Here is a 144,179-nt window from a genome sequence, read left to right on the forward strand (position 1 = left end):
TGGCACTGCTGCGAGTTGTATTCGTATTGCAAATGGTGTCTTTCCCGTTTCCTCTATTGCTTTATCTAACTGTCTTCTACATCCATATCTTCGTGTTGTCATCATTTCTTTCATTTCTGCTAACTCTCTAAGTATTTCTTCATTCATGGTTTGGTCTGCATCTTGTTGCAAAGGTCTTTCAATCTCTCCCGCCCTACTCTGTTGTCATGCCTATTTTGACGCACAACCTCTTGTATCTCTCTCTTTAGTATCTTCTCTTCTGTGTATGCGTCTTTAACTTTCGTCCATCTGTGCGGTATTAAGCCTTTCAACTTCCTCTTCGCGGTCATATTGATTTCTCAATATTGATCTACCTTGCAATATAATTCTTCCCTGTTCTTCATCCTTCACCATCTTGATCATGATGTATGCGGTGACGTTCGCCTGATTGTTCACGTCTATTGCATCTTTGACCTTCTCGCATGCGAGTTGTTGCTTTATGCGATGTTCGTCGCGCTGATCCTGTAAGTTGTCATTTATCTGAAAGTTTTCAGCAATGTTATCTAAAGGTCGATCTTGTCTGTTATCTCTTCGACTAAATTGGATACGTCTTGACGTACTCCTGCTTGTTCTTGAACTTGAGCTTGCACGTATGGTGCTCCTTGATCTTTGGTCTTGTAATCTTATATTCGCTTCTCTTAACTCATTATTCTGACGCGTCAAATTCGCTCGCTCTTCATCTTTTCTCCTTCTTTCTGCAACCAACCTTTGTCGATCGAAGTTCCTCAATTGTCATGTTCTCTTCATTCCCTTCTATTAATCCTGGTGCTCCAGTTATTTGGTCTGATTCTTCTGTTGAATATATATTTGTGGTGTGAACGCTTACTCTGTCGTAATCGATGGTGTTGATCTGTGCTGGTTCGCGTGGGATATGAGTTTGGACTTGCTTGCCTAGGTTATTTCTTTCTCCCATCCTTGATGATTCGGCAGCTTCGCTTCGCTTGTTCCGCCATAAATGCTTATCATTAATGGCACCGTTCCCATTGTCAACATTATATACCTTACACATCCGACACCACTTTTTCTATTTAAGTTCACAGTAAGGGGCCGATCAATTTTGGGACTACACGAAAACTGCTAGCAAGGATTTCTTAGTTGTAAGTACACATGGTACGGCAGTAAGTTCACACTAGCTCCTAAGTCAAGTAAAGCTTTTTCTACCCGGTGTTTACCTATTGTACAAGCAATGGTTGGGGAACCTGGGTCTTTGTACTTTGGAGTGGTAGTGTTCTGAATGATTGAACTTACATGACTAGCTAAAAAGGCTTTCTTATGGACGCTAAGTTTCCGCTTTCGCGTACACATATCCTTAAGGAACTTGGCATAAGCAGGAATTTGCCTAATTGCATCTAATAAAGGGAGGTTTATGGTAACTTGCTTAAAAACCTCCAATATGTCATTAAAGTTCGATTCCTTCTTTGTTGATGCTAATAGCTGGGGAAATGGGGCTCTAGGCACAGGATCAGACCTCTCAGGAACCGAGTCAGCATCATTGGAAATTTTATCAGTCCCCTCGGTTAGCGGTCCTGAGGGATGAGATTCTGAGGGGTGAACTACAGTATGTTCACTATCGGGCAGGTTTACCTGATTGTATACTACTCTACCACTTCTAAGGGTTCTAATAGCATTCAACTGATTCGATGGTTGGGCACCTACTTCATGAGATCCTCTAGGGTTGGGTTGAGTTTGACTAGGAAACTTACCTCTTTCTCTTAAAGACTCATTTATATGACTAACCTGGGTTTTCAACTCGGAAATAGCCTGAGAGTTAGCCTGACCTATTCTCTTATTTTCTTATTTACCTTGAGCAACAGATTGCTGAAACTGCATAGTGTTACGAGTTAACAAAGCAAGAGACTCTTCTAAACTCATAATCTTCTTATCCGGAGGGTTCTGAAACTGTGCCGGGGCTGAAGGATTCTTAGTATAGCCAAAACCTGGGGGAGCTTGAGAGTTACTAGACTGACCTTGATTCTGGCCCTTAGACCACGAAAGGCTGGGATGGTTTCTCCATCCAGGATTATAGGTTTCTGAATATGGGTCAAACTTCTGACGGTTATCAAACCTAGTGTTATTATAGAGAGCATTGGCTTGCTCTTCAACAGTATTGCCTTCCCAAAAAGGCTCTATTCTATCACTAGTATGACCCACTTCTAAAGCTTCTAACCTTTTTGCTATAGCAGCAATTTTGGCATCTGATTCGTAGCTTTCTTCTACCCTATTAACGTTTCCTCTGCCTAGAAGAATTGTTTTCTGGGGTACCCTATTACTTTCCCATTGTTGGGTCTTTTCGGCGATTTCATGCAAGTATGTCATCGCATTATCAACTGTTTGGTTTTCAAACCCACCTGTACACATGGAATCCACTGTAGTTGTGGTGGGATAATCTAAACCCTCATAAAGGATCTGAACTAACCTAACCTTTTCTAAACCATGATGAGGACATTGGGCTAATAAATCATTGAACCTTTCCAAATACCTATACAAAGATTCTCCCTCCTGTTGTGTAAACGTGCAGATTTGCGTCCTAATAGACGAGGTTTTGTGCCTAGGGAAAAACTTGTTCAAAAAGGCGGATGTAAGTTGTTCATAGGTTTCAATTGATTCGGAAGCCAAACTATACAGCCACGACTTGACTTTATATTTTAAGGAGAAGGGGAATAACCTGAGTTTTAAGGTATCATCATCAAGGTTTCTAATTTTCAGGGTACTACAAATTTCCTCAAAGTCCCTAACATGGAAATAGGGGTTTTCATTTTCTTTTCCTAAAAATATTGGGAGCAATTGTAAGTTTCCAGGCTTAAGTTCATAATTTGCTTCAGTTTCAGGTAACTTGATACACGAGGGACGAGTAGTCCTAGTAGGATTCAACAAGGCTTTCAAAGTTGCCATTTCTGGCGCTATTGGACTATCAGGGATTTTCTCTTCAAACGGACGTTCAAAAACGGAGTCATCACGAATCGGACTCTCTAAATTGAGGTAATCAAGACGCTTAGAACTACTAGGTTTCTCTTTAACAAATCTACCTAGGGCGTCACTTTTACGTTCAGGCATGCAACAGAATAAGAAAAGGAATTCTATGCAAACACAAAACAAGGATGACTCAACCAAATCAAACCTAAATTTCTAGCAAACAAAAAGCATGATGGCTCCACTTAGATTGTCACTAGACCAGCTTCTATTCTTTCGAAAAGGAACTCGTTACAATCTGAGCAAACCCCTCTGAATCAATCCGAGTCAAAGTAAGTTGAATCAAGGCGAGGGAAGCTCAGTGGAGCTTTGATACCCAAGGCCTCACCGGTTACAAGGCGGCGCAGTCACGCATTCAACTCACAGAAACCGTCAAGAACTTCGAAGTATGCTCAAAAGAGTAACCAATATTCTTCGAACGACTTTCCTATTAAGCTCGTTACCCTATAGGTCTCGTTCTAGTCAAATTTTTAGGCTTAGGTTTGCGTTTGGTTTCGTGTTCCTAAGGCGGGCAAGAAGAGAACGGTGATGAAATCCGAACCCTTATCTTGTATGGCCAGTCCTTGCCCTTTACTAGGAATTAAAAGCAACCGTATTCAAGTCCTCAGCATATATTCACCTTAAGGAATACAGTAAACCCACTGACAGGGATTCGCGGGTGTTTCGAAAAACTTACCTCCCGTACCAGACGGGCGAAGAACCGCTGAAGTCGACTCGGGCCACAACTCCTATGTTATGTACGAACTCGAGGGGCCGAGCTGATATCGTAATCACCGTCCTTCCCTGCACACAGTTTGTATTTAAACCAACCCTTCCTTAGGGTTTAAAAATAATAATGTCCAAAGTCCAATGTCCAAGTGTCCAAAAAGAAAAGAAAAAAATTACAAAAATAGCAAACCCTAATACAGCTCTCTCTCTCTTTTTTTTTTTATAAAGAAAAATAAAGAAACCCTAAAAAAGATATCTAAAAAGAAATTGTCTTCTTTTCCGTTCTTTTCGCTTTAATCTTATGCTCCAAGTCTTTATGCCTTAAGTTCCAGTCTTTACGAAATCACCAAACTCCTTGGCTCAATTCGCTTTATGATCCAAAACCTGTTTTCAAAAGACAAATACCCAAAAACGTAAAAAAGAACAAAAATAATAAAAACCTAAAAAAATAAAAATAAATAAAAGAAAACTAAGTCTAAAAACCCTAAAAGCAAATCCGCGTCGGTGGCGCCAAAAATTGATGTGATTGTAGATTGTGGTAAATAGAGTATCGTTCAAACTCGAACTTGTGAAGGATTTTTTTTAGACTTAAGTTCAAAACTAAATAGAAAACTCAGAGATATATGATAACAATAATAAAAGAACACTGAGGCTTAAGATTCCACTATTTTTCCAAATTCAAAGTGATTAAATCCAATACTTATATTATGCAATTTTTCCGGTTAATTCGATTCTAAACTATTGCAACAAGTAGATTTCCAAAATAACAACTGTAAATCCAGAGCATAAAGCATCAAAACCTAAGATAAGCATGCTATATCAAAAGAAATCACAATCGCTTAACGAAAATCATTTAAACAATTATCATTCAAGGCAAAATAATCATATTAATATTTGCAATAAAAAAGATAAATAGAAAATACCACTCTTTATTGGAAAAATAGCTTCCTCTATTGCCTCAGCAATGGGGTTTAGATCCTCATATTAATAACTTGCTCAAGATACATGATTATATCCAAAAAGTTGATTAAAAGATGAAGAAGTACTAAAACAGGAAGTTTAAGACTCACAGAAAGCGTCACAGATAAACGATACAAAGAAACTGCTTCTGTCTCCGTATTCTAAGACCGTCCTTCCACTGTCGTTGATACTGTTGAGGAACGACTGCCTTTAGGTGTCTGTTCTTCGTGTTCTTCAAGCTTCTTCAATGGGGGCAGCAGCAACAAAAGAGGTTTCTGGATGTTGATTGTTTACACTTTTCTGAAGCTCTAAACTTCTCCCTAGGGTTTCTCCCATTTCTATGACTTGCGGCAACCTCTTTTATACACAACAGGACCACCAAATCTTCACGAAATCTTTTGGTTTATCTTTTTTTTTCTTTGGCAGCAGGTCACGATAATTTCTTCCCAAGTCTTCTTACGCGGCTTCTGTGAGTTCCCAACTTATCCCAAACTCTTAGTTAGATATAATAGAATCTATATGAATGTATATCTTCACTCTAGTCACGCTGGGACTCCAAATTCGACTCAAACAGGATCCAATATCCGACTTCTTCCCTGTTTAGATCTCTTCCCCTTTCACGGCTTATCCAGCCAATTCTGTCCCTTCAAATCACCTCTAACAACCCTGTTATGAAGTAACAAGTCCAGCCCAACGAAAAACAGAGGTTGAATCTCCATAAAACTCGTCCAAAAATCGAGTTGAAAATCTGCCAGTGATAGCATGCAAGAAACCAGTTTCCCGCCAAAATTCTGTTTTGAATTTGAGAAGGAAACTGACCTCCCCCTATCCAGTCTCGGTGTCCCTTTAGCACATGCCTAGAAATGAGTTTCCCCTTATCCAAAGCGAGAGTCCGAATAGCAAATGTCCTCCCAGGTGCCTTTAATAACTTTTCGAGTCCTATGAGCTTGTCAGAAAGTCATATCCTTTATATAGTCAGGGTTAACTCGTTGTTTGTTCCTGAAGACGTTATCGCTCTATACTAGCAGAGCAAGCTGTCTAGGAGCCATCCATCACGTGATGCTATATAGAAATAATAACTGAAAGTATTCAGTATTCATGAGATATGCCGTTGTCCAGTCATGAGACTACATATACACATGTACTCTGAGAGAAAGTACTCTCCGTTGAGAATTCGATGAGAGACCCGTGTCTCAATACTCACGTCTGATTGCTGGATCAGAGCTTCGTATAATTATGAGTTTATGATTTTAGCCCTTGCCGAAAATCCACCATCTACACTTAGCTATCATCAACTATGTAAAATCCTATATAAAGGAGAGAGGTCATTACTTGTAGGGGGTTCTGGAGTGAGTCTTGATCAAGAAATAGAAGAGAGAGAAAGTAAATTTAGGGCAAATAGATCATTGTAATAGTTAGATCAATACTTGTAATTTTATCCACATTTTATAATAAGAAGATGATTACCTAAATGCTCATTGAGTGATAGTGGAACGTATTTGTCAGATTAATGACAACTACATTTTATATTGTGTTGGAAGTCACCCATCTTGTACCACTGCTCTCTTATATCAAAGGTTTTCTTTTTTTCTTTAACAAAGGGGATAATTCATTGATTTAAGCTCCAAAAAGCAATCACAGACCTCAAATTCAGTGAATTACACCCATGAACCGACAGACCTTCAGTGAATTACAATTGGTAATCCCCAAGGCATACCATATGAGGACAACTGAAACTCACACTGAAAATACGGTACAAAAGATCAATCGATACATCAAACACCAGTAACATAGAAAGTATCACTACTAAGATCCAACACGTCAAACAAAAGCCCAAGTCAAATTCTTAAATGAGAAAATTAGACCCAGACAGACACTACAACACCAACCCCCGAAACCCTAGCCACCACCACTGCAACCAAAGAAGCCACCGCTGCATCATCATAGAGAGGAGCACCACCAATGATCACCGCAAACAACTTCGAATACAACTACCATCAAGAGCTTCAGAACATCCATAGCAACCAGAAAAAAATTGGTTTGCAAAGGTGCACCACCAGTCAGACCACCATCATCACCGCTAATAACAAAACCACTTTTAACATAAACCCAAAATCATCAACATCGCCTCGGATAGAATCATCATCGAAACTTCCAACCAGATCAAACCATAACAACTAAAAGATTGTTAGAAGCATGAAGGGAAACCACCACAAAAAGTTGTTGGAAACCACCAGAAAGCATAACAAACGATAGAGAAACGGATAGATACAGTATAAAAAAGAGGTATACTCACTCGATTTAAGCCCTAATGGCCCAAATCGAGCGAGTACCGGGCATCTAATAAGAAAGCGGTGAAGAAGTTTAGTTTTTCTGTTTTCGCAGAGAGAGAAAGAGAGAAGAAAAAAGAAAAGTTATCTTGATAGCAGATTGTGTATATATATCTAAGGTTAATTATGAGTGAAAAATATGCAATAAATTCCTCACAGTCAGAAGGAGTTAAGTACGACGTATCTAAGGTTTATTATTTCCCGCCTTTATTAATTATCATTATATATGATCTAATAAGTAGACATGATGGGATTTTGCAGTTTGCACCTTTCAAATCAAGATTGTGCCAACTCAGCTGACTCACTGAAATTGCTCAAGCAATTTAACAAACAGATGAAAGGCGTTTCTATACTTTGTACACAGCACAAGTACTCTATTTTGCGGGCTCTCTAGATTCTTTATTTCTAATCCAAAACAGTTGTTCCATATCTCTATGTAAATATAACAGTCTCCTCTACAAGTTTCTAGTTTTGACCGAGAACTAATTCCGAATCTGACATACCTAAAAAGGCCATTAACACACTCACACACCGCTGAGTCCAGGTTTTTCAGTTGCAAAGGGTGATCTTTGAAAATCCATAACTAATTCTATGATGGTCCAAATTAGGCAAACTTAGGCTCTATAAAAAGGTGAAATCCTAATTTATAACGTCATGCTGTAATACACGTCCAAACAACAATTTAGATCAATCTTAATTGTTGAGATTATTAGTCCCACATTGTTGGGCAATCTAAGATCCTGCGGTTTATAATCCCTTAGGGCCTCTCCACTCATTGCCAATTGGTTTTGAGTTGGATGCCCGTATTCTAATATGGTATCAGAGCAGGCTATTTGCGACGAGTCATTAGACCGCGCCTTTATTCCGCGTCACCCGATTTAATTGTCCACGTGTTAGACCCAACGAGGCTACACGTGAGGGGGCGTGTTGAGATTATTAGTCCCACATTGTTGGGAAATCTAAGATCCTGCGGTTTATAATCCCTTAGGGCCTCTCCACTCATTGCCAATTTGTTTTGAGTTGGATGCCCGTATTCTAACATTAATCATGCGAGAACATAAAGAAGAGACACACAAACTTCGTGTACTAAGAACATATTTTTTTCTAACTATTTTCAATATCTAATGAGTACCCAATCATTAATAACAAATAAATAATCTATTTTAGAGGTTACCTCAATCATATATAGTGATTATATCTTCATCTCCTTCATCTATATTCGTTCATTATCATCATCACCTTCACCATCAACTAATCATTTCCATTGTCAAACCCAAACAAAAACACCATGATTTCCTCACCAACGCTCCTGATCCATTACTTTCCTTCTTTTCCACTGATTTTATCAACCTCTCACTTTTGCAAATACTCTCGACACAACAAAAATGAATCTCACCTTTCTTTCATCACTATTATCCCATAGCTTTTCTTTCATAACTATCCATACTAGTTATGTCTTTTCCTTTCATTCTCATAAACTAAATAGATTCTATTCACTCATCTTTCCCTCTTTCTAACTCTCTGTTGCTGCTACAATCAAACACCACCACCTTTGTTCCCAATCACGACACGGAGGAGTTAAATGCATGGAGAAGATATACTCAAACGTATATTTGTTTCACTTACACCCTAGTTACACCCTATCTACTATTACAATCTCTAGAAAAATATTATGGGACAACCTAATTACGAAGGGATACCCACTTCCTAGTCAAGTCAACTCGAGTACATCCCAGTCAAGGTCTGGTCAACGGTTTTTTAACTAGTTTCAGCTCCATCTTCATAGTTTCGTATCTTCATCGTTCGGTATCCGATTTGCGCGTTCTTGTATCCCATTTCGCATAATTTTTCGAGATTTATCCAGTGACACTAGTTTCGTATATAAAACGTTGTTAGATTAATTCTTATTTAAATAACGTTCATGTTAATTAAATTGATACATTAGCGGCTAATCGTGTCTTGATTACTGCTAGACCAGTCAAATAGCGTTGACGAGCTTGAGGGTCCTTACATTCTCCCCACCTTATACATTTTCGTCCTCGAAAATCGAACCATCATTCCGGTATTTAAAACTTTCCACCTTGTATAATAATCTTATCTCTCATCTAAGCGAAAACAACATAAAACAAAGCACAAACCTAGATGTCTTTCTAAAACTAAATCTATAATTTGTAGCTCTAATTGCTATACGAAAACTTGAACTAAATCTCTCCTTACTAACGTCTGTCTTACTATCATAGCTCGATGAAGTCACAAGTATTTAAATAATGATAAATAAAATTATATAGATACTGAAACTGTTTTTGAACAGGTTTCAAAAGCTGACAGGACCAAATAGTTGCTTAAATTCAGAGAAATGTCGTAAAACCTTGGTAATTAATTGTATATTCGAAGCGTTTTCTGAGTTATTCTACCATTTACGATGTGTTTTCTGAGTTATTCTACCTCTTATGATGCACTTTACAGCGCGTTTGGTTCCAGGTTTTAAAGACCATGGAATTTAATTATGGGATAATCCTTTCCCTAAAATATGAATTCCAAAGAATGGATTCCTTAATCAAAATAATAATGGTTGGTTGAGAGAATTGAATAACACAGAAATCCAAATTATCAAATCATTTTAATACCCCATCCATCCACCCACTTCTTCTTTTCTTGATTTGAGAAAATAACTCGTCTCCGCAGAACCAAACCTAGACGTCTGTTACTTTTAAACACAACCAAGTTCCGGAGTTCACAAGACTAATATGTACTGGTTTGTGTACCTTAAGACTATAACCGGTTTCAGAGTCCACCGAACTATTTAGGTATATGTACTCAACCGAGTTCGGAAACACATAACTTTTCTGGTACGTGTACCGATATGTGTACCAAAGCGGTTCTGTATCACAGTTCCTTTGTTTGCATATGGGTATGTGTACCGATCCGCTTCACGAGTTAACCTATTTTATTCAAGGTATGCATAAGAAAATGTGTACCAGAAATCCGTTTGTCGAAATATAGCTATTCTTCTACGTGTACGAGTACATATAATACGGCTTCAGACTTATAACAGTTTTCTCAGTTTGTAAGACTAATAACACTGTCCTATATCCGAATACAATAGTTCTATATTTCTCTCTAAATCGATGTGAAACATTCCCGGATAACATTAATGACACAAAACTGGTCCCTTTCCCCCCTACGTTCAACTAGCATAACACGATCTCATCGGAACAAAGGATTAGTAGTTATCAAGATAGTTCAGAAATTAAATCTCCTAGATGAGCGCTAAGTATTGTCTTACTATGTGAAAAATCGATTTTTGACGTTTATCTTAAAAAAATATTAGATTTCTGGTTTTTTTTTCTCCTTCCCATAGTATTGATACTTCACCATAGAGATTACCAGCGTCGTTTTCGTCATCCAATTAAGCTGTAAAAACCAACCGAAATCCAAATCGGAGATAATAAATCGCCATGAATAGATTGAGGAGACCAAAATTCGGATCTAGAACATGCTTGATAATGTTGTTGTAGAGGTATCAAATTCGAAACATAAACCCTAATTCTTACCTAAAAAAACACCATTAATGGAAGAAGATGATTTTCATTGTTGAAGAAGCAGAGAACTCAGATATATGAATTTGGTCTTTTAAGAGAAAAACTCAGATCAAATTTACATGAATCCTTGTTGATTTCATTTCCGGATCAACATTTTAAATCTATGAATCATAGTAGTAGAAGAAGTTGATGATGGTGGTGGTTGGGATGATTGGTGATGATGAAATAATGGTGGTGTTGGTGAACAAATCACAGACTAGGATCGATTACCCTCAGAAATTGAAATTTCTGAATCTGATACCATAGTAACAATCGTATGTCTATATTGATGAAGGGTTTGATAATATTGATTAGAAAAGATTATTTTGAACTTACAGAGACCATGAGTACATGTACTGAACTCTTTCAACTCTCTCATTCACACGTACACCTCACACACGCGCATACAAAGTACTCTCACACAATTAATAATAAGGTGTTATATGGTGTAATACTTCCAATATTTACAGTTTTCGCCGAAAAGCTTAGTAACAAAGTACATTATACGAAATTAGCAGAACCAGGAAATCAAAATCTTGGCTTAACCATGAATTGAAGATAACCCTGAACTAGGCTTTCTGAACACATCATTTTCTGATGGCCTCAAAAACCAACTTGAGACCATCAGAACCATTCCCAAGTATGCCAAGGTTTTGAAGGATTTGTGTACAAGGAAGGATAGGTTGATTGCTAATGAGATTACTCGGGTGGGCGAAAGTGCTACAACTATGTTACTAAAGAAGATGCCTACAAAGTGTGAGGATCCTACCGGCTTCACATTTCCCGTTACCATTGGTAACCGACGATTTGAGCGTGATTTGCTTGATTTGGGAGCATCCATAAGTGTTATGTCAGCCGATGTTTATGATTCTTTGAATCTTGGAGCAAACTGCGAAGCATAATCTCTCGCGAAGAGTCCGGTCAAATCAGCAAGTAATGAACCTAAGGATGTAATCATTGGCATTGGGTCAACTTCTAAGTCAGCTGGGATGCGGGATAAAGGACATAAACATAGACCTTTTCATTTGGCAAGTGACTTTCCATACCAATGAAAGATTTGTCTACGGACAAGACTGACAAGAGAGAAAACAAAGAAGAGGCGTTTAATTCAAGCGTTAATTCAAGTGAGGTTAGTAGCCTGGTAAAGAATCAATTTGTTCCGAAAAAGAATCCTATCAAGACGACTAGTATCCAGAAGAAAGGTGAAGGACAAAAAGAGAAGCATAATTCCTTTGTTGTTGAGGGACTCCCTTCTTTCAAGCCTGATAATAGAAAAGTAATTCCAGTTTATCAAGGAGACTTAGTAAAGAATCAAGTATTGACAAATGATGATGGTAACTGGAAGCCAGCTTCAAGCATGAAATCTCCTATTAAGGAGGTTGTATTTCACAAGAAAGGCACTACAAAGTCTAAAAACGGTGATAATTGTGTCGAAGTAAACAACACTTTTAGAGTGTTAAGCAACGAAAATCAGCAATGCAATCAAGATCAAGATAGAGTTTTAATTGAAGAGTATGAGGAAGATAATGAAGAATTCTACGACGTAGAAGCCGATAAATATGCTCACTTTTTGGATTATACAGACAAAAATAACAAGAAAACTGAAAAAGAACGTTCAAGGCTCAAATGGAATGGCGAAATTCCAAATGAGAATTTGGATAAAGGCCAACGCTCTGCAGCTAGAAAACAAAAATAACTTTCTTTTCTAGTTTATGTTGATGCAAGTTCTTTCTTTGGTATTGCTTGATTTAAGAGTCGGCTTTTTCCACTCTTTTAGTTTGATTTTGGTTTTTGGTGTTGGCAATGCCCTCACTTTTGGACTCGCTTAGGCGCTTCTTTCCTGTACTCTTTTCTTTTTTAATGAATCAACTTTTCTAGTCAAAAAAAAAAGTCACATAGCTTATTAGGAAGTTTGATAGATGGAAACAAAGGGATTCATGATGTAAGTGATAAACATGATAAATGGAAGAAGAAGAAAGACGTCACGAGCTATTTTGCACAAGGTCGTCTATATGTCACAGACGGACCTGAATGGGAAGCCGCATGTTTGAAGATAAATAATTAACATGGGAAAAAGTCTCAACTCCCACATAATTAAGAGATTCACACAAAATACTTTTGGCAAAGATAATACACTTACGCGATATATAGGTACAAATCTTTGACATATTTTTAGGAATGGTGCATAAATCTTATCTTATATTTCACGACCGTCACGAAATTTACTCAATGAAAAAAATGTTCAACACCTAAAGGTCAACTCTCACCCAATAATGCAACTCATAATTTTACATTTTACAATATATGGCAGTATAGTCTTTAAGAGCAACTGTAATGGTGCGATCAAAACCATAGACCAAAGACCAAAAAAAACGACCAAATTTAAGTTTAGTCCGTGGTGTTACACTAGGGTGGAAGAGAAAATTTGGTCGCCTGGGAAAAAGTATACACCAGGATCACATTATATGCCCGCCCCATCACAGGATCACATTATATGCACGCCCCATCAGCCATCAGGAGAACTTTATATGTACGCCTCACTCCGGATCACATTATATGCCCGCCCCATCACCAGGATCACATTATATGCCTGCCCCATCAACAGGATCACATTATATACACGTCCGGTGACAAACAAACATTATACGTCCGCTCGATTATATATAGTCTTGGTCTTGGTCCCTGACCAAATATAGTCGGGAATTTAATCTTGGTCCGAATTTTAATCTTTACTCCGTCTCGATGTGTCTCGTCTCTGGACCATAGTTATAGGTTTGATCGTCCACTGTGGTTGCTCTAAGGTCCATAAAATTAAGTAAAAATAATTTTGATTTTGTTGTGATACAAATAGCAAATTACTTCACTACGCACAATAAAAACACAATCTCCATAATTCGAAGATATGACAATTCAAATGTTGTTCACGGTTATGAAGATGAAATTAAGATCTGACAACAACAAGTGTAGTACAAGTCAAGATTCAAGAACAAGACCAGTCAAGGCCAGGCCTTGTGGACTTCTATTATTACGTAAAAAAAAAAGATTAATACCCCCACACTGTGGGCCTGTGGCCACCGACTTGCCAATGTCAATGTGTGTTTCCATAACCGCTTTGGTTTCCTTCTAAACACCGCCTTTCTTGGCCTATAAATAGATCTCTCAAGTGCCCCTGGCCTTCTCCATCCCTATTTCCCTGTCTCAAAATCTTTACTGTAACCTAATCTCTTCTTTTGTACACACAGATGGCTCAGATATGGAAAAGAAAATCCCAACAAAAGTTCGTAGTTGAAAAACAACCAAATACTATAACAAGATGTTCTGACGAAACCAAGATTTCAGACAAACGCAAGATTCTTCCTCACGGTTGGATGGATTGTCAACCAGTTGGTGACCTAATTGATAATTACATAATCCCATCCAAACTCCCTCTCGGAGAATCCTCCTTGCACAAATTCATCCAGCGTTATTCATCAAGGCAAGTAATCGAGCAACGAAGACTACTAAAACCTACTCAGATAACACTGCAGTTAGCTGATAGGTCCGTCAAAATTCCTCGAGGAGTTATCGAGGATGTTCTTATTGAGGTCGACAAGTTTATTTATCCTGTGGATTTCGTGGTCTTAGATACCCAACCTGTCCCTGACCCAGAGAACCAGATACCTGTGATTTTAGGTCGCCCATTTTTAGCTACGTCTAATGCGATCATAAATTGTCGAAATGGTATTATGAATCTATCTTTTGGTAATATGACTATTGAGTTAAATATTTTTAATGTCAATAAGCTACATTCTGAGCTAGATGACAAGTGTATTGAAGAGGTGAACATGATAGGAACCTTAGTTCAGGAGTCATTACCAAATATCGCATCGGAAGATCCATTAGAGAGTTGTCTAGCCCACTTTAACATGGATTTCGACGAAGATAGCAACATTGAACAAGTGAATGCTATGTTGGATTCTATTCCTATGTTAGATACTGATAAATGGAAAGCTAGGTTCGAACCATTACAATCTTTTGAGTCTACCTTAATCCCTTGTTTAGAAGAGCCTCCTAAGTTGGACCCTAAATCTGCATTCTTAGGGCCATCTAAGACTTTGCCTGTGATTATATCATCCGATCAGGACAACAGGACAAAAATCGTGCTTCAAGACAATAAAGAAACTCTAGGGTTGACCATACAGGATATGAAACATATAAGTCCTACAACTAGTATACCTCAAAAGAATTTAGAGGATGAACCACCCCATTATAATTCAGAGAAAGCAATTGACCTTTTTCAGGAACCTGATGGTCTAGAAGTTAGGAATATTGTGACTAGTCTATTTAGAGACACCCAAAATTCTAAGTTTAGGGGTAGTGATCGTCAAATAGAAGTCCCTAACTTGGGACTCGAGCCTACTGCATATGAGGTATCACTTGAGTCTATTCAGACTCCTCAACCTGATCCTCCTGATACTATCCAGGAGGAAATCCAGCTATTAAAGTCCCGTTTTTCGGATGAATCTATTCAAGACACTCATATGAAGCCAAATCCAGTTTTCTTGCAAGAAACTTTCAATGAGGTTGTTCTCCTTATGTTATTTTTTCTGATCCTGTGCAGTTGTTTCATATTAGTGGCAGTTTTATTTGGTTTTGGTGACCCACAATTATTTCGACTATTGATATATGATTTGAAAGGTAACTACCCATTTTATGAAACTTGATGTCTGGCTGAAGACTTTAAACTTAGCACTTCTTGGGAGGTAACCCAACATTCATGCAACACGGTAATATCCTTCCTTAACTCTTTTGCTTCAAATAGTAACCGTTTCTCCTTGTTCATGTTTTTAATTTTATCTTTAGAACATTGAGGACAATGTTAGATTTAAGTTTGGGGGTATGGGAGAAACTTTTTAGTTGCAGTATGAATAAATAAACTCCAGAGCCTAGAAATTTATGCATATTTAGGATGGCACTAACCAATCTAAGTGGATGGAAGCATTTTGATCGTAGGAGTTGAGGAACCAATCTGATTAGATGGCAACATCTAGAAGAGTCTATTCATAAAAGCACAGAGCTTAGGTGTTAGAAATAACATGATAGTTTCACCATATCTCGTTGAGTCCTTTTCACTTCTATTTTTATTTTATTTTGTTTTTAAACTATGTTTGTCTAGGTGATAGGTGGGGCTCACGATTCAAGTTGTTACCAATGCTAGGGTGAATTAGAGTGATTGAGATACCATGCAAAAAAAAAAAAAAAAAAAGTTGAAAAAAAAAGTTGAAAAAAAAAAAAAAAAAAAAAAAAAAAAAGAAAGAAAATTTGAGACCAGACCATTTGACCAAAAGGAATAAATTCAATAAAGTCGACCACTGGTACCCTTGTATATGCCAGTTGTGTTGACCTAGAGTTAGGTTATCGACCACTGGTACCCTTGTATATGCCAGTGTGTTGATATTAGTCAGACTAGTATCTCAATCCATTAGGATAGGTTCATTTTGGCGGAGGCCTTCAGACAGATATGGGAAATGTCATTCACTTAGTAAACATCAAAACCATATATGTTTTTCTATATCCATCTTCTTGATCTATCCATGTGATTAGTTTTGACTCCGAATATGATGTCCATAGTGCAACTATCTGAGTAGAGCTCTGTTACTTTATATGGATTTTAGTATGCTTGAGTGCAAACTCGTGTACAACAATTGGAATTTCGCATCAGGGTATTTCTTCCTGTAGTCAATAAGTATGCCAACCAAGGAGATTCTTTAGTGCCTTCTAAGGTTCGTTGTAGATAGCTAGGGTCTGGAGTATAAAGGTTTTGTGGGTATATCTCTTGTAAGCCCTCCCGAGACTATAACTCGGCCACTAGGGCCACCTAGGGGTTTAAAGGCTTATTGCCTGCGACAATGATTAGGATTTTATTTTGTAGTTTTGATTTGCTCGGGACTAGCAAATAATAAGTTTGGGGGTATTTGATAGACGCATTTATGTGTCTATTTTCATCTCTATTGTGCATATTGTTAGTACCCATTATTGTACTTATTTTTGGTATTTTATCTCTTTGTAGGTGTTTTTGGAGAAATAAGCTTTTGCGGCGAAATTGGCTCTAAAATTTATTAAAGGCACCTGGGAGGACATTTGCTATTCGGACTCTCGCTTTGGATAAGGGGAAACCCATTTATAGGCATGTGCTAAAGGGACACCGAGACTGGATAGGGGGAGGTCAGTTTCCTTCTCAAATTCAAAACAGAATTTTGGCGGGAAACTGGTTTCATGCATGCTATCACTGGCAGATTATCAACTCGATTTTTGGACGAGTTTTATGGAGATTCAACCTCTGTTTTTCGTTGGGCTGGACTTGTTACTTGATAACAGGGCTGTTAGGGGTGATTTGAAGGGCCAGAATTGGCTGGATAAGCCGTGAAAGGGGAAGAGAGATAAACAGGGAAGAAGTCGGATAGTGGGTCATGTTTGAGTCGAATTTGGAGTCCCAGCGTGACTAGAGTGAAGATATACATTCATATAGATTCTACTATATCTAACTAAGAGTTTGGGATAAGTTGGGAACTCACAGAAGCCGCGTAAGAAGACTTGGGAAGAAATTATCGTGACCTGCTGCCAAAGAAAAAAAAAGATAAACCAAAAGATTTCGTGAAGATTTGGTGGTCCTGTTGTGTATAAAAGAGGTTGCCGCAAGTCATAGAAAGGGGAGAAACCTAGGGAGAAGTTTAGAGCTTCAGAAAAGTGTAAACAATCAACATCCAGAAACCTCTTCTGCTGCTGCTGCCGCCATTGAAGAAGCTTGAAGAACACGAAGAACAGACACCTAAAGGCAGTCGTTCCTCAACAGTATCAACGATAGTGGAAGGAAGGTCTTAGAAAACGGAGACAGAAGCAGTTTCTTTGTATCGTTTATCTGTGACGCTTTCTGTGAGTCTTAAACTTCCTGTTTTAGTACTTCTTCATCTTTTAATCAACTTTTTGGCTATAATCATGTATCTTGAGCAAGTTATTAATATGAGGAGCTAAACCCCATTGCTGAGGGGATAGAGGAAGCTATTTTTCCAATAAAGAGTGGTATTTTCTATTTATATTTTTTATTGCAAATATTAATATGATTATTTTGCCTTGAATGATAATTGTTTGAATGATTTTCGTTAAGCGATTGTGATTTCTTTTGATATAGCATGCTTAGCTTAGGTTTTGATGCTTTATGCTCTGGATTTACAGTTGTTATTTTGGAAATCTACTTGTTGCAATAGTTTAGAATCGAATTAAACGGAAAAATTGCATAATATAAGTATTGGATTTAATCACTTTGAATTTGGAAAAATAGTGGAATCTTAAGCCTCAGTGTTCTTTTATTATTGTTATCATATATATCTGAGTTTTCTATTTAGTTTTGAACTTAAGTCTAAAAAAAATCCTTCACAAGTTCGAGTTTGAACGATACTCTATTTACCACAATCTATAATCACATCAGATATCACTTAGGGTTTTGGTCTGGCGGTCTACGGCACGTGTGTTCAAACACACGATGGAATGTGAGCAAGTCGTGAAAATCAGTTGAAGGAATTCACGAGGTAGTGGGTGGAAAATCGACCAAGTATCCACACGTTGAGCAACTGGTTTCAAACACGATCTCTACTTCCCCACTCCATGATTCCATCAACTGTCACACTTCATGGAATCATAGTGTCTACAATTCCAACAATATAAATAAGTCTGTGAATCATGATTGAAGCATCATCAGTATCATCAATCTCACATCTCATCGACAACACGAGATCATCAACTCATCAATTGAGCAACTACTCTCAATTGAGCAATTTCAATCATTCGGAGCTTATTATATTCAGAATTCATACACCCACAATCTTTGATTACCATTGATTCCACACATTTCCCAGCTTCCCTCCTACAAATCAACCCATCCTCTCTTGTGACCGAATTTACTCTGGAACGGTCATTGTATTGATTTAGGCCGAAGTACTACAGATTGATCTCTCGAATCTAAAGCACCCCCTTTACAGCGGTGCATCTGTGTGAGGTTTAACATTTCGCTCGGTTCAGGAGTCTCCTCCGTACGGTCGTCTTCTCAATTCTTTAAAAACCAGAAAATTGTTTTTCCCCATCTACAGATTGGAGACCACAGTGGGAGATCATTCTCTCGGTTGCAATCTCAATTCTCACAAGGATGGACGTTCTTAGGTCTAACAATCCGGGTTTAAAACCCGATCCTAATATCGCAAGCTCTAGTGGTACCGATAACACCACTTCTCCGACGCAACCTGCTACTACTCCTCCGAGCACTAGTGCTCCAGTGATCACCCTGCAAGCGACGACACTAGCGTCATCAACAATCTACTCTTTAGTTGATCTCCTGAAGAAACCAGAGAAATAGTTGCGTACGTATCTCAAAACTCTCACAGACAAGCTTGCGTCTGAACGAACTCATCCTCAGCGCGAGAAAGGAAAAGTTAAAGAAACATCTTCAACTGTTGATCCTGAAATCTCTCCCATCCATGTTGTACATGATGAAGAATTCTGCAACGCTGCAAATGACTCTCCAGCAATGGAACCTGCAAGTTTCATCACCCGTGAAGACCTGGAGCACTCTTTTGAGGATCGAGGAAAAGACAAGACGTCATCTGTCCATCTTCCCCAACCTCCATATCCTGTTGTCAATACTCAAAAACATATTTCTCGATTTCTGGAATTATTGGGCGAACACGAGCACAACCGTGTCGTCCGTCTGAAGGAATTTTCAAAGTCTCTGACATTCAGAGCATACACCTGGTACAACAACATCGCACCAGGAAGTATCACCGATTTAGGAGAGATGATTAATGGTTTCTACAGAAAATACTTCTTCGTGTCAGAGCAAGTCACTCTCTCTGATCTAGGAAGGATGTTTCATAGGAGTAACGAACATCTTGATGATTATGTGAAAAGGTTCAGAGTTCAATCCTTGGACTGCCACGACCCAACGTCACATCGCAGCAACTAGTAGACTTGTGCATCAACAGAATGATCTCGGTCTACAGAGCCTTACTAGGAAACCTCCGGTTCCATGCTTTCTCAGAGTTTTATGAAGCAACCAAACGATCCGCGACTACTGCACCTGCTTTCCTGAAAAGCAAAGTCTGAAAGATCGAATAACCTCGAATCAGCCGACGCCTAGTCAGCAATCAGTTTAATCTCCAGCCTTCTACAAACATTGTTGCTGAAAGAAGTGAAAGGAAATCCTAGACACGACATCATATCACTTCTCCAACATCCCAGACTCCTCTAAAGGCGCAAAAGATAACCAACCTTGAAATGCACAAACAAGCTCGACCCGACATCAAAGAACGGGGAAATGATCGGGGACTCAAACTGCCATCTTCCAACTGAAGAAGTGACCGAGTTACTGGAATTCTGGGTTTAAGATGATGCAATCTACTGTTCATCATAGAGGGCCAACTGAAGAAAAAATGGAGAATCCCAAGTATCGCCGTCTTCATAGACTCATAAATCATCCAACAAGTAACTGCAACATATAAGGTGGATCCATCATGGCTTCAACTGGGGACTGAAGGAGTACACAAGAATCCTCTCTCAATCGGAACCTTTACACTCTCCGAACAACCAATCGAAGAAGCAGTTCAATCGTTGATCGAGCATATCTGTGAATTGCTCTATTCATCAAAGGCACAAAAAAAAATACATGTTCACAACACTGAATCATATTGTGTCAGACGTTTTTCCATCTTGGAAAACTCCTTGAAACCTTCATCCACAGACAAGGAGATGCACGACAGGGGACTGCTTACCACAGTCAATCTCAGAAGAAACGAATTTGCAAGAACGTTGATTGATACTGGCACCTCCATCAACAACATTCCAATGAAAACCATCAGATCCTCAGGCATCACTCGAAAAGAAGCCGCTCATGCTCCCGTCTCAGAGACCTTGAAGGAGCGCTCAGAAATACTTCTGGCTGCATCACTCTCAAAATGAACATAAATCCAAATTGGGCAGAAACCATGTTTCACATAACCAGGAAGATCCAGGACATGACATGTCCTTTGGAAGAACGTGGATCCACGCTGAAAAGATGGGTAACTACAAAACGCCTCTGGTTACACATCTCTCCAATGAAGAAATTTCTGATCCATAATATTTTACGGACATACCATCATCAGAGCACTTGGAGGAATTTTGAACTTTGACGAGATTGAAGGAAGAACCTGCAAAAGATGGATAGACATTCATCAAGAGTTTCCATACTTAGGCAAGTCTCATTCCTCCCATGTCTACGTCATTTATTTCTTCACATGCTATCCTAGCATGGGGACTCAATTCTGCTAGAAACTCTGCAAGACGTTGTGAATGGTAGCCTCTCCAAATCGAGCACCGAACATTCATTACCGAGATGATCAAAGCTACGACATTTGATGCTTAAGGGATAAGATGATTCAACAATCAAGCATCTAAGAAGCCTTCAAATTGTACTCCCAATCAAAGAGTACACCTTCGATAATGGCGCCTCTAGCTTCAACACAAATATCTATACACTGATTCAACACCAGCACGATCAAAGTATTACTAAACTACAATCAATAAGTCTTCATTATCCCATGATAATACTTCTGAAGCAGATGCAACATCATTCATACATGGATGGCATTAACTCCTTCAACATACACTGGACAACCTGAGGTGATTCCATGAAACTTCATCAACGGGGACTTCTCTACATCACAAATCCCTGCATGACTGAGGAACTTCTTCCCTTCACCGATCCAAAATGGAGATTTATGCTGCTACCTTCCACAACAATGTGGATTCACTTACAAAGCCGCTTCACGATACAGTCATGCTTTCAAGAGCACTCAGGTTGAACTCCCAGTATACCGGATTCTCAACTCACTAACTAGTTCGTCAATATAAATGCTCACTGAATGGAGGAGCAATGAATAATCATGGTTCCAGCCTTTTTCGATTTCTGGAGCAGCTCTAACCATAGCATCGACATCGGCAAGGATATCTGGTGGAAATCCTTCCATGGTTTGTTCTTCTATGTCTCTATACAACATACCAAAAGGGCGCATCAATCGGACATACGAGCTAAAAGATATGGCCTTTACTGTCAGGTCTACGAGATCTGAAAAATCTGTACGGGATTACAAATTACAAATTTACAGGCCTCGTTGGCTGACTTCTACAACTCCAAATTGAGGGATTCTTTTCTCATGTGATAATTCAATCTCTTATCTTGAAAAGTTGGGGTCAAGCATCGAATTCCGACGTCGTATGAGGTTTCTACAGCTTCCAGAGCATACAACGCGCAACCAGAGATTCGTGGACGGGATTCATAACTTCCACAGTCGATCGATGTCCACCAGGTCTTTTCGTTAAGTCCTTCATCAACGTACCTCCAACTTCGACTACCTAGGTCTTTACATCGATTTTTCTACCTGGGTCCTCTATCTAGGTCTTGACAGAAGAAGGGAAAACGAAAGAGGGAGATTCAACAATATACTGGGGACTGTCGGTCCACCGATCATGACGATCAATTTCACAGCCCAACACTCGTGGTGCCAGTCTCTCCAGTGCTAATGATTCATCATAAAAGGAATGCTACCTCTGGGACATGAAACCATGGTCATTACATCATCCCCTCTTGAGAGCAACCTCAGTTATGGTCCCATGACCAGGGTTTCAGAAGTAATCTTTCTACGACTGACAGAAACAAGGTGGTAATCAAGCACCATGCTCATGTTCCAATCAAGGAGTCCTGATCTCATTTAAATCAATGGCATCAATCCTTCACCAACCGTTCAAGACACAAGCGAATGGTCTAAAGACGCAACATGAGTGTTTTACAACAAGCCCGTCTGAGATAATTTCATGCTGTCCTGTAAAAACCGACGATATGGGAGCAATTGGTTAAGAATCTAGGTATGGGTCATATACCATTTTCTTCGTATGGATGTCCTCTAAAACATATCCAAAATTCACAACAATTGGAGAAACGAGCGAATAGTTGTGGACAAAACATTGGACCCCATGCCAGCTGTAAATTTTCGGAAGGTTTATTGGAAGTTTACTGTTTCGTCGATTTCGGATCCTAAACAAGCTCTAAACTCAAAAATATTCTATTCTAAAGCTTGGAAGTTTCCTGGTCTTGAGGATACATATGCAGATGTCGAAAATACGACCCCAAACGAAGTTTCTACAGCGTTTTTACTAAAGGCTGAAGTCTGAAATTTCCTGGTGACGTATTTCGGCAAAATTACTCGTGTATTCACATGGGTTTTCATTCATTCACTCATAAATCATCAATTTCATACTTCTATGAAGAGGTCACAAGAGATATACTTACTAGGGAGTCTCTAAACCATTTGAGGGTTCGGCAATGTTGGAATCTCCGTTGGCAACTCCATTATTTTCATTCGGTTCGGGATTTTGGGAACTCTCCATATTCTCATATCCCAATGAAGATCACGCTTCATCAACATAATGCTTATATACCATGATTTCTTCCTGGGTTCGTCAACAACAATTATTATTATGTCATTCAATGAGATGCCACGATCACGTGCACAAAAAAGGGTACTTACATCGACTTCTTCATCAGTGCTGGATTCATGAATTGTTTACCCGGGAACAAGTTGAAGACCGTCAATCGATGGAGCAAAAGTCTGAAAAGAAGTAACAAACCTTGATCTCATGATCCTAATTACACGGGTAAAGTCATGACACAAGGAGCGGCTGGGGACTGCACGGCATTTGCTAACACCATATAGTCCTTACTAGTAGGATCTCTGCTCCCGTAGATTTTCCTCCATTTCCATGGAGTCTACATTGATCCGGGATCTCACTACACGATCATCCTATGGTAAAGATAACGGAATAACCAGGAATACAACTCAGTATGAAGGATCTCTCACCACTCAGAGCACATCGTTCATACAAAGCGCAGGATTCGACAGAACAATGAATCATGGATTAAAGGTGCTCACAACAGCGTCTACAAAAATGGTAATCCTCCACTCTTACCTATTTATGTTTCACGAACTTAGTGATAATAACGTAAAACCCTCGAAAAACTTGCTCGCATCTTCAAACTTGCCAAGATGAGCAAAAATCATTATTTAAAACCAGCACCTGACTTTTCATGAAACTATGAATAATTCACATAACCTTTCATATGAACATTCGCTGGTTTTCTACATGTGTGCATAGACTATAATATTGCCAAACTCATACATACATTATTTCATCATGTATACAATTTCTCAAAAATCATAAATTGATTTTCATGAAACCGTGGACAACCCACGTAAAGTTTTTACTGAGTGAACATCCACTGGTTTTTCGAAAATTGGACAGACGTCCATTCTACAGTTGTGAAAACTCACAGACATTATTTCACCATGTATAATTGTCTACTTTCAACAGTTGTTCAAAATCAAAACATGATTTTACAAAATATGTAAATATTTAACGTGAAACTCACGTAAATTTGGAAAATATATATATATATATATTTGCTCCCTCGCACGAGCATCTGTCTCTGAAGCGAGAGTATATTCTCGAAGATTTCTGAAAAGCTCGAGATAAAATAATTTCATGAAAGCTCATGAATAAAATTTTATTACTAACAGACGCACGTCTATTTAAAAAAAAAAAACTTTTCTCTCGTACGAGCATCCACCCTTGAAACGAGAGTTTATTCCACTTTGTGAAATCTCACATATTTAAAAAATAAAATTTTGTTTTTCGTGAAAGCTCATAGACAAAATTTTTATCATTAGACTCAGGTCTATTTTGTTGTTTCTTAAACTAACGAACGAAAGGGAGTCCGTGCTAAAACGGATTCCTTTCTTGGGCCCGGCCCGCGAATCCTAAACGACCAAGGTTCCATCACCAAATCAGCGGTGCTACCACTTTATGCTCATCAAACGGCGCTCCAATCATGACATTGAAGCCTTCATAAAGTCGTGGTTTGCTCATTGATAGACACATTTTTGTGTCTAATATGTCTCAATTGTATGTGTTGTTAGTACTCGATTTGGTATTTATTTTGTTATTTTATGTCTTTGTAGGAATTTTTAGAGAAATAATCCCTTGCGGCGAAATGGGCTCAAAATGTGGCATTTGGACCTCCGTTGATAGTGTACCGGAAGCGCGCCCCAGAAGTGGACCGGAAGTACCCCAGAAATACCCCGGAGGAACCCCGAAGAAATGCGGAAAATGCCCCGGAAAAATTACTAAAGGCACCCAAGAGAAATTGATTAATGCACCCATCATTTGGATAAGGGTCACCCTAGGGCATCCCTAAGCACCTGCTATCACACCCCTACTCTGGATAGGGGCAACCACGTTTAAAAAATTCAAACAAAAGAAATTGGCGGGAAAATTCTGTCCTTTACTGGCAGATTTTCAATTCGACATTTGAAGGTGTTTTAACGAGATTAAAGAGCTGAGACTTAATGGGTATATGTGATATGAGTATATGAAGATATTATGGTGATTGGGATCGATCAAATTTGTCCAAAAAATCAATTCCCGATCAAAACAGAGAAAAGAATATCGTTTCATTTTTGGAAAGAAAATCAGGTAAAAGATGTTGCATGTTTGTGTAGTTAAGCCCAGATATTCTCCTAGGATGCGTATCAATCAGTTTATGAAGATTTCCAAGACAATTAACGTACACAGAGGAAGAAATAAGAAATTATTCTCAAAAATATTTTTCTTCATTGTGAAGATTTTTGAGGAGTTATGGCGAGATTCAATGAGGCTTAGGTCTATAAATAGGTTGATAATATCACAGGGAAGGGCTGTCGAGAGTTTGGTGTCGAGAGGAGATCTCAGGAGGCGTGAATCAAGAGTTTTCAGAACTCTGTTGCTGCTGGTCCTGCTACTCGTGAAGAACAGGGAAACGGCGACGGTTTATTCATCCGTCGTAATAGTTTCTTCAACTGGTTGTAACAGTTTCTTCAACTGGATTGCAACATTTATCTTTATTGTAACAGTTCCTTCATCCTCGTTTGCAACATTTATATTTAGATTTGTAACTATTATCTTGAGCATAACAGTTGAGACTTGAAACAGTCGGTCTGTAACGCAAATGCGCTGTTGCAGATTTCCTGTTTCATTTTTTTCTCTTCTTGTAAATACCAATTGAGCTTAATAAAATATTTTGAGGGGTATTTCACCATGAGGAGCTAAACCCCAACACTGGGGTGATGGAGGAAGCCTTATTTCACACTTGGGTAATTATATTTAATTCTTCTCATGACTTTTGCACTAATTTTAATTGAAATTATGATTTGAAAAAATTAGTTGTCATTTGATTTGATGCGGCATGCTTAGATTAGATGATTTGATGCCTCATGCTTAACATTTACATCTAATATTTGGAGAATTTATCTTGGCAAAAATAAGAGTCAATATATTTTATATATTTACTGAGCTATAATTGTTAAAAGAATCATTATTTGAACCTTAAGAAATGAATTCGGTGGAATCCTAAACCCCAGTACCTCTTGCACCATTGTTAATATTTTTGTGTATATAATTTTTATAAATCTAAAAATCCATTACCTTCACAAGTCCGAGAGTTTGAACCTCATTACTACAACCACAGAAAATCTTTAATCATTTTGGCGCCGCCGACGCGGATTTGTGCTTAGGTAGAATTTTTTTTTTAGGTTTATTATTTTATTTTTTTTAGAATTGTTTGTTCCTTTTTACGTTTCTTTTTGTCTTTATTTTGCAGGTTCAAAGTGAAAAATAAGGACTTGGAGAGGAAAAAGCTTAAAGCGAAAAGCGAAAAGAGAAGAAAAATAAGGACAATTTTAGGATTTAATTTTTAATTTTTAAGTTTTAATTTTTTGGAGTGTGTGAGGAAAACTGTAATTTTTTTATTTATTTATTTTGGACTTTAAACAATTGGACTTTATTTTTTTTAACCCTACCGAAGGGTATTATTATTAAAAAAAATAAAATAATTTATTATATAAACTGTGTGCAGGGAAGGACGACGATTACTATATCGTCTCGGCCCCTCAGGTTCGCACACGGCATAGGAGTCGTGGCCCGAGTCGACGACAACGGTTCATCGCCCGTCTGGTACGGGAGGTAAGTCCAATCGAAACACCCGCGAATCTCCTGCAAGCGGGTTACTGTCTTCCTTAAGGTGATAATTGTTTGAGGACGAACCTGACTGTCTTTATTTTCCTAGTAAAGGGCAAGGCCTGGCCTAAACAAGATAAGGGTTCGGATTTCATCACCGTTCCCTTCTTGCCCGCCTTAGGAAAACGAAACCTAACGCGAACCCAAGCTTAAAATTTGGAATAGAACGAGACCGATAGGGTAACGAGCTTAATAGGAAACTCGTTCGAAAAATATTGGTTGCTCTTTAAGCACACTCCAAAGTTCATGATGGTTTCTGTGAGTTGAATGCGTGACTGCGCCGCCTTGTGATAGCGGTGAGGCCTTGGGTGTCAAAGCTCCACTGAGCTTCCCTCGCCTCAATTCAACTTACTTTGACTCGGATTGATTCCAGAGGGGTTTGCTCAAATTGCAACGAATTCCCTTTCGAAAGATAGAAGCTGGTCTAGAAACAATCTAAGTGGATCCATCATGCTTTTTGTTTGCTAGAAATCTTTAGGTTTGCTTTGGTGGAGTGGAGTCGGCCTTGTTTGTGATTGTATATAATCCCTCTGTAGTTTATATTTCTTCGGTGATGAATCCTTTTGAGGAGACACCACCTGCGATGACGTTGCGAGAATATATGTCTAGAAATTCTCGTTATCAAGAGACGTCTTCGGAAATGACTCTTGGTGAATATATGCGTGGGCAGCGATATATGGATACTCCAACTTTTATTGAGGAATCACCTCTAACGATCTATGAGAAATATTATAAACATAGACCATGTAGTTTGGAACAAAGATTGAGAATTCTTGAATTTCAAAAATTGTATCATGATGATGAGGATAGTGATGATGAAGAATCTGAAATATGTAGGCAGAGTAATCAGGAATTTGTTTCTCCAGTAGAGCCTTATAATGATTATATTATTTCTGGTTCAGATCCTAATAATTTTAAAAATTATTCACCTATTCAAAAGGACGAGGATTTGACTAGAGATACCCCCGTTTCAGACGATGTAGTATGTCCTGTTTACGAAACCGATGATGGTTTAGAGGAACCAGTTTATCTTGAGAGTACTGTTTTCGAGTCAAATGATTTAGAAACAATAGTCTTAGATGAACTCGTAGAGATTAGCGAGGATGAACCTGACTTAGAAAATCAATTGCCGACCTAGAAATTAGGGAGGTTATGACCAGTCTATTTAGAGATGCCGAAAACTCTAAGTTTGGGGGTGAGTATCATTCTCCATGTGCTTTAACTCTTAGTAAGGTCCCTCACTTGGGACTTGACATCAATGCCTCAACCATCTTACAAGATTATCTTCATAATCGTTTTCCAGAACCTAATGATATCCAACAAGAGTCTCAATTGTTAGAAACCCATCCTCTGGTTGATGAGGTTAGCCCAGGAAATAATACCAAGATTGACTTTGTTTTCCCACCAAATAGTTTTCTTCCAACTGTGGGAACGTTTATATTCCAAATGTGTCGAATATTAAGTTGTGAGACTAGACCTAAATGCTTTAGGAAATTAGAATCGACACATTTGCTTAAGAATGACCACTACTCTCACTGTGGTCAATTATGTAAGTCAAACCTGATTGACTTAGAGGATCCTCAGTTATTTAGGTTATTATTATTTTGTGATTCTAAGTTCTTATTTGAGTTTTTCCAGACTCTAGGACCTAATAATTTGGATCCAACCTATGAGGAAATGCATCCGAGGAAAATATTTTATTTAGACCCTTTCATAGAACCTGAACCTGAACCACAATTAGATATAAATATCTTAATCAGGAAACTAGGTAAGGGCACGCTAGTCTTGTTCACTTTCTGGGTTTACTGCAATTTCCTTTAGTTAGCTCTATTTGGTTTTAAAGACCCACAGTTATTCCGGCTACTGTTATACGATCCGAGTTGACTAATCCTTGCTTAGTCTGGCTGAAGACTTTAAACTTAGCACTTCTTGGGAGGTAACCCAATATTCATGCGACACGGTAATATCTTTCCTTAACTCTTTTGCTTCAAATGGGAACAGTTTCTCCTTGTTCATATGGTTTTAATTTTATCTTTAGAACATTGAGGACAATGTTAGATTTAAGTTTGGGTGTATCGGAGAAACATTTTAGTCGCATTTTTGAAAATTATAGCGTCACATAGTACCCGGTTAGCTAAGTTTACATACTGTTTCTCACCGAAAAGATAGAAATTGGAATGCTAGAGATAACAACCTATTGAGACATTAGAGAAAAATACATTGAGATCCTTGAAATTCAGGAGAGAACTTGTTCCTTTTAGAGGGTAACCGTGATGGACCTAACCATCCATGATGGAAAGGCAAGTAGGTCAGAAGGAAATGCCAGAAAGACAGAGCAACCTCACAATGTAGTCTTAGTTACTGGATTACGACTCTCTCTTAGTAGAAACTTATCATCATCAACAAGCGGAGTGACATCAAAATTTATGAAAAAGTTGAAGACGTTTAAGGTTTAGAAGCAACAATAGAAAAGAATAATTCAAAAATCAAAGTTGAAGACTTAGTTACAAGAAGTTACAAGAGAAAATGATATAGTTGTTGAAGTTCATGATACCAAGACATCACAAGTTGTGAAGATCCAAGTTCTAAAGTCCTTCTCTCATGGCCATGTAAATTTTTGTCTTGTAAAAAAATAAATAAAAAAAATAAAAAATAAAAAATGAAAAAAATAAAAATAAATAAATAAAAAATAAATAAATAAATAAAAAATCATTACGTTCTTTTTGTTCAATAAGGCCATAGGGAAGAAGAAATTTATAAGTCAAGCAAGAAATCGAAGAGAAGAGTTAATTTTCAAGGTTCTATGAGGTTCGAGAGTTTATCATCAACAGTTGTAGACCGAAGAAGACGTTATTTCTACTGAGCACTGTGAGAGAGTCGAAGAAAGATGCATTTTGGTTGCTTTGTTAGTCTGCTTTCAATCTGGCACAAGATCTTTCTAGCACTGGTTTAACTCATCACACGTAATTAGTCCAGCTGTGTAGCAGATGTCCCTCTCATCTTTATCTCTCTCCTAATCTTATCCAGCTGTAAAGCAGCGGACGCATCTTACAATGTTTATCTAGCTGTGTAGCGGATATCTCTTTATCTAGCAGTCGTGCGGATGTGTCTCCCCTTTTCTTCAGTCAGCTTTAGAGCTGACACCTTTAATTTCTCTGGCATTCTAGTTACTTGGAGATAGGTTGAGAATATGTATGTCCTCATAGCTCTTTGGATACTTGTGACCAATTAGAAGTCATGGTTTTAGTGGGTACACCTCTGTTAAACCCACCCGAGACATATTAGACATTTTTGTGTCTAATGTCTCAATTGTATGTGTTGTTAGTACTCGATTTGGTATTTATTTTGTTATTTTATGTCTTTGTAGGAATTTTTAGAGAAATAATCCCTTGCGGCGAAATGGGCTCAAAATGTGGCATTTGGACCTCCGTTGATAGTGTACCGAAAGCGCCCCAGAAGTGGACCGGAAGTACCCCAGAAATACCCCGGAGGAACCCTGAAGAAATGCGGAAAATGCCCCGGAAAAATTACTAAAGGCACCCAAGAGAAATTGATAAAGGCACCCATCATTTGGATAAGGGTCACCCTAGGGCATCGCTAAGCACCTGATATCGGCACCCCTACTCTAGATAGGGGCAACCACGTTTAAAAAATTCAAACAAAAGAAATTGGCGGGAAAATTCTTTCCTTTACTGGCAGATTTTCAATTCGACATTTGAAGGTGTTTTAACGAGATTAAAGAGCTGAGACTTAATGGGTATATGTGATATGAGTATATGAAGATATTATGGTGGTTGGGATCGATCAAATTTGTCCAGAAAATCAATTCCCGATCAAAACAGAGAAAAGAATATCGTTTCATTTTTGGAAAGAAAATCACGTAAAAGATGTTGCATGTTTGTGTAGTTAAGCCCAGATATTCTCCTAGGATGCGTATCAATCAGTTTATGAAGATTTCCAAGACAATTAACGTACACAGAGGAAGAAATAAGAAATTATTCTCAAAAATATTTTTCTTCATTGTGAAGATTTTTGAGGAGTTATGGCGAGATTCAATGAGGCTTAGGTCTATAAATAGGTTGATAATATCAGAGGGAAGGGCTGTCGAGATTTTGGTGTCGAGAGGAGATCTCAGGAGGCGTGAATCAAGAGTTTTCAGAACTCTGTTGCTGCTGCTCCTGCTGCTCGTGAAGAACAGGGAAACGGCGACGGTTTATTCATCCGTCGTAACAGTTTCTTCAACTGGTTGTAACAGTTTCTTCAACTGAATTGCAACATTTATCATTATTGTAACAGTTCCTTCATCCTCGTTTGCAACATTTATATTTAGATTTGTAACTTTATCTTGAGCATAACAGTTGAGACTTGAAACAGTCGGTCTGTAACGCAAATGCGCTGTTGCAGATTTCCTGTTTCATTGTTTTCTCTTCTTGTAAATACCAATTGAGCTTAATAAAATATTTTGAGGGGTATTTCACCATGAGGAGCTAAACCCCAACACTGGGGTGATGGAGGAAGCCTTATTTTACACTTGGGTAATTATATTTAATTCTTCTCATGACTTTTGCACTAATTTTAATTGAAATTATGATTTGAAAAAATTAGTTGTCATTTGATTTGATGCGGCATGCTTAGCTTAGATGATTTGATGCCTCATGCTTAACATTTACATCTAATATTTGGAGAATTTATCTTGGCAAAAATAAGAGTCAATATATTTTATATATTTACTGAGCTATAATTGTTAAAAGAATCATTATTTGAACCTTAAGAAATGAATTCGGTGGAATCCTAAACCCCAGTACCTCTTGCACCATTGTTAATATTTTTGTGTATATAATTTTTATAAATCTAAAAATCCATTACCTTCACAAGTCCGAGAGTTTGAACCTCATTACTACAACCACAGAAAATCTTTAATCACTCGTGCTCTCTAAATCCGGTAACGTCTCAACTTACGACTAAGTTCAATTACTGGTATTATTATTTATGGCCGGAAAATAACAATTTAATGCTGACTGAGGAAAAAAACTTTTCTCAGTAAGCAGGGGACTTAATGTAGATGGTGGATTTTCGACAAGGGCTAAAATCGTAAACTCATAATTATACGAAGCTCTGATCCAGCAATCAGACGTGAGTATTGAGACACGGGTCTCTCATCGAATTATCAATGGAGAGTACTTTATCTTAGAGTACATGTGGATATGTAGTCTCACGACTGGACAACGGCATATCTCATGAATACTGAATACTTTCAATGATTATTTCTATATAGCATCACGTGATGGGCGGCTCCTAGACATCTTGCTCTGCTAGTATAGAGCGATAACGTCTTCAGGAACAAACAACGAGTTTACCCTGACTATATAAAGGATATGACTTACCGACAAGCTCATATCGGGATAATTAATGCTCCTAGACAGCTTGCTCTGCTAGTATAGAGCAACACAAGTTAATTATTCCTAATTGCTCCTATTCCATGGTCGAATCCATGACTGGTCCCCTGGAATGGAAATAATAATTGTTCTGATTCTATGATCGAATCCACGACTTGATCTCATAGGATAGCGATAACTATATTATGTCATTACTCCGATTTCATGATCGAATCCACAACTGGTCTCATAAATGGTAATAGATGAATCTTAATTACTCTGATTCTATGGCGAATCTACGATCCCATGGAATGGTAATGCTCACTTTATTATTCTGAATTCGTAGTCGAATCCTCAGTTGATCCTATGAATTAATAATAAACATTTTATTACTTAGTTTTGTGAATTATTCTCCACTGGATTCCACAATTAGTAATAAATAATCAACAACCGGGCATCTGAGCTACCTCTAAGTAAGCCCCGATTCAAATGGTGAAGGTGTATTCAACGATGATACACTAACAATCACCGCACGAACGAATATTTCAAAAATACAACGAAACGATGAACCTATGCAAAATAGAGAAGAAAATAATAAATAATTAAAAATATCGACCAGGGTGCTGGGAGCACGGACACACGATCGACCGACCGTGTCATGGTCAATCCTACGCCAGTTTTATATTTTTAATGAATTTTTATTATTTTCCATGATTTGATGAAAATTCTCTCATTTTATCAAATCTCCTTCGTCTTGAGGAAACTCCTCGTTTCATGGTACTTCCATAAATCCATAAAAACTAATATAAAATTAAGGAAAGGAGTGTGGGGCGTGACTATTGGCCAACCGGCCATGCCTTGGTCCCAACCGGCCCCACACCCACGGTTTCTTTTATTTTATTATTATTATTTCTCTAATTTCATGAAAAAGCTCCTTGATTTCATGGTATTTTTGCACAAATCATCAAATAATAATAAAATAAAATAAATTATGAAAACTTGTGGGACCGGGCCTTGGCCGGCCGGCCATGCCCTAGACGGTCCCACACGCCCCTTTGTTTTATTATTTTATTATTAATAATTAGTTTTCCTTGAATTCATCAAATTCCTTGATTTCATGGTATTTCTCTCAAATTAGGAAAAATTCCCTCAAATCATCAAAATACTTCAAAATATTAAAAAAATAGGGAAACTCGTGGGACCGGGCCCTAGCCGGCCGGCCATGCCTTCCACGATCCCACACACCCTTGTTTTATTATTTTAATATTTTTTGCTTCCTTGAACTTATGAAAACTCCTTGAATTCATGGAAACTCCCAAAATTTATCAAAATTCTCAAAATTCATGAATTTTTCATAAAATCATCAAAATATTATAAAATTAAGTAAAAGGCACCACGGGACCGTGGTCACGACCGGACGACCATGCCTTGACCACGACGGTCCCACGCCTCCTCATTCCTTACTTTATAATTATTTTTCATCATATCATGGTGTTTTCCTCAGTTTCGTCGAAACCCTAATTTTGACATATTTTCTCGAATGGATGCTCAATTGCACGCCAGAAAATATCAAAATTCTCAGGACTGAGACGCGGACGCCTTGGGGACACGAGCACGCTATCTTGACCGACCAAGATTGGCTCTTTGGCTCACGGAAGCCAGTCCCATCAATTTTCACAAGTTTTGACCTAATTTGCATAATTGCTCGTATTAGGTCCAAAACTCTCCCAAACACTTTGGATTTTCATGAAATGATCGTCAGGCGGTCACGGGACAACCCAGGGCCGGTGTCATGACTCCATGGTCGGTCCCTCGCCTCGTCATAATTAATTAGGTTTTCTCACCTAAGGCTCAGACGAGCATTTTTGAATAAGTGATTAAGCCAGTATTTAATCATTCTTCCACCAACAAATCGTCAACTCTTCAGGAGTTCTTCGTATTTTCTCACATGAGCATATGGAAACTACATGGTTGATCCACGGTAACATGTAATCGTTCCCTCCTTCGTCCCATGGTTGAAATTCTGACGAACCATGAATTGATCATCAGTTGATCAAATTAGGGTTTCTGAATCCAAGGATCATCATTCCAGATTCTAACCTTAATAATTTTATGACGACCTCATGGTCATTAATATTATTAATTATGCTCGGTTCAACGACCAGTATTCTAATTAATATTTTTGGTACGCTGCCAATAATCCATCAGACGAGCAACACATGCTCAAACGATCAAATATTCAACAATTCATCATATGAGCAACACTTGCTCAGATGATAAATATTTGTTCAAACCAAGGAGTATTGGTTCAACAATTAATATTCAACGATCCACCGAATGAGAAATACTTGCTCACTTCATCGTAAGAACTATACCTCTATCTCATGACATGTTCAATTCACGAGTTTCAGAACATCATGTTCAACTCAACGACTACATGGACTCATCGTCCCATCAAACCACGAAGTCATCAATTGACTAACAAACCACGAGACGTTAATCGTGTCACTTGGGGGGATATCACTTAGGGTTTTGGTCTGGCGGTCTACGGCACGTGTGTTCAAACATACGATGGAATGTGAGCAAGTCGTGAAAATCAGTTGAAGGAATTCACGAGGTAGTGGGTGGAAAATCGACCAAGTCTCCACACGTTGAGCAACTGGTTTCAAACACGATCTCCACTTCCCCACTCCTTGATTCCATCAACTGTCACACTTCATGGAATCATGGTATCTACAATTCCAGCAATATAAATAAGTCTGTGAATCATGATTGAAGCATCATCAGTATAATCAATCTCACGTCTCATCGACAACACGAGATCATCAACTCATCAATTGAGCAACTACTCTCAATTGAGCAATTTCAATCATTCAGAGCTTATCATATTCAGAATTCATACACCCACAATCTTTGATTACCATTGATTCCACACATTTCCCAGCTTCCCTCCTACAGATCAACCCATCCTCTCTTGTGACCGAATTTACTCTGGAACGATCATTGTCTTGATTTAGGCCGGAGTACTACAGATTGATCTCTCGAATCTAAAGCACCCCCTTTGCAGCGGTGCATCTGTGTGAGGTTTAACATTGCGCTCGGTTCGAGGAGTCTCCTTTGTACGGTCGTCTCCTCAATTCCTTAAAAACCAGCAAATCGTTTTTCCCCATCTACACTAAGAAACCCATTATTTTCGGGATCACTATGCGACACATTCGCTCATATACAATCGCTCATCTTCGTATAGCGTACCTCTTCGCACAGTTCTTCACACTTTACTCGTGACTTTGGTGACATCATCTGTTGCGTCATCTCAACTTTGCTGTATGCGATTCTCTTCGCTTAGGTTGTATTCTTTACTTCGCTTGATTACTAACGTGTGCGATATCTTACTCCTACATTTTGCCTCTTCTCATTTCACTTATCCTTCAGAGTGAGCGATATGAGAAACTTCCATCTTATGTCACCGCACATGTTTATCCTTTTATGTTTAATTTTACCGACAATTTCCCTTATTTCAAGTTCTCTTTATGTACGCGTGTCCTTTTAACCACTTATATTTCGACACGTCCTTTTTAACCGTATCTTTTTATCCGTTCAAGTCTTCGCATTAATGAGAATAAATCTTGAAAAACGGGTCGCGCTTTCCTATATATTCTCTTCTACCTTACTCCTTTTATTCTTCTTCACATTCTCTTCAAGTTTATACTATTCATTACCATTCTTCAATGGCTCCTGCTGGTAAAAAGATGGAGATTGAATTTAACAGATTAAAAACTGAATTCAATCAGAGGGGTTATGAACTCTTTCTTCCTCCTTTATCTAATTTCGCATCAAAACTTAACCTTGATCTAATCAAATCTGATCAATGGAATAATCCGAAAATCATTGTTGAGTTAGGTCAACTTCAATTTCTACTAATTCCTCTATATAACCCCGATATTCCTCTCTTCTATAGTATTCTTGCTGATGATAGATTCTCACGAGGAATATTTCAGTTGAGTGGTGATGCTATTAGGATACCATTAGAGTATGCTCGTCGCGCGGCTGGTCTTTGAAATTCTTACCCTGATAAAATGCGAAAAGAGGATCATCATGATAAAATTGTAGATCCCGCTGATTATACCCTCGATAGTTTCTTTAACAACTATTACGTTGCTGTTATGAAAAGTAACGTAACTAAATGGGCTGTTCGCAGAAGGAGAGTAGATGGTATCGCTGAAGATAAGAAAATTATGCGAGATGTTGAATGGAATTCAAATTCTAAGCATGCTGCTCGCAGATCCAATGATTCTAGTTGACTTAATTGCCCTGTCATTTTAGAAGGTTCCTTTGTATCTGGTAAAGCTGAGGATGGTTCTGACGATCCTCTTCCCGAAGATTTCCCTCTTTACCAACCTTGGGAGTTTAAAGTGCATTATTCTCTGCCAATAACTTTAAATGACGCTTTTATGAGCAGAGGGAAGCAATTCAAGTATTGGAGGCGAAGAAGAACAAACTTATTATTGAAAAAGATGAAATCGCTCTTAGGGGTGCGAAGGCACTAAAACATTTTCAAGAATCTATTATTGAACTTAAAATAGAACGTGATTCAGCTTTCCGTGAGAGGGACGCACTTATTGAGGAAAGAAACTTAATTCGATCTCCACTCCTTATAGAAAGTGAAGCTGAGTTTAATTGGGCTGCTAGAGTTATGAACGATGCTAGAAATAATTTAGGTGTAAATGTTAGCCTTCACACTGAGCATTCCACACTGGTCGTAGACATTATTTCCAATTATAAAGGTCATTTGTTGTTCTTTGATCTTCACTCATACTCTTAAGAATAATTTTCTGTTAATTTTAACTCATTTGTTGATACTTCGCAGAGAAAGAGAAGGAGTATCAAAATAAAATTGCAGAGTTAGAAACTCGCTTAACTGCTAAAGAAGAAGAATCATCCGCTCGTAACTCCAAGTATCAACAATTGAAGGAAAATTGGTTCAACTTAATCCAAAACAACAGTAACTATGCTAATCGCTCTCGTGAGGTTGTTGTTAAAAGAGTTTGTCTGGAGAATGGTATTCTTTTGTCAAAGTACAATTTTCCAGTGACTCCCGAAAATGTACCCATTCCTGATATCCAAGTTACTGATGGAGAAGAAGATTCTGAAGCAGAAACTAGTGATTCTGAAACTGAGCGGAACGAGGAAGATGAAAATTGATCGTTTCTTCTTGTTGTAATTTTTTGTTGTAAATTCTTGTAAATTCAACTTTCATCTTTTTAATATAATTGTTCTTTTCTTCGCTTCATATTTATGACCTCTTCATATGCATATAATACTATCAAAATGGGGCAAATAACACTTCCTTTGCATTCCCATTCTTGCCTCTTGTTATTTGTCATATCTTCATAGGCCAAGTATGATTGTTATCCTTTATCATAAAATTCTCTTGGTGCGAGCACATGTGGAACTTCATGAATAATTTCTTTTTTTTGTATTATCTATGAGGTCTTATTTTTCCCTTCCTATGTAAAGGTCTTACGCTGCCTCTTTTTATGTGCGACGAAATCGCAGGCAGTCTTTACACCTTAGTGTATTGACCCATTGATCTCGTCTTATCATTTTCTTGTATTATTTCCTCTTCAGGTTAATTCGCATAAATATCACAAGTCTTAATACTCGTATGAGTTAAAAGTCTTGTGACATTTACGACTTTTGACACAATTCAGCTCCCTAATGGAGGGTGCCGTCCTTATCTTCCCCCTGGTTTCCACTTCAAGGAATCTTACCTCTATCGGGTTAAGATTATGGCTCTTCCCATCCAGTTTTTCAACAACCAGTTGATTTCGCAGTCTTATAACCTTTCAGCTACAAGACTGCACCCTAAGTGGGGTTTCTTCGGACCGAGTGCATCATAGTCAGTACTTGTCAAGAGTGGCAAGGTACTCTCCAGACGCCTCGGGCACTCTTCTTGACTCAACCGTGTACCTCGACGCCCTGATCGAGTTTCTGCACTCCTTGGGAGAGCCTTTCTCACCTTAGGCTCTCAATATAAGATTACAATCTTAGACTGAAAATTTAAGGTATCTCTCCCGGATGGGAATTATCGTTTTATTCTCACCCCAAATCTCCACAACTCAAGTTCCGGGGTCGGTGTAGCCTTCCCTTGAGTCATGCCTTCTAGGTCTTTCCGATTATGACGTGCGATAGGTCTTACTATATTGTCTCTTGCATATAGGCGAACTAGGTTGCACGCCACATTCGGATTCCTAGCCAATCTGATAATATATCATTTTCTGTAGCCTTTATAAATGTCTTATTATAAATATATCTCTTTTTGTTTTCTTATTATGGATTTACCGTATGAAATTAAAATTTCTCATTCCAATATTTTACTTCGTACAACTCTAGTACATAAATGCTTTTATCGAATCATCTTGCTCAAAGAAAATCAGGTACGCTATTCATTCTACTCAATTATCTTCTGCACCTTTTGAATCTTCTTAAGTTCGCATATGTTTTCCAGAATATTCATTCGCATAACCATTGATTTGGCTTTGTGCGAAATTCATTGTACCCTCCAATTTTTGATATTTTGCCTCTACGCTTTTTCTTTCCACATAAACTGTGTTGCTAATCTTGAAACATATTTTATTCGCAGAAGAATCTATTCCAGCACTTCGCATACTTGTTTCCCCAACCTCGTACACCGCATCAACCATCAGTCTTTCTGCTCTTTGACTATCTGCCGCATATTTTTTCCAATTCCTTCGTTTGAATTCTCTTGCTTCGCATTTGTCAACATCAATATCTTGGCAATTTTTACTTTCAACTGTATCTCCTCTTATAATGACAACGCCCTGAGGTAAAGGAAACTTAATGCATTGATGAAATGTTGATGCAACAGCTAATATACCATGCAGCCATGGTCTTCCAATGATAGCATTATAAGGAGACTAAACATTCACAACACAGAATGTGATATCTGTTGGTAAATTTTGTAGAAGAATTTTCATAGTCACTTCTCCCTTAGGTTTATTCGCAGAACCATTAAAGCCATAGATTTTGTATGTTGAAGGGATTAACTCATCGTCTCTTCCACCCATGGTTTTATATGTATGATAAAGCAGAATATCTACAGAAACTCCAGTATCTATAAGTATCCTATTTATCGCCCAGGTGTTTTTCTCATTTTCTTCCTCATCTTCTTCCAATGGCTTCAGATTAATTCCCAATCGCACCACCAGTGGACACTCATGTGATTCTCCTCCTCCTGGTATTTCATTTGCACTGAACGATATCTTTTGCTTTTGCCATTCCTTCAAGGGTGATATTTTTGCCAGGTTAATAATTTCCCTTCCTTCAACATCTCTTTCATATACTCGACTTAAGACACTATCATGAAAATCTTCTATGTTTTTGAATAAGTGCATGATCGAGTTACAATATAAACTCTTTGCGCCCACTTCAATAACAAATGTATTCATGTCCTTCTCCTTTGCATATGTATTTCCTTGAGGTGGAGGTGGTGGTAAATTCCTTGGTTGTTTTAGTAAGAAATGGTCCAACTTTCCTTGCTCAATCATTCGCAATATAATCTTCCTCACATTTCTACAGTTTCTTGTTGTGTGACCATGGAATCTATGATAGACACAAAATTCTTTACTCCTCCTCCCTGGCGGTAGCTCTTCGCCTACATTATGTGGTTCTGGAATATCATCCATTAGGAGAGTGGCTTCCCATACTTTATCCACCATAGTATTCAACTTTGGCAAATTTATTTGTTCCCACACTATTCTTCCAGTTTTCTTGTTATAATGTGTTTGTTGTCCTGCAACACTTCCTGGTTGAATCGTATCAGTACCTCCACAATTTTGAGGTTGCTTGTCTCTGTACTCTTTATCAAACTCGGCCTGATCTGCACTGCCCATAGCCACTAATTTTTGTTCCATCTCTGAATTATTCCTTCCCTGATTTCCCTGCGATGTACTCGCAATAGCATTTGTCAGTCTTGGAAGTAAACTTTTATTTCCACCTTTCAAAAAAGATATTGCGACTGGGTAAGACTCCATATCTCTTTGCTTTTCCTCAAGTGCTATGTATTATTCTTGAAATTCGCACAGCTCCGACATTGTTATTGTATCCTTTATTATGAAGATTTGTGTATATAATAGATCTGTTGCCAAGAGAGCATTAATAAATGCAAGAATAAGATGTCGCTCATCCACCAGTCTTCTCATTTCACTATACATGGTTCTCCAACGTATCGTTGGATGACGCAAACTCTCATTTGTTCTTCTGCGAAGTCCGAATGCTGTCTTAATCCCTGGTCTGGATAGATTATTATTATGTATTGCCCCAAAAAGACATTTTGTAAGTGATGAAACGAACCAATTGATTCTATAGGTAGTCCTTCAAACCATTTCAAATCTTCACCTGCTAAACTTGAAGAAAAATACTTGCACATTATTGCATCATTATTTCCCCATTGTAATAAAGATCTTGCATAAGCTTTCACATGTTGTATCACACATGCACTTCCATCAAATATACTTGTATATGCCGGTAAACTGCACTTAGAAGGTATCAGTGCTCTCTGAATTTCCTTTATAAATGGAGTTTTTCCAGCTTCCTCTAGTTGTCTTCTTCCATCATTTCTTTTTGTAGTCATCATTTCTCTTAACTCTGACATCTCCTTAAGAATTTCTTTGCTTAATGCTTGATCCAGATCTTCTCGCATGGGTTTTTTTAATCTTGCTTGTCTCAATCTGTTCTCATGATTGTTTTGGCATATTGCTTCTTGTATCTCCTGTTGTTCAGCTTCTTCTCTTCTTCGCCTACGCCTTTCAGTATTTGCTTCACTTTTTACTCTATCAGTATTTACCTGTGCGATCATATCGATGTCTTGATATTTCTCTTTCTTGTGGGGTAATTCGACATTGTTCTGTATCATCTATGTGATGACGCTCGCGTTTCCTAACTCGATTATCATAATCAATTTGACGCAATCCGCTCTGTAATTCTCTATCTTCTAATTCTTCCCTTCTTTTCTGTCTATTTCTCGCACGTGCAGTCTCTCGTTCGTGCTCATATTCGTCTCTTAATATTTCTCTGCCATGTAATATCATCTGTCCTTTCCTTGGATCCTTTTCTTCCCTTTCAAAATTAATATGTGTACGACGAAGAAGTTCACGTGGGTGTTCATACCGATTAGTTGCTAAGTCAACTATACATCTCCTTTCCCCTTGATCTTCCAAATTTTCATTTTCTTGCGAGTTTTCTTCAATGACTTCCATGTGTTTCCTTCGCCTATCATTTCCTCGATTAGATTGACTCTGTTGGGAAGAACTTCTACTTGATCTTGACCTTGAGCATGTAGCACTCCTTGACCTTTAATCTTGTAGTCTAAAATTCTCTTCTCGTAAATCATGATTTTGACGGATTAGATTCGCACGCTCTTCTTCTTCTCTTTTTATTTCAATTAGTAATCTTTGCCTAAGCTCTACAATCGTCACATTTCCTTCACTCGCTGTAATTGGTCCTTCGTTCCCAATTCTCTGTCCTTCGTCTGTAGAATCCGTCATTGCAGTATGGACACTCACCCTATCATAATCTATATCATTATTTTGTCCTTGTTCTCGCTGAGATCCAATTGGAATTTCTATTCTTTGATGTTCGTCCACTCTTTCTTCTTCTTGCTCAAGATTTGTAATTCGTCTTCGTTCAGCAATTCTGTCACTTCTTCTAGTTGTCATTCTTTTTTCAACAATAGATTCAATCCTTACCATTTTTGGATCTCACTTTTTTCCTTAAAATCTATGATATAGTATCAGGAATTATCATCCAGAGCTGTTTCTGGCGCCAAAAATGTAGTTGTCATTAATCTGACAAATACATTCCACTATCACTCAATGAGAATTTAGGTAATCATCTTCTTATTATAAAATGTGGATAGAATTACAAGGATTGATCTAACTATTACAATGATCTATTTGCCATAGATTTACTTTCTCTCTCTTCTATTTCTTGATCAAGACTTACTCCAGAACCCCCTACAGGTAATGACCTCTCTCCTTTATATAGGATTTTACATAGTAGATGACAGCTAAGAAACCCATTATTTTCGGGGTCACTATGCGACACATTCGCTCATATACAATCGCTCATCTTCGCATAGCGTACCTCTTCGCACTGTTCTTCACACTTTACTCGTGACTTTGCTAACATCATCTGGTGCGTCATCTCAACTTTGTTGTGTGCGATGCTCTTCACTTAGGTTGTATTCTTTACTTCGCTTGATTAATAACGTGTGCGATATTTTACTCCTACATAAAATTATATAAATACTCTCCAACGGCTAGGCCATCTGATAATACTTAAGTGGGTGAGCAGCAGTAGTATTCTATTAAGTATCTATACTTAAGGATAAGCACACAATATAAACTCTAGAGCTCGATCTATTCTTGGGGATTGAATCATGGCTGGTTAACCTGAAAATTATATTAGACGGCAAATGAAAATTAATTATTATATGAAAGATTAATTACTCACAATTTTTCTCGAGCATAGCATGTGTCTGGGGCTAGTAAGTCATAATAATTTATTAAAGGTATGAACCAAATTCCAATGCTCGAAACACATGGAAAAAAAATTAACTGATGCACGAGAAGATTTCTATGATTATTTTAGTCGTTCTCTCTTGTTTTTTCTTGCTAGACGCATGTGGGCATTGCTAACAACGAGAATATAGGATCAATATATGATTCTCATGTCTTAGTTATCTAAGAGTTCATCAGTCTCAGTGAGAAGAGAGTTTCTATCAAAGCCATGGCAACTAGAAAATTTTCTTCGCTCCTCTCTAAAACCTTTGGTACCTCAGTACTTTCATCACTAAAAGGTTTGTATTATCTTGACACTTTTCGTTTAGTTATATATCATGGATTTCTTTTGCTCTTACATTGGTTCCTCTTTTTTGGTGAATGGTGATAATGTTTTTACATTTTTCAATCAAATTTGATGAATTCATGTCATGTACGTATAATACTTTGCTGTTATATTAATTGTTTGGATCAGAGATTAAAGATGTTTCGAATCAAAAGATGGAATCTTGCCTTGTCCTTTTAATTTGTTATAAATAATTTTAGGGAAGAATATCAACTTGGGAAGATGCAGTGTAAGTAGATATAGTACTGCTATTGGTCTTGAAGAACCAATTACACCACCAGTTAAAGTAAACTACACAAAACTTCTTATCAACGGGGAATTTGTGAATTCTGCTTCAGGTTTGTCTTGATTTTTTCTTCGTTCTTATTTTTTTTTCGAATTCAATTTTGTTAGCTATTTGTTGGTCAGTCTACGATCCAATTGCATCAAAGTGAATATTTTAGGACCTGAATTCTAGCTATTTAGGTGATAAACTTATGACTCTTTACAGGAAAAACTTTTCCAACTCATGACCCAAGGACAGGGAATGTTATTGCTCATGTTGCTGAAGGTGATAAAGAAGATATCAATCGGGCAGTTGCCGCTGCTCGCACGGCTTTTGACGAGGGACCATGGCCAAAGATGACAGCTTATGTAACTACTTTTGATTTCAATTTCCTAAAAATTTACTTTACTTCAGTAAGCCAAGAATTTGGTTGATCGGATTGGAAGAGAACAATTAGATTTTTTTTTTCATTCCAAGTTTGTTTGGCTTTACAGGAAAGGTCAAGGGTACTTTTTCGCTTTGCGGATTTGATCGATAAACATAGCGATGAACTTGCAGCACTCGAGTCATGGGACACTGGAAAGACCTATGAACAGGCCTCTCAAATTGAATTACCAATGATTTCACGTCTAATTAGATATTATGCTGGTGAGTTAAGGAACTGATCACTTCCTCAAAAATTTGAAGTTCCATTAAATTTAATTTACTTGTGGCAACTGTAAATCTGTAATCACTTTATGGTTTTGTTTTGCTTGTCCCAGGATGGGCCGATAAGATTCATGGTCTAACAGTTCAGGCTGATGGTCCGTACCAAGTGCAAACCCTACATGAGCCCATTGGAGTTGCTGGACAAATTATTCCATGGAATTTTCCACTTCTCATGTTTGTATGGAAGGTCGCACCGGCTTTAGCAACCGGTAACAGTATTGTACTAAAGACAGCAGAACAAACACCGTTGTCTTCTCTATATGCGGCGAAGCTGCTCCATGAAGTGGGTTCTCGTAATATATTTGCAGTAGTTTAGTCTTCATTTTCTGAATGCTTTAGGTTTCTAAGCTCTGTACTGTTCTTTGCAGGCTGGCCTTCCTGAAGGTGTTCTGAATGTGATTTCTGGATTTGGTCCAACAGCTGGTGCAGCTCTTGCTAGTCATATGGATGTGGACAAGGTTTGTAATTTTCCTATACCTAAAGAAGAATATGCATTGAAGTATGTAGAATGAACACGTAATTTGTTCTCTCGAGTCATGAAAAAGGCCGACTTCTTTGCAGCTTGCTTTCACAGGATCAACTGAAACCGGCAAGATTGTTTCTGAACTGGCCGGTAGAAGCAACCTTAAGCCAGTGACCCTAGAGCTTGGAGGGAAATCTCCATTCATTGTATGTGAAGATGCCGACATTGACAAGGCTGTTGAAACTGCTCACTTTGCTCTATTCTTTAACCAGGTAAGTGAATCTACTGGAAATTTTGCACGAACTGATTGACTAGCTTACATAGATATGAATTGTGGAATTTCAAGATCCTAAACGTGATTTTTCTTCAGGGACAATGCTGCTGTGCTGGGTCTCGTACTTTTGTACATGAAAAAGTTTACGACGAGTTCTTAGAGAAATCTAAGGCTCGTGCTATGAAACGTGTTGTTGGTGATCCCTTCCAGAAGGGTGTCGAACAAGGTCCTCAGGTGAATTATCTCCACTTTGCATAACACAGTTTAATTTTGTGAAATTTAATCACGTAGTGGGTATTGTAGTTTATCTTCATTTCATTTAGAGTGATTCTGTACTGATCGAGAGAAAAACAGATCAGCTCGGTCAGCTAGTCATTTCTTTTATTCTCCGAGTTTGTTCACTGATGTTGTCGGATTCTCCTATGAATATATCAGATTGATTTAGAGCAATTTGAGAAGGTTATGAATTACATTAAATCTGGTATTGAAAGCGGTGCTACCATTGAAACTGGTGGTGAGAGATTTGGCGACAAGGGTTTCTATATTCAGCCTACTGTCTTCTCAAATGTCCAGGTATCGTATCATACACATCTAAACCATCGTTCTTTTTCAAAACCATAATCGGGCGCCTTCAACTGACAAAATTGAATGTGTACGGAATTAGGATAACATGTTGATCGCAAAGGAAGAGATCTTTGGACCCGTGCAGAGCATCTTGAAATTCAAGTAAGATTTTGACTCATCATTATACTTCATCTCATTGCATATAAAAATATTCTTTTGTTCATCACTTAGATAACAATATCTTTTTCCATAATTACAGAGATATTAGCGAGGTGATCAAAAGATCAAATGCAACAACATACGGTTTGGCTGCAGGAGTTTTCACCCAGAACATAGACACGGCAAACACCGTGACGCGTGCGTTAAGAGTAGGAACTGTATGGGTTAACTGCTTCGATGTTTTTGACGCGGCAATTCCTTTTGGTGGGTACAAGATGAGTGGGCACGGAAGAGAGAAGGGAGTATACTGTCTTGATAATTATTTGCAAGTGAAAGCCGTGGTTACTTCTTTGGAGAATCCAGCTTGGTTATAACCTTAATAAGTGTTGGGATCTCTTATTACTTCTCGTCTTGTCTGTGACGCCGTTTCTTTGGAGTACTCTTTAACATGACAATTACGTTTTGGGAATTTTAAATAAATGCCCATGTGGGGAAATGCATTTAACAAAATGCCTACGTTGAATTCTCTGCTATTTTTTGGTGTTTTTGCTCCACGGTAGGTGATGCAACTAGCATGGTTTTTTCTATTGAAGTTCCCGAAAGGTTCTCTCCTTGGCCCAAAAAAAGAAACTTCTCGGAGTTATATTTATCCCAAAAAAAGAACTTCTCGGAGTTATATTTTTGCAACAATAAGTTCGTTTAGGCTCAATTACGAATAAAAATGCCAACATAACTGTAGGGGCAAAATATCGCATAGAGCTAAATCACAACCTCGCCCTGACTAAGAAAATCATTAACACGACTAAGAAAGAAACTAGGCGAAGAGTAATTATGCGATGAGAAGAAAGAAACACGAAGAACGACCACGCGACAAGCATAGCACGACACCTATTCAGAAGAGCACGAAGCAGCCACGCGAAAGAAAGTGACATCTCCACAAAGCCTGGCGGATAAGACAGGCTGAACAGGATCATCTAATAGAGATCTTGCACGTGAACCCAGTTGTCTTCTACCTAGATATTTGTCTATATAAGAGTTCAAATAATGAAGAGAGAGGAAGGTTGAGAGAGAATTCAGCCAAGTAGTAAGGATAATATCAATTCTAGAAGAACAGAAAGAGATCTTTAGGGTTTTATCCTACTTGTTATTTCCATTGTTAAGAGCTTGAATCCTTGTGATACTTTGTAAGAACTTCATATATTTAATAGAAAAGCTTACTTGAAGATCATATCTAGTGTATAGAAGTGTATAATATCATTAACGTTTACGTTTTACTTCATGACTTAGACTTAGTGTTCTTATCATTTCATTGGGTGTAGTTGTGGAATTTTTCGCAACTACATTTTGGCGCTAGAAACAGAGAGGATTATCCTCACCTGCTAGTTAGTAGGTAGAAGCCTAGTCAAACCTACAGAGCAGTTCGTCAAACCTACATAAATCTTACTTTGAAACATCTTCATTATCATGAAACCCTCGTAAACACACCGTCACTTGAAGTAATGTAGGGACATGAACTATTGAAACTGTCGAGAGAAGAACTCCAACAAATTATCCCTACCGAAATAGGCTGAAACAACAATCAAACCCTTGTCAAGTTTCTGTGAAAATCCTGTTCGCCAACATCTCTGGTTGCCAAGATGGTGCGAACTCCGTCGAGAGCAACTCGCGTCATAGCCACAGGAAGAAGCAACAAAGTGGCATACAGAAGAAGAGATATAAATGAAGTTGAGACTTCAGCCGATGGAGAAAGACGAGGAGCAGACCAACAAAATCGCAACCCTAGCCTACGTTCCATCATAGAGATAGATCAACAGAACTGTGGTGTTGTTCCTCAAAATCCAATACAACAAAGTAATCACGGGGAAGGAACCATATACGAAGAGGGAAGTATGCATACAACTGACCTTCACACTATGGAGGATGAAGAACAAGTGACAGGGAAAGAGGTGAAAACCCCGACAATGAAGATGATCAAACCATCCAAAGTTGAGAGAACGTCTCGCAAGAGACATGCAAATTGAAAGAGAGTTGAGGCAAGGACTAGAACGAAGCAGAGCACGAGATGCAGAATTGGCAGAAGGATGGTCGAACTTGGAAAGACAAAACGCCTTGTTGGTAGAAGAAAATCATCGACTAAATGAGAATATGCTAACGCAAACTCAAACTGGGAAAACTAAAACACAAACAAGTAGAAGTTCATCAATAAGAAGGAGGAGATGTCATAGTGAGGAAAGGGAAGGACAAAACGATCATGATGAGTACGAACACGAAATACGAGAAAGAGAACGCGAAACGGAAGGTGCCCGCAATCTTGAAAGAATGTTGCATGAAAAAAGAGAGAGAAGAAGGAACCATTGAAGGAGAGAGTTCCATGGACAAGGGAGATATGATGAAAGAAGAGGAAGTAGTTCAAAGCGCGAGAACCAAAGGTGCAAGAGGGAAACTAGTTTGGAACAAGAAACTAGAATAGTTATAGAAAGAAGCGCAGCAGAACAAGGAGCACTAGAGGTAGTCGTACAGAGAGAAAGAGAACAAGCCAATGCAAACCAAACTATATTGCAATAACTTGAGAAACTTAAAGAACCCTTGAGGAATAATAGTAGACGAGGAGGAGGAAAAATGAAGTTGGAAGAAGCAATCAAAGAAGCGGCACGATCTCCATTATCGCGTGAGATATTACAAGCCCCCATCCAAGCAAAGTGTGTTGCCTACATTTTCCAACATCTTTGATGGGACCGTAAATGCGGTACAACACATGAAAGCCTACAACCTAAAACTAATGCCATGGGCTCAACATCAGGGGGTGTTGTGCAAGTATTTCCCAACGAGTCTGACAGGGGAGGCCACACTATGGTTCGACTACTTGAGCGAAGGATCGGTGACTTCATTCGCACAGTTGCAGAGATTATTCCTTGGGAATTACATAACCCATAATCGCACCAAGACCGGAATTGAGAACACATTCACCTTGAAGAAAGCATATGGGGAAAGTCTGCGAAGTCTGATGTGGGTGGTTGACACCTAACGTGGGTGAACATCACCTAATGTAGGTCAGCTTATTCTGATGTGGGTCAACAGAAACGTTGACGTGGGTAAACGAAACCGGTGTTGTCTGATGAGCTTAGTCTGAGTCGGTTGTGGCCGCAGGCTCTAACTGTTTTAGACTTTTAGCAACTACCATTTGTTATAGACTTTTAGAAAAACTATTATCTTATTGACTTTCAGCAACTGATAGTGGTATTAGCCTTCTGCAACTTATTTTAGGACCTTCAGCAACTGATTCTCGTTTTAGACCTTCAACAACTATTTTCTTTAATCTTTTCGGCAACGATTTTGGGAATGATCGCCGGGGTTGGCCGCCGGCCTTATGTTTTAAACTTTTCGCAACGGCTTGTTTGTGACAGCTTTATAGTTGAATTTTCAGCAACAGTTTTCTGTGGATTGTTGCCGTTTCTTTTGAACTTCTCTGCAACAATTTTTTGTAATGATTATTCGGGGTGCTTTTGTTGACATTTTCAGGATCCTTTCGTAATGATTTTCTGGAAGTTTTCTCTAGGGTTTGCAAGCGCCTAGAGACGTAGGCAACTAGACAAACCTGCAAACATGACAATAGTGATTTTAACATACTACAAACTTGAGTATGTTGATGATGCGTTTATTGAAAGAAATTTCTTCGAACTTTGAACTTGAACATGTTGCGGATCGAACATCCTGCCAACAGTTTTAGCGATCTTCCCAATGAGTCAATTTTTGTGGCCTCCGACTGTGAAGATGGACTGCAGCAGTTGCGGTCAGCTGGACTGCAATATTATCGATTAAACTGGACTACAACAGTTACGATGAACTGGGCTGCAGCAGTGATTTTTCAAGACATTCAAACTGCTTTTTAACGGACACGATTTTGAAGCATTTTGTACTACTTTTCTTAATAGGAAATCACGAATTCTTTTCTCGTAGTCCCCTTAGTCTGCGCCAATCATTTGCACCCTCAAATATTTACGGGTACTAAACACGATGATTTTGGTGATGATGAGGAAAACAGAGTTAAAACACATGAATTCGCATAAAGATGAGAGACACAATTTAACGTAGTTCGACATGGTTTGCCTACGTCCAGGGACGAATCCCCTTGGGGAGTGATATTTTATTGATATTTAGGATTACAGTGGATTTTTCCGTCTTAGCCCTCCCTTCACCCCCTACCAGGGCATCACTATTTGTACAGTTGAATAATTAATTTCGAGATAAACTTAAATGACATTAAACTGCCTGCATGCCTCTTTGAATTAACTCTACATGAAACTGCCTGCATGCCTCCTTGAATTAACTCTGCATGAAATTGCCTGCATGCCTCCTTGAATTATCTCTGCATGAATCTGCATGCATGTATTAATTCTTCACTGGCTGGCTTCTTCTTGGTTCCTTTATGTTGTTGATGGTGACTCTCAAGCTTTGAATGGCATGACCTACTGGCGGACTTGCTTGACTGGCATAACGAGCTGGCAGTATGGATGGGTGCTTTATTAGTTGACCGGCGCTTGGCCAGCTGGATGGCATTAATCGCATCGAAATATTATGGATGGATGTTGGCTGGCAGCACATCTGACAATATGGGTAGAGACTAGCTGGAAGTGTGGCATAGTTCTTAATTGAAACTGGTTAGAAGCGCGACTGGCAGCATGGCTGGAAATTGGTTGGTGGCACAATTGGCAACATGGTTAGAAACCAGATTGCATTGGGGCGGAGTACTTAGTTGGAAATTGGTTGGCAGCACTGCTAGCAACATGACTGAAAATTGGCTAGAGGTGCGACTTGCAACCTGACTTTGACAGTTGACTGACGGTTGACTTTGATAGTTGACTAATGGTTGACTTTGACCATTAACCGGGTGTTGATTTTGACCATTGACCGGTCATTGAATTTATGTAATGTTGGGCAGGCTGGTGAGCTTCTTCGGTTGACTGGTTAGCGGGTTTGAATGACAGCTGAATAGTGGCTCAGGCTACAATCTGGCTCAATATATGACAATTTTACTCGTGGTGCAAACAAAGTTACACAATGACGTGCCAGATAAATAATTACATATGATATGACACGAACATACTTAACTATGTTAATCTAGACCAGTCTTAATTTACATAGTTAATATAATGCGTAGTGTGGAAAGATTCGATACACAATGACGTGCTAGATAATATTGAACAAGGACACTATAACAGCAAACTTATTGCGCAGAAGATTAGAGACACAAAAGTCGTACATTCAAACAAGTTTACTATATTATGATTATGATATAATATATTATCTACAAGTTCAGTAAACCCGTGCAAATTGCGCGGGCTAGAACTTATAAGAAGTATCTTGCCAATAACTTTTCCTAATTGAAGATATATATTTCGGATAAAACTGCATCGCCCGTATTACCGATGTTCAACAAAAAACTTAAGTTCTGATCAAAATCTGGTAGCATCACCAAAACGACTAACGTGAATCACACTGCAGAATTTTAAAGGAGTTCAAAGTTAAAGTCTAATTAGAACCCTACAAACATATTTCAATGTTAACTCACACCCACAGCAGGAAGAGACAAAAAGACACCTCATTTTTTAAGCTAAAATGAAGGGCATATTTCCTTGGGTATTGGTTTACTAAGAATGAAATCTCCAACATATATTGATGACTATATTTTGAGAGACCAAAGATGAACGTCCATATAGTAAATCAATGAACAAACTAAAGTAACGGTTATTTTTTCTTACATACAGACCCATCTACTAAGTAACCAACCCAACATAAATTGATTTTTTTTTTGACTTAAAAATGGATATTAACTCTCTGTCCTTTCTGTTTACTTCAGCATAAAAAAGAGCACAATTTAAACAAACACCTAGCTAATAGTACTGACTCCATAAATGTATAAATTTAAGTGTACAATTCATCCAAAGACTATCAAGATCTTGACCTACACATCAACTAAGTTTCAAGCCCTTCGACATTTAGTTGTCAACTAACTTGGATATATTGGACTGACACTAATTTATTGGGCTTTGATGTTAGATATTGCACCATCTTTCTAACTCTTAACTAGTACCGTAAACTAAGATTTCGTGACATAATCAAACTAACTCTTTACCAAATAAAGCATTTTCCATTTCAATGTCGTGGACTCATGATGCATTTTGGTAATGGGTATACTTTTGGATCTCTGTTTCCAAAAAAAAAAAGAAAAGGAAAGAAAGATTACCATGGATATCATTAGCGCAGAATTCATTAAACCATAGACTTAGTTTCCCGCCTTGTTTCCTAACATATAAGTACCGTTCTTCCAAAAGGAATAAACACACACCTGCAAGTGATTGAGTGAAATCTAATAGACTTGTACAGATGATACTGAAACCAAAACCTTTGTAATACAACCTGGATCCAATCTTAGAATACAAAACTTGTATATGGAAAGTTTGTATATGGAATAGTTTTCACCAATGTATCGACTATCGTCTTTTATTGAGTATATATATGTTTACAAATATAGTGAATATATAACAGCAAATTCCTAGGATCTAAAACAACTAATGGAGATAATAAAGGAAAGTTAGAGCTGCCATAACGGTGTACACAAGAATCGGAGTTTACATAAGACTCGGATTGTACACAAGACCTGCGCTGTGGGTACACGCCAACTTGCTTGGTAGTACGTTGTTGCAGTTTGCCACTGCTCTGGCAGTAAAACATGGCCAACTTGTTTGCTAGTTTGCCACTGCTGTGGCAGGTTATGTGCAGACGTCCAATACCCCCCTCAAGTTGGAGCGGGAGGATTATGAGGCCGAACGTCCAACTTGCTGACAAGACGTTTGAAGTGATCCACACCAAGCGGTTTAGTGAAGAGATCAGCAGAGCTACAGATGGAATATAGGTTGGTTTTATAAGACCAGACATCAATTTTTCACGAACAAAATAACAATCGATTTCGATATGTTTAGTGCGTTCGTGAAACACCGGATTTTCAGAAATGTGGATAGCAGCCTGGTTGTCACAATAGACTGGAATTGGCTTCGGAATGGTAACACGAAGATCAGTGAATAAATAATGTAACCATTGTAACTCAGAAGTTACCCTGGCTAAAGCGCGATATTCTGCCTCAGCAGAAGAGAGAGAAATAGTGGATTGCTTCTTGGATTTCCAAGAGAGAGGACTATCGCCCAGTATGGTGAAATATCATGCCGTGGAACGACGAGTAATTGGACAACCTTCCCAATCCGAATCAGTGTAACCAGCGAGTGACAAAGAGCTGGTGGCAGAGAGAAATATGCCATGACTAACAGTACCTTTGAGATAACGGACCATACGATAAGCAGCATCCAAGTGACCAGAACAAGGCTGTTGCAGAAATTGACTTAAATAATTCATAGAATAAGTGATATCAGGACGAGTTACCTGAAGGTAGAGTAGTCGACCAATTAAGCGCCGATAAATACTCGGATCAGGTAGAGGATTTCCTGAATCTGGTAATAATTTAAGATGTTGTTCCATAGGAGAAGCAACAGGTTCAGCTCCCAAGAGACCAGAATCCTGAACAATGTCTACAATATACTTACGTTGCCCAAGAAAAATACCTTTTGGAGAACGAGAAACTTCAATGCCTAGAAAGTATTGCAGACGTCCAAGGTTTTTGATTGAGAATTTTGCTTCCAGTTTATGTTTAAGATCTTGGATGGCAAAGGTATTATTACCTGTAATAATGATATCGTCGACATAAACCAAAACATAAATAGAAACTACGCCTTTGTGAAAAAGAAAAAGAGAATAATCAGCACGTGACTGTATAAAACCTTCCTCAAGTAATGCAGTAGAAAATTTAGCAAACCATTGACGAGATGCTTGACCATATAGAGATTTATTGAGTTTATAAACACGAGTATCTCCCTTTTTCTGAAAACCAGGAGGTAGTTTCATATAAATTTCTTCATGAAGATCGCCTTGTAGAAAAGCATTATTGACATCTAGTTAGTGTAGAGGCCAATTGAAAATGGCAACAATAGACAATAAAACACGAACAGTGACCAATTTAGCAACAGGAGCAAAAGTGTCATGGTAGTCAATACCTTCCTGTTGTGTGTATCCTTTTGGAACCAGGCGTGCCTTACGACGCTCAATGTCACCATTCGGTTTATATTTAATTTTGAATACCCATTTACAACCAATGGCAGATTTTCCAGGGGGAAGAGTAGTTATAGTAAAGGTATCATTATCTTTTAGAGCCGTATGCTCTCGAAGTATGGCATCACGCCACTCTGGAGTTTTAATGGCCTCCGTAAATGATCGTGGTTCATCATTGGTGATAACAGAAGAGAGAAAAGCACGATGTTGCGGAGTGAATTTATCAAAAGAAATATAATTTGTAAGAGGATATAGAGAGTGGGATGTACCTTTGTTAACAGAGCAAATGTAATCTTTCAAGTGAGAAGGGCGATGATGTTCCCTGGTGGATCTGCGTAAAATATTGTCAGTAGCAGGAATAGGGTGAGAAGAAACTATGGCATCAGTAATTACGCCCGGAGAACTGGGTATAAAGTCAGTCACATGATAGGTAGCGTCACTTAGAGCTTCTGTGAATGAACCAGAGTTAGCATCCTGCAAAGGAGGTGAGAAGATAGGAGATGATATATCTATCACAGGGTCTGGTGGAACATCAGACCTGGATTCCTCATAGAAAAAATCAGAATCTATAGAGGGGACAATAACATTGTCAGATGTTAACTTAGCATATTTGAAAGGAAATAGATGCTCATGAAAAATAACATCTCTGGATACAAATGTTGTCTTTGTTAGAAAATCCAAAGTAATGTAACCTTTATATCCCAGAAATATACCAGGCTTAGCTCGAGGATCAAATTTAGAAGTGATTTTTGTGTTCCGAGCATAACACAAACAACCAAAAACACGTAGATGTCGATAATTAGGGACAGTACCAAGGAGAACCTCATGTGGAGTTTTATGTTGCAAAACAGGAGTAGGCATTTTATTAATAAGATAGCATGTTGTAAGTAAACATTCACCCCAATAAGTGATTGGTAAATGGGATTGAAAACGTAGAGCACGGGCTACGCTAAGGAGATGACGGTGTTTACGTTTCACAACACCATTCTGTTGAGGTGTGGAAACACAACTCCGTTGATGATGAATACCATGGTCTCGAAACCATGTTTGTATTTCTCGGGATAAAAACTCCGAGCCATTATCAGATTGCAGTTTTTGCAAGGATGAAAGAAATGGAATTTGAATACCAGTGGAGATTTGATTAATTTTGTTAGAATATTGAGTAATAACAAAATTAAAAAAATACTTAATAAATTTAAAAGTTTCACTTTTGGTGTGCATGAGATAAATCCACGTACAGCGTGAAAAATCATCGACTATGGTGAGAAAATATTTAGCACCTGTGAGTGAAGGTGTCATAAAAGGACCCCATATATCGCAATGAATAAGTTCAAAACAGCGTTTCGAAGACAATGAAACTTTATTAAAAGATAAACGACTTTGTTTTGCCAATGCACATACATCACAGAAGTGAGTAGAATTAGATTTAATATAATCAAATTACGACAAAGAAATTTGAGACGGTCTGGGCTAGGATGACCTAGCCTGCAATGCCAAACATCGGCAGACGCTTTATTACATAAGATTGTATTGGAAGATTGCTGAGGATGAACTTGGAGATGATAGAGACCAGAGATAAAATCAGCCTGACCAATCATTGTTTTCGTGACACGGTCCTGAAAGAAGCAGACATTGTCGAAGAAATATGCGACACAATTAGTTTGGCGAGTTAACTGACTCACAGAAATAAGATTGAATTTGAAATTAGGGATATGATGCACATTTGACAGTTTAAGGGTAGGAGAGAAAACAACTTCGCCAATATGCTTAACAACGGAGAATGATCCATCCGGTAGTTGCATTTGAATCAGTGATTTAACAGGCATATAGGAATGAAAATAATGCAATGAGTTACAGATGTGGTGTGTGGCACCACTGTCCACAAACCAAGGATCGGAAAAAGAGGTTGATAAAGTGATACCTGCGAAATTGGCACGAGGTTCAAGCTGTGCAGATTCTGGCGCAGGGTTGATTAAGGCCAAAAGACGTGCATATTTGTCAGCAGACAGCGTCGGAAGAGCATGCAGAATGGCAGACGCATCAGCTGGTGTAACTGCAGTTGCTGCAGTGAGATGCATATTGCTGTTAGCCGGAGATGGAGAGCTACTGGTGCTGGCAGGAAAACCATGAAGTCGATAACACTTGTCTTTGACATGACCAAGTCTGTTACAATAGTCACAGAATGGACGCTGACGTTTATTCTGGTTCGTTGGAGGTCGAGAACTGGAGGAGAAGTGACGATTGGAACTGAGAGCAGCAGCATCAACTGTTGGAAGAGGAGCAGCAGTGATGTTTTGTTGTTCTTCCTCTTGCTGAACAAGGTTGAAAATACGGAGTGCAGTGGGGAAAGGGTCCATGGTTAGGATTTGGCTGCGAAGGTTATAAAACCTGTCGTGCAGACCCTGCAGAAACTCCATGGCACGCTCCCTTTCAAGTCTCTCAATCATGTGCTTTCCAGCACCACAAATACAAGCTTCAGTAGAAGCAACCAGGGAATCATATTGATCCCACAGTGTCTTGATTTTTGTATAGTAGAGAGAAACAGGCATGGATTCCTTTTTGATGGAAGCAATAGAGGACTTTAAACGGAAAAGAATCGGAGCATTGGAAACACAAAACCTCACCTGTAAATCCTTCCAGATAGCATGAGAATTGGGGGCATATAAACAGCTAGCCCTGATGTATGGTTGGCAGGAGTTTAGAAGCCAACTGCCTACAAGGTCGTCACATCTCTTCCAACATTGGAACTGCAACGCATCTGTTGGGGGAGGGAGAGAACCATCAACAAAACCAAGCTTACCCTTAGCATTCAGGGATTTTGTGATTCCTCTCACCCAGGAACCATAATTATCCCCTTGCAAAAGAGGAGAAGACAACACTGTTGCAGGGTTATCACTAGGATGAATTATGTAAGGGTCTAGGGTTCTAGGATTTCCTGAAGGATTGATGTGGGTTTCATTGGTTGGTGTGGGATTTCCGGAAGAGTTGTGAGCTGGAGAGTTTGGGGATGAATGATCGGATGCAGTCATTGTGAATGAAGAGAAAATAAGGACAGAGATGAAGCGAAAGATTTGATATTAAGGTTCCTAGGATCTACAAGGATACCATCTTAGAATACAAAACTTGTATATGGAAAGTTTGTATATGGAATAGTTTTCACCGATGTATCGACTATCATCTTTTATTGAGTATATATATATGTTTACTAATATAGTGAATATATCACAGCAAATTCCTAGGATCTAAAACAACTAATGAAGATAATACAGGAAAGTTAGAGCTTCCATAACGGTGTACACAAGACTCGGAGTTTACATAAGACTCGGATTGTACACAAGACCTGCGCTGTGGGTACACGCCAACTTGCTTGGTAGTACGTTGTTGCAGTTTTCCACTGCTCTGGCAGTAAAACATGGCCAACTTGTTTGGTAGTTTGCCACTGCTGTGGCAGGTTATGTGCAGACGTCCAATATCCAACAATATCAGGGTCCAAAAGCAGTACCAAGCCAATACTTTAATGGGGCATTCAACTCCCTTTAATCCATAAAGTAAGAACGACAAAAGAAATCCAATCACCTCTCTACTTTGAAGTTTATAAGAAATTGTTCCTTCCCGTCCTACAAAATTTCAATATCCTCCCGGTTAAACAATAAAACATTTGATATAGCAGAAAATGACATGTTAAACATAATCCTCAACAACATTAATGCATGCACTCAAGAACTACATCACCTAGAACAGGGCACTGTAACTATTTTTAAGATTTAAGGTACATTTCTGAGTTGGTTGGTTTACTAAATATAAATGTGAGTGATGAATAAGAAGTTATGAATTGTCATTTATGATTTACTTTTTGTTTATTTTGGATTTTATAATTGTCATCTAAAAGAACATGTTTTCTTCTTTCAGGCGATAGTGAAACCAAAACCTACCAAAGGTACAAATTGAGGCCATTGTACAGATTGTAAAGCATTCCGTAAATCCAAAATAAAAATCAAACCTTCTAATTTATTTGCTTTTCCTTTACGGGTCTCATAAATACTTTTCCACTTATCGTTTCTCTTTCAATAATTCAAAAAAAGTTCATGGATTGCTCATATAACGTTTGTTTTCCACTTGTCATTTTAATCCCGCCACTAAATTCAGAGTAAAAAACGCAAACAACCGATGTAATATTAAGTTAATTAGCTAAGTAATCTAAACTTGCAATGTGCAAAACTATAACTATAACAGAGAGTCGAGACAGTTAAATTTTTACCTTTTCGATTGAATAGTTGGTGGGAGAAGACGATGAATATGATGATGATCTATATAACGATGTAAATGTTGGCGGAGGTTTTTCGCAAATGCATCAATCAGAAACACTCGTACCTTTAGAGAAGAACAGGGGGTTTGCGGCATTAATTTGATTGGTGTGATCTGTATTCGATATATAAAGTTATGCTATTGAAGAGTCGTGTCGGTTGAGTTATAAGTCATGATTGTACAGGAAACTATCTTATCAGTTATTTGCTTGAATCTTTTCGTATATCCTGTAAGGGTAACAACTATTGATCAAAAGACGCACCCATACTTGATGTCTATTAGATGGAAACTGATGTCTACGTGGCTTTCTTGTCTGCGAGAAAACATGGGGACTATTGTGAGGTCGCCACGTCAGCCAAACTATTCTCCTTTATAATATAGAGTGTGAACACAAAGATCATTGTCAGAGTGTTCACAAATGATGCGCGCATACTCATGACAATATAGTAAATAAACGGCGTTTGAGGAGGATGAATTGGTTATGTCGAATCCTTGACTCAGAGTCCTAATACTCTTCCTCGTCTCATCAACTACAATCATTGTTCTTAGCTCGCATAATAAGATAAATAATGAATGAAGTATAAAATATACGAACATGATATACCATAAATATCGAATAGAACATGTAAAGTATAAATGCATGAATATAGATGAAACGATTAACTTATGTGATTCATCACTCAGATCTCTGTCCGCGGGTTTGGGTTTTTCATTATATGCATGGTGGTTACAGAAATAGTCGAATGACTTTGAGATCAACATAAGTCTACGTAGCAGGAGGAACTTCACTTACACTTTCTCTATCTCGAGATCAACATAAGTCTGCGTAGTAGGTAAATTGGAGTGTAGTTGTAAGATTTCTTACAGCTACAAAATGTTTAAGATGTAAACAAAGAAATGAAAATGAACTCTTGAACACCCAAAGACAAATAAATACATAGCAAAATTACAACTACTGTTTATATTTTTATTATGATGAAACCATCGATCATACATAACAATTAACAAGAAGATCGATCTTCTTCTAAATAAAACTTTATAACTCAATTTCAATTGCACGGCACGGGCCTGAGTTGCCTGACGGAACCAAAAACGCTATCTTCCTGTCACTTTAATTCATAAAGGCTGACATAGGATTAAAAATCAGTCTGTGAAAAATCAATTCTTCCTTTAAAACTCGTTCTTCCTGCTCTATATTTCCCACATAGGTGTTCGAGTTAAGAGAAACAAAACTCTTCATATAAGTCTCCAGGTTTAATGGTTTGCGTGATACATTGTTAAAAATACCTTCGCCGATTTTCAAGATTCTACCAGTTTTGTTCTTTAAGTCATACAAAACCAGTAACGGTGAACTATATTTCTTGAAGACGTAGTAGCACCCAATCTCTAATAGCCTGATCATCTTTCAAACACTTTATCCTCCTCAAGTATTGAAACATTGATTCATCAATCATTTCCACCCGAGGAATGTTCCAGATTTTTATCCAAGATTCCGGTACTCCATAATCATGCACCTTCCATACATCAAAACCGTTCACTTTAGTACTGCAAAGCATACAAAGACAACCATCGAACACGTCCATATATTTATCATCAGCGTCGACCAGACTTTGTGGTTGTGGAATTTCTTGTGCAAACCCCTTTTCAACATCAAAAGCAATCAACACTTCAGAGTAGGGGGCTAAAACTGTTTTTGCAAACCAGTGCAGGGATCCGCTAAAGAACACCCCTGGTGTTGTATGATTCCCAAACTGAAAGGGAAACTCATTAGGGATAAGTAGTTGTTTCCATGAATTTGATTTCAGTGAATATATACTGACGACAGATCCATCGTAATTTAGAGGGTGAAGAGTAGAACCCGAAATACTGACGAATATGAAGTCATCAGTCTTATAATCATGGCAAAATCCGTTTGCACGAACATCTACATACTGTTGAAACGGATATAATATTGTTGATATTGGTACTAGTTTGTATTCTTCAGTATAGGGATTCCAAATGCAGGGTATACGGCGGCAATTAAAAAAATAAATTAAACAAACCACCCCACCGGAAGAACCCAAAATCACAACCTCAGAGATGTCAGAACAAATGAAAGGAAAACGAATTTCCTTAACATTCACACTCGCGATAACGTTCGCATGATAGTACTGCAGCTGATGAATAATCATCATGCTCTACACAATGTAATTTGTTAACACCATGTTCCAAGATGAAAGAAAACTTTTTAAAAGAGGAAAAAAAGTTAGGGCTTCTTATCTTGAGGTTCCATGGTTTATTCACACACCTGAATCTAGCGAGTGATTTCGCTGGTAACTTCCAAAGAATTTCATAGATCATTTCTTCAGGAAGAGTTGGAATTTCATGAATCATTTCCGAGCCTTCCTGTGATTGCTTCCTATTTCTTCTTGTTTTTCACTGTAGAAACTGATTGTTTTAACATTAGGGTTTGCTTGTTAAACTTCATGGTTTTTGCTGTTGTTGTTATTGTTTTAGGGTTTTGGGATGGTTGATGTATAATATTTATAAACGCGTGCAGATTCAAGGTAGTAGGTAGAACTTGTGCATCATCCTTCATTTGTAGGTAGTGGGTAGAACTTGGGCATCATCGTTCATTAATATAACGGTTCAATTTTTTACATAGTACATACACGAATTCAAATATTTCTAGATAGACCTTCTCAAGGGATAGATCTGGTGGAGTGGGATAGGTCCGGTGGAACATACCGGTACGTATCCCGTACCAAACTGAAAAAAAGAAGGCACTGCCTAGTCAGCTAGCTTTACTAATTGGACAAAAACTCTATACTAAGCAACCCTTCTATCCAAGATGGTTACCATATATGTATATACACGGTCGGACACATCTATACTTTTGGCCACATAAAGGTAATATTGAAAAATCCCTAACTGGAATCATGGGAATGCAAACTGAGAAGGTTAGGTTTAATGTTGGAGGTAAAATCTTTGAAACAACTGCAACAACTCTTGCAAGTGTGAGCCGGAATTCAATGTTTGGAGCTATGATTGATTAGGAGTGGAACCTCCAACCAAGAGAAGTAATTAAACAAAGAATGCTTCATTGATCGAAACCCTGATTGTTTTTCTGTTCTGCTTGATCTTTAAGAACAGGTGATCTTTATGTCCCTCCTCACATACCTGACAAATTATTCTACAGGGAAGCTCTCTACTATGGTTTATTCGCTCAAGTAAAAGCTGCAAAGTTTTTTGAATTCCATAGTAACCGTTTAAAACTAACGAGTTCGGTTAGGGTTCAAGGTCCTGCATGCTGGGAATTGTAAGGCAATTAGAGCAAGTCCTGATGGAGGTTGTGCTGTGGCTCATGGTAGCGTCGTTCGTATATATGACTGGATGCTTGAAGAACACCAGTCATTAAATCTTGATTACCGAATAGTTAACGATACTGAGTGGATTGATTCAGAGAATTTAGTGATGAGTGTTTGCCAAGGCCAGAACTTAAGTTGGGAAGTTGGAGGCATAGGTGTTGTTAGTTCATCAACAGGGAAATTGAGGCACAGATTTCAGTTAAACGAAGAAAAAGATAAGGTCAAAGGCTTCGACGCTGGAGCTTTATGTTTTAACTCTGATAATAAAATATTTGCTAGTAGTAGTGGAAAAAGTAACAAAGGACTTGGAGTATGGGATCAAGTTACCGGGAAACTAATTGGTTTTTTTGATTCGTTAGATGGTTTGCCTTTGCATTCGCGTTTCGGTAAAGCTGATAAGATTCAATGGTTAAATGGAAGTAATTGTTTATTTGCTTATAGCTGTTTCAATTCTAAAAGTCGCATCAATGTTTTGGATTTTTAGAGATAAACGAATTGTCTGGTCTTGGTCTGATGATAAGTTTACTTGTAGTAGTACTCATGTTGTTGATGCTATTCCATTAGGAGAAACTAATTCTATTTGTGTGGTTCGTAATAATGAAAATTTGGGATTTTTAGATTTCAGAAATCCCAAAGAACGCGTGAGATGGAATTCGTATAGTAGGATCAAAGACGTCAAAAATCATGGTCCTAACTTAGTTCCTGTTGATCATCCTAAGTTAATGTTTCATGAAGGGCAGCTTTTCTGTTCCATTGATGATGATATAACTGTGTATCATGGTGGTGTTGATCAATAATGGGCTTTAACTTCCAGTCTTGCTAGAAGTGAAGGTGGTTCAATTCGGGACTTCTCAATAGGTGGTGATCGGCTTTTTGCTCTTCATAGTGAGGAGAATGTGTTCGATGTATGGGAGACTCCATCCCCCGCAATCATTTGAGTTTTCTTGGTTTATACTTCATATTTCAAATCTAGCAAGAATGAGTGAAAGTTGAATTGAAAAAAAAAATCTATTACTGTTGAAGTACTATTGTGTAATTTTTTTTTTTCTTTCAATGCCCATTCGACTAATTATTTCTAAAATATGTTGTAACCCAAGTTCTTTAAGTAGATGTCAGATAAGGAACTATTCACACAATTTCTGTCTGCACTCATGACCAAACTTTTGCACTAGGCATATATCTAGCCATATCAATAAGCGTGATTTATTTGCAAGACCAAAATATTATTGGATATAACTGCTCCAGATCTAAATAGAGAAGAGTTCGGTGCATTTGGCATCATCAAGGTCAGGGTCGGCGGCCGTGGATCTGCTTAATAGACAGGTCCGGTGGCCGTGGAATTATCCAGGGAGCAGTCCTAATACCTATTCCGTATTTAACTTCTTTAAAATCTTAAGTTCCTTAGACTCCATGTTGAACGGTGACGGTCACCATCTCACAGAATTGTTTGATTTCACTTTTTCTCAAGGTTTTTTCTTCATAAAATAAAAGAATTTTTTTTATTTATTATCCCAAAAGAAAAAAGAATAAAAAAAAACAAAAAACGAAAACAAAGAAAAAGAAAAACATTAGGGTTTGCTAACCCACGTTGAACGGTGATTTCCTAATCCACCAGTTATGCCATAGACAAAAGAGTTGATGTTCTTATGGGTGATATTTCGATCGGTGTTTGGTGATTCAGGGTTTAAGAAGAAATTGATGATGAAACTTAAGAGGGAATCGGAGGTGAAATTGATAAGGGTTATTGAGAACTGAGATTGATGATTAAGTTAAGACAATTGAAGAATTTCAGAAACTAGGGTTTGGTTTTGGGAAGAGCAGCTAAGACTGATTCTTATTTGTTTCCTATCCCTAATCTTCAAACGACGTCAACAAATTAACATGTGCACTAGCATCATCCTTCTGAGATTTTCTGATTTCCCGTTGATTTTCTAAAAAATTTAACGAATAAAAATCAAGTCTTTACTTATTTAGTTGTTTGTTGACCTTTCCTCTTTTTTGTTCATTCAAAAATTAAGGATGATTTTTTGGGTTTGAATATTAGGGAAATCTTTATTTTATTTTTTTTGGTTGATTATCTTTAATTTTTCTGAACTTTTTCATTTGCAGGGTGATAGAAATTTGTAAGCTCTATAATCAAAAGAGGGTTTTGTTTATGTCCTTGGAATTCGGTTATGGGCTCAATTATATGATAGGAATCTGGAGAAGGGAGTTCTGTACTCCAGATTTAAGGTGATAATTGTCTGTGATGCTCTTGCACAATCTGGAGAAGGGAGCTCACATGCATCATTGTGGTAACATTCAGGTAAATGGTGAAGCACATTTTTAGTTTTAATTTAAGATTAATTCTTGCATTCGATATGAACATGGAGTGAAATTGCATTTTGATCTTTCGATGTATCGTGATCTTTCGTTGTACCATTGTATGCATAGGATATCCTGTAAATATATATTTTGACAGCACTTAGGGATCATGTTGAGATAATCTGTAGGTCTAAGATGGGAATTGGAACACAAGACATAAATAAGAAGTTGAAGGTAAATTTAGACTTCTACTGTTTTACATCTAAGAAAAAAAAACTTTTTGAATAGAAGAGGTTCAGGATTAATATTTGACTGATCCGTGAACGTTTGAGTCTCTAACTCATTGTCTGTAGTTCAGCAAGCACATACATGTACAGCTTTGTTTAACTAAAGGTTCTAGCTAATCTTTTTTGTTTGCCTTTTTTGTTTGCAGCGTGATTCTGGAAGACCTTCCACTCCTAGAAAAGACCTACAGATTTGGGCACCATTAACTTATCTGGGTTTTCTTTTAGTATCTATATCTATCATTCTCGAATCCTTGGAAGGTGATGGTGGTACGCTACGAACTTGCCTTAAGGATGGGGTAGATATGCCCAGTTCAGTTTAGCAGAGGTATGGCCAATAAGCTTACTGTTAGAAAAGCTACGTTTTCGAGTTTGTATCATTCTATAGTTTTCAGGAGGCCATTTTGTTAACCCGTTTTTTTAACCCCAATACTTGGATTGAGGTTCGTATAAAATGATCATACGTTTGCTTCCGCTACTGTGTGCCCCTGTCCCGCATTACATTTGATGAAGTTGTAACCCAAAGAATAATTATTCATTGATTTATTAGATAATGATGTGAATGCTGCTGTCGGGGAAGGAACGGTAACACAGTTCGATACACTGCCTTAGTTCTTTTCTTTCCTTTTCTTTACTGGATCATCAAAGTCTATACTTTGGTATTTTCTGCAGCCATAATGGATGGCTCCTGAAGTTATAATTGTTCGGGATGCTTTGCGTTTGTTGTTTGCTTAGCAGGTGTGCTCAATTTTTTTTTTGTATTTTTTTTTTGCAATTTTTCAGGTTTGTAATCGAATTGATCCAGTGAAGCAATTAGGTATTAGTATTTGACTCTTTCTGTTTCATACACTTGAGCAAGCCAAGTTCTTAACCTGCTCTAATTTCCGATGGAATCAATCATGTGCATCGAGGTTAGGAAACCCTTTTTTTTTGTTTCAGTTCTAGGCCGTGTTTGTATAAGAAAAATCCATGCATAGGATATAAAAGAAAAGGATATTTACTTATTACCTGACTGAGAGTACAAGTGCTACATTGTGTATTACTATGTCTATGTCAAGTATTCAGACACAATAGGGATGCAATAGACTGCTACTAATTTCTTGATGTTTGCTTACAGACTGATCTGCGCTACAATTCTTGAAAAAATGCTCCATATGGGTTCCAAAGCAGTCTCCATGGGTTGGTAGAATCCCTTCTTTTTGTATATTATATAATGCAAATCAATAGTTCAGTGGTTTCTCTTAGTTATTTTATGACCTAAGTCATTTACTTAGGTTGACAGTTTAGATATTGTTTCAGTTGAGATGTTGTTTCATTTTTGTAATATGCAACTTCTAGAATGTCTTAAAACTTCCATTTCCCTTGGCTAGAAATTAAATCGAACAGTCTATTAGTTCTTATGCCTATTTATTGGTTCTCTCCTAGGTTTTTTACTACCAACATTTATTCCATAATCATTTAGTTGGTATTACCTCTCGGGGTCTCTAAAAAATGTAAAATGATATGGGATCCAGTGTTGGAGGGATTATCCTCATGCAAGCAAGGTTTAGGCCTAAAGGTGGCGATTATTCTTAATCAAACTAGTGTTATATGGGCTTTCTATTTACCTTTACTCGCTTTTCTTAGCTACAAAAACATATTAATAGGATTCTGAAACAAAAAATAATATTTTTCTTTGGACTCTAAGACAAATGACGGCTGAAAGGGAACATAGAAAAAGGGAACTTAATCCAATATCTGCTTTGACACCAAACACATCTCTTTTACAGGTTTTGATACGGCAGGGAACATTAGATAAATATTAATATTGTAATTGATCTTAAAATGTCTACATATGCTTCTGCAGGTACCTGACAAAGTGGCAAGTTGGTTCGTCATGGATTTTTCTTCCACAATCCCATTTGAGACTTTAAGATTCATGTTTACAGGAAGCAGCAATATGTATATCTCCTATTACATATTGGGTTTGCTCAAATTTTGAAGTCTAAGAAATCTTAAACAACTTTTCACAAGGTATATTATCTTTTTTCTTATTTTTGATTCTTAGAGAGCCAACTTAATTGTGTCCTTTACCCATCATTTCAGAATAACTCAATCTAATACTTAAATTGATCACACTATATGAATTTCATGTACTTGAAAGTTAAAACATCATAGCCGCTTAAAAAGGTCAGCTCTTTCTGGCTACAATTACTAACTTCTATCAATAAGTACATATATATTTTTTGTGTTAAAGAGAAAGTAATCAGGCATGCTGAAACTTTTCAGAAAGAAATAGCAGTAGTGCAGTACCAACTAATTTTTTAGTGAAGCGTGTGCTCTACTACTTGCAAAATGATTTTATGGCATTAAGAGTAATTTTGACTGCAATAGTTACTTTTTTGTTTTCTTTTTGTTTTTAGGTTTGTGAACTGCTGCCTAAAGGTAATTTGTTCCCACCGGCCAATTAGGTCAGAGTCAACGTCCACATCGAATATGGAGAAGGCACACCTTTGGCAGGTCATAAGCCTTCCACCTGAGCAGAGGCATCAAGCACTTCTGTATTAGCAAACTGGTATCTCGATCTGTTGTCAATCCAGAGGAACAAACGCATACAAAGATCAAGAAAGGTATATAATCCTTCACTGTAATGGCATGTTATCTGTTAATACTAAGTTCCTTCCATGTTTTGTCATTAATGTTCTGTTTTCTCACTTTATATTTTCAGAAATGAAGTCGTTGGTGGTAGTGCTGAGTTATTGGATTCTGAAGGCCATGTCAGTGGGATTACGATGATCACTTTTAGTTGGTAGAAGTAGTTGCATGATATTTTAAAATTTTAGTTCATTGCACATTGACTGATTCCCTTTAGTTTGAGATGTAAATTCTAATTCGGCAGGAAGTTAAAATTACCAATTCTAAGGCTAGACTATCGGATTGACTGCACGGACAAAAAAGCTTCCACTTAATATTTTGAGTAAACATAGTTGCCAGGGGCGAAACTACATCCCAACATGGGATGGCTTAAGCCACCCTCAAACAAATTCTTTTGGTTAATATGGTGAAGCCAGCCCATATATTTTTGAGTATGAGTTTTGTTTCTTGAAGCCCCTCTTAGATTCAAATCCCTGTTCCCCACTGATAGTTGCCATTATATACAAAGAAATTTTCACCAAAATCTACAATTTCTACATATATTACTAGTCTTCTACCTTTTTCTTTCCAAGTTATCTTTTCTTTACAATTGTAGTGGTATTACATACACCCCGGATAAATCCTCAGTTGCATTTCAAATGATCGTGTAAACCTTATTGTGCATGATACATGTGGAAGGGGTTGAGGTTAAATATAAGTATTATCAACTCATTTCTTAATGGCTGATGGTGAATTGGGCGGTGGATAAATTTTGAACTTTTGATTAGTGGAAGTCATATTCACGGGCTGGAAGTTAGCTCACCCTAAGTTCGACCAATACCTATGACCAATATACTCTTAATTTTGCTCTCAAATACTAATAAAGAAATCATGACTTATCAACGTTTGTACATTTTTAATCACCATTGAACCGTATAAATACGATTATGATGGAACCTAACCGTATACATTTTTGGTATTGTGTATCTCTTACACCTCAATTTTATCTTCATGTTTAAATTTAAATCTTATCTTCATATATAATATGGTCAACCAAATCAGAAATCCTAAGTGTCGCCTCGCCACAATAAATCAAAAATGCAACACCAAATAAATGCATTGAGACTGGGCGAGGCGAAGCCGAGTCATATCCAATCAAAAATGTATCATGACGGGAAGGTGCAACTCCACAACACCTAATAAAAAAATATGGCTAAAAAAACGAAAATGCACGGGCACAAAATCTAGTACTAATATAATATACCTAGTCATCTAGCTTTCCTTAATGGACAAGAATGCTATTTTAAACAAGTTTCTTTATCTGAGATGGTTCTGTGCAGTATATATATACGCCAAACGCGTTACTTGTACTTGATATTAGTCGCACAAAGGGTTAAGACTGAATGTTGAAAACCCCAACTGGAAACATGGGAACCCGAACAGACAAGGTTAGATTCAATGTCAGAGGTAAAATCTTTGAAACTACTGCAACAACTCTTGCAAGTGTGAGCCGAAATTCAATGTTAGGAGCTATGTTAGATGAAGAATGGAACCTTCAGCCAACAGATGTTAACAAAGATAAAGTAGCCAGGAACGTCAAAGGCCCTACGGTATCTGCATGAGATACGCGGTTCTGCGTTCCCAAGTGAGATCCGTGTTAGGAGCGCGCTCCTGGCATGCGAAAAACGCGCTCCCAACTTTCTGAACCATGTGATTTCAACTTCCGACCAATTCCAACTGAATCTTAATTCCCACCACTATTTCCGACATGAAACTTAGTTCTCACCTGTTTCCAACATTTAACTTCTTGTAACCAGCCGTGAAACTTAGTTCCCATGCCTAATTCCAACATGAAACTTAAATCTCACATATTTCCAATTTTTGACCTAGAACTAAAGAGACGTGATAAATCTTTATAAGGCCTTCAATTTCATACCTTCAGCGGCAAAACCAAATCGTCAAATCTTGTCTCTTCTTTATCCTTTCTTCTTCCATGGATACATCTTCAAACCCGGTAATAAATTTAGAAGAGGATGATGGTGACCAAGCTGAAGAATTAACCACAACTCCTCTTTGGAAGTACGTTCAAAAGATTGATAAGAAAGATGGAGATAAAGGAGGAGGTGGTGGTGGGCAGAAGTTCATATGCAATTTCGGGTGCAAAGCGGAACCCTATATGGGATCTTATACAAGCGTCCGTCAACACTTGATCGGTGTTTTACCGGGCACCAAGCCTCAAGGTATAAACCTATATTCTAAAGTTTCAAAAGAGATGAGAGAGATTTTAAGAAAAGAAGAACTTGATGCAAGAACCCTGTTTGGTAATAGTGCAAAAATCTTGCGTTACCAAATGCTAGTTCGAGTCAAAATCAACAGGCAGGTACGAATATGGGCCAAAGTGATTTATTTCAGAGTGTACTTGTCTTATTTCTTGATAACAAAATTGGAAAATTGGTAATATAACTAATATATCTGAAAAAAATGTAATTCACGCTCCCAACTCGCTTCTCGTATCTCATTTTTTGAAAATTTGACGGTCCCCGCCTCGCTCCCGCTCCCGCTCCCGACCTCGTTCCCATTCCTGGCTACTAAGACAAAGAATACTTCATCGACCGCAACCCGGATTGTTTTTCTGTACTTCTTGATCTTTTAGGAACAGGTGAGCTTCATGTGCCACCCAACTTATCTGAAAAATTACTTTACAGGAAGCTCACTACTACGGTCTTCTTGATATATGAGAACTGCAAAGTTTTGCAAACTCGATGGTAATCGATTAAGAGTAACCAGTTCGGTTAGGGGTCAAGCATCTGATAATTGTAATGCAATTAGTGCAAGTCCTAATGGAGGTTGTGCTGTTGCTCATAGTAGGGTTGTCCGTCTATATGATTGGACGCTTGAAGAACATCCGCCAATAAATTTCAATTATCAAATAGTTAACAATATGGGCTGGAACGATTCGGAGAATATTGTGATCAGTGCTTGCAAAAGACCTGAACGAGAAGATTCTGGACTTGCTCTTTTTAATTCGTCAACAGGTTATTTAACGCATAGTTTTGAGCTAAACCATGAAAATCAAGTGAAGGGCTTTACCGCTAAAGCTTTATGTTTTAATTCTGATGATAAGATAGCTGCTAGTTGCAGCACAGGAACATATATTTACGGAACTGGTGTTTGGGATCAAGTTACAGGAAAACAGACTGATTTTTTCCCTGAACCTGTTTGGTTGCCTTTTCGTTATCCAGATAGGATTCAGTGGTTAAACGGAAGAAAATGTTTATTAGCTGCCAAGTTTTACTGCCCAAAGGGAAATGATAGTTGCATCAGTCTTTTGGATTTGAGAAATAAAAGTAGGGTTTGATCTTGGTATGATGATAAGCGGGCTTCCCTTCAGCAGGGTCCTGTATATGATGATAAGCAGGCTTCCCTTCAGCAGGGTCCTGTATATGATGATAAGCAGGCTTCCCTTCAGCAGGGTCCTGTATATGATGCAATTGCAATGGAAAATAATAATTCTATATGTGTGGTTAATCAGTATGATGATTTGGGTTTTTTAGATTTAAGAAGTACGGGTACCAAAAGTGGAATTCGATGGAATTCGGAAAATTGGAGGAACCATACAAAAGTGAACCTCGTTATCCAAGATTAAAATTACATGAAGGGCAGCTTTTTTCTTGCATAAATGACCGTATCTCTATGTTTTGTGGTCCTGACTGGTTTTCAACATCTAGTATCGGAAGAAGTTGCAGTGGTGGTGCAATTCGTGACTTCTCAATAGGCGGTGATCGACTTTTCGCACTTCATAGCGAGGAAAATGTATTTGATGTGTGGAAAACTCCATTTCATCCGAATTGGGCTGTGTAATAAGAACATAAAAGGCTCTGCACTTTGGGGAATGCGTGGAGGAATCAGTACGTTGCATAGGTTGATGCACATCAAAAGCTTAACTGGATTTTAATCAATGAAAAGTGTATGCACGCAGTATGTACTATGCAACTCCTTAAGCTTTATTTATCTTGTTTTTAAGGTTGTTCTTTCTATGGTATTCCTACATTATGTGGTGTTCAAGATTTCCATAGGTACAGTTTGCCTTTTTTTTCCCTTTTCATGCATGTCTTTCTACTCGTGATTAAGAGGACGATAGGTTGATTCCCTCCTGTGAGAATGTTAGTTAATCATCGCTAATCGTGTTTGAACCACCAGTTCTTTAAGCAGATGCCGGATAAAATAGCAGAAAATGGGTCATATGCGCACAAAAGCGTATTTTCAGATTTTAATGGACGAGTAAATTAATGTCATGGGTGTAATGGACCGAGACCAATTTTAGAGTGAACTGACTGAAATACCCTTCATGTTAGAGAGTTGTTCAATTGCTTACATCTTATAGAAGTATACAAGACACAATCGAAACAAAAATGATTTGATTCACTTGAATCAATTCATGAACTTTTACCCACGGTTGGCAAACATACATTCCTTAGTTAATATAAGTTTAAGTTCACGAATAAGCGTTTTTAGAAAATAACCAACTTAATTACGCGGACTTAAGTACCCGGAATAAGTTTGTTTTCAATTCACAAACTCCAGCAGAAATTCTCGGGATGAGAACCTCCGACGGTTCGCGGACTTGGTACGAAGACTTGGTTCGCGGACTCTAATTCCGGTTTTCCTAAGCAGCAAAGTACGCATACTTTGGTTCAACGATTAAGGACTTATACATGTATGAGTTACCTCACAATGTTTATATCCAACCATGGTTATATAATCTAAACTCTGATTTCAATCATTAAAAAATTCTTAGAGGATGTTATATGATTGTTATTCACAAACCATTTTTCGTCAAAGCCATTTTCAAGTAATTGAAACATAACATGACTTTCGTCACTAGTAAAGATGAACTTGGCCAAAGCGAAAGCTTACGAACACATATTTCGAGAAATAGATAAGTCAGATAAACTCGACTCGAAATAGCAAATGTGTATAATCGTAGTCTATATAGTAAAACAACTTTTGTCTCAAGATAGGAGATAGAGTAGATAGACTTTTGAGTGATAGATAAGTTCAAGTCTCCACATACCTTTTATTCGATGAAGTTCCACCAGTTCCTTGAGTAGTTCTTCATCTTGTATGATGATTGCCATGGAGTTCTTGAGCTCAACTAAACTTTCTATCCTAGTCCGAGACTTAGCTATAAGTATAGTAGAAATCAAGACTTATAGTTTTGATCACTAACATTGACAAACATGCTTGAGATAGAAACGCATGCGAGTTTGACCGAGAAGTGATCTAACACATACCATTACTTGATCATTACATGTATAAGCTTTGTCCTTTGAAATACGGGATGAATCGTTTGTCATATGACTTGCTGCACCACAATAAGTAATCAAACAAGAAGCCACATTTGGATCATGACGAACATTAGCTGAATTGAGGTTAATGCTATGAAAGGCTTGTTGCAAGGTATCTGAAATTGAAGCTGAAGCAGAAGTAGAAGGTGAATCTATAATAGAACCAGATCCATACTTGGAAGAATTCTTCGTAGATTACTTGGAAACAGGTGTGTAACTTCATCGACAATGATTAGAAAGGTGGCCAAGAATGTTACAAATTTGACATACAAGAAAACCAGAGTCAGGTGAAGAAGTAAATTTCTCATCAGATCCATGAGATTTCTGATTGGATTTACAAGATTTATTCGTGTAAAACGCTTTTCATATCCGCAGATTTAGCTTCAAGCTCTTCATATTTTAAGTATTTTTCATGATGAAGAAGTTTGGAATGTACATCACTAAAACTATATTCGGTCTCTATAAAGCTTGCAGTGACTACAAATTGACTATATTCACGATCTAATCCTTGAAGAGCATACATAATTAGATCTGAATCATCCACAGGATGATCAATTGCAACTAAGGAATCAAAAAATTGATTTGATCTTATCAATATAATCAGAAATAAATCGATTACCTCTGAGGATGGAGTGAAGTTGTCAACGAAAAAGAGACTTACGAGAAGAGAATTGTCGAAGAATTAGCTTCTCAAGATAGAGCCAAATCTCCCCAGCAGTTTTACAACCAACAATACTTCTAGAAATGTGATCAGAAAGAGTAACATTGATGCAAGACATAACAAATCGATTGTATTTTTGCCAAGTATAATACTTAGGATTAAGAGCCTTTTCTCCATTAATTTTAATAACTGTGCTGGTTATGCAATAGATCCATCAACATAATCTTAAAGATCGGTAATAATCAGAATAGATTCAAACAGATTTAGACAAATAAGGTAATTAGATCCATCAGCTTCAAGCTTAACAGAGATGAAGTTAGAGTGAACATGCAATTGTAAACTGATTTGAGACTTCACAGTCGAAAGTAAGGAATTTGAATTCTGAGTTTGATTTGATTGATTTGTATGATTCTCATGAGAATCAATGATTTGAACGATCGTCATTGTAAATTTGATTTTAGATCTCTCAACCTAACCGGGAAGAAGATGAGGTAGATCGAAAAGAGGATTTAAATCTGAATTTTTTTAAAAAGAGATGATACCATGAAACAAATTGAAAGGAGAGAGAAGACATAAATGTTTTTGAACTATCAACGATACGACAAACAGTTACAGCAGAATGTTATTTATAGCCTGGCACAAGACACAGTCCGAGACAACAAACTGTTAACGGAAAACAGAAAAAGAAAATCACTACAATGACACTCTTATTACACTGCAGTATTTTTACAACAACAATATCAAATTTTACTCGTATTTTACGCCCACAAAAATATTTTGATGGTTATTAAACCAATTTTGTGATATAATAGAGTTGGGCCTGTTGGCACCATGTTTGTACTCTCGACAACACTTTTGTACTAACTACATAGCTCATATCAGTGGATTCGGTGAGTAGTTTATGGAATACTGATGGTTGAGTTCTCAATTGGTCATCTTATTGGAAACATCCATAGATTACTATTGGTTGAGTTTACGCAACTAGGAATTACCTATAGATCCTATTATTAGGGCTGAGAAGAAAAACCGTAACCGCGGATTTCATCCGTATCCGTCTGCAAAATTGCGGGTGAAAACCAATCCGCAAGAGTTATGGACCGGACACGGGTGCATTCTCAAATCCGCACGCGGTACGGTTACGGTTGCGGTTGGGATTTGATAACCGCGGATTACCCGCACCGTAGGACAATTATGGAATTTATAAAAGTATTTAGGATAATATGGGAAGTTTGCGGACAGAATATACCTCATCGTCTTTCTAATTTCTTCTTTTTCTTCTTCTTCATTCTTCTTCATTCTTCTTCTTCTTCTCATTTCTTTCCTTCTATTTTTCTTCTTCTTTTTCCCTGTGTCGAATTCAATCAGAGGATTGAGTTAAGTGGAAGAGTGATTCATAGACTACTTGATAACGTGATGAATTGAAGAAGTAGGTGTCATCTCTAGGTGTTAATCCGAGTTCTGGAAGAAGATAATCGGTAAGATGAATTAGGGTTTCATAATCGGTTTTGGATTTTGATTGAGATGAATTTAATTTGATTAAGGATTTGACGGGTTTGCTTTCGTTTAGGGTAGAGATGATTGCATGCAGTTTAAATATTGGTATCTTTAAGAAATTGAAGTCTACAGAGAAATTGGGTTTTCTGAATTTAGAGTTCGAGTAGAATTGATGTTGTTTGTGAGTTTCTGGCAGTTTTTGAAGAAAGTGGTGTTTATTAATTTAGTGATATGAAGATGTTCTGAAGATGAATTGAAGAATCAAAGAGTTAAGGTTTCCGTTCTTCCCTAAATTAAGAACTAGGGTTTCATAAGAAGTTCAAAGAAGAATTCGAAGATGGAATTGATGTCATAGAATGATGGTTAGGGATGGGTTTATCCTGAATTAGAGTTTGAAGTTGAAGAATAGCTTGAAATTGTAGTTGAGGATTGATTCTGTTTTAATGATTATTCAAATGCTTACCATCATCATCACCAATCATATTCTCATATAGACAATACTCATCCTATCCAACCACCATGAGTTTCCTCAGAAGCAGCAGCAGTAGTGGCTAGCCAAATTGCTTATGCTCCCTATCCGGTTCATTTTAGGGTATGTGGTTTTGTAACTGTTACTAGTTTTCTTTGCAGATGAATGTTAAGATCATTTATTGCCTGTGTTTAATCAAAATACGCATATTTCTGAAATTGGATTGTTCTGTTGTGGTTTAATCAGTCTTAGGCTTGCTGATACCTCTTGATACATAGCATTTTCCCCCTTCCAGTCGGCATCTAGTTACGGATTTCGCATGCCTAGTGACTTATGCTGCTTAGATGGCTGATAGGGAAACTTTTGGAGGATTCGCTTGCCTAGTGACCTATGCTGCTTAGCTGCTTAGATGATTTTGGTGATTAAATCCGCGGTTAATCCGCAACCGGCCCGCAAAATCCGTTGATCCGCAGAGGAAAAATCCGCAGATGATTGGGCCGGTCACGGTTCAATTTTCCAAATCCGCAACTTTGACGGTTTGGTTGCGGGTGACCCCTAATCCGCATCCGTCCGTCCGTTGCTCACCCCTACCTATTATAGTGTTCTTAGTTAGTGGCAGGTCCACCCACTAAAGCCCAGTAACCGGAGGTCCATAATTAAAAGAAAAGAGAAAAATGGACCCAATTTTTTAAGCCCAGGTCCTGCACACGTGTGTAACCTATTACGTGCATTTTAAGAATTCCCAAAATATCCTTCACTATATATAACAGAAATAAAAGCCAGCTTTCCTCAATTTTCTTTTTCTTCTCAGATCCGTTTTCTCTCTCTCTCTCCCTCTCCTCTTCTCTGCTGCTGCCGCTTATGAAGTTTAGACCTAGGGTTTGTGAAGATGTTTAGTGGTTTTACAGGTATGTTATTTAATTTTTCTCCAGTTCTTCTTTGTTTTTGTTTTGTTTCTCAACTGAATCATGAAAATTCGATCGATTTCATGATGTTTTCACTTTCTTTTTGCGGTTTTGGTAGTTCGATCTCATGATGCGTCTCTTGTTTTTCACGTGCTGCTGATTTTTAGACTATGAATCAACAGTACATATTTGGTATACTGAAATATACTGCTCTAATCTTGTTGTTTTTTTTTTATTTCATTAGTAGATCTGATATTTTTATGGTTTTTGGTTTGTTTTTCAGTTTTCTTTTGTTTATTAACCATCAATACATATATGACGTACTGTTTATTTTTGTGTTTACTATGAATTTATAGATTTTTTCTTATTTTTTTGGCTTGATCCAGGAGTACATATATGGAATATTGAAATATGTGCTTTGATTCGGTTAGATTTTACGGATTCATCACTTCTTCTTGACATTCAGTTAAGTTTTTCTCTACCTGATCAGGTGCGTATTAACTTTGATTCTTCGTTTTTATTTACTTCTTTACAAAAATGAGTTCGGTAGACTTACAAAATGAGTCTTTACAGGGATACCAGGTAACCCTAGATTTGTTAATTTTCAAAGCACCAAATTTGAAATTTTGAAGTTTCGTTCAAAACCCTAATTTTGATTTCCTTGGATGAGCAAATTAGTTCTGAGCTACTAGAGGCATTATACGAGAAATTTCAGTCTGAATGTGCAAAGTTCTCGCAATATCAGGTCAGTTAAGAAATACGGGACAATTTTCAGGTCTTATCATTACTTTGTTCTCATTTACTTGATTTCCTCTTGGAATCCAGTTTGAATAACGATATTTTACCTTGATTTGTTCTTATGGGTATTTTATTTTGCAGTTTGATTTGCAAGGAATGATTGATTTAGTAAAGTCTGTAGCTGAAGATACTGTGAAAGGGGAATAGGAAGCTCCCCAGCCAAACACAAACAATAAAATCCAAACAACGGGTAAAAATAGAGAAAGAAATAAAATTGTTGATCAAGTGACATAGATTTATGGTGAGTATAATTGTTTTCTCATTTTTATTTCGGCTATGATGTCGGTCGCTGTTATAATCTGAATCGTTTATGAGATGAATATGAGTGTTTTGGGCATATTCTATTGTGTTCATAATTATAGGCATAAATTTGGTGCATATCAAAGCACTTAAATGAATCTTAATTAGAGATTGCATAGGACGGACACAGAAATGACATGAGTTATTGCGAGATAAATTAATCATCTTTTAGATGCATATATGATAACGATGTTTTACTTGCATTTGATAGTATGACTATAAGTGATCTTCGAACAGGTAGATAGTTTATGTACTTGAAACGTATTATGAAATCTTAATTTGGTTGTCTGGGGGAAGGTGTAATTTGAACTCAAGGATAGGAGATGCCTATAATCCATGAGTATGTATGTATAATACTGATAGGAAGTGTTATTTGATGTGTTTTTGCTCCTTTTTTAGTCTTACCCTTCAGTACTTATGTGAAATACTGTGATATGTCTTTCGATTCTCTAATTTTTCATAGATCTGTCACCTGTTGTTGTCATACTGTTAATTTGTAGTTCATGAATCTTCAGTACATATATCGCATACTGATAGGAAATGCTCCTTGTTATGTTTGATTCAGTACGTATGTGAAATACTGAAATAGATGCTCTTTGTTACGTTTGATTCAGTACTGGAATTGGATATGGAGATGATCTGGGGCTGCAGTTTAGAACTTATTGCAAGAAATGACAGATTTTGAATGATAGGAACAGGAGTTGTTGTTGGTTCATATTTGCAAGCTAGTGAAATTGGTGGTGGTCTTGATGAAGTTACAAATTGGTTGTGGTGTGTGTTTGAAAGAAGGTGTGCTGCAAATGGATTTGGAGGAACATAGAAGGTTGGGTTGCTGATGTAAACTGAAGATACAGATGAGATAGATGAGGAATTGTAGGTGGTGATTGATGTGAACTAAATCAGTGGATGAGATGTTCGTCTCAATGGGTTTATGAAGATGGTAGTGCTGTTTAAACAGGGAAGAAAAACAAGTCTGTGTTGCAGCAAAATTGAAATGACAATGGTTTAAGCTAAGAAGATTGTGATGCAGCAAGATAGAAGATTACTGAGAAGATGGAGTTGAAGGTAGTGGTGAATGGTTGACTGCAGAGGTGTTGGTGCAGCAATAAAGTAAAGTGAATTGAGGAGTACTCAGATTCCTAAGTAGTGTATTAGATGTGTACTCATATTTGTAAGCAGTGTGGCAGATATGTACTCAAATTTGTAAGCAGTGTATCAGTTATGTACTCAAATCTATGGTAGTATGTTATTTCAGACGTACTTAAACAGTGGGGTATATTAGTCATTTCCATGTTTTCAAATAACTTTGGACTTTAGAATAAGAGTAAAATCTAGTTGGACCCTGCTATAAATAACCTTATGGGCTTAGGACCAAACAAGAAATTTTCCCAAAGCATTTGGGCTGGTTTCAGTGGTAGGTCATTGTCAATTTCATGTAAGCCCAGGACGGAACCCAGGACTGGCAAATTTAGAGGAATCATTACGGTTAGTCAAGCCCATTCCTTCCACAAGTTCCTATTTTCGCCTATGATGTATTGCTGCGGTATTTAACCAGAAGTAGCAGCAATCTTAAACCAAATAAGTCAACGAGGAACAGGTACCAACTATGCCATGTCTTCTGTTACCTGGGAATGACAATCTATGTTGTCATGGGTTGACAGAATAGGGATGGATCCCTTGGGCAAACCATCCATAGATAGAAACATCAGAGACATGGAATCAGGCCAGAGAAAAAGCATAGTTAATCAAGATGAATTGATTTTACATAACCGATCTATAAAAACAAAAACTCAAGCAAAATCAAGAGAAGGAAAAACGCTGGCATCATGCATAATTAACTTCAAATCTGTGCGAAAAATGATAAATATGAACTCGGATTACATTTCATTAAAAGTTTTGAAGAGTACTGCATTAACAACAAGTCAAACAGCATTAACATTACTGATTTGAATGATTCAAATCACTGTACAATTGTAACCATTTCAAGTTAAAAACTACCCTGCCAAAGTTGCATAAAAAATTCTGCTTCTACCTTGCTGACAGTTAAAAGACCAAGAATATTGTAACCCAAGTTGCATAAAATTCTGATTCAGACCACAACAATCTTCTCAAAACTATCCCAACATGAGCATGAACTTCAAAGTCCAGAGAGAAGAGCACCACCTACACTAACTGTTATAATTTGACTAGTAGAAGAACCAAATATCAGCTTTGTTAGTGGAAGAAGAATTGTGTGTTGCCGTACTTCTCATACCAGGCAAGATCAATTTATTACGAATTCAAGAACAAAAATACTTGTCGCTCAGCTATCCGAACCAGAGTTAGATTACCCCTTAAATTCCAAAAAAAAAAAAAAAATTATCTTCACAATTTGTTTTGGACCTCCTTTTCCTAATTGTTTCTGAAAATTATATTTAGTAACAGCTGGAACATCATTATATTAGGAGACTTGTTCTCCGTTGGCGACTATATCCTCCACCACCTTAGCCCAAGAAGAGAATAGAACAGGCTCATTCAAGATCTTCGAACTACCATCAACATATTTAACCACACTGTTTTCCAACTCAGTCCTACCAGCAATCTGTAATACTTTTGAAGGTTCCAATTCAACTTGTATTTCCTCATCAACACTATCACTAGAATCATCACCATCTTCTGCCTCATTTACTAGAGAACTGTACCTACCCCACACAGGACTAGCACGATACACAACAATAGACTTCTGTTGATCAGGAAGAGCAGGAACGGTGATGCGACTAACTATTGAATCCTCACCAGACCTGTCACAAATATCAAACCCAACAGATACAGGACGAGCAGAACCAGAAGCACCAACAGAAGATATACTTGCAGTCTTCATACCCACATCCTCCTTCCTCTTGTTCACATTCAACATTCTGTTGCCACCAGACTGATCGCTATCATCCTCCACATTCTCACTATTACCGGTAAAAATCTCCGAGACCCTCAATCTTTTAGGTGTTGAAGATGATCCGATAAAATTCATACCAGAACTAGTGCCACACTCCTCTCTGGAAAATGACCTTTTTAAAGGTGGCATATACTTATGATTACCTGAACATCTTTTAGTTGTGTTAGCAATTAAAATATTCAGGTTTCGACTAATCTCCTTATCAGACCCGTCACAAGTTGAATTTGGTTCGAGCCTCAAGTCCTGCATAAGTACCTCTTGTTTGTCACCTTCCATCAGATTAACTACCATTACTTCCAAGCACGCGAGTTTTTCTTCTGCTCCCTTTTCTGCTTCAGATATGAACTTTCGAGCTTCAGTTGGACCCATAATTTCCTCTTTCAGCCCATTGTTAGACGTTTTGTAACCTTCAAGCTCCTTCTCCAAAGCATCTCTAGCCAAAGTTATATTCTTCAATTTAATCTTATAACTAACACGTTGCATTTTCTTTTTCTTAAGCTTCACCAACAACCCATCAGACTTAGCTTTATATCCCTCTAATTCTTTCTTTAATTCCCTAAACTCCATCTTTAGGGAATTTAAGTCCTGCATATGTACCTCTCGTTTGCCACCTTCCATCTGATTAACTACCATTACTTCCAAGCACGCGAGTTTTTCTTCTGCTCCCTTTTCTGCTTCAGATATTAACTTTCGAGCTTCAGTTAGACCCGTAATATCCTCTTTCCTCCCATTGTTAGACGTTTTGTAACCTTCAAGCTCCTTCTCCAAAGTATCTCTAACCAAAGTTATATTCTTCAATTTACTCTTATAACCAACACGTTGCATTTTCTTTTTCTTAAGCTTCACCGACAACCTATCACACTTAGCTTTATATCCCTCTAGTTCTTTCTTTAATTCCCTAAACTCCGTCTTTAAATCTTCGGTCTCATCCTCAGTCACTCTTTTACCACGCTCCAACTTTCTGAAAACTGGGTAACTTCCAATCACATTACCTTTCGAGCATGCGAGGTTCTCTTCTGCTATCTTTTTTCCTCTAGACATTACCTTTCGAGCTTCAGCTAGAACCATAATTTCCTCTCTCGGTCTATTGTTAGACGTTTTGTACACTTCAAGGTCCTTCTCATAACCTACAGATTGCATTTCCTTGTCCTTAAGCTCCACCAACGAACCACCGCAGGTAGCTCTATATAGATCTAATTCTTTCTTCCATGAAGCTGACCGACTCTTTAATTCCCTGTACTCCGTCCTCAAATCATCGATTTCATCCTCAGCCACTCTTATATCACGCTCCAAAGACTCAATCACACTATAAAGCCGATTACATTCTTCTCTTTGATCAATCGTAGTCTCCTTAACTTCTTCTCCTAAAATCTTAATATGCCTGCCAAGCTGAGCACGCCACCTACTTTTATACCCATTCAGCTCATTTACAAGTTTCGAAATCTCCACAGTAAACTGAGTCTCATAATCTTGCAACTTTCTCTCCAAATCAAGTTCATATATCCCATTCTCCGTAAACCGTCTCTTGCAGTCCTGGATACATATTTTCAATTTGTCGTACAATGTCTTGTACTTATCAAGCTCATTTTCAGCTTTAGAAACCCTTTTCTTGCCCTCCTCAATCACAATCTTATTCTCCTGAATCTCTCCACATAATGCATCATACTTACTTTTATATTCTTTCAATTCAACCAAATCTTGTTTCTGAACCACAAATTGAGATTCTAACTCTGAATATTTCCTCTTCCACAATTCAATTTCTTCATCTTTATCAATTTTCTCGCACTCATCTATAATTGTTTCCAAATATATATCCATTATTGCGAGTGTTTACATACATAAATCCTAAACTAATCGATGGGTTTCACTAAAAGAGAGTATAAATCAAAAAGATGAAGCTTAAAATGCTAATCTTTGTTTCAGATTTCAAAGTAGAAACCCATTCATTCTCAGGGAAATCAAAATTGGAAATAGATTGACTGATAGAGAAATAAGAAGAAGGAACCTTACCTTGTTGTTGATGAGAAAGAAGCCCTTCACTTCAGATTCAGAGAGAAAATCCCAGATTTTTTTTTTTTTTAAAGTAACGGAGATGGAGGAGGAGGAGGAGACGAATAATGAGAGAGAGAGAGAGAGAGAGAGAGAGAGAGAGAGAGGTTTTTCTGGTTAGAAAAGGGGTTTACGTTTTCTAGAACCCTACTGTTACGCGCACGTCCGCGTGATAAAACAATTATAAGCTCGCGCCTCCTAGCCATTAGATGCTACTGAATTGATCAAATCTACATCTTTGATTTGATCTGGAGGGTGATAACAAGACATCAACTATGATCTCATCAACATGTTCTTGTCCAGGCGCACGGGCCTTGTTTGTTTAGGTCTGATTCGGGATCTGAATCCAATTTGAACGGAGACATACGCCTGATGGATCGATTTTTTATGTTTTCTGGTATCTGACTCGGTTTGTATATCTAACCCGGAGCTATATAGTCAAGTATCAATTTAAGCCTGATTCTTTTTAATTAAAAAAATGCTAAAAAGCCGGAACAACATGAAAAAAGGAATTGCAAGTGCCATGTCCCAACACTAAGTTCAGGTCGGGTATAACATCCCTGCCATTGTAGGTAGTTGAATAACATCCAAGATGAGAGGGTTTATCGTATCTGTACAAGTAATAATATCCCTATTATTGGTTTCTATGAATAAGCCGAAATTTTATAAAAAGAAAATGATAACTGGAACACTCTGCCTTCGTTATTTCCTTGATAGATCCCATGGTAACAAACTGGGGAATGCCCAAAAACTGCATCTTCATATATGCGTTTGGAAATTTCAATGATTTCAGTTTCTTTAGCTTTTTTTTATTCTTTCTTTCTTGGAATGTTGGAATTATTTGCTTAAACCCAAATTACATATTTTGGGATATCAAAGGAGGATATCCATTATGTGATTAGTAGGAGCTTTTGTCGGTTCTTCCATACTTAGCTTATAGAAACATGTTGGAAAAGGTGGTTAGGAGCTTCTTTAGTTTGTTGGTGATACAATGCTGCATGTTTATGCAACACACCCGGGTTCTTATCGATTTTATTGTCAGCTGCTTGTTGGGAATGCGGCGGAACACTTTACTTCCAAAGTGGTAGAAGGCGAAGGATAAAGATTTTATCTCTTCTTCAAGGACTTCCCATAAGAGAATCCCAAAATTTTCTAAGCGCAACAGTTGGCCCAATCAAAAGCTAATTGGGGTCCTCTAATTGTTCCATCCGTTCCATGGTAATCTATCCTCTAACCCGAATGAGTTATTTTGCAAAATCAAAAGCGTTGAGAGACGTAGTATCAGTTTTTAATAAGTTTTCTGTAATGTGTGTTTCTGGAATATGTGAACTTGAACTAGATTATTTTATCGTGCTCTAATGTCATGTCCCATGTCTTGTTGGGCACCCATGTTATAAGGGCACCCGGGGTATAATTAGTAATTAGTCAGTGAGAGTGTGTTTGACACGTGTACTGGGACACTGCCTTAGTATATAATGAGTCTGTAGTTCCCCTTTGAGATTATTGAATAGAATTTGTTTGTTGTTCTTCCCCTCTGTTGAGGTTTTAGCTTTCATTTCTACAGTGTAGATCCTGTGGATCTGAGCCTGATTATTCATTTGTAGTGTAGATCACTACAAGTGGTATCAGAGACGGTCTTTCCTTGGATTGATCATGGCTAATGGTAAGGATTTAGCTGAGCAATTGGCTATTGTTCTTCATGTTCAAGAAGTAATTGCAAAGGTATTAAAAAATAAACCATCTCATCTGATTCTAGCCAAGTGCAAGGTAATTCTAGCAACAGAAACAAAGAAACTTCTATTTATTCAAGTTCAGAAGAACCAACAGTGGATGAAGTATCTATTTTTGGTGAAGAAGAGAATGAAGAATCTTCTGATTTTGCGCTCATTCCTTCTTATTTCTTCGAATAAAAAGATGATTCAGATACTGAATTGAGTTTTCCATTTCAACAGATTGCCAAAGCTGGAGTTAATGATTTTTTTAAAAAGAATTTCGTCAAATTGAGCGAGGACGGTTTCGAACAGGTATTATTAACCCTAGATCACAGACTATTTATGACTAACTGTACTTCCAGTATTGTGAATTCTTCTCGTAGCTTATTCGATCGTGGAAAATACAAATTGAAGTTTGATTCTAAATTAAGGTTTCCTTATTGCATGGGTTTTGAATTTTTGGATAAATTGTTTATGGAAATTATTCAGAAGCTTGTTTATCAAAGTGGGTATCAATCGAATGGGTTTTCTGGTGATTCAATTGCTTGTATGCTAGCGAATGATGGTTTTATTACTATTGCTTGGTATATGTTTGATAAAAAGCTTGAGTGCGAAGTTATGAGAAGGTTATTTGATCGAAGAAAGCAGTTTGAAGCTATTAGCAGGTTATATTTCTTCATACTCCTAACTCAATTTCAATTTACTTCTGCATGTGATACTTCATCTAGTGTTTTGTATACTCGACTGATATTTGATCGAGGAAGAGATTTTGCCGGGTCTTTTTTAATAGATAGATACACCGATGAATTTGTGTCGAATTTTGTTCATTGGTGCCAGCTAGAATTTTTGCTGGTGAATTCAAATGTGATTTTAGTTGTTAAGGAAGTTGACTGTTGTTATTGTAGAAAACTGTTTATGAAAATGTCACAGAGAGGTGGTATCACTAGTCATGGTTATGGTAGAAGGTTGTTCGATCATGGTAAAGATTTGGACGTGCTTAAAAGTGGAAATTATATATACAAGCTAATTCTGGAATTTGGATACTGCCTTGAACTGTTATGTATGTATCCAGAGGTATTTTTCTTTGTTAACCAAGGTGATAGTTGTGTTACTCGCAAATGGTGTGACAAAATATTTCAGCAAGGTAAATTGGCTGGGAGTGTAGAGTGGAGATTGAGTAGTGGGGATTTATCTGATGCCGCGGAAGTCATCTTTGGAGAATCATTGAATTTTTATGTTGGTGTACATGAACATAGACATGGCTCACGCACTATTTTGCCGGCTTTGAAAAATATACCCCAGTTTCTTTTACAAACTATTTTACTGACTTTTATCATTGTTAAAAGATTTGTTTATCCTTTGCGCCAGAATTTTCCAAGTCATTCACATGAGATCTATAACACCCTTCAAGATAAAGAAGTGAGTAATCAGGCAATTCAGTATGCCGCTTGGGTTGTGTTTCTTTCCTATACATATTTTCTGGCAAGTTATAGTCATTGGCTTGGAGTTCATAGTGGATCAGAATGCTTTGGAAAGATCCGAGTAGATAGAGCTGCTGAAGATAATGTTTTAATGGAAGTTAAGCATCCCAATTGGAGTTGTCTGTCCACATCTGACCTTGAAAAGTATCTTAATTCTTGTTGCAACCATGTGGTGGGTGTAATCACTTCTCATTCCACTCGCTAGTTACTTCCTTTAAACCGTTATATGTGTGGTTGGGTGTATGAAGCAACAATAAGTTACAGTTGGACAAGATTTCTTGCCAAGTTAGTGGGAATTCAGGTCTTAGTCATGGTAATTCGGATTCTACATGTGCTAATGTTGGTAGATTTCTTGAGGTGGAAATTCAAATTGCTTCCAACCAGTTTAAGGAGTATGAGAAATTGTCGTGGGTTACAATGGGTTGTCATGGTGTTACTTGGATTACCTAGCTCTACAATTTGTGGTTGTGGTAATACATGGAGTTTCAATTGGGTTGAGAATCATGGCCAACGGCTTAAGGATTGCTTATATGCAAAGAACAACGCAAACAAAGAACAAACTATGTGTTATTATTGCTGTGAAGTTTTTAATCTCGGAACGAAATGTATACGACGACATCCATTCAATACTTCACATATCTTCTGTCATGGGTTCTGTCAAATGCTTCTTAGTAATGTTGTTAATCACCTGTTGGAGTCATGTGTTGATGGAAATGTGTGTTGCACTGAACATGGGGATGCTACACAAATTATTTTAATGGAAGGTACAAGTCTAAGAGTGCTCCCTCTGCAAATTTTGTATGTTCATCTTTCGAGATTAGATTGTCCAGTACCTTCACAGATGTTCTATAAAACCATTCCAGTTCAAGTTCGAGAAGAGCGTATTGAGATGGCGAATCACTTATCTATTGAGTTATTATTGCTCTCTGGATTTCGATCTAAGGTTCAACTGTGTCCAGATCTATACATTCTTGCTGCTATCTCGTAAGGAGTTTGCATGGAGAATGGGAATGCAGAACAGGGTCAAAGAAGCTGAATGAAACGAGCAGGACCTCTTATCAGAGATCAGTTAAAGTTGATATGGTTCGGTAGTGTTGTGGAAAGCTGGATTATGCCAGGGTTTGCTTCAGGTCATGGGTGGCAACAATTATTCTTAACTGTAGGAAGAAAGAGCCTGGATAAGTACGTTGTGGTGGCAGCTGAGTGTTTTATTGGAATTACCGAACATATCTTGAAGCAACTAAAGATCTCTATGTATAATCATGTAACTAAACAGGGGAAAGAAGGGACTGTTAACTCCATGTTAACAAATCAATTTCAGAACTTCTCAACTACCCTTTCTACCACAGCTCCTAATACAGTTAGAATACTTATGAGCAGAGTTATTATGCACAATATCGAGATCTGCTGGGGATGTGCTACTTACTATATTTTCCTCGTGCAAGTCTGGGTCATTGCAATGTTGCAAATGGGTCTGGCTGGAGATGTCGTCGTTTTCGCCATTGACGTGATGAAGAACCATAGATATATGAAAAATGGCTTCAAGCTGTTGAAAACTCCACTCATTGCGAAAGATGAAAAACTTGAGTTACATGTCATCATTTTTACTCCTCTCAGAAGAATAGGCTTGTTGTGTTAACTGCGAGAATCTGTTTGAAACTACAAGTCTTTATGCAAGTCGGTTACAGGGAAGAAATGAAGAAAATTCATGCTCATGCCTCAACTGGTGGTGGGAAAAGATTACTTATACTCAAGGGTGTTATATCCAATAGCAGTGCTGTCTTGAAGTTTAAGCATATTCACATCTCTTACTATTTTCTGGTGCTGCAGCAACTTTGCTTTCCGCTAGCTGATCTTACCTAACATCTTTTACAAAGGATTTCACTTCAAATCTACATCCTCGAGGACAAGTATGTTTTGGAGTGGGTATTGTCATGTCCCATGTCTTGTTGGGCACCCATGTTATAAGGGCACCCGGGGTGTAATTAGTAATTAGTCAGTGAGAGTGTGTTTGGCACGTGTATTGGGACACTGCCGTAATATGGAATGAGTCTGTAATTCCCCTTTGAGATTATCGAATACAATTTGTTTGTTGTTCTTCCCCTCTGTTGAGGTTTTAGCTTTCATTTCTACAGTGTAGATCCTGTGGATCTGAGACTGTTTATTCATTTGTAGTGTAGATCACTACATATAATTGTTATACTAATCGTTAACATAGATAGCGTTGTCTTTAAATTGTTCATACCTAAGTAAAAAATTCATAAATGTGGCGTAGCATTACCTGACTAGCAATAATTTAACACCTGCAGCAGTGGAGCATAGATAGGGCTGTTCATGGTCGGTTTCGGCTCGGTTTCCAGCCAAACCAAAACCGAAACCAATACTATCGGTTTCTTAATGGTTCTAACCGGTTTCGGTTAACTCTATTGGATATCGGTTAACCGGCTGTTATGTCAGTTTCAGGAAACTGACAGTTCAAATCTAAAAAAAAAAAACATAGTTCAAAGATTTTCAAACCTACCTACATTCACATTCCATACACAATCCAAATTCATAACATTCTTAAACACAATTCAAAAGATAAAGATTACATCTTCTTTCAGTTTCACCAAAACTTATATAAAAAAAAGTAATCTAAGCCGGTTCTACCTAAGCATCCACAGTCTCCATAGCAGCTAAACAACATCGACACTTTGCATGCATCCACAAAATCAACTGATAGCTTCAACTTTCCAGGGTTGCTGACTGCATTAATCAACTAACAGTCTAACATCAATCATTATAATGTTATTAATCAACTAACATTCACAAAATCTAATTCAGGTATATTTCTACTTATCATGAATTACCTTGGTACTCCTTAGTCCTCAACACCATCATCTGTTATATTTACGAACATGGATTTAGAGAGAGAGTCCAAAAATTCTGCAATGAACAAATGCACAATCAGTAGTATACAGTGAGTGTCCAAAAATTCTACAAACAAATTAACAAATGAAATAATACCTGAACTAACTTCCTCTTCTGGTTCCAAGGAAGAAATATCAAGATCAATCGGTGTCTTCAACCAATTTTGAGCACAAATCAATGCCTCAACTGTTGTGGAAAGTAAAGAACTTCGATATGGATCGAGAGTACGTCTCCTGGTGCTAAAGGCAGATTTGGATGCCACTCAAGAGATGGGTATAGCCAATATATCTCTTGCGATTAGTGCCAAAGTAGGATACCTAGTCGAGTTCGTCTTCCACCAACCTAAGATATCAAAAGAAACTTTCTCTTTCCGCGGTTCTCGTTTCTCTCTCAAATAAGTGTCCAGATCATTTTTCCCTTCATCATCAAAACTTTCCTCTTCTTCTCTTGCTTTCTCTGCCATAAGGGCGGCTGCAGCACAATCTCCTTCATCATCTGGTTCAGCGCCAACAGTATTACCACCACTACTATCTGTTACAACTGTTGAGTTTCCAGCACTCATTTGGACATCCCAGTACTCTTCAAAAAGATCCTTAAAGTCCCTCATTACAAGATCCATTAGTTCTGTTCTCAAATAACCACCACCAATTCCTAACTGGCCAAGAAGAAACTTCAATCCTAATTCTTTATCTTGTGGATTCAATAATACAACAATGAACATAAGATTGTTCATCTTTTCATAACGTCCCCAATACTGATTATATTTACTTTGCATTTTAAGACCCATGCTAGAAAGAAATGTATCTTTGTGATTTGCCCATGTGTTTAAAGTTCGATGAATAACACTCACATGAAACAAGAATTCGTGTGCAGTAACATGAGTAGAAGCGGAGAACTTGACAGTAAATTCAAAAAATACCTTCAAAACTTCGCGAAGGCTCTAGCATACGACCAATCTGATGGGTATGGCGCGTGCAAATGAGATGCTGACGGGGCCTTATCAGAACTTGTTCTCTTGCGTTTCTTTCCTCTCTTTGCAGTAGCAATAACTTTTTCATCAGAACTTAAGTCTGCATCTTGGTTTTCATCCACATCTCAGTGAGGTTGGTTATCAACGGTGGAAGTACTACAAGTAGAAGAAACTAAAGGAATTTGACTTTCAACAAAAAGGAACTTCTTCTTGAATGCCTTGTCCTCATACTCTAACCTCTCAAAAGCTGGCTGATACTTCTCAGCTGAGTCTAACATAATAAATGTCGAATTCCAACGAGTGTCTACATCTAGGACCAAACCCTTCTTGCATTCAATCTTCTCGTAACCGACACAGTCCATAAATTTTTTCAATCTTGCAGGAGAACCCATACAATACTTCACTACTTCCCTTATTCTCTTAATTGAGATGTCATACTCCTTCATTTCATGCTTTACAGCAAGGGCAAGGACGTGAGCAGCGCATCTCACTTGTAAGAAACCTTTCACTAAATCTGAATTCTTTCTGAGCACTTGGTTTTGCAGATATGTTATAGCTACATCGTTGGAAAAAACATTATCTAAACTTATAGTAAACACATTTTCGATCTCCCAATCTAACAATCATGTTGATATCATCCTACCAATAGTCTCACCGCTATGACCTACAATTTGGATGAAACTAATGATCTTCTTGTGCAACTTCCAGTTAGAATCTATCCAATGTGCAGTAATAACCATATATCCCAACTTCTGATGTGATCTCCATGTGTAAGTGGTGAGGCAAACTCTGACTTTATTAACCTTGAAATAATTCTTCAATCTATCCTTCTCGTATGCAAAAAGTTCCATAACATCTCTCCGTACAGTGATACGAGATGGTATCTTAAATTTACTCTCAAGTACCCTGCAAAATTCTCGGAAACCTTCCCCCTCAACTATTCTAAAAGGCTGCTCATCCACTATGATAAATATAATCATTTTTTCTACACGAATCCTGACAAAAAGTTACAGCAACTAACTTTTCATCTTCTCCCAGCTAGCAGGTTCAAAAAAAGAGTCGACTGACCAGAATCCTTAGGAATAAGATTCAGACACTTTCTTAAATGGTTATTCAAGGAGCCGGTCCCATGTGTAGAAGAGTCGCTTTCATTCTCTGTTTACATTTCTTGCAAGTTACCATTATCGAAGGAGGAGGGTCCAGATCAACGTGATCCCATACCCATGAAGTTTTCTTCCGCTTCTTAGAAGCTGGTGCAGTGCCAGTGATGGTACCAGCATCGGAAACATTGGCAGCTGGTGCAGATGGAGCTTCCCTGTAGTTGGTACTTTTCCAACTGAACTAACTTCTGTAGAGGCGTTAGAAGATCTTGGAGGAGGATGTAGTGGTGGCAACAATGCATTTGAGTTAACGGAAGCCTGAATATAAACAAGGCAGAAACTTGTCTTAGTTCACTTATCAACAGGATGATGCGCTTTGCTTCTAAAAAGAAGTTAAAGAGGAGAACTAAGAGAAGTGTTTCATTAAAAAATCAACGGTGAAGCATTTTGACCTGCACCAATCTGTTCTAAGTTCTTACCATGTATATAAGTCACTAATCCTATACATCACATTCTTCCATTGCATAAAAGTGAGTCACTAACAAAATGCCAATCAACAAACCAATATAGCTTAACCCAATAGAAAATATACTACTGTAAAGTTGACTGATGATATAAAGACATAATATAAGTAAATTGCAATACATAACTCACTAAGTGCCAGTACCATTTGGCAGACCATATAATTTATATACATCACTATTCACTATCACAAGCACAGTTGCAAAACAAAACAATAAGGGTCACTAAGAAACCCAAGGCTAGTGCTGTAATAAATAAACACAACAAATCTACTCAAGAGAAGTTACATAGGCCTAAGAAAATTTGGCAAACAAAAAACCAAACTACAGAAGTTTTGCTCACAGTTATTATGTTCATTGTTATGTTATTGCTGCTCTATTATTATGATTAGTTGTTATATAGCAAAATTGATAATCCAAATTTCACAAATTAATTATCAAAACCAGAATCAAACCCAAACTAGTTGAGAAATCAAACCCAAACCGGTGTTGATTGTGAATCCTCCATGATTGAATCAAAGGGAACCTGCAAAATCAATTATGCAAAATCAATTTTAGTAAACCCTAGTTTTTAAAATTACAAATTATAAGCTTAAATAAGAAAAATTATCATCATCATCGAGTTGAAGTACCTTGAAATGATGAAAACAGTCGACTTAGATAATCGATTTGGTTATGTGACAAGTGATAAAATGTTTCTAAGTTTGAGAATTTCAGTACATATGAGAACTGAGAAGATTGAGAAGAAGAAAAAAAACGAAGATTGAGAAGAAGAAGAAGAATAAGAAGAAATACGAAGAGAAGATTGGAGTAGGGTGGTGGTTTCATTATGGCTGGAGATGGTGGTGGACTGGTGTAGAAAATGGCGAGGGTTTTTGCTTCTGGAGACTGTTTACGAAGAGGAGAAGAAGAGAAAGAAAATGTGTAGCGTAGGTTTAGAAATTAGGTTTAAAAGTGTGTTATAGACGTGGTAGATTAAATCTATCCGATTTTAATCAACAGTCTATATTTATCGGTTCCCAAATGGTTTTTGGTTCGGTTTTCAGGTCAAACCAAAACCAAACCAGTAATGTCGGTTTTTCAACTTTTTTTACCAAACCAATCCAAATCTAAATGGTTTGGTTCGGTTTCTTGCTTATTGGTCTGGTTTGGTCGGTTTCCAACGGTTAGCCGACACCATGTTCAGCACTAATAGGGCTGTTCATGGTCGGTTTTGGTTCGGTTTCTGGCCAAACCAAAACCGAAACCAATATTATTGGTTTCTAAAAATCTAAACCAAACCAATCCATTAACCATTGGTTCGGTTTCCAAATGGTTCCAGTTGGTTTCGGTTTGTCCCAGTGGTTTTTGGTTAACCAATAATTATGTCAAAACAAAAAAAAATACACAAATTTACAGATAAAAAAATCGTAGTTGCCGATAGTATTGGTTTACACAAATATACAGACAAAAAAAAAATCAAGAATAGTGTAAGCTTACTCTAATTCTAGAGATCAAAAGAAGATATATAATATATCTTAATTTAGTTATTTACAAATAAAAAAGAAGGAAGATGGGAAGAAAAAAGTCGAGTAGCAGCAGCTGTTGTTGGGGGTGGAGAAGGGAGGCGGCTGAGAGAAGGAGAAAGAGAAAGAGGGAGAGTATCATAATGAAATATTAGATTTAGGGTTTCTATTTATCCTCTAAATCAATGGGTAGAATTTAATACTTTTAAATCGACGGTAGAAACTAAGTTTAAAAATTAATCGGTTCCCCAATGGTTTTTGGTTCGGTTTTCAGGTCAAACCAAAACCAAACCAGTAATATCGGTTTTTCGACTTTTTTTACCAAATCAATCCAAATCTAAATGGTTTGGTTCGGTTTCTTGCTTATTGGTCTGGTTCGGTCGGTTTCCAACGGTTAACCGACACCATGTTCAGCCCTAGCTTTAGGTGAGCAATTGAATGGCGGTGCGTATTTCTATGATGGATCTGGGCCGGGTCTGTTCAAGAGAGAGGTCCGGTTAGGTGAAATTGTCCAGGGAACATGCCTAATAGCTGTTCGACTGGCTTGTACTTGATATTAGTCGCATAACTGCATAAGGGTTGAGACTCGCAGAACGGCATCAGGGTTAAGACTGAATGTTGAAAACCCCAACTGGAAACATGGGAACCCAAACAGACAAGGTGAGATTCAATGTCAGAGGTAAAATCTTTGAAACAACTGTAACAACTCTTGCAAGTGTGAGCCGGAATTCAATGTTTGGAGCTATGCTTGATGATGAATGGAACCTTCAGCCAACAGAAGTTAACAAAGAATACTTCATCGATCGCAACCCGGATTGCTTTTCTGTTTTACTTGATCTTTTGGGAACAGGTGAGCTTTATGTTCCTCCTCACATACCTGACAAATTACTTTATAGGGGAGGTCACTATTATGGTATTCTCGATCATGTAAGAAGAGCAAAGTGGGGTAGTTTTGATGGTAACCGATTAAGTTTAGCGTGTAGGGTTTGTGGTCAGCCTCCTGGGAATTGTAGTGCAATCAGAGCAAGTCCTGATGGAGGCTGTGCTATTGCTCACGGAAGCATTGTTCGTGTATACGACTGGATGCTTGAAGAGCATCCACCATTAAATCTTGATTACCAAGTAGTTAATGATATTGGGTGGATTGATTCAGATAATATAGTGATGAGTGTTTGCCAAAACTTAAGTAAAGGAGTTGGAGGAATGGGTCTTTTTAGTTCATCAACAGGAAAGTTGAGGCAACGATTTCAGTTAAACGATGAAAAAGATGAGGTCCAGGGATTTACTGCTGGAGCTTTATGTTTTAACTCTGATAGTAAGATATTTGCTAGTTGCATAAAAACAAGTAATGACGGAATCGGGTTGTGGGATCAAGTTACCGGAAAAACAATTGATTTTTTTGATTCGTCGAATGGTTTGGGTCTCGGTAATGCTGCTAAGATTAAATGGTTGAAGGAAAGTAACTGTTTATTTGTTTGTACTTCTGACCAAATTAATAGTTGCATATATCTTTTGGATTTCAGAGACAAAAGTATAGTTTTGTCTAGGAGCATGGGTGAGAAAACTTCCGGTAGCTATTTTTATGTTGTTGATGCAGTTCCAGTGGAAGAACAGAATTGTTTTTGTGTGGTTCTTAACAATGAAGATTTGGGATTTGTAGATATGAGAAGTGTTGGATTAACTTCAACATAGAAGTCACTAACAAGTTGGTTAGGATAAGATTAAGAAATTGATGTAATCCTAAGGGAATTAGAAGTCATCTAGTTCTAAGAAAAGGAAAGACATGTAATAAGGTAATAGGACTAGGAAAAGGAATTCATAGTTCTATATATATGATCACCAAAGTTGTGGTTGATCATATGAGCAAGATTAGAGCTTGTGTTTAGTTTTGAGAGATTTTCTAAACATCAATAAAGAGAGTTGTCTTTATATAAGCTAAGTTTCATCTTGCAGTTGTCATTAATTGGTATCAGAGCCTGTCTACACCGAGCCATGGGAGACGAGAGCACCATCATACGTACAAGATTTTTCACAAGCACAGTTGAAGCTTAAGGGGGAGAATGTTGGATACTTGGATTAACTTCAACATAGAAGTCACTAACAAGCTGGTTAGGACAAGATTAGAAAATTGATGCAATCCTAAGGGAATTAGAAGTAATCTAGTTCTAAGAAAAGGAAAGACATGTAATAAGGTAATAGCACTTATAAAAAGCATTTTTCCTACTTTTTATAAGTGCAGAATTTTCAGTACCGAATTAAGATTTCAAAAACAAATTATACACGTACGTATGCCGTTCCATACTATCCACGAATCATAATTGGTTGACTGAATAGTGGACCGAATTTGCAATCCTTAAAAACGAATAATACACGTACGTACGCCGTTCCGTACGTTTTTCGTATCCCGAATTGCTAACCAGGTGTTGATCCACTCGATATTCAGCCTAGGGATAACAAAAAACTATTTTAATTTCATACTTCTGATATACACAGTTTTTCCAAATTTGAGTAATAACATGTTCTCAGAGTAATAACTTATTACTCCAGCAGGATACAACAACATCTAACACCAGAAAAAGTTATAACAAAAAAAAAAAAAAAAAAAAAAAAAAAAAAAAAAAAAAAAATGAGTACTGTTACAGTATTACTATCAATTATTTTTGTAATTACAACCGAGTATTCTAATGACGATGGAATCAATAATTCTCCAATACCCGAACCACCATTTTTCTTTGTTAAGAAGAAGAACGAAGAACAAACCCAAAAATCCAAATCCATAACCCAAAACGATAACACGGTAAAATAATAGTCTTTCATTTGCATTCTCTTGAACATCTTCTTCGACTTTTATGGTAGTGTTATTGTTGCCAGCACCATTATGGCCACCCTTGCAAACCCTATCTATTGGGAATCCACACAATAAATCGTTCCCAAGAAAAGCTGAACCATCCCTACTCAAAGTCTCGAAGTGACCTCCTCTTGGAATCTTTCCACTCAATTTGTTGTAAGACAAATCCAGAAATCCAAGAGAGTCTATTGATGTCAAGGATTGCGGGATATCTCCGGACAATCTATTGAAACTTAAATCCAAAGACTCTAAACCAGACATATTTCCAAAATTCGTAGGGATGTTAGCAGAGAAATGATTATGGGATAAATTAAGCATGTAAAGTCCTTTTAATAAACTTAATTCTTTTGGAATGTTTCCAACAAGATTGTTGCACGATAGATCGATTGCTGAGGTATAGCTGAAAAGTAACACAATCTCGATGTCGTTACCTTTGATCGACATATTCAATCGTACTCCCCCCAAGTCATAACTAGAAATCGTGACTGTGTCATTAAATCTACTTGTTAGCTTCTTCAGGTTCCCTATGCTGCTAGGAATTAGACTTGTGAGATTATTTTGTGATAAATCCAAAATACGGAGTTGACGCAAATGATTAATCTTCTGGGGGATTGATCCGTTGAACTTGTTGGACTTTAAAGAAAGGATCTGAAGGTCACGTAGAGAAGAAACCTCAGTGGGTATATTTCCTTCGAACTTGTTATTGGATAACTGGAGAACTTTCAAGTATTGAAGCTTACCAATGGACTTAGGAATAGTACCGCTGAGATGGTTGTCATTTAATAAAAGATATTTCAATTGTTGAGCTGTTACACTCTCATATGAAATATTTCCAGTGAGATAGTTGTTGCCAAGATTCATATATGTAAGATTGGTACAGTGCCATATACTAGTGGGTATTATCCCAGAAAAAGAGTTGTTATTCAAAGCTAATAAAGTCAAGTGGTTTAGTTTGTTCAAATCTATAGGTAATGACCCAGTTAATTGGTTGTTAAAAAGAGTTAGCTCTCTCAACTTTTTGAAGTTACTTAAAGAAGCTGGGATTCCACCGGTGAGCTTGTTCTGACTCAAATACAGAAATTCCAACTGTGTTAAACTTTTGATTTCTATCGGCAGCGAACCAGTTAATTGATTTTGAAAAAGACATAAAAACGTCAAATTTCTCAAATTACCCACAGCAGCAGGGATTGTACCAGTGAGTTTGTTCATGGACAGATGCAAGGAAGTCAGAGAACTTATCTTCCAAATATCTGGAGGGATGGCACCAGTGAGCTTGTTCTGGGACATTATTAAGGTATTTAAAGACCTTAGCTTTCCAATATCTCGAGGGATGGCGCCAGTAAGTTTATTTTTATAAATTGATAAAAAGGTGATGTTGGCCAAGTTGCATATAGAAATAGGGATTGAACCAGAAAGATTATTTTGATGCATGCCTAAGATTGTAAGAGAGTGTAGCCTTCCAATATCTCGAGGAATGATACCAGAAAGCTGGTTATCAAACAGGTAAAGAGTGCTCAGGCGAGTCAAATTGGTTATAGAAGTGGGGATTGAACCACTGAGATTGTTTTTAGACAATGCTAAAAGGGTAAGAGAACTTAGCCTTCCGATATCTTGAGGAATAACACCTGAGATTTGATTTTGATGGATTGATAAAATGCTCAAATTAGTCAGATTGGATATAGAAGTAGGAATTGAACCAGTCAGATTGTTCTCGTTCAACCTCATATCAAACAGAGAATATAAACTTCCAATTTTCTGAGGGATGGATCCACTTATTTGATTTTGAGAAAGGTCCAAATATCGCAAACTTGTAAGAAAGACTATTTCTGGTGGAATATGTCCAGAAAAATTATTGGAATGAAAACCAAGGTGCGTGAGTTTCGTAAGATTACTGATCTGGGATGGAATGGTTCCGAAAAGTTCGTTCAGGCTCAAGTCAAGACTAACCAAGTTTGAGAAAGATGAAAAGTTGAAATTATGGAGCGTACCTCGTAAACCCAAACTGGTTACATTCAGTTCAGCAACACTTCCCTCGTTGTTACAATGGATTCCATACCACTCGCATGGACTTGTTTTGCTCCCAGTAGAATTCATCTTCCAAGAAGTGAGAAGAGAATGATTTTGATTTATAAGGCTTGATTTCCATTTCAAAAGAGCCGCTACTTCCTCTTCAACTAATTGTGTTTTGTGAGTTAAAGGAAACAAGGAATCAGAAGCAAAGACAAATAATCTGGAAGATGAAGCAATAACTAACAACGCAGCAATCGCAATACTTACTTGTCGTGACATTTTCAAAATTTCAGAGGAGGAACGGTTTTAATTTTAGAGAACTGATGATTAACCAATAGGTGTTATATAATGTCATTTTTTTCTGTTTGTTTTCGCTGTCAAAAACTCACTATCAATCAATTGAGGATGGACTTCCTTCTGTCTTTCCCCTTGAATATCTAGCTTCTTTTCTGCCCGTTCCCACTTTAACAGGGGATAAAAGTTTTATGATCACACTTGCAAAAAACAAATTTGTTGACTATGAGCATTGCTTAAATAACATTCAAGTGGTTGAAAGTTGAAACCTAACCCCCAAGAAATATCCCCACAAACGAACGGAGAAAAACCTCCACCAAGAACGTATTTGTTACTCCATAAAGTGGGACTACTAAAAATGTACCTATAATTTATTTCCTCGTATATGGTCAAATTTGTCGATTAATAAAATTCAAACACGTCATCTAAGAATGCACCTACTCATTTCTTATGGTATGGGTCAATTCTGTAGATCGATATTTCAAACTTGAAATCTCTCCGCCCCAGACTATGAGAGACACGTAAAGCTGGTTTGCAATAATGTTTAGTCTCGACATGATTTGAAGTTAGCATACAAGTCCACAATTGTAATTAATGTAGTGTGATTTTTCGTTTGACACTACTTAAAAACATACCAGACGCAAACACATCGGATGACCTTCGTCCAGAGGTTGTTTTACGCGTTTAATACAAGAACCTTTTTGTTTTGGGTTATACTACCTCTGTCCTAGAAAGACCCACTCTTCCAGGAACGGAGGGAGTAACAGTTAAGTAGTACCCACTGCAGATTAATATCACTGGCTAGTTACTGCAAGAACACTAAGGATTTTGAACGATATAATTAAGATGTAAGGAGTTGATGCACCAACTCTAATCGTTTACCTTAATTCAAGTAGATCCTGCAGCAGCAGCATCAGCAACAACTGACTAGTACAACAAATATTGAACATCCACTTAAAAACTCAGCACTAATCCCTGAAAAGTGAAACATTACATCTGACATATCACATATTAAGTGCATGCTTAAATTCAGCTGCTTATTACGCAGATGGTCAGAATGGATTACATTATGTTGAGATCCTCTTTTAAAGATTGCAACAAATAACCAAGCAGCTTTTTATGTTGAGATCCTCTTTTAAAGATTGCAACAAATAACCATGCTTAATGGATTACATTATGAACGGTTTTTTGGGACCAACTTTTTCTTTTGAGACCATTGTTTTATTTTGGGTAAGACATTAGAAGTAAATCTAGATCACCCCTTATCTAAATATTTATATTAATACCAAAATTATCCTCCTGATTATTTTTGTATAATGATTAGTTAATGTGATTAATCATTGATTAAGATTAAAATTAATAGATGATTGTATTTAAAAGAAATATAATTATTGAGTGACCAAAGAAGAAGAAGAAGAAGAAGGAAAAAAAAATTATTTTGAGATGGATAAATATGGAGAAAAAACATTCTCTCGGTATCGAAATATGCTTGTAACTTAGTGAATGTTGTTATAAATGACCTAAAAATATTGTCAAAATCAAAATTGTAACAAAAAATTTCAACCAAGTCAATAAAGTTCGGTTATATTATATGAAGAACATGTAACCGAACTTTCTGCAAATGTAGTTCGGTTAATAAATCCAAAATCACAGACAACCGAACCAAAGCTTTAATGGAGTTTTTGTTTCTGCAAATGTTGTTCGGTTGGGACATTTTTTGCGACGTAACCGAACCCAAAGTTCGGTTGAGACATTTTTCCGCGACGAAACCGAACTTTTTTGCGGCGTAACCGAACTCAAAGTTCGGTTGGGACATTTTTTGTGACGAAACCGAACTTTTTTTTGCGACGTAACCGAACTTTTTGTGGCGTAACCGAAATCAAGGTTCGGGTTGGGACATTTTTGCGACGAAATCGAACTTTTTTTTTGCGACGTAACCGAACTCGAAGTTCAGTTGGGACATTTTCTGCGACGAAACCGAACTTTTTACGACATAACCGAAATTTTCTCTGGAAAAAGAAAAACCTCCATTAAAGTTGAGTTTGGTTAGTTCGACAAAGTTTTTCACATAATTTCTAACCGAACTTCTCTCTACAACTTCCATTTCAACTCATTTTGGTGATTAGTTCTCATTTTTTTCAACCAAAAACGATATATATATATATATATATATATATACATATTTTGATGATATATATGTATATATATAGAAAGAGAGGTGGTGGTTGTTGGTGGTGGTGGTCGGAGATGGTAGGTGATGCTCGGTAGTGGTAGCGGCGGCAGTGGGAGGAGGTGGTAGTTATTTATATATATGTATATATATATATGTATATATATACTTATATGTGATTATTATGTTAGTTTTAAATTAAGTTGGGTTAAGGATAGGTTAGTCATTTCCACATTTTAGGACACCCCTTATAATTATAGGGAAAGTGGCCTAATAAGACCATGGTCCCCCAAAAAAACGATGGTCCCCAAAAAACCGTTCTTAAATAATTCTTCATCCAATCGGGTAATAATCAGCCCATGCCCTGATCCCATGGAAAATAACCATCGCTAAGAACTCGGGGCTGCTGGATTTAGGGCATTCATATTCTGGACCCTGAACCCTATTGAGCCATAGATGAGGAGTCAGAGCTTCGGAGGTGAGAATCCGTTTAGACATGTTTTCCAGGCTGGACCTACTCAACGTCCGGCTGGTCTGGGGGGTGATGAGTGCCAAATAATGTATATATTTATCCCTTTTTGTTGGCATTTAACTCATCTTTTATGCATTAATTCTACATTTTATCCCATATTCTGTATTTTCATTGTTTTCAAGAATAAATATTTTTATTAATTAATTTTGCATTTTTAGGTAATAAATAAAGTTCGGATGAGTCGCGGAGCGAAAAAGAGCAGAAAAGTAGTGAAAAGCCGGAAGAAATTACGCAAGGAAGCCGCAAAGAATGGAGCGCACGTCCAAAAAGCTAGGAATGGGCTCAAGAAGGAAGAATTGTTCTTAAAGAAGATATGGGCTTGGCATACCCAAGGCCCAAAACCCTTACCCAAACCCATTTTCTATAACCAAAACCGCCTCCATCTTCAGCCGTCGGATTGGATCCATCTCATCATCCGATGGTCGCTCCTTCATCGCGCATCAAAATCTGAAGCTCCTGCAAAACACCATAGTGCCTAAATTCCAAGCCTTCAGATTAGATCATATTTAGATCCTACGGTCGCTTCTTTGCCTGTTCATCAAATATCGATACTTCCGGTTAACACTACAACACCTAACCTCGATCTTCGCCGTTGATTTTGTTGTATCAAAGCATCCGACGGTCGCTACCAGCCTCTTCAGGGGTAGCCATCCGATTCACCTACCAGCTTCGCATCCAGTGACTCAGATTCACCAACATCGAAATTTGATATCCCGCCTCACACACTAGCAACCTATACCTATACCCTAAACTATCGACCCATTCTTCTCCTCTTTCTTTCTTCTTCTCCCCCACTCCTCTGCAGAAACCACCGTACACCACCACCTTCTCCACCTCTGTCACCACCATCTCTACCACCTAACCTCCACCAAATCACCTTACAAACGCAACCCACCTTCACCACCAACTATCCATGATGATTTTCAATCCCTTCATCAACATCACACGACCACAGTGACGTGTGGAATTGGTGAGAGTGATTGCATGTCATCAATCGAGAAGCAATTGGAGGCGTGGAGAGATAGAGGAGTACAAATGGAAGCATGGGTCGAGAAGAATTGGGAGTTATCACATCAAATTAGGTAAAATATCTAACCCTAATTTTGACTGATTTGGGGGAAAATTGTAGAACCCTAATTGAGTGTTGTGGACTATAAATTGAGGGTTGTGGGTGTGTTGTAAAGGTATGCTGGACTAGCCAGTGTCCGGAACTTAGTTCTGTTAATTTTAGTTCAATTTTATTTCAATTTCAATTTCAGTTTCTTTCCCTGTTTTAATTCCCTATTTAGTAGTTTAAATGTTGTGATGTTCCTGTTAATGTGTTGTTCCTGTTTTGCCATCCTAAGTTGTTCCTGTTAATGTTAATCCTGTTAGTGTTTACCCTGTTAATGTGCTTGTTTTGATGCTTTGTGTTGATAAGTTCCTTTGTTAATGTTCTTGTTATGTTCCTGCCAATGCTAGGCTAGAAGCCTTTGAAGCACTGAATTGATTGAGTAATGGAAGAAATCAGTGCTCATAGCAAGCTGATTATCTTGCCATTCCATTTTTGTATGCTTAGGATGCAATGTGTTGATTGAGCATTGGGAGAAATTAGTGCTCATAGCAAGCTAATTCTCTTCCCATTCTATTTGTATGCCTGTATTCTTCCCTTGGCCTTGCATTGTCACCATTTCAGTTTCACTATCATCCCTGCCCTTGGCTTAGGCCTTGGTTCACTTGCATTGTTCTTTGCTTTTGCCCTGTGTTGCCCTGTGTTGCTTCCATGTTCATTTTGTTTGCCTTTTTCTTCCTTGCTTCTGCTTCCACTGCCTTGCTGTTGCTGCTGTTTTCTTGGCCTTGTGCTGCTGTGCACTGCTTGTGCAGCTGCTGCTGCAACCCATCTGCCCTGCAACCCTGCTGTTGCTGCTTTCCTTTGCATTACTGCATTGCCTCCCTTCCACTGCTGCTGCTGCTGCAACTGAGCCCAAAGCTCACTTCAACACTGAGCCCAAGTTCAATTCAGTGAAGCCCAAAGGCCTAGCTAAACCAAGCCTAGTTTATTAAGGCTCCAAGCCCAAGTTCATTATTAAGGCTCAGTTCAATTCAAAGGCCCAAGGCCTAAAGCACTTCATCACTACAAACAAACCAACTAAGCCCAATAGCAATTTAGAGCCCAAATAGCTAGAAACAACAAAACACTCCCAATCTCTGTGGATCGACCCGTACTTGCACGAGCTATAACCGACGACCGTGCACTTGCGGTATTACTGTAGGCCCGCGTTTTATCACGCTTAATTTTATACACATCTCCGGGCCCACCAAGTTTTTGGCCGGGGATATTTTTTAGGACCTTTTAGAAGCCTACCAAGTTTTTGGCGCCGCTGCCGGGGATTGGTGCTGTGTTTTTCTTGTTGTTTTATTAGCTATTTTTGAATTTCACTGCATAGCATTTGCATCTGCATCTGCTTCACTTCATTTGCTGTTGGACCTGCTGTTCTGAACCTGTTTTTCCTCTGCTGGGACGCCACCAAGGAAAAGAACCAAAGCCCAACTGGGTTTTTGCAACAATATCAGAGCAGCTGGGCTGTGCTAAAAAGGTAAGCCTAAACCCATTCCATTGAGAGAACCCAACCTGTGGGCTTCCAAATTTCTTTAATTGTGGGCTTGTAATAATTAACCCAATTTTTTGGGCTTTTTATTTTTCTATTTTGGGTTTGTAATTAATTATTTTTGGGCTTGTTGTTTAATTTGTGGGCTTGTATTTATTTTGTGTGGGCTTGTTTAAATTCTTTCATTGGACTTGTATTTTGGACCCTGGGTTTAAACCCAGCTGAGCTTATAACTGATTGTGGGCTTGTATTCCACTCAAAAGTGGACCTCGAAACCAAAGTTTTAAAACAAACGTCGGGCCTTAACCAACGGGGCCAAACCGAATTTTAAACTTTCAAAAAAAAAAAAATTAAAACTTGGATTTTCGTAGGCCGCAGCCTTCATTCCATTAGAGGACCAACAGTGGGCTTGCTCCCAATTTTAAAAACCAAATTTTCATCTTGCTCCCATTTTAAACCAAAATATTTTTCAAAACTTTGCTCCCATTCAAAAACCAAATTTTATTTTCTTTAAAAAAAAAAAAAAACCAAAAAAAAAAAAACCAAAAAACCAAAATTTTACTTTTATCCCATCCAAAAAACCAAATTTTACTTGCTCCCATTTTAAACCAAATTTTTCTTCTCTCCCAAAACCAATTTATTTTACTCCCATTTCAAAACCAAATTTGGCTTTGTACATTCTTTACTTAGCTTTTGAGCCAATCATGTCTGGATTTTGGTCTGCTCCTGGGGATGGAAATAAAACTCTTAGAGAACTTGCTTATGGGATGTGCCACGTTATGAACCTTCCACGGACCATGATGTCAATAGTCATAGGAATTATTATGGACATTTTCAAAGTCCCGAGCCGCAATACATGAACCCTAATGACTATTCATACATGCATCATTCATCGCAACGTGAAAATGAACATTTTGCTAGTGCCTCACTCACACAATCATCACTTATGGATCAAATAGAAGCTCGAATCACAGCTTTAGAAATGCAATCACATGAGGAATCTGTCACATCTAATTTTCTTAGGCAACCTGAAATCTATGCATGTCCCGCATGTGGTAGTTTAGACCACCCTGTTGAGAATTGTCATATTTTGCATAATTTTAGGCAATCTAGAGAAAATCCAATGTATGAAATGCCCATAAATTGTGAGAATGGTAGTCATTGGGACCATAATCAATCCTTTGAGGGTTGCGATCAATATTTTGTAAACCCTAATGACCATGCACACATGTACCATTCACCACAATTTGAACATGAAGAATTTTGTACTCCCATGAATTTAGACTCCACCACAGAAGCTTTAAGACTCTGTAAGCAAGACTATGATAGATCTACAGCACGAATTCATGCACATTTAGATCAGATTTTGCTTCACCGACAAAAGGAGGAAATTCATGAGGAAATGTATGTTGTCCCTAATGAAGTGTCTAGTCCCATTCATGTAAATAATGTTGAATATGAACCTAATTTAGAGGAACATGAATCGACTAATGACACCACCACTGTTAATGAGGACCAATATGCATGCTACCATGATGATGATTATGATGATTATGATGATATGTTAGAAGAACATGAAAATATTGTGGAACCTGTTGGTTCAATAACATATGGCTTCTCGCCCTCGACCTTCATGAATGCTGTTTTTTCTAATACTCATTGTAATTCATATGATTTTGATATTGACATGGGATTCGTACAATTATTCTGTGAAGATGAGCATGACATAGGAATAGTTGAATCTTCTGTAGACACCAATATGCATGAAATATATTTGATGTGTCTGATTCTCTACCTAGGTCACATTGTGATATTTCTCCTGATTTGCCGATGCATGAGAATAAATTTGTTGATGATATTGATGATTCTGAGTGTGAACTTGCTAAACTGATTGATGATTGTGAGCATGATGTGACATGTGTAGATGATTTAGGAGATTTTGATTTGATTAATAATGACGCACCTATTCTCCTACATGAGTCACAATCTGTTGGCCTTCCACCCAACCTAGATTTGGTTTGTACCAATATTGTAAAACCAATTTTTCTGAAAATTCCTAATCTAGGATTGGAACTGTATGCTTCCCAAGTCCTTTTGGACTATTTTGCTTCTAAGTATAATATCTTTGAGGAACCACAGTTGGAAATTGCATGTTTGCCCGTCCCTAGCACAGTTCATTTCGAGCTAGACCTTTTGCATGATGAACCCCCGAAACTGCGCGATTTTGTTTTCAAAATTATATCTTCTGTAAAATCCAGGTTTGGGGGTAGCTCATTTTGTTTCACAGTTTCACTTGCGTTTCTATCATATTATTATTGTGTGAAGCTGTTGAAATGTCTACACTTTGTCTTTTGGGTTGATCCTCAACTCTTTAGATTGTTAGTGTATGGTGAATTTTTGTATATAATCCAGTAGATACAATTTCTTAAAACCCTTTTGTTCCTTTTGTATATATTTTGCTAATCCAATATGATCTCGGTTGAAATATGTTGGATTTTTTTGCCTTGAATAACGGAGTTTTAATTCTGCTTTCGCCGAAATCGGGTATTCTCTCTCCTTTTACTCTACTCAGCATGTCCCTTTCCATATGTTGCATTTTAATTCTTTCCATATTTTGAAACATTGAGGACAATGTTTAGTTTAGGTTTGGGGGTATAGAGTAGATACCATGATAATATGTCATAATTGAAAACGAACTCCTTCTTCTTTTTGAAAAAATTGAAAAATTCCAAAAAAATTGAAAAATCAAAATTCAAAAAAAAATTAAAAAATGAAAAATCATAAAAAATGGAGCTCATTTACCTTGAAATGTTGACTCTTGTGCAAATATGTATTTTTATTAGGAGTCTTAGTCTAGATATTTAGGCACCCTGATTCTAGCACAATTCACATAGTGATAAGAAATTTGCACGCGCACGATCTACCAATACATGTATGGCCTCGATCTTCAAGGTGTTTGATAGGAAGTTACGATTGCCAATCACTTTAGAATACTGAACGAAACTTGACTAGCTTGTTCTTTGGTTGGTTGGGATAGAAGGTGGAGGTTACATTAAGAAAGACAACCATCGAATTTAACTGGGTGCATCAAAAAGGGTTACCTCTTGCAAAGTGTCATGTAATCTTTTGTTTCCTTTTGTATATGTATCAAAAGTGTTTCCTTATGTTGTGAAAAAAAAAAAAAAAAAATATCAGAAAAATACAAAAAAAAATCAAGTATTTATCAATTCCATAATCTCTTGTTCCAAAAATAAAAGAGAATAGTCAATGTAAATAAGAGTCATGTAAAGAGTCATCTTTTGTTGTTTCATTGTAATAAGCAAGGAAGGGTGTATGCCATTGATGTACAACGCGAGTAATTGTGAAATACCTCCAACTCATTCACAATTCTCGTAAAGTCCGGACAGCTAGCTAGATTTCGACCTCAGTTCTTAGCCTGAGAAACTATCTCTTGGTGATTAGTAGTCATAACTTCAGATCTTTCTTTACACATGTGTAGATACACTTTACACTCTTATCACATGTCCTTTTTTTGTTATCAGTGCTAGGATTGTGCCTTTGATAGCTAGATTGACATCTCCATTTTGTTGTGAGCTTAAACTGTTTTGCACATGTCACATTTGATGGAATTTGAGCTTATATTTTGACCTAGAACTTTGTAGGTACGTTCTAAGCAAACCTTCACGAGACTTCAACTCGTCCACTAGGGACACTTAGTGGTTTAAAAGGCTTAGTGCATACGCTAAATGCATTCGAGAGACCAGCGACAGTGGTATAGTTAGGATTTCCTTAGTTCTGTTTTACTTGAGGACAAGTAAAATTCAGGTTTGGGGGTATTTGATGAGTGCCAAATATTGTATATATTTATCCCTTTTTGTTGGCATTTAACTCATCTTTTATGCATTAATTCTACATTTTATCCCATATTCTGTATTTTCATTGTTTTCAAGAATAAATATTTTTATTAATTAATTTTGCATTTTTAGGTAATAAATAAAGTTCGGATGAGTCGCGGAGCGAAAAAGAGCAGAAAAGTAGTGAAAAGCCGGAAGAAATTACGCAAGGAAGCCGCAAAGAATGGAGCGCACGTCCAAAAAGCTAGGAATGGGCTCAAGAAGGAAGAATTGTTCTTAAAGAAGATATGGGCTTGGCATACCCAAGGAACAAAACCCTTACCCAAACCCATTTTCTATAACCAAAACCGCCTCCATCTTCAGCCGTCGGATTGGATCCATCTCATCATCCGATGGTCGCTCCTTCATCGCGCATCAAAATCTGAAGCTCCTGCAAAACACCATAGTGCCTGAATTCCAAGCCTTCAGATTAGATCATATTTAGATCCTACTGTCGCTTCTTTTCCTGTTCATCAAATATCGATACTTCCGGTTAACACTACAACACCTAACCTCGATCTTCGCCGTTGATTTTGTTGTATCAAAGCATCTGACGGTCGCTACCAGTCTCTTCAGGGGTAGCCATCCGATTCACCTACCAGCTTCGCATCCAGTGACTCAGATTCGCCAACATCGAAATTTGATATCCCGCCTCACACACTAGCAACCTATACCTATACCCTAAACTATCGACCCATTCTTCTCCTCTTTCTTTCTTCTTCTCCCCCACTCCTCTGCAGAAACCACCGTACACCACCACCTTCTCCACCTCTGTCACCACCATCTCTACCACCTAACCTCCACCAAATCACCTTACAAACGCAACCCACCTTCACCACCAACTATCCATGATGATTTTCAATCCCTTCATCAACATCACACGACCTCAGTGACGTGTGGAATTGGTGAGAGTGATTGCATGTCATCAATCGAGAAGCAATTGGAGGCGTGGAGAGATAGAGGAGTACAAATGGAAGCATGGGTCGAGAAGAATTGGGAGTTATCACATCAAATTAGGTAAAATATCTAACCCTAATTTTGACTGATTTGGGGGAAAATTGTAGAACCCTAATTGAGTGTTGTGGACTATAAATTGAGGGTTGTGGGTGTGTTGTAAAGGTATGCTGGACTAGCCAGTGTCCAGAACTTAGTTCTGTTAATTTTAGTTCAATTTTATTTCAATTTCAATTTCAGTTTCTTTCCCTGTTTTAATTCCCTATTTAGTAGTTTAAATGTTGTGATGTTCCTGTTAATGTTTTGTTCCTGTTTTGCCATCCTAAGTTGTTCCTGTTAATGTTAATCCTGTTAGTGTTTACCCTGTTAATGTGCTTGTTTTGATGCTTTGTGTTGATAAGTTCCTTTGTTAATGTTCCTGTTATGTTCCTACCAATGCTAGGCTAGAAGCCTTTGAAGCACTGAATTGATTGAGTAATGGAAGAAATCAGTGCTCATAGCAAGCTGATTATCTTGCCATTCCATTTTTGTATGCTTAGGATGCAATGTGTTGATTGAGCATTGGGAGAAATTAGTGCTCATAGCAAGCTAATTCTCTTCCCATTCTATTTGTATGCCTGTATTCTTCCCTTGGCCTTGCATTGTCACCATTTCAGTTTCACTATCATCCCTGCCCTTGGCTTAGGCCTTGGTTCACTTGCATTGTTCTTTGCTTTTGCCCTGTGTTGCCCTGTGTTGCTTCCATGTTCATTTTGTTTGCCTTTTTCTTCCTTGCTTCTGCTTCCACTGCCTTGTTGTTGCTGCTGTTTTCTTGGCCTTGTGCTGCTTGTGCAGCTGCTGCTGCAACCCATCTGCCCTGCAACCCTGCTGTTGCTGCTTTCCTTTGCATTACTGCATTGCCTCCCTTCCACTGCTGCTGCTGCTGCAACTGAGCCCAAAGCTCACTTCAACACTGAGCCCAAGTTCAATTCAGTGAAGCCCAAAGGCCTAGCTAAACCAAGCCTAGTTTATTAAGGCTCCAAGCCCAAGTTCATTATTAAGGCTCAGTTCAATTCAAAGGCCCAAGGCCTAAAGCACTTCATCACTACAAACAAACCAACTAAGCCCAATAGCAATTTAGAGCCCAAATAGCTAGAAACAACAAAACACTCCCAATCTCTGTGGATCGACCCGTACTTGCACGAGCTATAACCGACGACCGTGCACTTGCGGTATTACTGTAGGCCCGCGTTTTATCACGCTTAATTTTATACACATCTCCGGGCCCACCAAGTTTTTGGCCGGGGATATTTTTTAGGACCTTTTAGAAGCCTACCAGGGGGCTATACGCTACATCCCAGAAACTGAGCTTAGAGAAGAAATCTAAAAGGAAAATTTGTTGTTTGGTCCTAGGCCCATATAATTATTTATAGTAGGGTCCAACCAGATTTCATCCTAAGGTCCAAAGTTTTTTAAATCAAGAAAATGACTACTATACCCTACAACTAAACACGTGTGAAACAACAGATTTCTCAGTATTCCATATATGTACTGCTGATCTATAATCTAAAAAACAAATTCATGTTAAGAACAGGTAATAAGTCTATGAAAAACAGAATCGAACAATTTTATTTCAGTATTCCATATACATATACTTGTGGATCAAACAAATTTTTTTTGTAAAACTATAAACAATAACAAAACCAAAGCAGTATGTTTCAGTATTCCATATATGTACTGCTGATTCATAATCTAAAAATCAACTGCATGTCAAAAACAAGTAATGAATCTATAAAATTACAGTACTGAAACACTTTTATTTCAGTATTTCATATACGTACTTCTGGATTATTCAAAAAAATGATAAAACTATTTAAAAAAACAAACAAACTAGCAATAGACTTGTATCCCACACTCTCATTTCTCCTTTAATTTCCAATACAAACACCACCTGCAAAAAAAGGTTCAATATTTATTAGGCTATGACATTCGGAAATCGATTTCAGAGAATCCAAAACCAAATCAAAGCAGTATTTTTCAGTATGTCATATATGTACTACTGCATTCATAATCTAAAATCAACTGCATATCAAAGAAAAGTCATGAATCTATGAAAAAGCAGAATTGAAACACTTTTGTTTCAGTATTCCATATATGTACTTCCGAATTAAAAAGGAGAAGAAAAAGATAAAACTATAAAAATAGCAAAATCAAAGCAGTAATTTTCGGTATACCATATACCTACTGCTGATTCATAACTTAAAATCAATTTCCTGTCAAAAATAAGTAATGAAACTATAAAAAAAATAAAAAAAATCAAATCAATATTCTTCGGTATGCCATATATGTGCTGCATTATTTTTCAGTATGCAATATATGTACTTCTGAAACTCTTGTATTTCAGTATTCCATATAAGTACTTCTGGATAAAACAAAAAAAAGGCAACAAAACCATAAAAATTAAGAAAATTTTCAGTATGCCATCTATGTACTGTAGTATTTTTCAGTATGCCATATATGTACTTCTGAAAAGTGAGAAAATCAAAAGCAATATTTTCCAATATGACACATATGTACTTCTGAAACGTTGTTATCTCAGTATTCCATATATGTACTCCTGGATTAAACAATAAAAGTGATAAAATTCTATAAAAAACAATAACAAACCAAAGCAGTAATGAATGTATATATGAAAAATCAGAATCTGAACACTTTTATTTCAGTATTTCATATATATATTTCTGGATTAGACAAAAAAAAGTGATAATACTATAAAAAAAACTAAAAAAATCAAAGCAGTATTTTTCAGTATGCCATATATGTAGTGCTGATTCATAATCTAAAAATCAGTTGTATGTCAAAAAAGACTAACGAATCTATGCAAAAACAGAATTGAAACACTTTTATTTATATATTTTGTATATGTAATTCTGAATCAAATAAAAAAAGTTTGGAAAGCTAGGTTTTTGTCAGTACTGCAGATATGTACTGTCGATTCATACACAAAAACAAACTCAAACAAATCTAAAACCAACAAGATGAAACTGATATAATCAAATCTACTAAAGAAATGAACAAAAAACGTGATTATTCATCTAGATCTGAACTATTTTCATAAAAATAAAATAAACAATCAAGCATTCATAAAACGATTAGATATTAAAAATCCTAAAAGAACAATCAAGCATCCATTATACGAAGATGAAAACGTCACGAACTCGATCAGATCTTCATTTTTCAGTTGAGAAAAATAAATTTGGAGAGAAGATTACGTACGCATAATTAGAGAGAAGATTACCTGGAAACCACGAAAGATCTTCGTAAGCAATCTTCATAAAAAAATGAATTGGAGAGAAGATTTCGTAAGAGGCAGTAGCAGAGAAGACGAGAGGGAGAGAGAAAAACAGATCTGAGCATGAAAAGAAAAATGAAAAAACCTAGATTATATTTGTGTTATAGTAGAAGGCTATTTCGGGAAATCTAAATATCTACTTAATAGGTTCCGCACGTGTACATGACCTGGGATTAAAAAATTGGATCCATTTTTATGTTTTCTTTTTATTATGGACCTTTGGTTACTGGGCTTTAGTGGATGGACCTGCAACTAACTAGTACCTATAGGTATCACTAAACTAATACCTATAGGTAATTCCTACAATCGGGTACAGTTAAAGAAATAGAATGCGGACCGAGTCATCTAGCTTTCCTTAATGGAGAAGCACTACAACTTCTAATCTGAGATGGTACCACTCCATATTAAGGACAACTTCTTATCCGAGATGGTACCATATATATACACACATACACATATACAAGCCGCATCAAGGTACAAATTCGAAGTTGAAAACCGCAGGAAATATGGGAACGCAAACTGACAGGGTGAGATTCAATGTCAGAGGTAGAATCTTTGAAACAACTGCAACAACTCTTGTAAGTGCACCCCCAAATTCAATGTTTGGAGCTATGTTTGATGATGAATGGAATCTTCAACCAAAAGAAGCTAACAAAGAAGAATACTTCATCGATAGAAACCCGGATTGTTTTTCTGCACTTCTTGATCTTTTAGGAACAGGTGAGCTTCATGTCCCTCCTAACGTATCTGAAAAATTAATCTACAGGGAAGCGCTCTATTATGGTATACTTGATCTTGTCAAAACTGCAAATTTTTTCCAAATTTGATTGCAACAGGTTAAAACTAAAGCATTCAGTTAGGGATGAAGCTCCAGGTAATTGTATTGCAATTAGAGCAAGTCCCGATGGAGGTTGTGCTGTTGCTCATAGTGGCATTGTTCGTGTATATGATTGGATGCTCGAGGAACATCCTCCATTAAATCTTGATTACCAAATAGTTAATGATATTGAGTGGATTGATTCGGATAAAACAGTGATGAGTGTTTGCCGAAATAAGGAACTCGGAGGAATGGGCGTTTTGAGTTCATAAACAAGGGAATTGAAGCACAGATTTCTGCTAAGTGATGGAAAAGATCATCTCAAGGGATTTGATGCTGGAGCTTTATGTTTTAACTCTGATAGTAAGATAGACACTAGTTGTGAAGGATTAAGTAACAGAGGAATTGGGGTGTGGGATCAAGTGACTGGAAAACAAATTGATTTTTTTGATGCGGCAGATGGTTTGACTTTGCGTTTCGGAAAAGCTGGTAAGATTCAATGGTTGAATGGAAGAAATTGTTTATTTGTCGACAGTTGCATGAAATATGAACGTTGCATCAACGTTTTGGACTTTAGAGATAAAAGTATAGTTTGGTCTAGGACCTTTGGGTCCTTGGGATATGATAAAAATTGGCATCCTACTGTTGTTGATGCAATTCCAGTGGACGAAAGTAATTCTATTTGTGTGGTTAGTAAAAATGAAGATCTGGGGTTTGTTGATTTGAGAAAAAGTACCAAAGAAAGCGTTATATGGAATAGTGGGGGATGCGGCCGAAGCGGAAATCGCCATCCGAAGTTAAAATTAAATGGAGAGCAGCTTTTTTGTTCCCTGGATGATAAGATATCCGTGTATCATGGTGGTCCAAATCAATGGGTTTTAACATCTAGGCTTGCAAGAACTGAAGGTGGTTCAATTCGGCACTTCTCGATAGGTGGTGATCGGCTTTTTGCTATTCATGGTGAGGAGAATGTGTTCCATGTGTGGGAGACTCCATCTGGCCCAATTATTTGATAAGTGTTGTATAGCTGAATTGGGATCTCTCTAATTATTTCTCGTATTATGTACGAGACTAGGTTATTAGCTAGTGCAAGTCTTTAATTGTTCTTATTGTTCAATCTTCCAACTTCAAAAACCATATTTGCCATTTTGTTTGCGTTGCGATATTTGGATTTGTTAAAAACAATTTGGGTGCATATCGTTATTCGATAAATGGGTGCAAGTTGATTAGGCTCACTTTCTTCTAACCGGAGACTCCATCTGCTTTCACGGAATCGTTATTTGATAAATGCTTGTTGAACCTGAAAGGCCATAGGTTAGACGAAATCGTTGGTCCCGTTATGCTACTAAATTGATGAATTAAGTCCATGTAACATCAGGATAGATTGATTCGATTCCACCAACACAATTATATATGATTTTATAATAACATTAAAATCCAAGAACAAAGATGGACAAATTCAAAATAAACAAGATTCGGAACGCCGCAGAAGAGACTACAGCGCCTCTTACTTGAAAGTAAAAGCAAAAACAAAAACAACCAAAAACAGAATTAAAAAGAAATGACATAAGCCAAATACAAATTAAGATGCCTTGCATGTGTGCCGCCCTACATCTCCGATGTGGTACTTGTTGAACACTTTAGAAGAACGTCAAGATCTTCGAAAAGATCCCAATCACTAGAAACTGCAGAACCACTTAGTTCATTATGGTTTGTTATACCACCAGCAGCAGCACAACAACATTCTGCAAGCTTTGTTGTTAGATCAGAAACTTTTTTCTCAAGAGCTACATTATCCTTCTTCTCATGGTCCAGATTCTCTTGTAAATCTGATATTTCAGCTTCTAAGAGAGAAACCTTTTTCACCAGATCATCGATTAAAAGCTTCTTATCGTTCATCTCTTTTTGCAAATCATCATTGGCAGCTTCCAATTCAGAAACTTTTTTCTCGAAAGCTTTTTTCTCAGATTTCTTCTTTTTGCTACTTGCTGCCAGTCTTGCAGTGACTTCTTTTTCAGTAGGACTGGTGTCCACGGGAGCAGATCCGCCGGTATCCATGTATTGGACGGCACGGAGTGGAACCAGTGGAACAGGTAAACCATAGCGAAGCAAGTTTACTACCTCAAGGGACATGAACCTTTTTGGTTTACCACCAGGTCGATTACCCTTAGTTGTATCTCTAGGGAAAGTTATGGAAAGCGCCAACCCTTCACAGTTTACAAGTAAGTCGTACTTATATAAGAAAGCTGCAAAGTTGTCAAAGTCACTCTTGTTCCATTCAAAAGAGTATCCTACCAAATCGAGATGATTAGTGATAACTTTTACGAAAGTATGTTCATGTTGCTCAATTGGGATGTTGAAATTTTTGTTAAGCCTCCATAGTTTGATTTGATTATCATAATATTCAACATACAATGATGGATCACTATACCAGGAAGACATTGTTACTGTTTGAGAGAGAGCAAGAGTTTGTGAAGGAATCAAAGGAAGAATGAAATAGGAAATTTACTTTTTTGTTCCTTACGTTTGAAACTTAGGGATCACAAATTTCTATATATAACATGCGTTTCTGGGGTTTGTATCGATCAAAATTCCCACATTAATACCAATTAATGCTAATTAGTAGGTGTTGGTGCGTGCATGCAAGATGTAGTCTCCAACTTGCTCACAACTTTTCCATGATACACATTCAATTACTTGACCGCTTGCTCCAATTCTAATTGCATCCTTACATTCTATTAATTGAGAGAATTAATAACCACAATACGTTTTCTTTTCAAAAAATAAGTCTAGCAAGCAAACATGCACACAACTAGTCCTAAAGATTTTGAACTTTCCATACATAATGTAATCAACCGTAACGTTAATCAATTAGTCATCTACTCCTCTAATTGGAAACTCACGTACATTCAACGCCAATTCTCCATATGCATGAATGCCATAATATTGAGTACTCTTTCTCAGACTTCTTGTATTATCCTCATTAATTTCCGATGTATCAGCCATTAATATTCTCTTGACCACAGTATATACCCTCAATTTCATTTCACACGCGTTTTCCTGACTTAGTAGGTATTACCATGGCGATACAGATATCAAGATTCACAAGTTCCTTTGACGTTCAAAATTTCTTTCATCGTAATACCAACAGTCCAACACTGATGTTGGGGGTTCCCCATGAAAAATTAATTATCTCAATTCAATTTATTGCTTAATTAATATCTCTACTACTACAATATAGATGATGGGTTTTTTGACCATGATTTTTCATTCTAGACTACAGAAGACATGAAGACGACTCCAACAGAAATGGAAAATTCATACGTGTTCCTAGTGGACATGAAAAGCAAACAAATGTACGATGATGAGATCAAAGTTGATGTGGAGGCTAACAACACTCTTGTAATCAGTTACAAGTATCAGAAATTTGGTCCTCCAAGGTTTTATATGCGTATAAAGAAGTTTGATCTCCCTCAAGATGCAGATTTGGATTCAATCTCAGCTGTTTCTCTTAATGGGACGTTAGTGGTTAGTGTCAATAAGGTAATTAAGCCTCTAAGGACAACAAGGTCTATCAAGGTTATCAAGGCAGACCAAAAAGAAGCAGAAGGTTTCACTGATTCTCTTAAGGGGACGATGAAAGCAAGTGTCACTAATCCCGACATCATTCCAGGCAACTTAGAAATTATTCCCCTTGAGAATCCAGGGAGGAAAATAACGATAACTATCACTAAAGCAGAGCACTGGATGCAAGGACTGGAGCCAACCTTATTTCAAACGTGACAGATTTACTTGCTCAAACTGATGACTGCGAGTCTGCAATTAATTTTTACTTTTCTTATATATGTCAAGCAATCCCCTCTTACAAAGATAGAATCAAGACAGTGTTGACGAATGAAGGCTTTGAAGTGATTAGTCAAGATTGGAGAGCGTCTCCTTATAGGGCGGAGTTAGAGGCTGATGCACCGCATGTTTTACATAGTAGAGATGTTATCTTAGTGTTGGGGCAGCTTCTAATCATCACTTTTAAAAATATTAGTTCAGAAAACTACAACGATTACATTTCAAGAAGAACCATTGACATGTGCGCTCGGATGGGAATGTCCGAGACTGATGACAAATATGATATCGGTGTTCCTATGAAAGGAAACGTGGCTGTTGAGCTACGACAAGCCTTGAATGGGATGAGAGGTTTTAAATCTCTTATTATTCATATAATCTTGAAATCTGAACTGTCAAGGCAACCAGAACACAACTCGATCTCGATGCTTTCCTATGTTGGTGATGTACTCTCTTAGACTGACATGTTACAATTTAATTTGATAAGAAGCCAGCTGTTCAGAACTAGATCTCCATTAATATATGAAGATAGTGTTAAAGTGGAACTGGAAAATTTTAATCGGGCTCTTGATGCTGCAGTCTCTTGTCGCTATCCACAGTTCTTCTCTATTATTGCAGACGTTCATGAAGTTAATGTTATGCAGATGCATAACTTTCCTATGCTTGCAACAATTGCGCTTGCGTCTGCCCAATATCTTGAAACTACAGATGGACTCCTTGAAGGAGTTTCGATGCAAGAAGAAGAAACCCTGAATCGGTTGTTTCAGATTCATAGAAGCAGTGTGGATAATATGAAGCAATCAAGATCGAACAATAGAAAGAGATCCTCAGCAGATGATAAGAACTAGGGAACGAGCTTATGAGAGATGTCTTACTATCTAGCTTGGTTTAAGTTAGACTAAGCAGCATTTTCTGTTTTTAATCTTTTTAATTAGTTGTTTGGACTTGTAGCTTTAACTTTCTTCTAAAGATAATTACGAAGGTAGGTGCATGCTGGAATTAAAATGGTTTAGAGCTTTGCTTGTAAATTTTTCAATTTATTTAGTCATGAATTTTAAGTAATCAACCCTGTGAACGGAATAGATTCCACTATACACTTCCTTGTAATTAGTCAATGAATGTCAAGCAGTCAACCCTGTGAACAGAATAGCTTCCACTATACACTTCCCTGGTAATTAGTCAATGAATGTCAAGTAGTCAAACCAGTAATCGGATTAATTAGCTTCCACTACACACTTCCCTTGTCTGTGACTGACCCTTATTTGCAGGGCGTCCATCAGAGTTTGTCCCGTTGATGTAGATATTCAACTCCATTTCCCCATAGGATATTCGTGTATGGCTCATGCTTACCCACGTAAGTGAAATATCTTATAGGATAAGATTTTACTGCAGTATAATAGCTGACTACTAACCTTTGAGCGAGCACTCCTCACTCCTCACTCCCCCTTAAAAACCTTTATAAAACTCTGATACATCCTGAACCGAATCCCACACAATTTCCACATACAACCACCACGGCGATGAATTCTGTAATGGATGATAATTTCTTCAACATAGATGACGAATCAGAAACCATAAGCCAACCACCTCCCAAGATTCGTAGAGTCTGGGTCGGTCTCATTGGAAAACTACTAAACAATCCATATCACAAACTCGACAAATACAAAGGTGTGGAAGATGCTATTAGAGATATGAAAAAAGCTTTAAAAGGTAAGCTCTACGTCAAAGATTACACCATTAAACCGCATATGAGAGATGGGTTTTTGGAATTTAGTTTCAAGAACCCATCAGATAAACAACGGGTTATGGATGAAAGACCATGGGTGCTAGGTGATCAAGGTTATCTACTTGTGTTAGAGGAATGGTTTTATTTATGTTCTCATGATTCAATGCCATCCAACAAGTTTACAACTTGTCCATTTTGGATACAAGCTCATGGTATTTCTATTGAGTTGATGTCTCAAGCAATAGGTTCTGATATCGGGGAAGTATTTGGTGCTGAAGCTTTGCAAGTTGACGAGAATGAGAATGAAAGATCTGTTTTTTTGCGGACTAAGGTTATGATTAATGTGGATAAAAGAGTGATTAGTGGGTGCTGGCTTGTTCTTCCTAAGAGTGAAGAAGATGATGTTGACGGGGATGATAAGTTGTTATGGGTGTCTTTTGTGTATGAGAAATTGCCTTTTATGTGTTTCTCTTGTGGTATAATTGGTCATAATAACAGTCTTCGCTGGAGTGAATTTCATAATCCAAATAATAACCGTAATTTAGACCATGGTGAGGTTATCACTGAGTATAATGGTTGTGAGAATGAAAAGCCAGTGGTTAGTGAAGGGCAGATACTGATTGATATGAGAAAGATAGGTTATGGATCATGGATGCAGGATCAATCTCAGTCAAAAGAAAGCAGATCATACCATGATTTTGATAGTGTACCTGATTCTGAAGGCAGAAGAAGAAAAAGAGAAGGAAAAATTGTGTTGCCAAAGGAGAAGATCAGTAGTTGTGCATATGAAGTGAATGAGGAGAATTTGATTAGTGTTCTTGTCCAGCCAAAGCCATAGATTTGATGCTGCTAGATCAAATTTTTATAACCTCTTTTTGATGGTGTCTTTTGTTTCAAGAGCCAATTTGCTAATCATGTGAATGAGTTTCCTTTTTGGTGGCACTTCTTTTTTTTTTTGATGTAATTCGGGGAGGTTTAAAGGGTTAAGATCTAAGCCATGAATTTGATTAGCAATGCTAATGATGCGGTTAATGTAGTACTTTCAAAAGTTCTGATGAAATTAATGTAATCCAAGTTCATGTTTATTATTTCAGCACAGATTTCTGATTAAGGATGCTTAAATGAATGAACTGTCTTGAATTGTTAGCAAAAAAACTAATGTACAAAAAAATAAAAAAAGGACAAACTGTCATGATTTTGATAAATTTTGACACCAATACAAGGGCAAGCTAAGTTGCATGGACGCTGCATTCCGTGTCTGCGTTCGACTCGTCTCAAACAGGGACACGCGTGGGACGTTGACATGACGCGCGTCGGACTATCAAAGTGCGTGTCTCGTGCCCGTCTGGTTTGGACGCACTGATGACTCGGATTTGAGATTTTTTTTTTGTTTTTATTTCCATTTAAAAAATTTTCTTTATTTATACTATTATTAATTAAATGAAGAAAGGAAAAAATTGAGAATAATTATTTAGGTCTTTATTAGGTTTTGTAATTAGAAATGACATCACGTATGCCTTTGGTTGAGAATGTGTTATTCTAAGAATGCATTTTGATTATGTCATGTGTTTAATAGTGATTGATTGCTTTCTTGACCTTGGGTGTATATATATAAACGATCTCTTCTTTAACATGTAGCATTAATTTTAATTTTAAAGTGAAACACTTAACTTTACTATATGAATAAATGATTATATTATATAAATAATATATAAGTGTTCATGGTGGTTTTTAGCTTAGGGTTAAAATCGTAAAACTGTACCTCTGGCATGACGTCACTATGACCATTAGCACATTTATTGAATCAATCAGCATGCCTACATAAGAATTATCGGGGTAATTTTTTTTTTACATGGGTCATGTTTCACGGCAGAACCCTTAACATTGATTGACATCATCTATGCCAAACTATAATTCTCATGCTACCGCGCCAAGGCATGCCAGCCACACCACTGTGCCAATGGCATGCCATGCCTCCGCGCCAAGGCATGCCAACCATGACAGCCGCACCACTGTTCCAATGGCATGCCATGCCAGCCACGTCTCCGCGCCAAGGCATTCCAATCATGCCAGACGTACCACTGTGTCAATGGCATGCCATGCCATCCACGTCTCCGCGCCAAAGCATGCCAACCATGCCAGCCACACCACTGTGCCAATGGCATGCCATGCCAGCCATCTCCGCTCCAAGGCATTCCAACCATGCCAGACGTACCACTGTGCCAATGCCATGCCATGTCAGCCACGTCTCGCTCCAAAGCATGCCAACCATGCCAGTCGCACCACTGTGCCAATGGCATGCCACGCCAGCCGCACCAATGTGCCAATGGCATGCCATGCCAGCCACGTCTCCGCGCCAAGGCATGCCAACCTTGCCAGCCACACCTCTGTGCCAAAGGCATGCGGACCATGCCACATGTGCCAATGACATGCCACGCCAGCCACCTTGCCGCGCCAGAGCCATACCATGCCGGCCTTCCCTTCACGGCTGCTAAAACGAAGGCGTGTGACAATCAACGGTCACCCTTCCACAAGGGTAGTCTGGTCATTTTCTTTGTCACCTTGATATTTATTGCACTAATTTCTAGTAAGGGTCATTTGGTCATTTTAACTGTCGGTGAAATTTACTTTACTTATTTCCGAAAAGTGTAGTCTCGTCATTTTCACAGTCTCCATAACATTTGTTGCACTTATTTTCCCGAAGGGTAAAATGGTCATTTTTACAGACTGTAATATATACTTTACTCATATCCGAAAAGGGTGGTCTGGTCATTTTCACAGTCTCCATAATATTTAATGCACTTATTTCCAGTAAGGGTAGTATGGTCATTTTCACTGTCTATAATATTTACTTCACTTATTTCCGATAAGGATAGTCTGATCATTTTGACAATCTCCATAATATTTATTGCACTTATTTCCAGTAAGGGTAAAATAATCATTTTTACAGTATGTAATATTTACTTTACTTATTTTTATAAGGGTAGTCTGGTCATTTTCACAGTCTCCATAATATTTATTTCACTAGTTTCCAATAAGGGTATTATGATCACTTTCACCGTCTGTGTGATATTTATTGCACTTATTTCCAATAAGGGTAGTTTGGTCATTTTTTTAGTCTCCATAACATTTATTGCACTTATTTCCCCTAAGGGTAAAATGACCATTTTAGCAGACTGTAATATTTACTTTACTCATATCGGATAAGGGTAATATGGTCATTTTCACACTCTCCACAATATTTATAGCACTTATTTTCAGTAAGAGTGGTATGGTCATTTTGTTAGTCTCCATAACATTTATTGCACTTATTTCCCCAAAGGGTAAAATGGACATTCTAGCAGACTGTAATATTTACTTTACTCATATCCGATAAGGCTGGTATGGTCATTTTCATAGTCTCCATAATATTTATAGCACTTATTTTCAGTAAGGGTATTATGGTCATTTTTACCGTCTGTGTGATATTTATTGCACTTAATTCCAATAAGGGTAGTTTGGTCATTTTGTTAGTCTCCATATCATTTATTGCACTTATTTCCCCTAAGGGTAAAATAGCCATTTTAGCAAATTGTAATATTTACTTTACTCATATCCGATAATGGTGGTATGGTCATTTTCACACTTCCCATAATATTTATAGCACTTATTTCCAGTAAGGGTAGTATAGTCATTTTCACTGTCTGTAATATTCACTTTACTTATTTCCGACAAGGATAGTCTGGTCATTTTGACAGTCTCCATAATATTTATTGCACTTATTTCCAATAAGGGTAAAATGGTCATTTTCACAGTCTGTGATATTTACTTTACTTATTTTTCATAAGGGTAGTCTGGTCATTTTCACAGTCTCCATAATATTTATAGCACTTATTTCCAGTAAGGGTAGTATGGCCATTTTCACCGTCTATGTGATATTTATTGCACTTATTTCCAGTAAGGGTAGTATGGCCATTTTCACCGTCTATGTGATATTTATTGCACTTATTTCCCCTAAGGGTAAAATAGCCATTTTAGCAAACTGTAATATTTACTTTACTCATATCCGATAAGGGTGGTATGGTAATTTTCACACTCTCCATAATACTTATAGCACTTATTCCAGTAAGGGTAGTATGGTCATTTTCATTGTATGTAATATTCACTTTACTTATTTCCGATAAGGATAGTCTGGTCATTTTGACAGTCTCCTTAATATTTATTGCACTTATTTCCAGTAAGGGTAAAATGGTCATTTTCACAGTCTGTAATATTTACATTACTTATTTTTCATAAGGGTGGTCTGGTCATTTTCACAGTCTCCATAATATTTATTAACTTTATTTTCAAAAAGGATAAAATGGTCATTTTCACATACTATAATATTTACTTGATTTATTTTTGATAAGGGCAGTTTGGTCATTTTATAGTCTCCATGATGTTTATTGAATTAATTTCTGGTCAGGGTAATATGGTCATTTTCACAGTCTGAAATATTAACTTTACTAATTTTTAATAATGGTAGTCTGGTCATTTATTGCACTAATTCCTATTAAGGTTAATATGGTTATTTTCACTATCTGCATGATATTTATTGCACTTATTTCTAGTAAGGGTAATATTGTCATTTTCGCAATCTGTAATATTTATTTCACTTATTTCTAGTAATCTTTAAACCCGAGATGTTCGAATCTGATATATTTCATCTTCCATTCACCCGAACGGCAAAACTCAAGTCCAACTCTAGTAATCTTTGAATCCAGGATGTTCGAATCTGATATATTTCATCTTTCGTTCACCCGAACGGAAAACTCAGGTCTAACTCTAGTAATCTTTGAAACCGGGATGTTCGAATTTGATATATTTCATCTTTCGTTCACCCGAACGAGAAACTCAGGTCTGACTCTAGTAATCTTTGAACCTGGGATGTTCTATCCTGATATATTTCGTCTACAGTTCATCTGAACAAGAAACCCAGGTCTAACTCTAGTAATCTTTGAACCCGTGATGTTCAAAACTGATATATTTCGTCTTCAGTTCATCCGAACGAGAAACCCAGGTCTAATTCTAGTAATATTTGAACCTGTGATGTTCAAAACTGATATATTTCGTCTTCAATTCATCCGAACGAAAAACCCAGGTCTGACTCTAGTAATCTTTGAACCCATGATGTTCAAAACTGATATATTTCGTCTTCAGTTCATCCGAACGAGAAACCCAGGGCTACTCTAGTAATCTTTGAACATGTGATGTTCAAAACTGATATATTTCGTCTTAAGTTCATCCGAACGAGAAACTCATGTCTGACTCTAGTAATCTTTGAACCCGTGATGTTCGATTCCGATATATTTCGTCTACAGTTCATCCAAACGAGAAACCCAGGTCTGACTCTAGTAATCTTTGAACACGTGATGTTCAGAACTGATATATTTCGTCTACACTTCATCCGAAAGAGAAACTCAGGTCTAACTCTAGTAATCTTTGAACCTGTGATGTTCAAAACTTTTATATTTCGTCTTCAGTTCATCTGAACGAGAAACCCAGGTCTAACTCCAGTAATCTTTGAACCCGTGATGTTCAATACTGATATATTTCGTCTTCAGTTCATCCGAACGAGAAACCCATGTCTAATTATAGTAATATTTGAACTTGTGATGTTTAAAACTGATATATTTCGTCTTCAGTTCATCCGAACGAGAAACCCAGGTCTAACTCTAGTAATCTTTGAACCTGTGATGTTCGAAACTGATATATTTTGTCTTCAGTTCATCCGAACGAGAAACCCAGGTCTAACTCTAGTCATACTTGAACTTGTGATGTTCAAAACTGATATATTTCGTCTTCACTTCATCCGAACGAGAAACTCAGGTCTAACTCTAGTAATCTTTGAACCTGTGATGTTCAAAACTAATATATTTCGTCTTCAGTTCATCTGAACGAGAAACCCAGGTCTGACTCTAGTAATTTTTGAACCAGTGATGTTCGAAACTGATATATTTCGCCTTCAGTTCATCCGAAAGAGAAACTTAGGTCTAACTCTAGCAATCTTTGAACCTATGATGTCCGAATCTGATATATCTCGTCTTTAGTTCATCCCAACGAGAAACTCAGGTCTAACTCTACTAATCTTCGAACATAGGATTTTCATACTTGGATATTTACGTATGTTGACTAATTTTAGAATCAGTTGATCTTACAAAAGTATACTTAGACGTTTACATACCACCTCTCGTCATATTTTGCTTTGATTATATTTTAGGATCCAATGACATTTGATGAATTCATTTCTCATTTTCTAATTCATTCCTTTATATTCGAATTTATATATAATTGAAGATTAATAACTATATCCAAATTTATTTTGATTTATATATAATATTCTATGGAATTTTATCGCATAAAAAGTTGATAAACACGAAAATGATTTACTCATTGAAGAATTTGCAGCGAATTCTCACTGTATAAGAGGATGTGAGAGGATGGATGGGGCTCATTTCTGCCCCACCCTTATCCCAATGTACCAAACGCTACCCTGGGTCTGTGCCATCTCCCTCAGTGCATTCACAGTACAAATTCTTCGTGGCGTCAGGCAAGACTTTGATAAATAAACCAGATGAAGGAAAGGAACCACACATGCTTCTCACACGCTTTTCTCAATCCTTGATAGAATCCAAACGCAATATAGAAAATGCCTAGGTTTACTTTTCAACTTCATTTCATTTTCCATATTCCGTTTCTTTCTCTTTCTAGTTTATCTCTAACCCTAACTCACAGCGGCGGCCTTCCCTCTCCATCATCGGATCCCTCTCTTTATCTGTGCAAAAGATCGATTGCTGAATCACTCTCTCTATGTCACTCTTTCTATGCAACAAGGTAATAATTTTTTCGAGTTTGCTCCTTTCTTCTGTTCAAAATCTAATTGTTTTTTTTTCCTGATTTTTTGAGGTTTCAAACTCGTAAATCTGCTGGAAATCTTAATATATTCTTGGGTTTTCCTCTTGATTCTCCCATCCGATGGGCTTCTTTCCCTTTTTCTCTTCATATCTCATTTTGCGTTTCTTTGGATATTTATGTTTTAATATAAGAAATCTGATTATTGATTTTGGACAATTGCAACAGGACATCGATGAGAGGTGAAAGTTGTGAACATCTATGCATTACTCGAGATTTAATTAAATTTAATTGTATTATTGAACTAATTTTAGGTTTTTTCTTTCTCAGTTGGGGTTTCGTTAATTTTTAACCAAGATTTCAACTCTAACTTAGGATTTTTTTTTCTCAGATGGGATTTCATTAATTGTGTACTAAGATGTCAACTCTAATGTTCATTGAAGGGTTGAAATTAGTTTTGGGTTCAAAATTTTCGGTGAGGCTGAAGCATTTTAGAATTGGAATAATGGGGGCTATTGAAGAACAATCTGAATTCTTGTTATTTCATTTTATATTCAACTATGATGATGTTTTTGAGTTGAAATATAGGGCATGAAGCATTATGTTTAATTTTCTTTTATTCTTTTCATTGTTTTATTCAAGTAAAAGTTAGGATTCCATCTTTTTTTTATTTTGTTTCTATTTTGGTCAAATGATTAAAAATTGTTTAGTGTTTTCTTAATTTTAATCACCTGTTAGGGTCTAGACCTATCCTATAATGGGTATTTACAGTTGGTGTTTATCTAGAATAACTGCTTGGTACTAATTATCTGCCTTTTATGTTTGTGAATAAGAGTTTCTAGTGTAAATCTCTTAAGATTTTGGTATAGATCTTAGTTGATCAATGTCTTACTTGTAATTATTTGATCAATGTCTTACAGCTCAGGTACCGATCTATTTAATGTTAATGATGTATGGTCCTACGCTAGAACTTATTGCACAGGTCACTGAAAGGAAAATAGTTGTAAGAGATGCAAACAGGTTCCATTGTTTTGAAAGGGGAATATGTTCTTGTGGGGATTACTGGTGACAATGTTAAGAATAGCAAAGAGGCCAGGCAGGTGTCTATTGAGTAGCCATTGAACTTAGAATTATGTCCAGGTATGTCTATACTAACATTCTTGCATCCATATTTCCGATTAGGTCTTTCGTTATTGTACCAAAACATTTGCCCTTCATATTTCAGGTCATAGATATCCAGGAGCATGCATCCCATGAACATACTGTTGGACACTTATCATATTTTTGTTGGCTTAAATTGGCAATACAACTCACTCATAAGCATAAATTATGACATTTCTTTCAGATAAATATTCTCTACAATATGGCCAAAACTTTTGAGTTTCTCCTGGGGACAGTTTGCTTATTCTTCTAAATTTTCTTACTTCTGAATTTGTGGAATGTAACAGCAGTAGATGTGATATAGGAGAAGGAGGGGATCCCGAAGGAGCCAATATTCACTCTTCTATTGAGTGTTCTGAAGAAAATTTAAGCAGCCAAAACTTGTGGGCGAGGAAATCACTGTAGGTACAAAATCACATTTATTGGATGGTTTTCTTGTTGATTATCGCTATAAAATGGAAACCTTGTGGAAGTCTTGCAACATTGAACAATTGCAGATACTACAATGCTCTATCAGTATTATTTAGCTTCTTTCATGTGGTCAATTTAGGAGCCCCATTATCAAGCAAATGTGGATGGTTGCAGCATCCAGTACCATGGTCGAAATCTGGTTCCTAAGAAATAAGATGGTTATTGAAAACGTGGTTCTCTCAATTTGTAAGATAAAGAACAGAGTGACTATACATTACATATATTCTCTTCTTGCTTCTTATCTATAAATTGTTACTATAGAACCTATCAACACTTTCCACGGAAATTATAATACAGACACACCACCTATTTGGCTAAGTTATCACCATAGGAACCACTAAAATTCACTTGATCTAGATCTAGGTTTAATCTGTCAAATTACCTGACACATGTGCTTCGACTTTGCGCTAATGTACTGACTTGACCTTAACTTCATACCGCTTTGTTAATTATTGAGTTGACCTTATGTTAAAGAGGGAATATGAAGTATACTTTAGTAACCTATTTTGTTCTACTGTGTATCAAGAACTTAACAAAGTCATTGTACTGATGTTGGTTTCCTTTGCAGGAATGACGTTCTTTGTCGTATGTGAACCAGAGACACAACACATGGATGCTCTACTTGATATCATTTATGAAGTATTGGCCAAGTTCATCATCATCGAAATCAGAATTTCATCCTTTTTTTTGTGTAATTTTAAACCTAGTGGATACAATGAATGAATACCTTTTGGAGAACTTGCTCTATACTGCAGTAGGAGGAATCCGACCCTCTGTGGTAAGCATTGCTACTCATTTACCCTAAAATCTCTTCACCAGTATGAATTTTGTGTTACTTGGTCCCTTAATCTATTTTTTGACAGCTTCAGAATTCTATTGACATACTTTTAACTTTGTTCTGCAGTTTGAAGTCTTAACGCTTTTGAGTTTGTGTTCAATTGTGATATACGGGTAAAGTGTTCATTCACTATTTTTTAGTTGTCAGGTCTGATCATGGTTTGTGTTGATTTGTAGGGGCAACATCTGTTGTCCTTGTAGGTATTTTTTGGTATTGTTGGGACTTGAGTTGAATACGCGTTTTTGTTTCTTGGTTCTACAGGTCTGTTTTGTCTAGATCCGATTGAATTTAAGTTAGTGATCAAAGACATAAATGGTGACGTCTGGCAGGTAAAATTCTACACCGTATGAATAATTTTGAACTTTTTTAGTTAGGTTTGTAAAAGAATTTTAGATTGAGTATTTAATTTAGTGCTGAAAAATGTTAACTAAACATGTGAGTTAGCCCTATCACATGTTGAACCATGTATATTATCATATTTATCAACTTTGCATATGCAATTATAACTCTTGTCTGAGACTAATGAATAAGATTGAATTGTTTTTGGATAAATTACTTTCTTTGAGCTTCTAAATTAAATGTATTGACTTCCTTTATGCAGTTTGTGAATGTATGAATTGCAATTACAAAAAGAATAGCCTGCAATTGGGTTTCAGGTTTAGTTGTATTGTAGGCTTGTACACTGGAAATCCGAATCCAGGACGAGGACCAGTATTATAGGCCTGTAAACTGGAAGCCCAGGTCTATGATCATGACCTAGGCTGTACTTTTCTTTAATTGCAACTAAAGAATTGTCACGGGAAAAACCGTAACAAAAATTGTTAGTGAAATAAACACGTGTCTTTCAGGTTATAGTTGCAAAATAATAGTAACACTTATATCCGTTACTGTAGTCGTAACAAGAATTTGACACGTGTCTCTTGGTGAATTGCTGTAGTCATCGTGTAACAGTTAAAACCGTTGGATTATGTGTGGAAATTAAACCACGTGTCGCTATCATAAAATTAGGTCAATTTGTGACAGTGGGTTATTGTTACGTTTCTTTTATGTGACCGTATCTGGATTTTGTCACAGATAAAACGTTGCAAATTGAATCACAATTATTAATAACGGCCTGTTATAAGCTTTACCAATTCAATTAGTAACAGGTATAGACTGTGACAAAATCCTGGAAATGGTGTAGTGCATGGAGTTCGTCTTCTATAATGGAAACAAGTAAGTCATATCTGTTTATCATAGATGTATCGAGTTACGAACCTACTGTATGCAAAGAAATCCAAGTCAATGGCACTGGAAGAAGCCTTCATATTTCTTCCTGGGTATTGGCAATACTGGTGGGTGTTCTAGGACATTTAGTCTCCCACAGGATACAAACACTGATCATGAAATCTCTGCCTTTTATTCATGTTAGTGTTAAGAAGTTAGATAATTCATTTAATAAGACTGTCTAAGGTAAAAGTTTGAGCTAGTTTCGATGATTATGGATTTATATAATATTAATCAAGTTCAAATTTTTTTCTCTAGTAATCGTATTCAGTAATGAATACATGTTATTAGGATTTATCTAAGTTGTTGTATTTTATGTAACTCTGATGATTTTTATCTTAATCCTTTTAGCTTGAACATAAATGTACTTTTAACTGTTTCACATTATATTTTCACTGCATTTTTTTATTTTGTCGTCGCAATTTAATGTCAATGAATTAAAGAAGAAAATATGGATATACTTTGTATTTGCGAAACACTTGTGGTAGATCAAAATACGAGGCCGACTCCCGTCTACAAGCTGAACAATTTTAAAAAACGTTGCTTATCATTGAGTTCAGCTGTTAAAAATGTATACATACATGCATGATCTGGCCACACAAAGAGAAGAAGCAGCAACAACAGGGCATACCTTGCTTGCACTACGTTGATGTCATTGTTTTGAAAAAATGAATTAGTACCCAAACTTGACTTCCGTTAAATTAGGTCGGACTTTGAAGGGAAAACATTCGTAAGATAGGTCAAACAATAATCCCTAAAAAGAAGCAAGAAAATTATAAAAAAAATATATAGAAAGATACCCGTCGCAATAGAATCTGCTAGGCTCACAGTAACTTTCTAACAACCTCCATAGTCAAAACCAAAATCGAATTCCTTATAAAGATCGAACTCGCGAAGTTGTTCTTAACAAATTCTATTTCCGGTTGTTTATATGATGTGTTTTTCCTTAAGAAGCTACTATAATGCATTTCTTCAAAATAGTTTGTTTATATTTATCATTTCTTCATTACTTGATCACCCAGAAGCCAGAATTATTGTGGTAGGCACCTGCAATTTTTATCAAGGAAGTTGGGTTATTGATAATTCATATCCTATTTATGACTCTTCAAAATGTCCATTCATCGGTGAAGGTTTCGATTGTCAAGGTAATGGTCGACCTGATAACTCTTACCTTAAGTACAAATGGAGCCCGAGTGGATGCGAAATACCCAGGTACTTTATTTCCATGTTACTGGTTTATATGTCATATGTGTGTGCAAGAAAAGAAATTAGACCTTTTTCTGCTTCTTCTGATTCAACCTTCAGAGCGAATACATAATTGATATCGTTATCATCAATGTAGGTTTGACGGCCAAGATTTCTTAAAGAGATACGTGGGGAAGTCGATCATGTTCGTGGGGGATTCAATTAGCCATAACCAATGGAGGTCATTCTCTTGTATGCTGCATGCTGCTGTTCCCAATATGAGGTATACTAAATCAACCCAAAGAGGACGAATAAAGTATCTCAATTTCACGGTCAGTATATTTATAGCAACATGTAATTAGTATAACCATCGCGCTCTTTATAGCTTGGAATTGATACAAGCCCTTTTTGATTGGATTTGCAGGATTACAGGGTTTCTCTAGTTTATATTCGTAATGTATTCCTGGTTGATTTAGTTGTTGAAAACACAGAACGAATTCTCAAGATTGATACCATAAGCAGCGGTGATGCATGGAAAAATGCCGACGTTACTATCTTTAACACTTGGCATTGGTGGTTACACACTGGAAAATTACAGCCGTAAGAATTTATTTCACTAGTCTGGATTAATATAGGGTACGCGGTTAATCTCAACAGTATTGCAGAACAAAATTACCTGAAGCAAAGAAGTAGTAAAATCTTGGAAACATTTTTCTTGTTGTTTCAGGTGGGACAAAATTCAGGAAGGAAACATGTGGTATAAAGATTTGGATCGCATGGTTGCTTTTGAGAAAGGTTTGACTACTTGGTCAAAGTGGGTAGACAGAAATATTAACCATCAAAATGCTCAAGTCTATTATTTAGGAATTCCTCCGGTTCATTACAGGTGAGTTTGTTTCCAAAAGACGATATATGATATATATGCATGTAAAATGATATATTTACGTACACTAATTATGATTATAATCGTGTTTCTGGATCCGACGGGGTGATTTTGCAGAGGCAACGAATGGGGTTCTCCGGGGCAGAAGACGACTTGTAGAAACCAAACTACACCAATTGCTGGATCAATTTATCCGGGGGGTCAAATTCCTGGACAACCAGTAGTTCAAAAAGTTTTAAATGAAATGACTTCGCCTGTTTACTTTTTAGACGTGACACTGTTATCTCAGTTGAGAAAAGACGGTCACCCTGGGATTTATGGCAACAAAGCGCATAAAGGGTTGGATTGTAGCCACTGGTGTAATGCTGGTGTTCCCGATACTTGGAATCATCTTTTTTATGCATCAATTTCTCTTCCAAGGAAATGATAAAGATAACATTAACCATGAAGATAGTTTAAAGGCAGCCTGATCCGGCCAACGAATCGTAATCAAACGCCTTACGAGACGGAGCTAGCACACACCTTGGTCGAAAAAAGATCGTCAATTGCAACTAACTCTTCTCATCTAGCCTTTCATTTATTTGCTTTTGGCAGGCATGCGTAAATCTTGTCAGCTTTGTATAACACACTAAAGGCTGCCCTATTGGGCCAACATATGTGCCGATCATGAAAACAGACTCTAGGTCTTTCCTTTGTGACATTTGAAATGCTCAATCTACATTTTAACATAAATTAATAGATGTTGGTGGTAGGGCATCTTTTGGTTATTGATCCAACATTGTGTTCCTCTGAATCTTTTATACTATACAAGGGAAGGAATCTTCACTGTTGCCATTTAAATTTTCTCCTATTGACACAAAATTAAAACTTAACAAAAATGGCACCGTCTGGCCTGAGGTTCCTCTTCATAACACAGCAGTATAGGAACATGGGCTATAGAAATCGCAATAACCAACGGGCTCGCACAGTGGGCTGCAACATCGGGATAAGTTCAAGGCTATATATGTAAATCACGTAAAATATCCTTATATAAATGAAACAAACCCTAAAGAGATTGAGAGTGGAGACTACAAGTGTGAGTGAGGGAGGCGGTGTTTATGAAGAATCTAATTACTGGAGTTATGTTGATGAAAATGTTCTGGTGCCAGAATTAGATCAGGGGTTACGATAGGAGTTTCAATTTTATGTGGGAGCCTTTACACATAAAAGAGAAGAAAAAAAACATAAATCTTTGAAATTGTCATAATGATTTATCCTCTCGAATCTAAGTTTTATTATGTTTCTCAATGTTGATATTGTCAGTCTCAATTGTTTGTCTACGGTAAGATCTGTAAAATAATGGTTTCTTGTTTGATATTTTCATCTCGTGTTAGTACGTGACCTAGTCTCCCCAAAGACTCTTAACAACTCTCCTTCATTAGCAACAGACTAGGTTTTTTTAACTGTTTTGAATCCTTATTTGTTTGTTAAGGATATCCTCTAAATGTGTAACAAATCCTATGATTTCCTAATATAAATAAGATTACAATCTCCACAAGAAAACTATGGAAGATATTCACCAATTCTCTCTGCTAAGTTGGTATCAGAAGGTTGATCCAACACACTTCCGCATAAACACATCACTACCAAAGAAACACAAAACACAAAAACAAAACAATGGCTGCCACCACAAACAACATGAGAAGTATCCAGATTCATCATCTTGTTACCTTAAAACTATCAGAAACAAATCACTCCCTCTGGAAAACCCAGTTTAAACCTATCTTGAAGGGTTATGGTCTAACTGGTTTTATAGATGGGAGCAAAGAAATACCACCTAGAACTCTCCCTGATTCAGATGACATCAATCCTCTTTTTTCAGAATATGAAGCACAAGATTCTCTGATTGTTGGTTGGCTCAATTCGACACTCACACCGGAGGTTCTGTGTCATGTCCGAGGACTGGACACTGCCAAGGCAGTTTGGGATAAGCTAGAACGCCACTTTTCTCCAAAAACAAGGGCTCACATGATGAGTTTGAAGAAGCAGCTCCATTCTATGAACAAAGGTAACAAGTCCCTAAAAACGTTTTTGAATGATGCTAAGAATCTCTTTGATCAACTTGCAGCAACTGGATATGATGTATCCACAGATGAAAAGATCCAGTCAATAAGCAATGGCCTGAATCAATCTTATGATCCCATTGTCACGGCGCTGACAACAAAAGATGACCTGGATATGGAAACTTTCTACTCACATCTCCTCACCTTTGATATGAGGATCGAACAACAATTGTCTTTAATTCAACAACCATCCGTGAATGTTGCTGTCTCCAGGCAGCCACCCCAGTATCGATCCAACCCTAACATGAACAAGCAGAGGCGTAGTTCTCAGAATCACCTAACTGTTAACAGGAACCAACACCAGCACAACAGTCAGCAGCGGCGTTTCACCTCACAGGACCGTGGAGAGCACTCATCCATTCCATCTGAGGAACCCTGTCAGATATGCAAAAAGGATGGTCACCAGGCACCACGTTGTTGGTTCAGGTATGAGAAGCCGAATACACAGAAACCCAGGAATCCGTCTGCCTATATAGAGCTTCCTGGTACAGATCCAAACACCAACTTGGTTACTGATTCAGGCGCGACACATCATTTGACGTCAGATTTCCGGAATTTAGCAATTCCTCATGAGTATGACGGGACAGAACAAGTAGAAGTTGGTAATGGTAATAGTGCACGTATTTCCCATGTTGGTCATGCATCTTTTACTCATCATGCCAGGGTGTTTTCGTTGAATAACATCTTTCATGTACCTGATATTAAAAGAAACCTGCTTTCTGTTTCGCAATTTTGTAAAGACAATAACGTATTCTTTGAGTTTCACACTTCTCACTTCTTTGTGAAGGACAATTTGACGGGGGAGCTGCTGCTGCGCGGCCTGAATAGGAATGGTCTCTACGTGTTTGATGCCTTGGACAAGCTAGATCATCTCATCAAGCCTCAAATTCATGTTTCTACGACACTACCAGTGTGGCATCAACGCCTTGGTCATCCAATGATCAGAACAGTCTCCAGTATCTGTCATAAATTTTCTTTACCTGTTTCTAATAAATCTTTTGATTACTGCCACTCGTGTCATGTAAGCAAGAGTAAGAGACTACCTTTCTCTCTTAGTAGTACCTCATATGATGCTCCTTTAAGCTTAGTTGTATCAGACATTTGGACTTCCCCAAAATTGTCTAGAACTGGTTTTAGGTATTACATGTTGATAATGGATGTTTATTCCCATTTTACTTGGATTTTTCCTTTAGTTCAACGCTCTGAAGCTTTGAATACATTCATTCTCTTTCAGAAGCAAGTTGAAAATCTGACAAATCATAGGATAAAAATCTTTCAGTCTGACAATGATTTGGAATACAAAAAGTTTACATCTTATTTGAACAACTCTGGCATTCAGCACAGATTCACTTGTCCGCATACCTCTGCACAAAACGGAATTGCTGAAAGGCGAATTCGTCATGTGACTGAGTCTGGTTTAGCCCTCCTTTTTCAAGCATCAATGCCCTACTCCTTTTGGTCTGACGCCTTTTGCACTGCCTGCTTTCTAATAAATCGCATTCCAAAATCCAGAAGTGTCAGTACGACTCCATTAGAATTGATGTTTAACAAAAAACCTGATTACTCTTTCCTAAGGGTCCTTGGCTGCTTGGCATACCCTTGTTTGCGTCCTTATAACTCCAATAAGCTAGAGCCTCGTTCTTTGCCTTGTGTATTTATAGGCTATAACAACTACCACAAAGGCTATATGTGTCTCCATCCAGAGAGTGGCAAAGTATATGTTTCTCGGCATGTACGTTTTGTAGAACAGACCTTTCCATTTATGGCCAAACAGCAGCATCAAACTCAGCAATCTAAAGGTATGCTACCATCTGACACAAGTATCTTTCACCATTCGCCTTTTATGAATGTATCTCATGGCTGTGTTACACCAAATTTACCTGGTAATGTTGAGAGTAGTTCTGCTGAGCACCTGGCTATACCCTTGGCTGCTGCAAGTTCGAGTCCTGGTTCACCACTTCCGTCTGTAGCCTCTCCAAGTGCGGCTGATACTTCAAGCACGCAGTTATCGCTCCCTGATGCCTCTTCAATACCGGTTTCAACAACTATGTCATATGCAATGTCGACGGCGTCATCAGTCCCGTTGCCCACCTCGTCTCGAACAACATCAAATACAGACGTCACTGCAGCTGTGCCTACACACTCTATGCAGACACGAGCAAAGTCAGGTATAGTTAAGCCTCTCCAGAAGCTCTCGCTCTTGGCCACCAAACATCCGCTTTTGGACTCTGCCTTTATGGAACCATCTTGTTATACTGAGGCTAGTAAATATCCGAAGTGGAGAGCAGCAATGGGTGATCAAATAAATACTCTCATAAGTAATGGTACGTACTCTCTTGTCAAATATGTGCCAAGAATGAATGTCGTGGGTTCCAAATGGGTTTTCCGAGTTAAACAGAAATCTGATGGAAGCATTGAACGCTATAAGGCTAGGCTTGTTGCGAAAGGATTCAATCAACAGGAGGGTGTTGATCACGGTGAGACGTATAACCCTATTATTAAACCATGCACTATCAGACTGGTCCTATCGATTGCTGTAATGAATCAATGGCCGTTAAAGAAACTAGACGTTGAAAATACATTTCTGCATGGTCCCTTAGATGAAGAAGTCTATATGAAGAAGCCGCCAGGCTTTGTAGATCCAGCTCGTCCTACTCATGTATGTAAATTACACAAGTCGTTGTACGGACTTAAGCAGGCTCCCAGGGCCTGGTTCTCGAGGTTGAGCACTTATTTGTTATCCCTGGGTTTCACAGCCTCTGTGGCAGATACATCTCTGTTTGTTTTACGAAGAGCTTCTTCTGTGACTTACTTACTTGTTTATGTTGATGACATTATAGTCACAGGGTCTGATCAACAATCCATCAATAAAGGATATGGGAGACCTTCATTTTTTTCTGGGCATCGAGGTGTTGCGCAGCAAGGGATCAGTTGCCCTCACTCAGTGCAAATATGTTTCTGACCTGCTGAAGTGTACGAAGCTGGATGGGGTTAAACCGGTATTAACTCCAATGTCGTCGAGTACCAAGTTGCGGCAGCAAGGTACTGAGAAAATGGCTGATCCTACGTTATATCGCAGTGTCATAGGAGCTTTACAATATCTTCATCTTACTCGGCCGGATATTTCTGTCGCTGTAAATAAGGTATGCCAATATATGCATGATCCGTTTGTCGAACACTGGGAGAGTGTCAAACGTATTCTACGTTATCTGAAGAGCACCATAGACTATGGTTTACACATTAGACCATCCTCAGATTTTACTCTACAGGCTTACTCGGATGTTGACTGGGCTGGCAGTTTGGATGACCGGAGGTCTACTAGTGGTTATTATATCTTTTTTGGTGGTAATCTTATTTCTTGGAGTGCCAGGAAACAGAAGACGGTTTCCAGGTCAAGCACAGAGGCAGAATATAGAGGTGTTGCCATTACAACATCAAAATTAGTTTGGATACAATCCTTATTATCAGAGATGGGTATCTTAGTTTCGGCACCCATCCTCTGGTGTGACAATTTGGGTGCCACATATTTGACGGCGAATCCGGTGTTTCATGCTCGTACTAAGCATATAGAAATTGATTATCACTTTGTTAGGGAACGGGTTGCATAAAAGAAACTTTGTGTTCGTTTCATTAGTTCTCGAGACCAACTGGATGATATATTTACGAAGGGGCTTCCATCACCGAGGTTTCAGCTTCTTCGATCCAAGTTGCACATCCGTCAACTCCAGTACAACTTGAGGGGTGGTGTTAGTACGTGACCTAGTCTCCCCAAAGACTCTCAACAACTCTCCTTCATTAGCAACAGACTAGGTCTTTTTAACTGTTTTGAATCCTTATTTGTTTGTTAAGGATATCCTCTAAATGTGTAACAAATCCTATGATTTCCTAATATAAATAAGATTACAATCTCCCCAAGAAAACTGTGGAAGATATTCACCAATTCTCTCTGCTAAGTTCTCGTGTTTTGATTTTTTATGCAAGGATATCTGCAACTTAAATCTGTCATCCTGTTCACCGACTTTTGGTTGGAGATGAACAATGGAAAGATAGATCAGTTAGATAATGGAGTACTTCCCTTGCACCATTTGTTGGAATTTTGGCCATTGGCATGGTACAACTATTTAAATGGTAAATCTACAGAAAATTTAATCGTTCAATTAGAGAGATGTTTTATAGTTTATCAAAGTATTATTACTTTTTCGGTTTACTCCTAGATGGGATTCTTCAGGAATTTTTTTATGTTAAATCTTTATTAAAACTTAAACAAAAATCCAGTTACGAAGATCTTGGCATAGATGTTTTTTTTTTTTGATCAAAAGGAAGATATTAATAAAAGAAGAAGGAATGTACATGAATGTCTACCAGAGGTAGATGAAACTAATTAAAAACAAAATACAAAAATCAAAGATTACAGAAAGATGGTTTGCCAGTTAGATGACACAGTATTTGAAAAAGTGGACTTTGTGTCTGATGAGTGCCAAATATTGTATATTTTTATCCCTTTTTGTTGGCATTTAACTCATCTTTTATGCATTAATTCTACATTTTATCCCATATTCTGTATTTTCATTGTTTTCAAGAATAAATATTTTTCTTACTTAATTTTGCATTTTTAGGTAATAAATAAAGTTCGGATGACTTGCGGAGCAAAAAGAGCAGAAAAGTAGTGAAAAGCCGGGAGAAATCACGCAAGGAAGCCGCGAAGAATGGTGCGCACAACCTCATTTTCTACACACAAAAACGCCTCCGTTCTCAGCCATCAGATCAGTTCTCAGAAGCATCCGACGGTCGCTCCTTCATAGAGCATCAAAATCTGAAGTCTCTGCCAAGCACCACAGCGCTGAAATTCCAAGCCTTCAGATTAGATGGTAGTTGAATCCAACGGTTGCTCCCTTGCTGTTCATCAAAGTTTGATATCTCCGCCTTACACTACAGCACCTAACCTAATCTAGCACCGTTAGTTTCGTTGTATCACTTCATCCGACGGTCGCTCCTCGCTTGCCTCCGCATCACCGTCCGATCTACCTACCAGCTCCACATCTCACGGCTTAGTCTCGCTGAACATCAAAAATCGATGAAGCCGCCACACACTGGAGCACACGAACCCTACCACCTAACCAAACACCCCCCTTCTTCCCAAAACAGTCGAGCCCTTCTTCTCCCCCTTCCTTCTCCTCTGCAACTCCACGACCACCACCTGCTCCGCCACCAACCCTCTGTCACCACCATCTCTACCACCTAACCTCCACCAAATCACCACCAAACACCACCTACACGCCGTAGCTACCTCCCCTACCTCTATAGCCATCTAACTTATTGATTTTTCACCACTGAAACCCTAGGTGATAAATCAATAAACTAGATGAGGCTATAAGACGTAATTGAAGCATGAGAAAGGTGCAGCAGACCAAGGAGAGTAATGGGTCGAGTTTAATTTGATGTTGCTACATCAAATTAGGTAAGAATTTACCAAACCCTAGTTCTGTCAATTTTGGGATTTTTGGGTGAAAAGGGTGTAAACCCTAATGATGTAATTGGGTATAAATTGGGACTGTGGGTGAGTGTGAGAGGGTATGCTGGACTAGCCAGTGTCCAGGACTTTCAAGTTCTGTTAATTTTCAATTTTAGTTTAATTTCAGTTATGTTCATGTTTGTTGTGCAAGTTCCTGTTAATGTTCAATTTTAGTTTCACATCAGTTCCTGTTAATGTGCATGTTTTAATTTCATGTTTTAATTTCCAATCAATTCCTGTTTATGTTCCTGTTAATGTGTTTATTTTCATATCCTGTTGATGATCCTGTTAATGTGCTTGTTTTGATGCATTGTGTTGATAAGTTCCTTTGTTAATGTTCCTGTTATGTTTAGTTCACTGCTGTTAGTTTGATGGAATGCTAGGCTAGTTACCTTTGAAGCATTGAACTGATTGAGTAATGGAAGAAATCAGTGCTCATAGCAAGCTGATTATCTTGCCATTCCATTTTTGTATGCTTAGGTTGCACTGATTTGATTGAGTAGTAGGGAGAAACTAGTGCTCACTAGTGACAATGAGCAAGCTAGTTCTCTTCCCACTCTAGAAGAATGCCTTAGTTTTGCTCCATTTCAGTTTCACTATCATCCCTTCCCTTGGCTTAGGCCTTGGTTCTTCTTGCATTGTTCTTTGCTTTTGCCCTGTGTTGCCTCTCTTGCACTTGCCTTGCACTGCTGCTGTGCACTTGCAGTGCTACTACTTGTTATTCTTCTTGCACTTGCCTTGCACTGCTGCTGTGCACTTGCAGTGCTGCTACTTGTTATTCTTGTTGCCTCCCTTTGCACTGCTGCTGCTTTCTTTACTTTGTGTTGCTGCATTGCTTTTCTTCCTTGCTTGTGCTACAGCTGCTGTTGCTGCAGCTGCCTTTTCCTCCCTATTGCTGTTGTTGTGATGCTCCACTGCTGCTGGTGTTGCTGTTGTCTGCTGCTGCACCACTGCTGCATTGCTTTCTTCCCCTGCCTTGCAAACTGCTGTGCACTTGCCTCTGCCCTGCAGTACTGCTGCTGCTTCCATCTTTGCCTTGTGCTGTGCAGCTGCTTTCTTTGCTCTGCTGTTGCTGCTTCCTCTCCAAAGCCCAGCTTTCAAAGCTCAAGTTCAGTTCCTCAAAGGCCCAAAGGCCCAGATCCTTGACTGAATCCAAAGCCCAGTTCACATCAAAAGACACTGAGCCCAATTCACAAGTGAACTGTTGAGCCCAAGTTCAGTTTACTGTAAGGCCAAAGCCCATTTACACTTCAAAGACCAACTGAGCCCAAGCTCAGTTCATTTTATTGTTATCAAACCCATTAGTACTCAAAGCCCAATTTAAGCCAAAAGGCTTCATAGCCCAATAGGAACTAGAACCCAAAATAGCTAGAAACACTCCAAACACTCCCGATCTCTGTGGATCGACCCGTACTTGCACGAGCTACAACCGACGACCGTGCACTTGCGGTATTACTGTAGGCCCCCGTTTTTATTGCGCTTAATTTTATACATATCTCCGGGCCCACCAAGTTTTTGGCCGGGGATAATTTTTAGGACCTTTTAGAAGCCTACCAAGTTTTTGGCGCCGCTGCCGGGGATTGGTGCTGTGTTTTTCTTGTTGTTTTATTAGCTATTTTTGCATTTCACTGCATAGCATTTGCATCTGCATCTGCTTCACTTCATTTGCTGTTGGACCTGCTGTTCTGAACCTGTTTTTCCTCTGCTGGGACGCCACCAAGGAAAAGAACCAAAACCCAACTGGGTTTTTGCAACAATATCAGAGCAGCTGGGCTGTGCTAAAAAGGTAAGCCTAAACCCATTCCATTGAGAGAACCCAACCTGTGGGCTTCCAAATTTCTTTAATTGTGGGCTTGTAATAATTAACCCAATTTTTTGGGCTTTTTATCTTTTTATTTTGGGTTTGTAATAATTTATTTGTGGGCTTGTTGTTTAATTTGTGGGCTTGTATTTATTTTGTGTGGGCTTGTTTAAATTCTTCCATTGGACTTGTATTTTGGACTCTGGGTTTAAACCCAGCTGAGCTTGTAACCGATTGTGGGCTTGCTTCCACTCAAGAGTGGACCTCGAAACCAAATTTTTAAAACAAACGTCGGGCCTTAACCAACTGGGCCAAATTAAAACTTTCAAAATTAAAACTTAGTGTTTCTTGAGCCGCAGCCTTCCTTCCATTCCATTAGAGAACAAACAGTGGGCTTGCTCCCATTCAAAAAACCAAATTTTATTTTCTTTTATAAAAAAAAAAAAAAAAAAAAAAAACCAAAATTTTCTTTTGCTCCCATTTTTAAACCAAATTTTCTTTTTCTTTTATATCCCATCAAAACCAAATTTTTCCCAAAAATCCAAACCCATTAAAACCAAATAGTGGGCTTTGTGTCTTTTCAAAATGGGTCAACCTCATGCTCTCCATGAATACATGTATCCGTCAATAAAAATTCCATTATCATGTATTGTATTACCTCAAACCAATAACCCTTTTAAAATAAATGCAAGCATGATACAAATACTTCCTATATTTCGAGGGTTCGATTCTGAGAACCCCTATACTCATGTAAGAGAGTTTGAACAAATTTGTCGGACTATGCAACCTGATCATTTGTCCGAAGACTCTCTGAAATTGCGTTTGTTTACATTTTCTTTAAAGGAAAGGGCCAAAACATGGTTTTACGGTTTGAGACCACAATCAATCACCACTTGGGAACAACACTAATCAATTTTTCCAAAATTTTTCCACATCATAGGACCATCGCTATTCGTCAAAGTATCAATTGTTTTGTCCAATTGGATGAGGAAACTGTTTTTCACTATTTTGAACGTTTTAATGATTTGTTGAGTGAATGTCCGCACCATGGAATTGAGAAGTGGAGACTTGTCGTCATCCTCTATGAGGGACTAGACTTTAAATCTCGAACCATGGTTGAGTCTATGTGTAATGGTGAGTTTATTGATAAATCTGTGGATGATGCATGGAATTTTTTAGCCGAGATTGCAGAGAAAACCCATCAATGGGAATCCGTTAGGGAAACAGGAACAACACCACATGATATGAGTCACCCCATGAATTAGAGTTTTATTCTTGTAATAGCTCCGACCTTAGGATTGAAAATTATCCTAGATTGCAAAATTCCTATCATGATGATGATGATGATTATGATGTTATGTTAGAAGAACATGTCTATACTGAAAATGTTATGGAACCTTTGGGTTCAAATACATTAGGCTTCTCTGCCCCGACCTTAATGCATGATATTTCTTCTAGTATTCCATGTGATGTTTCCCCTGATGTGCCGATACACGAAATAAATCTGTTGATGATGTTGATAATTCTGATTGTGATCTTGCCAATTTGATTGATGATTGTGAGCATGATGTGACATGTGTAGATGAGTTAGAAGATTTTGATTTGATTGATAATGATATGCCTATTCTTCTACCTAAGTCACAATCTGATGGCCTTCCACCCAACCTAGATTTGGTTTGTACCATATTGTAAACCAATTTTCTGAAAATTCCTAATCTAGGATTGGAACTGTGTGCTTCCCAAGTCCTCTTGGACTATTTTGCTTCAAAATATAACACTTTTAAAGAGCCACAGTTGGAAATTGCATGTTTGCCCATCCCGAAAACAGTCCATTATGAGTTAGACCTTTTGAATCCTGAACCCTTAAAATTAAAAGATTTTGTGCTTAAAAGTAAACCTGTTGAAAATTTAGGTTTAGGGGTGATTCATTCGGTTTTTCACTCTCACTCCCATTTAAGTCCAATTTTAGTGTTTTTTTTTTTTTTTTTTTTGAAACTCTTTAGACTTGTCCTACACTTTTCTTTTGGGTGATCCTCAACTCTTTAGACTTTTAGTGTATGGTGAATTTTTTGTATATAATCCAGTAGATAAATTTTAAAAACCCTTTTGTTCCTTTTGTATATATTTTGCTAATCCAATATGATCTCGGCTGAAATATGTTGGATTTTTGCCTTGAATAACGGAGTTTTAATTCTGCTTTCGCCGAAATCGGGTATTCTCTCTCCTTTTACTCTACTCAGCATGTCCCTTTCCATATGTTGCATTTTAATTCTTTCCATATTTTGAAACATTGAGGACAATGTTTAGTTTAGGTTTGGGGGTATAGAGTAGATACCATGATAATTTGCCATAATTGAAAACGAACTCCTTCTTCTTTTTGAAAAAATTGAAAAATTCCAAAAAAAATTGAAAAATCAAAATAAAAAAATCAAAAAAATTAAAAATGAAAAAATCATAAAAATGGAGCTCATTTACCTTGAAATGTTGACTCTTGTGCAAATATGTATTTTTATTAGGAGTCTTAGTCTAGATATTTAGGCACCCTGATTCTAGCACAATTCACATAGTGATAAGAAATTTGCACGCGCACGATCTACCAATACATGTATGGCCTCGATCTTCAAGGTGTTTGATAGGAAGTTACGATTGCCAATCACTTTAGAATACTGAACGAAACTTGACTAGCTTGTTCTTTGGTTGGTTGGGATAGAAGGTGGAGGTTACATTAAGAAAGACAACCATCGAATTTAACTGGGTGCATCAAAAAGGGCTACCTCTTGCAAAGTGTCATGTAATCTTTTGTTTCTTTTGTTATGTATCAAAAGTGTTTCCTGTAAAAAAAAAAAAAAAAAAAAAAAAATAAAAAAAAAAAAAAAAAAAAAAAAGAAAAAAAATATCAGAAAAATACAAAAAATCAAGTATTTATCAATTCCATCATCTCTTGTTCCAAAAATAAAAGAGAATAGTCAATGTAAATAAGAGTCATGTAAAGAGTCATTTTGTGTTGTTTCATTGTAATAAGCAAGGAGGGTGTATGCCATTGATGTACAACGCGAGTAATTGTGAAATACCTCCAACTCATTCACAATTCTCGTAAAGTCCGGACAGCTAGCTAGATTTCGACCTCAGTTCTTAGCCTGAGAAACTATCTCTTGGTGATTAGTAGTCATGACTTCAGATCTTTCTTTACACATGTGTAGATACACTTTACACTCTTATCACATGTCTTTTTTTGTTATCAGTGCTAGGATTGTGCCTTCGATAGCTAGATTGACATCTCCATTTTGCTGTGAGCTTAACTGTTTTGCACATGTCACATTTGATGGAATCTGAGCTTATATTTTGACCTAGGTTTGTAGGTACGTTCTAAGCAAACCTTCACGAGACTTCAACTCGTCCACTAGGGACACTTAGTGGTTTAAAAGGCTTAGTGCATACGCTAAATGCATTCGAGAGACCAGCGACAGTGGTATAGTTAGGATTTCCTTAGTTTTGTTTTACTTGAGGACAAGTAAAATTCAGGTTTGGGGGTATTTGATGAGTGCCAAATATTGTATATATTTATCCCTTTTTGTTGGCATTTAACTCATCTTTTGTGCATTAATTCTACATTTTATCCCATATTCTGTATTTTCATTGTTTTCAAGAATAAATATTTTTCTTACTTAATTTTTCATTTTTAGGTAATAAATAAAGTTCGGATGAGTCGCGGAGCGAAAAGAGCAGAAAAGTAGTGAAAAGCCGGGAGAAATCACGCAAGGAAGCCGCGAAGAATGGTGCGCACAACCTCATTTTCTACACACAAAAACGCCTCCGTTCTCAGCCATCAGATCAGTTCTCAGAAGCATCCGATGGTCGCTCCTTCATAGAGCATCAAAATCTGAAGTCTCTGCCAAACACCACAGCGCTGAAATTCCAAGCCTTCAGATTAGATGGTAGTTGAATCCAACGGTTGCTCCCTTGATGTTCATCAAAGTTTGATATCCCCGCCTTACACTACAGCACCTAACTTAATCTAGCACCGTTCGTTTCGTTGTATCCCTTCATCCGACGGTCGCTCCTCGCTTGCCTCCGCATCACCGTCCGATCTACCTACCAGCTCCACATCCCACGGCTCATCCTCGCTGTTCATCCAATTTTATGAAGCCGCCTAACACCCTAGCAACCGAACCTTACCACCTAACCAAACACCCCCCTTCTTCCCAAAACAGTCGATCCCCTCTCCTCCATCACCTCCCTGTTTGCAGAGCCTTCCCCTTCCACCGTACACCACCACCTTCTCCACCTCAATCACCACAACGAACACCATCATCACCCTACCACCCTAACCATCACCTCCACACTTCCCCCTTTCCTTTCACTCTCTCTAGCCCTCTATTTTAATGATTTCACACCATAACCCTAGGTGATAAATCATTAAAACAGATGAGTCTAGAGAACAAAATAGAGCATGAGAATGGAGTAGGAGCAAAGAAGAAGCATGGGTCGACATTTTGAAGCTGTTTTGTCACGTCAATTAGGTGAAGTTTCAAACCCTAGAAAAATTAGGGTTTTCAAAATTAGGGTTCCACTTACACTTTTTGTATAAATAGAAGAGATGGGTATGGTGTAGAAGCTGTTCTTGGACTAGCCAAGTTACCAATTAGGTTTAATTTTAGTTTGTAAATTTTTAATTTCAAAATCAATTTAGGGTTTATGTTTAATTTTCAATTTCAATTTCCTGCTTCAATTTCAGTTATGTTCATGTTTGTTGTGCAAGTTCCTGTTAATGTTCAATTTTAGTTTCACATCAGTTTCTGTTCATGTGTGTTAGTTTTAATTTCATTTATTTTCATATCCTGTTAATGTTCCTGTTGAATGTGCAATATCCTGTTAGTATCCTGTTTAGGTTCAATTCCTGTTAATGTTGTTCACTGTTAATGCTTGATGCTCTTGTTAATGTTCCTGTTATGTTTAATTTGCTGTTAGTTTGATGGAATGCTAGGCTAGAAGCCTTAGAAGCACTGAACTGATTGTGCAATGGAAGAAATCAGTGATCATAGCAAGCTGATTATCTTGCCATTCTATTTGTTGTATGCTTAGGAAGCATTGAACTGATTGAGTAATGGAAGAAATCAGTGCTCATAGCAAGTTGATTATCTTGCCATTCCATTTTTGTTTGCCTGTATTCTTGCCTTAGTTTTGCTCCATTTCAGTTTCACTATCATCCTTGCCCTTGGCCTTAGGCCTTGGTTCATTTATCTTATTCACACTGTTTTCTTCATTGTCATCTTTGATTGCTGTTATCTTGTTGTTTACTGCATTGCTTGTGCAGCTGTTTAGTTTTTCCATTGCTTTTGCCCTGTGGTTGCTTCCCTACCCTGCTACTCAGTGTTTGTGCAGCTGCTTTCTTTGCACTGCTGCTGCTGTTGCTGCTGTTTTCTCCAGTTT

General features: G+C 37.6%; 7 protein-coding genes, 2 long non-coding RNA genes and 3 pseudogenes across 20 annotated transcripts; 10 read left to right on the forward strand and 2 right to left on the reverse strand.

Moving 5' to 3' along the window:
• The first annotated feature begins 2,467 nt into the window (after positions 1–2,467).
• On the forward strand, positions 2,468–2,567 carry LOC113328460 (annotated as a pseudogene).
• A 40,345-nt stretch (positions 2,568–42,912) lies between these two features.
• Positions 42,913–46,015, forward strand: LOC113328381 (aldehyde dehydrogenase family 2 member B4, mitochondrial-like). Its single transcript, XM_026575501.1, has 11 exons — positions 42,913–43,012; positions 43,260–43,397; positions 43,550–43,692; positions 43,819–43,972; positions 44,086–44,315; positions 44,401–44,490; positions 44,594–44,767; positions 44,866–45,003; positions 45,205–45,342; positions 45,434–45,495; positions 45,593–46,015. The coding sequence occupies exons 1-11, from the start codon at positions 42,943–42,945 to the stop codon at positions 45,864–45,866; spliced, it is 1,611 nt and encodes a 536-aa protein (XP_026431286.1). The 5' UTR covers positions 42,913–42,942; the 3' UTR covers positions 45,867–46,015.
• Positions 46,016–59,306: 13,291 nt separating this feature from the next.
• On the reverse strand, positions 59,307–60,128 carry LOC113328075 (F-box protein At4g22390-like). The gene has a single exon (XM_026575167.1). It carries the CDS (start codon positions 60,126–60,128, stop codon positions 59,307–59,309), a length of 822 nt encoding a protein of 273 aa, XP_026430952.1.
• Positions 60,129–60,872: 744 nt separating this feature from the next.
• On the forward strand, positions 60,873–62,098 carry LOC113328076 (BTB/POZ domain-containing protein At4g30940-like). Its single transcript, XM_026575168.1, has 4 exons — positions 60,873–60,912; positions 61,087–61,163; positions 61,258–61,642; positions 61,743–62,098. Exons 1-4 carry the CDS (start codon positions 60,873–60,875, stop codon positions 62,096–62,098), a joined length of 858 nt encoding a protein of 285 aa, XP_026430953.1.
• Positions 62,099–62,674: 576 nt separating this feature from the next.
• On the forward strand, positions 62,675–66,784 carry LOC113328357. Of its 8 annotated transcripts, none has more exons than XR_003349362.1 (9): positions 62,676–63,184; positions 63,411–63,606; positions 64,039–64,217; positions 64,440–64,474; positions 64,562–64,627; positions 65,007–65,072; positions 65,736–65,902; positions 66,292–66,498; positions 66,597–66,784. It is a non-coding gene; the product is annotated as an uncharacterized LOC113328357 (long non-coding RNA). The 8 variants fall into 8 exon arrangements; XR_003349359.1 differs by lacking the exon at positions 64,562–64,627 and adding an exon at positions 64,673–64,800; XR_003349361.1 differs by having other exon boundaries at positions 62,675–63,184; positions 64,440–64,627.
• A 1,145-nt stretch (positions 66,785–67,929) lies between these two features.
• Positions 67,930–70,363, forward strand: LOC113328077 (annotated as a pseudogene).
• Positions 70,364–82,980: 12,617 nt separating this feature from the next.
• Positions 82,981–86,757, forward strand: LOC113328320. 5 transcript variants are annotated; one of them, XM_026575434.1, is made up of 3 exons: positions 82,981–83,225; positions 83,411–83,482; positions 83,660–86,757. In XM_026575434.1, the coding sequence occupies exons 1-3, from the start codon at positions 83,112–83,114 to the stop codon at positions 84,854–84,856; spliced, it is 1,383 nt and encodes a 460-aa protein (XP_026431219.1). In that variant the 5' UTR covers positions 82,981–83,111; the 3' UTR covers positions 84,857–86,757. The 5 variants fall into 5 exon arrangements, with proteins under 5 accessions (XP_026431219.1, XP_026431220.1, XP_026431216.1 ...); XM_026575435.1 differs by having other exon boundaries at positions 82,981–83,121; XM_026575431.1 differs by having other exon boundaries at positions 83,411–86,757.
• A 5,539-nt stretch (positions 86,758–92,296) lies between these two features.
• On the forward strand, positions 92,297–93,349 carry LOC113328078 (BTB/POZ domain-containing protein At2g24240-like). The gene has a single exon (XM_026575169.1). It carries the CDS (start codon positions 92,297–92,299, stop codon positions 93,347–93,349), a length of 1,053 nt encoding a protein of 350 aa, XP_026430954.1.
• A 949-nt stretch (positions 93,350–94,298) lies between these two features.
• On the reverse strand, positions 94,299–96,802 carry LOC113328379 (probable leucine-rich repeat receptor-like protein kinase At1g35710). Its single transcript, XM_026575497.1, has 2 exons — positions 96,783–96,802; positions 94,299–96,679 (listed from the first exon to the last, which is right to left on the reverse strand). The coding sequence occupies exon 2, from the start codon at positions 96,597–96,599 to the stop codon at positions 94,308–94,310; it is 2,292 nt and encodes a 763-aa protein (XP_026431282.1). The 5' UTR covers positions 96,600–96,679; positions 96,783–96,802; the 3' UTR covers positions 94,299–94,307.
• Positions 96,803–110,783: 13,981 nt separating this feature from the next.
• Positions 110,784–112,107, forward strand: LOC113328202 (annotated as a pseudogene).
• An 11,264-nt stretch (positions 112,108–123,371) lies between these two features.
• Positions 123,372–124,657, forward strand: LOC113327783. The gene is made up of 3 exons (XR_003349212.1): positions 123,372–123,512; positions 123,759–123,772; positions 124,451–124,657. It is a non-coding gene; the product is annotated as an uncharacterized LOC113327783 (long non-coding RNA).
• Positions 124,658–128,200: 3,543 nt separating this feature from the next.
• LOC113327670 (protein trichome birefringence-like 43) lies at positions 128,201–130,139 on the forward strand. The gene is made up of 5 exons (XM_026574823.1): positions 128,201–128,478; positions 128,609–128,783; positions 128,876–129,051; positions 129,179–129,337; positions 129,452–130,139. Exons 1-5 carry the CDS (start codon positions 128,201–128,203, stop codon positions 129,759–129,761), a joined length of 1,098 nt encoding a protein of 365 aa, XP_026430608.1. The 3' UTR covers positions 129,762–130,139.
• Positions 130,140–144,179: the final 14,040 nt, after the last annotated feature.

This window comes from Papaver somniferum, unplaced genomic scaffold (genome assembly GCF_003573695.1).
Source record: "Papaver somniferum cultivar HN1 unplaced genomic scaffold, ASM357369v1 unplaced-scaffold_107, whole genome shotgun sequence".
NCBI lineage: Eukaryota > Viridiplantae > Streptophyta > Magnoliopsida > Ranunculales > Papaveraceae > Papaver > Papaver somniferum.

Coding starts and splice junctions, on each gene's coding strand:
- LOC113328381 (XM_026575501.1), top strand. CDS start 42,943: ATGGCAACTAGAAAATTTTCTTCGCTCCTCTCTAAAACCTTTGGTACC. Junction 43,013..43,259: donor AGTACTTTCATCACTAAAAG/GTTTGTATTATC, acceptor AAATAATTTTAG/GGAAGAATATCAACTTGGGA. Junction 45,004..45,204: donor GTGTCGAACAAGGTCCTCAG/GTGAATTATCTC, acceptor TGAATATATCAG/ATTGATTTAGAGCAATTTGA.
- LOC113328075 (XM_026575167.1), bottom strand. CDS start 60,128: ATGATGATTATTCATCAGCTGCAGTACTATCATGCGAACGTTATCGCG.
- LOC113328076 (XM_026575168.1), top strand. CDS start 60,873: ATGGGAATGCAAACTGAGAAGGTTAGGTTTAATGTTGGAG. Junction 60,913..61,086: donor GGTTAGGTTTAATGTTGGAG/GTAAAATCTTTG, acceptor CTTTAAGAACAG/GTGATCTTTATGTCCCTCCT. Junction 61,164..61,257: donor ACTATGGTTTATTCGCTCAA/GTAAAAGCTGCA, acceptor GGGAATTGTAAG/GCAATTAGAGCAAGTCCTGA.
- LOC113328320 (XM_026575431.1), top strand. CDS start 83,112: ATGGCTAATGGTAAGGATTTAGCTGAGCAATTGGCTATTGTTCTTCAT. Junction 83,226..83,410: donor TGATTCTAGCCAAGTGCAAG/GTAATTCTAGCA, acceptor CCATTTCAACAG/ATTGCCAAAGCTGGAGTTAA.
- LOC113328078 (XM_026575169.1), top strand. CDS start 92,297: ATGGGAACCCAAACAGACAAGGTGAGATTCAATGTCAGAGGTAAAATC.
- LOC113328379 (XM_026575497.1), bottom strand. CDS start 96,599: ATGAATTCTACTGGGAGCAAAACAAGTCCATGCGAGTGGTATGGAATC.
- LOC113327670 (XM_026574823.1), top strand. CDS start 128,201: ATGTGTTTTTCCTTAAGAAGCTACTATAATGCATTTCTTCAAAATAGT. Junction 128,479..128,608: donor AGTGGATGCGAAATACCCAG/GTACTTTATTTC, acceptor TCATCAATGTAG/GTTTGACGGCCAAGATTTCT. Junction 129,052..129,178: donor CACACTGGAAAATTACAGCC/GTAAGAATTTAT, acceptor TTGTTGTTTCAG/GTGGGACAAAATTCAGGAAG.